At 38.1% G+C, this 144179-nt stretch overlaps 1 protein-coding gene across 4 annotated transcripts; it reads right to left on the bottom strand.

The window, feature by feature from the left end:
- Window positions 1–26494: 26494 nt before the first annotated feature.
- TAB3 (TGF-beta activated kinase 1 (MAP3K7) binding protein 3) lies at window positions 26495–90626 on the bottom strand. Of its 4 annotated transcripts, XM_012448872.2 has the most exons (11): window positions 90492–90626; window positions 72928–73025; window positions 68882–68966; window positions 68522–68625; window positions 58061–58252; window positions 52620–54066; window positions 51306–51466; window positions 45064–45157; window positions 41498–41581; window positions 32780–32881; window positions 26495–30627 (listed from the first exon to the last, which is right to left on the bottom strand). In XM_012448872.2, exons 5-11 carry the CDS (start codon window positions 58160–58162, stop codon window positions 30479–30481), a joined length of 2139 nt encoding a protein of 712 aa, XP_012304295.1. In that variant the 5' UTR covers window positions 58163–58252; window positions 68522–68625; window positions 68882–68966; window positions 72928–73025; window positions 90492–90626; the 3' UTR covers window positions 26495–30478. The 4 variants fall into 4 exon arrangements, with proteins under 4 accessions (XP_012304295.1, XP_064220505.1, XP_012304296.1 ...); XM_064364435.1 differs by lacking the exon at window positions 32780–32881; XM_012448873.3 differs by lacking the exons at window positions 68522–68625; window positions 68882–68966; window positions 72928–73025; window positions 90492–90626 and adding an exon at window positions 65170–67815.
- Window positions 90627–144179: the final 53553 nt, after the last annotated feature.

Genomic DNA, 144179 nt, shown 5'->3' with positions numbered 1-144179 from the left:
CTGTTATGGTATCATATTATTTAGCTTAGCAAATGCAGTTCCTCCCCATTTTTAATAAATAAATATTTATTTATTTATTTATTTATTTATTTATTTATTTATTTTGAGATAGGATCTCAATCTATTGCCCAAGCTAGAGTGCAGTTGAGTGATTATGGCTCACTACAGCCTCGACCTCCTGGGCTCAGGTGATCCGCCCACCTCAGCCTCGCAAGTGGCTGGAACCGCAGGCTAAAATTTTTTTTTCTTTTTTATTTTTGTATCGTACTTTAGGTTCTGGGGTACATGTGCAGATCATGCAGGATTGTTCCATAGGTACACACATGGCAGTGTGGTTTGCTGCCTCTATCCCCCCATCCCCTAAATCTGGCATTTCTCCCCATGTTATCCCTCCCTGACCTCCCCACCCCCCGCTCCTGAAAGAAATGCTAAGCATGGAAAGGAACAAGTGCCAGTCACTGCAAAAGCAAACCAGTTGGCAAAGACCAAAAATGCAATGAAGAAAATGAGTCAACTAATGGGAAAGAAAACCAGCCTGTAACAAAATGGCAGGATCAAATTCACACATAACAATATTAACATTGAATGTAAATGGCCTAAATGCCCCAATCAAAAGACACAGACTGGTAAACTGGATAAAAAGTCAGAACACATCAGTGTGCTATATTAAGGAAACCCATCTCACATACAAAGACACACAGACTCAAAATAAAGGGATGAAAGAAGATTTACCAAGGAAATGGAGAACAAAAAAAAGCAGGGGTTGCAATCCTAGTCTCTGATAAAATGGACTTCAAACCAACGAAGATCAAAAGAGACAAAGAAGGACACTACATAATAGTAAAAGGATCAATCCAACAGGAAGAGCTAACTATCCTAAATATATATATAGATATAATTTCAAACTTCCAAGATCATTTTTGCTTTATTTGTTTCATACATACATACACACACACACACACACACACACACACACACGTATATATACATATGTTTTTCTAAAAATTTGAAAGTTTATTAAAGACATCATATACCTTTACCCTTAAATGCTTAAAGAATATATTTGCTAAGAATCAGACTTTGTGTTATATAAGACAGTACAATTTTCTTTTCTTTTCTTTTTTTGATATGGGGTCTCCCTCTGTCATGGGGCTAGAGTACAGTGGTGTGATCACAGCTCACAGAAGCCTCGACCTCCTGGGCTCAAGTGATTCTCCCACCTCAGTCTCCCAAGTAGCTGGGACTATAGGTGCATGCCACCATGTTTGACTCATTTTTTGCATTTTTTGTAGAGATGGAGTTTTGCCATGTTGTCTGGGCTCAAGCAGTCTGCCTACCTCAGCCTCCCAAAGTGCCGGGACTACAGGTGCAAGCCACCATGCCCAGCCAAGACAGTACAATTTTCAAGATCACGAAAATTATTTGATATACTATTATCTAACTTATGGTCTGTCCATATTCAAATTTTGTTTTCATAATGTTTTTATAGGAACTCTTCCTGGTGTAGGAGCAAATTCAGAATTTCACACATTACGTTTAATTGTCATGTCTCTCTATTATTTCTCTCTATTATAGAAGAGTTTCTTTGTCTTTCATAACACTAACAGTTTTGGCCATTGTTTATGGAAAGTCCATTAATTTTGGGTTTTTCTAATATTATGATTCAATTCTGTTGTACATTTTTGATAGGAATATTGCAAGTGATGATGTTTCTGACTGAAGACATCCTATCAGGAGCCAGAGATGATCATTTGGTCAGATTACTTGTGATGTTAACTTTGATCACTTGTTGAAATTGATGTTTGCTGGGTTTCTCCAATATGAAGCTACTATTTTTCTCCTTTGGAAGAAATAAGCTATTTGTGAAGAGGCTGGGGGATTTAAGGATGGAAAAGCTTTCAGCATACTTGAGGAAAAAGGAGCTGGTGGAGAAATAGTTAGGGAAGATAATGGAAAGCATGAGATCCTGGGAGCGAGAGAGAAGTGGTGCCATTGTAAGAGTGAATCACAATTTATCATATAAAACAGTAGTGATCTCAAGAACAGACATGCATCAGTCTATTCATCAAAGATTGCAGATCTGATTCAGAGATGATTCACATTACTTTATTTCAGTGCCTTTGAAATCTAGTGTTCCTTCTAAAACTGATCATGAGGATTTCAGTGGGGAGACCTAGACAGAGGAAGGGACAGGGAGGTGGGCCAATTTTCCTTCTATGTTTTTATGTAGCATTTGGATGATGAGTCTTTTGGTTCTATGACCTAGTATAAACTACAAAGTGAAAGTCTTCCTGGTTATTCTGAAAAGTACTTGATAATTTCTTCTCTTTACAAGTTCAATTTGGCCAATAAAATCAATATTAATGATTCAGAGATAACAAATCTTATATCTCTTGCATTATCAATATTTCATTTGAGCCCAACAACTATTTTCCGCTTTTTAAATTTCTTATCTTTAAATTTTTTAACTAAATTTTTTGAGACAAATATAGTTCACATGCAGTTGTAAGGAATGATAGGGAGATCCTGTATAGCCTTTACCTTGTTTCGCCCCAGTGAAACTATCTTGCAAAATTACAGTACGATGATGAAACAAGAGAGTTCCCTGATCCCCCTTGCAGGAGAAGCAACAGGGGTGTGGCTCGCCTGTTTGGTAGCTGTCCCTGCTGCTCAAACCCCTTGCAGGAGAGGGGATCATGCAGTTGGGCAGGTGCAGAGGCTGGGGTGAGCGCTTTGGGCTCCAGCCCTACGGTTGTGTCTAGGAGTAGGTGCCTGCAAGCCCAGTGTTACAGTGCTCTCTTAGCCTTGCCATCTGCAGACGGCTTTAAGTGTTAACCAGCTCACTGGACCCTCTGCCATTTCGCAAGGGCAGAGGGCCAGTGTGACAGCTTTCTGTACCCTGAACTCTTGCCCAGCATCCCAAAAGAATTGGGTCACACACAATGAAGGATGAATGTGAGCTTTTATTGAGTGGTAGAGGTGGCTGTCAGTGGAATGGATGGAGAGCTGAAACGGGGATGGAGTGACATGATCTTCCCCTGCAATTGGACCATCCAGTGGCCAAAATCCCCTCTGACCACCCCCAGCCAAACTCCTCACAGTGTTCAAATGTTCCTCCTCTTCCTCATCCTCTGCCATGTCATTCTACCATTCATTTGCTTGTCTCATCTCCTGGTCTGCTTCTGGAGCCCAAGGTTTGGGGTTTGCATGGGCAGAGCATAGAAGGCATGGCAGGCAAAAGGCAAAAAGGCAACATTTTGGGCACAAAAACAGGAATGCCTATTCTCACTTAGGGCCTCGGATATCCAGGCTTTGGGGTGGGACCTTTGCTGGGGAAACACCCTCTTCTATCCAGTGTTTCCCTGTCTCCTGTCCATATCAATATGACAATTGTATCACATTGCTACAGAAAAGATATAGAACATTTCCATTACCTCAAGGATTCTTCATGTTGCTCTTTTATAACCGTGCCAATTTACCTCCCACCCCTACCTTCTCTTAACTCCTGTGAGCACAGTTATTTAAAATATATTAATATAAATGTCATGAAATAATGTTTTCAGATATAAACTAGTAGTGAGTCCAATTCTTCCTAATAAAGTCATGTAAATGGTAAACATCAATGAACTTCTCTAGCAAAGGCTAGTGGGGTTTACTGGGGTGTTTTTTTTTTAACTTTTTATTTTGGAGTAATTAGGATTTACACAAAAGTTATAAAGATAGTACAGAGAGTTCCCGTATTTCTTTCACTCAACTTTAATATTAGCATCTTTATATACAAAGATAATTTTTCAACACTAAGCCATGACTATTGGTATATTTATAAGATTAGAGACTTTATTTGGATTACATCAGTTTTTTCACTAAAGTTCATTTTCTGTTCTAGGATCCAATCCAAGATACCACAGCGTATTTAATTGTGGCATTATTTTAATTAGTCATGTGTTGTATAATGACATTTTTATTACTGATGGAATGCATATGTAATGGTGGTCCCATAAGATTATAGTACCATATTTTTAATGCATCTTGACTAGCCTTGCCTTGTCTTATGTCTTGCTTAGCCTTGCCTTACCTTGTGCCTTGCCTTGTCTTGTGCCTCACATAGCCTTGCCTAGCCTTGCCTAGCCTTGCCTTCTCTTGACTTGCCATGCCTTGCCTTGTGCCTTGCCTTGTATTTCCTTGCCTTGTTCTTTGCATTGCATTGCCTTACCTTGCCGTGTGCCTTGCATTGCCGTGTGCCTTGCATTGCCGTGTGCCTTGCATTGCCTTGTGCCTTGCCTGTGCCTTGCCTTGCTTGTGCCTTGCTTTGCCTTATGCCTTACCTTGACTTTTGCCATGTTGTGCCTTGGTTTGTGCCTTGCCTTGCCTTGTCTTGCTTTGTGTCTTACCTTGCCTTGCGCCTTGCCTTGTCTTGATTTGTGCCTTGCCTAGCCTTCTGCCTTGCCTGGCACCTTGCCTTGCCGTGCCTTGTGCCTTTCCTTGCCTTGCCTTGTGGCTTGCCTTTCCTTGCCTTGCCTTGCTTGGTGCATTGCCTTATACCTTTCCTTGCTTTGCCTTGCCATGCCTTGTACCTTGCCTTCCCTTGCACCTTGCCTTGCCTTGCTTGGTGCATTGCATTATACCTTGCCTTACCTTGCCTTCCCATGCCATCTGCCTTGTCTTGTGCCATGCCTTGCCTTCCCTTGTGCCTTACACTGCCTTGCCTTTTGCCTTGCCTTGTGCCATGCCTTGCCTTGTGGGTTGATGTCTTGGCTTGTGACTTGCCTTGTCTGGCTCATGCCTTGCCTTGCCTTGCCTTTTGTCTTTACTTTCCATGCCTTGCCTTGTGTCTTGCCTTGCCTTGCCTTGTTCTTTGCCTTGCCGTGCCTTGAGCCTTGCCTTGCCTATTGCCTTGCCGTGCCTTGACATTCCTTACCTTGTGCTTTCCTTGCCTTGTGCCTTTCTTTAACTTGCCTTGCCTTCTTTTTTCTTCTGAGACAAGGTCTGGTTCTGTCACCCAGGCTGGAATGCAGTGGCACAATCTTGGTTCACTGCAACCTCTGTCTTCTGGGCTCGAGCCATCCTTTCACCTCAGCCTCCCAAGTAGCTGAGACCACGGGCAAACACCCCCATGCCCAGCTAATTTTTGTAGACAAAGGGTTTCGCTATGTTGCCCAGGCTGGTCTCAAACTTGTGAGCTCAAGTTATCCACCTGCCTCATCCTCCCAAACTGCTGGGATTACAGGTGTGAGCCGCTGCGCCCAGCCTCTATCAAGTTATGAAGCACCCATTATTTCCTAAGCAGCGTGCACACTGTATATGTGTATAGAAAACCTCATTTGCAGACATGAGATAAGGTTTTATTTTGTCTTAAATTGCTCATCAGCAGTGTGTAAAACAAGGGCTAGTATGAGGTACAAAGATGTGGCTTAAATCTACTTACCAGAATATTTGAATCCCAGCCCCACATCAGCAAAAAAACAAACAAACAAACAAAAAAACTCAGCCAGTTAACCAGTTAATTTTTTTTTTTTTTTTGAGATGGGTCTCATGCAGGCTGGAGTGTAATGGTGCGATCTCAGTTCACTGCAACCTCGGCCTCCTGATTTCAAGCTCAGACACTTAATTCTTATGAGAGATAGACCTAGAATGTTCCAAGTGGAAAACCTATTCATTGACCAAAGGTGATGAGTTTATACTACTCCTTTTTTCATAAAAAAGGAGTTATGAAAAAAAGCCAGAGTTAGGAAAAAAGCCAGAGTTCTAAATGAAAAAAGCCAGAGTTCTCAAGTTATGGTTATGAAAAAAGCCAGAGTTCTAAAGTTAAAATGGAAAAGTAAGCCTGTGTATGTGAATTTGTTTTTCATTTGATATTTTTGTGTCAAAAGCACAAACAACACAAAAGCTATCAAAATTAAAGGGTTAATGATGTAAGAGTACTTTAAGCCAAATATATTTTGATGAGCACATGACTCAGCCAAATCTACGACTCCCTTTCAAGGAAGATACACTTCAAATCTCAGAAAAAGCCCCACTTTAGTGAAGTCAAATTTTCATGACAGTTGCTTCACATCCATAGGATCTCAGGTATTTCACCAAAGTTGGTGGTGTATGGCTGGGTATGGTAGCTCACTCCTGTAATCCCAGCACTTTGGGAGGCCAAGGCAGAAGGATTTCTTCAGCCCAGGAGTTCAAGATCAGCCTGGGCAACATGGAGAAACTCTGTCTCTACCGAAACTAAGAAAAATTGGTCAGGTCTGGTGGTGCATGCCTGTGATCCCAGCTTCTCAGGAGGCTGAGATGGGAGGATCCCTTGAACCTGGGAGGTGGAGGTTGCAGTGAGCCGAGATTGCACCACTGCACTCCAGCCTGGGTAACAGAGTGAGACTCTCTATCATAAATAAATAAATAAACAAAATAATAGAGTAGATGGTATTATCAGGAGGTCAAAATCCTAGTGCTCAGACATTTTAAACTAAAAACAAAAAGCTACTCTAGTCCAGTGGTTGTAATCCCTGGCTGGAGATCAGAATTATCTAGGGAGTTTTTAAAACATTAATTCCTGGGTCCCAACAGCTATTAAATTCTGAGTCAAGTGGATTAGGGTAAGGTCTGAACAAGATCTAGTTATGTAAAGTATGACTATACCTTAGATTGAGGAATAAATATCTACAGCTCACATTGGCTTAAAGATAATACAGGACATAAAACAACAATCCACCCATCAACTGAAATTGTATAACTCTAGCAATCTTAGGGGGCCCAATCATCAGGCAAACATCCTTAAAGATCAAACTAAGGACAAAGGTCACCCGCTCAAAACAGGTATAAAAATCTCAAGTTGCTATGGCAGAGATAGGCAAACACCATTCCATTGCTGGAGGTGGTATGTGGGGCTCTGTCACATATCATCATTTCAGAAGTGAAGTCAGTAGGTGCTTTTGTCAAAATATCCATTTGTAAGAGTTGTATAGAGCTCAGGAGCATAAAAAACACTACAGGCTGGGCCCAGTGGCTCACGCCCGTAATCATAGCCCTTTGGGAGGCCAAGGCAGGCAGATGGCTTGAGCCCAGGAGTTCAAAACCAGCCTGGGCAACATAGTGAGACCTTGTCTCTACAAAAAATTAAAAAATTAGCTGGATGTGGTAGCATGCATCTATAGTCCCAACTACTCAGGAGGCCCAAGTGCCTGACTTCATAGAGTTGTGAAACTCATCTGCTGCCAAATCTGCCTGATCCTCCTTTTGTAAACGATCATAATCATTTTAGTGTGGTTTTAAAACCATGGACTTCTCCTGTAGTTTAAAATTCTAAACCTGTTTTTGATAAAATAACTCAGATCCTAAAAATCTGACACGTTTTAATTAATATTTTACTACTCCGTTCTGAATCATAGGAGTTTTTCAAAACTATGGCATTAAAACTGGGGTGCGGTGGCTTCTGCCTATAATCTCAGCTACTCAGGAGGCTGAGATGGGAGGATCAATTGAGCCCAGGAAGTTGAAGCTACATTGAGCTGTGATTGCCCAACTGCACTTCAGCCTGAACAACAGAGTGACATCCTATCTCTTATAAAAGAAAACTAAAAACAGAATGATGAGTTCAAGTTTATGGTTAAACTTGTTTATGGCTAAAGGGTACAAAGTTCAACTGAAAATTTGTACACTTTAACCATCACTTCCCCATTTACTTGTTCCCCTATCCCCTGGCAACTACTATTCTACTCTATGTTTCTATGAGCTTGACTCTTAGATTCTGCATATACATGAAATCATATAGCATTTGTCTTTCTGTGTCTGGCTTATTTCTCTTAGCCTAATACCCTCCAGGTTCATCTATATTGTTGCAAAGGGTGGGATTAAAGTCGAATAACATTCTGTTGCGTATACATGCTGTAATTGCTTTGTAACATTAGAAAGCTTTATTTTTTAATAGCATTTGCTATATGTATGTCTATACACAGAGTTTTACATCTACAGTATACATTGTTTCATTCATTTGAGCTCCCTGGGAGAGGATATGTGGAAGAATTAATTTCCAATTGGGGAAGTGAGGCATTGTCTATAAGAATTTTTATCAGGGCACTCGTAATTCTGGGAAAAGTGGAAATCTTAGCAGACAGCGTCAATGTCTCTTGTGCTCTATGTTTCTCTATGAATGGGCAAAGATTCATATTCCTAACAGCACAAATACATGCAAACTTGAACTCTATCGTTTTAGTTTTTTTGTTTTTTAAGATATGGGGTCTCACGCTGTCGCTCAGGCTGGAGTGAAGTGGTGCAATCTCAGCTCACTGCAGCTTCAACCTCCTGGGCTCAAGCAACCACCTCAGTGTTCCGCATAGCTGGGATTCTAGGCAGAAGCCACCACACCCAGGTTTCAATGCCATCGTTTTTAAAAACTTCTATGATTCAGAAGGGAGTAACAAAAGAGTTACTTTTGGTATGATGTTAAGGAAATTTCTATAATTGGGTTTAGAAATCAAAGTGGAAATTAGATTATGATTCCATTGTATTAACACAAGTTTCACTTAGGTCTAATTTAGATTGTTGAGAGTCAGCATTACAGAGCAGTTTTTAAAAATATATATGTAAATGAAGGTTTGTAGCAGCAGGATTGTGAAAACTAGAAGGCCTAGTCTCGATGCTTTTGAGAACAGGGTTAATGATTTGGGTTGCCTAAGATAACTCGATGTCCTTACAAATGTTCGATATTTAAAAACAGTTTCTTCTTTTAAAATAATTATAGATTTATGGAATGTAGCAAACATAGTACATAGTGTCCCATGAACCCTTCACCCAGCTTCTCCCAATGGTAGCATCTTTTATGACTTTAGCATAACACCATGATACTTGATATTAAAAATGGTTAAAGTTCATTCAAGGTTTGTAGCAAAGAAAACAAACTGGCCAAATAATTTTGTCTCAGATGTAATTTCGTCTAACCTCCATTGTGGAAGATTGCATAGAAGAAGAATAGTGGTATGCTCTTTTAAGATAAATAACCCTTAGTCATGTGAAATGTGGTAATTAGTATATGCAAGAGAACTATTCTTTAGTTAGAAAATGCTTTAAGGTTCATCTGCCTTACATTTAACATAGTATGTAATGGTTAGCTGATCAACCTGGATCCCCCACAACTTCATATATCCTCAGAATTTTAGTATGTTCATTGCGGCACTGTTTACAATAGCAAAGACCTGGAACCAACCCAAATGCCCATTGATGATAGACTGGACAGGGAAAATGTGGCACATATACACCATGGAATACTATGCAGCCATAAAAAACGATGAGTTCGTGTCCTTTGTAGGGACATGGATGAATCTGGAAACCATCATTCTCAGCAAACTGACACAAGAACAGAAAATCAAACACCATATGTTCTCACTTGTAGGGGGGTGTTGAACAATGAGAACATGTGGACACAGGGAGGGGAGCATCACACACTGGGGTCTGTAGGGGGGTAGGGGAGGGACAGTGGCAGGGGAAGGGGGAGGGATAATGTGGGGAGAAATGCCAGGTGTAGGTGACGGGGGGATGGAGGCAGGAAACCACCTTGTCATGTATGTACCTATGCAACAATCCTGCATGATCTGCACATGTACCCCAGAACTTAAAGTACAATAAAAAAATGTATATGCTTCTTGTCACAAAAAAAAAGAAAGTCTTCTATATTCGGTTGCCTATAATTACTGTGACAATCCTTAAGTCACATAATATATTCAATTCTGTAGAATAAATTGCACTAGTCTAAGAGATTATGTGGCAGTTTAAAATCTAATGAGACTCCCACGCATTAATATTTTTATATAAATAATGATTAGATTCACTATTTGATGTCTGCTTAATTGAAATATATATAAATATTTTGACAAAGCAGCTTATCCATGTGGATGGATTTAAAAGAGCTAAGATTTCCAGTATCTTTATTTTTTTAACCGCTTTATTAAGGTATGATTTACATCTAGAAAGCTCTACATATTTAATCTTGATGAGTTTGAGGATAAATATACACCTGTAAAAGCATCACCATCAGGGTCATCAGTATATCTAAAAGTTTCTTCATGTGTGTGCGTGTGTGTGTGTGTGTGTGTGTATGTATGTATGTTTTATGAGACAGGGTCTCTCTCTGCTGCCTAGGCTGGAGTGCAGTAGTGCAAACCATAGTTCTCTGCAACCTGGAACTCCCTGGGCTCAAGCAATTCTCCTGCCTCTCCCTTCCCTGTCCCTGGGACTACAGGCACACACCACCACACCTAGATAATTTAAAATATTTTTGTAGAGACAGGGTCTCATTATGTTGCCCAGGCTGGTCTTGAATTGAATTCCTGGCCTCAAGCTATTCTCCTGCCTCACCCTCCCAAAGTGCTAGGATTACAGGTGTGAGCCACCATTTCTGGCTGTTTGTTTTGTGGTAAGAACACAACGTAAGATCTTCCCTATGGCTCACTTGAAGTCAGATGTTCCGACTAGCCTGGCCAACATGGTGAAACCCCACCTCTACTAAAAATACAAAAATTAGCTGGGCATGGTGGTGGGCACCTGTAATCCCAGCTACCTGGGAGGCTGAATTACAAGAATCTCTTGAACCTGGGAGGCAGAGGTTGTAATGAGCTGAGACTGTACCACTGTGCTCTAGCCTGTGTGACGGAGTGAGACTCCATCTCAAAAAAAAAAAAAAGTCTGCCCTGTTAACAAACGTTAAGTATACAATCCAGTATTGTTGGCACTATGTTCTATAGATGTGCAAAACTTAGTTTGCATAACTGAAACTTTGTACCCTTTAACCATCACATCCCCATTTCCTTGTTCCCCTAGCTCCTGGCAACTTCTATTCTACTCTCTGCTTCTATGAGCTTGACTCTTTCAGATTCCACATATAAATGAAATCATATAATATTTGTCTTTCTGTGTCTGGCTTATTTCTCTTAACGTAATACCCTCCAGGTCCATCTATATCGTTGCAAAGGGTAGGATTTGTTTTTTTTTTTTTTTTTTGAGATGGTGTTTCACTCTTGTCACCCAAGCTAGAGTGCAATGGCGTGATCTTGGCTCACTGCAACCTCTGCCTCCCAGGTTCAAGCGATTCTCCTGACTCCGCCTCCTGAGTAGCTGGAATTACTGGCGCCCACCACCATGCCTTACTAATTTTTGTATTTTTAGTAGAGATAGTGTTTCACCATGTTGGCCAGGCTGGTCTCAAACTCCTGACCTCAAGTGATCCTCCCACCTCAGCCTCCAGAGTGTGGGATTACAGGCATGAGCCACTGTGCCTGGCCTTCCTTTGTTTTTAAAGTGGAATAATATTCTTTTGCATGTACATGCTGTAATTTGTTTATCCATTCTTCCATTGATGGGCATGTGGGTTGTTCCCATATCTTAAATATTGGGAATAATGCTATAATGCACATGGAAATATATATATCTCTTTGAGATTATGATTTCAGTTCATTTGGATACATACCCAGAACTGGGATTGCTAGATTATATGGTAGTTTTATTTTTTGAGGAAGCTCCATATTGTTTTCCATGATGGCTGTACCAATTCCCAACAATAGTGTACAAGAGTTCCCTTTTTCCCTCACCAACACTCGTTATCTTTTGTTAATTATAACCATCAGAAGAGGTGTGATGTGATATTTGGTTTTGATCTGCATTTCCCTGCTCATTAGTGAGGTTGAACATTTTTTTCATATACCTGTCGGCCATTTGTATGTTATCTTTGGTGAAATATCCTTACAGGTTGTTTGCTCATTTTTTAATCAGGTTATTTTTTATGTTGTCAAGTTGTTTGTGTTCCTTATATATTTTGGGTATTAACTCCTTATCAGATGTATGGTTGAAATGCAACTTATTTTTGTATGTTGATTTTGTATCCTTTTAAGTTTACCAAATTCATTTATTAGTTTGACCAGATTTTTGGTGGGGTCTTTAGGTTTTCTATACATAAGATTATGACGTCCATGGACAGAGACAATTTTACTTCCTTTTTGAGTTTGGGTGACTATTACTTCTTATGCCCAGTTGCTCTGAGTAGGACTTCCAGTACTATGTTGAATAGAAGTGGAGAGATCCTTGTCTTGTTCCTGATGTTAGTGGGAAAGGGTTTAGCTTATCACCATCAAGTATGATGTTATCTGTGGGCTTGTCATACTTGGCCTTTATTGTATTAAGGTATGTTCTCCTATATATAATTTGTTGAGTTTTTATTATGAAAGGATATTGAATTTTGTCAAATATTTTTCTGCATCTATTGACATAATATGATTTTTGTTCTTTGTTCTGTTAATGTGGGTATCACATTTTTAGATTTGCATATGTTGAACCATCCTTCCATCTCAGAGATACATCGCACTTGATCACGGTGAATGATCATTTTAATGTGCTGTTGAATTAGGCTTACTAGTGTTTGTTAAATATTTTTATGCCTATTTTTATCAGGGATATTGGCCTATAATTTTCTTTTCTTAAAGTGTCCTTGTCTGGCTTTGGTTATCAGGGTAATACTGGTCTTGTAAAATGAGTTTGAAAGTGTTACCACATGTTTAATTTTTTGAAAGAGCTTGAGAAGAACTGATGTTTATCGTTCATATGTTTGGTAGAATATAGTAGTGAAGTCATGAAGTCCAGGCCTTTTTTGGTGGGACTTTTTATTACTGATTCAGTCTCCCTATTCTTTATTGGTTTGTTCAGATTTTTTTATTTCTTCATGATTCAGTCTTGGTAAGTTGTGTGTGTCTAGGAATCGATTTCTTCTAGGTTATCTAATTCATTGGTGTGTAATTGTTCATAGTAGGTTTTAATGATTCTTTGCTTTTTGTGATATTAGTTGTAATGTCTCCACTTTCTTTTATAATTTTATCATTTTTTTCTTAGTCTAGCTAAAGATTTGTCAATTTTATCTTTCAAAAACTGTTTCATTTATCTTTTTTATTGTTTTCCCAGTTTCTGTTTTATTTATTTCTGTCCTGATCTTTATTATTTCCTTTGTTCTACTAACTTTGGGCTTAGTTTGTTCTTTTTCTAGTTCCTTCAGGTGTAATGTTAGGTTCTTTATTTGAGATCTTTTTGAATGTAGTTTTTTTTTTTCTATAAATTTCCCACTTAACTGCTTTTACTGCATCCCATTAGTTTTGGTATATTGGATTTCCATTTTCATTTGTCTCAAGACATTTTTAAATTTTCCTTTCAATTTATTTGACCCATTGATTATTTAGGACCATGTTGTCTAATTTCCATGTATTTGTGAATTTTCAAAATTATCCCTGTTGTTGATTTCTATTTTATAGCATTGCAGTTGGAAAATAAGCTTAACAAAATTTCAGTCTTATTGGTTAAGACTTGTTTTGTAGCCTATCACTAGTTGAAATAATATCCAATGGATGGGATTATTGATAATCTTTACTTTGTATTTCTTACTTGACTAAAATTTTTGAGCTGAATTTATTATTTACATCAGTCATATTTAATAATCAGAAGTATCATGAATGAAGAGGTGATTCTGCACAGAAACACCTTGAATTACAAACCTATAAGAAATGACTGTAAGACCTACACATATGATCAAGAAAATTGTACCTTCCCTAACTCACCAAGTTTTGCCAATTGTATCCATACTTTTTCTTCTCTAGTCATTTAAAAAAAATTACACAAAAAGGTTTTTTGATCTAGACATAGAATTAGGATTTCTGCTGTTATATTGCAAAGTATTTCCATTTGAAAAAAATTTGTACTAAAGAGAAACAATTTAATAAATAAAAGGACAGATGTGTATTTTTTTGTCATTGTTTTTTTAGTTTAGTTTTGTCTTTTGAGACAGAGTCACACTCTATTGTCCAGGCTGAGGTACAGTGGTGCGATCTTAGCACACTGCAACCTCCACCTCCCAGGTTCAAGCAATTCTCCAGCCTCAGCCTCCTGAGTAGCTGGGATTACAGACGTGTGCTATCATGCCCAGCTAATTTTTGTATCTTTAGTAGAGACAGAGTTTCACCATTTTGGCCAGGCTGGTCTCGAACTCCTGACTTCAAGTGATCTGCTCACTTCGGCCTCCAAAAGTTCTCAGTCTCCAAAACAGGCATGAGCCACCACACCTGGCCCCAGATGTGTCTTTTTACACCACAGATATGCTAGTTTCCAATAGTAAATGTGAATTGCTTTTAGGATTAGCATTTAGGTACAAAAATATAATGTTTACCTTCTGAATAGGCACAATGCACGAAACACTGTATTAACTCCTCCATTTGTGTTAAGCTCATTTTTTTAAATAATCATATATCTGCAAGGATAATTACATACATATACTACATCTTTTTATGCCATATGAATTCTTATGATGGTGTTTTATTTTTGCTTTAGGAAATAGCCTGGACTATTAATGCTTAAGGATTCTATCTATGAAATCCTTGTTCTACCTACCACCTACTTGCTTTCTCATCTTCTACAAATTGCTTTATTTCTCTCAAATTCAGGCACGTGATTTTTAAAATGTAGAAGATAACAGTGCTCTGCCTCATTGAGTTGTTGTGAAAATTACATGAGTCATTATAGTCAAGGCACAAAGAATAGTGCTTAGCATATTCTAACTGCTCAAAAGCTGTTAGCTATTATTATCATTATGCTATAATCACAATTTAAAAACTGTCATTATTACAAAACATCCAAACTGACAGACTTGATGGGAGAAATAGAGAATTATGCAATAATAGTTGGAAGCTTCAATACAGCACTTTAAATCTTGGTTGAAACACCTAGACAAAAGACCAATAAAGAAATAGAGGCCTGAAACACGAAACCATCTAAGCCTAACAGACATATATAGAATACTCCATTCAACAACAGCAGAATGCACATTCTTCTCCAATGCACATGGAACATTCTTCAGGATAGACCATATATTAGGCTATACAAGTCTCAATAAATTTTAGAAGAGTTAAATCATACAAAATATCTTTTCTGACTTTGATAGAATAAAATTAGAAATCAATAAAAGAAGGAAAACTGGTAAATTCACAAATATATGGAAATTAAACAACAGACTCAAACAACCAATGGATCAAAAAAGAAATCAAAAGAAAATTTGAAAATACTTAGAGATGAATGAAAAGTAAATCACAACATATCAAAACTTATGGGATGCAGTGAAGGCACACTCAGAGGGAAATGTATAGCTGTAAATGCCAATACTTGGCCTGGTGTGGTGGCTTATGCCTGAAATTCCAGCACTTTGGGAGGACAAGGTGGGCAGATCACCTGAGGCCATGAGTTCAAGACCAGCCTGGCCAACATGATGAAACGCTATCTCTACTAAAAATACAAGAATTAGCCAGATGTGGTGGTGTGTGCCTGTAATTTCAGCTGTTCAAGAGGTGGAGGCATGAGAATCACCTGAACCCAGGAAGTGGAAGTTGCAGTGAGAGCCAAGATGGCGCCACTGCACTACAGTGAGCCCCGGAGACAGAGTAAGATTCTGTCTCAAGAAACAGTAACAGAAAAAAACCACACACAATGAAAACCTTAATAGCCTAATTTTACACCTTGAGAAACTAGAAAAAATAGTGAATTAAACTAAAAACTGGCAAAAGGAAGGAAATAATAATGGTTAGAGCAGAGATAACTAAAATAGAGTATGAGAAAACAAGAGAGAGACAATAAAACTGAAGGTTGGTTATTTGAAAAAGAAAAGAAAATGGACAAGTCTTAAGCTAGACTGACAAAGATAAGAGATATAAATATCTAAAATCAGAAATGAAATTGGAGACATTATTACTAATAGTACAGAAATAAAATGAATTAGGAGAGAATACTATGGACAATTGCACACCACTAAATTAGATAACCTACATGAAATGGACACATTCCTAGAAACACACAGGTTATCTAAGTGACTCAAGAAGAAATGTAATTTCTTAGACCTATAATAAACAGATTGAATCAGTAATTAAAAAATCTTCCAAAAAGGAAACATCCAGGACTACATAGCTTTAGTGGTCACTTCTATCAAACATTTAAAGAAAAATTAACTACAATTCTTCTCAAAATCTTCCAAAAAATAGAAGTGAAGGGAACACTTTCTGTTTTATTCTATGAGGCTAACATTACCTTGATACCAAGCCAGAAAAAGACATCGCAAAGAAACCACAGACCAGTATCCTTACAAACATAGATGCAAAAATTGAGTCCAACAGTATATTTAAAGAATTGTACACCATGACCAAGTGGGATTTATCCCAGAATGTAAGGGGTGGTCCAACATCAGAAAAATCAGCAATGAACTCAGGGGAAAGGCTGTGAGGCATGTAAGGGATAAAAGACCACACATTGGGTACAGTGTCATGATGGGTACACATTAACAGAACAAAAGGAAAAAATCATCTCAATTGATGCAGAAATGACATTTGAGAAAATCTAATACTCTTGTGATTAAAACAAAAAACACTTATGCATAGAAGGGAACTTCTTCAACGTGGTAAAGGGCATTTATAAAAATTTCACAGCTAACATCACACCCAAATCTCATGCTCAATTGTAATCCCCAGTGTTGTGGGTTGGGGGTGGTGGTGGGAGATAATTTGCTCATAGGGCAGATTTCCCCCTTGGTACTGTTGTTATAGTGAGTGAGTGAGTTACCACCAGTTATCTCTCTAACTCCTGTTGGAGCCATGTGAAGTGCTGGCTTCCCCTCTGCCTTCCACCATGAGTAAAAGCTCCCAGAGGCCTCCCCAGAAACATGCTGCCAAGCCTGTACAGCCTGCTGAACCGTGAGCCAATTAAACCTCTTTTCTTTATAAATTACCCAGTCTCAGGTATTTCTCTTTTTTTCAATATCTCTCTCTCTCTCTCTCCTTCTCCCTCTCTCCTCTCTCTCTCCCCATCTTCTCCCTCTCTCTGTCTGTCTCTCGCTCACTCGCTCACTCTCTCTCTGTGTGTGTTAAATTTTTATTTCAATACCTTTTTGGGGAACAGGTAGTATTTGGTTACATAGACAAGTTCTTTAGTGTTGATTTCTGAGATTTTGGTGCACCCATCATGACACTGTACCCAATGTGTGGTCTTTTATCCCTTACACGCCTCACAGCCTTTCCCCTGAGTTCATTGTTTCATTCTTAAGCCTTTGCATCCTCATAGCTTAGCTCCTGCTTATGAGTTAGAATATACAGTGTTTGGTTTTCCATTCCTGAGTTACTTTATTTAGAATGATGGTCTCCAATTCCATCCAAGTTGCTGTGAATACCATTATTTCGTTCCTTTTCTTTTTTTGGCTGAGTAGTATTTCATTGATTAATGGGCATTTGGGCTGGTTCCATATTTTTGCAATCACAAATTGTGCTCTTATAAACGTGTATGCAAGTGTCTTTTTCACATAATGACTTCTTTTCCTCTGGGTAGATACCTACTAGTGGGATTGCTGAGTCAAATGCAACATCTACTTTTAGTTCTTTAAGGAATTTACATACTGTTGTCCATCATTGTTATACTAGTTTCTACTCCCACCAGCAGGGTAACAATGCTCCGTTTTCACTACATCCACACCTACATCTGTTATTCTTTGATTTTTAAAACTATGGCCATTCTTGCAGAAGTAGTGGTATTGCATTGTAGTTTTGATTTGCATTTCCCTGATAGTTAGTGATATTGAGTTTTTTTCAGATGTTTGTTGGCCATTTGTGTACCTTCCTTTGAGAATTGTCTATTCATGCCCCTATTCCACTTTTTGAGGGGATTTTTTTTTTCTTGCTGGTTTGTTTCAGTTCCTTGTAGGTTCTGGATATTAGTCCTTTGTTGGATGCAGAGTTTGCAAAGATTTTCTCCCACTATGTGGGTTGTCTGTTTACTCTGCTGATTATTTCTTTTGCTGTGCAGAAGCATTTAGCTTAATTAAGTCTCATCGATTTATCTTTATTGTGTTGCATTTGCTTTTGGGTTCTTGGTCATGAAATCTTTGCGTAGGCCAATGTCTCGAAGGGTTTTTCCAGTGTTATCTTGTAGAATTTTTATAGTTTCAGGTCTTACATTTAAGTATTTGATCCATCTTGAGTTGATTTTTTTTAGAAGGTGAGAGAGGATGATCCAGTTTCATTCTTCTATATGTGACTTGCCAATTATCCCAGCAGCATTTGTTGAATAGGATGTCCTCTCTCAGGTATTTCTTTATAGCAATGTGAGAACGGGCTAATACATAGACCAATTGAACAGAGAACCCAGACATAAATCCTCATATTTATAGTCAATTGCTTTTTGACAAAGGTGCCAAGGACATATAATGTGGAAAGGGCAGTTTCTTCAATAAACGGTGGTGGGAAAATTGAATATCCACATGCAGAAGAATGACATTAGACCATTATCTCACTCTATATAAAAATCAACTCGATGATTAAATATTTAAACATAAAATCTGAAAATGTAAAACTACCAGAAGAAAATACAGGGAAAAAACTCTATGACATTGTTTTGGGCAATGAATTTTTAAATATCTTCCCCCAAACACAGGCAACAAAAGTAAAATACACCAAAGGGATTATATCAGTTAAAAACCTTCTGCATAGCCCAGGAGACAATCAGAATGAAGAGACAACCTATGGAATGGGAGAAAATATTTTCAAACCATACATCTGATCACAAAATATACAAGGAATTCAAGCAACTCACTAGCAGGAAAACAACCCAATTAAAAATGGTCAAAGGACTTGAATAGACCTTTCTTTTTCTTTTTTTGACAGAGTCTCACTCTGTTGCCCAGGCTGGAGTGCAGTAGCGCGATCTCAGCTCACTGTAACCACTGCTTTCTGGGTTCAAGCAATTCTCCTGCCTCAGCCTTCTGAGTAGCTGGGATTACAGGCTCGCGCCACCACACCCAGCTGATTTTTGTAGCTTTTAGTAGAGACAGGGGTTTTGCCATGTTGCCAGGCTGGTCTTGAGCTCCTGGGCTCAAGTGATCCACTCACCTTGTTCTTTCCGAGTGCTGGGATTACAGGTGTGAGCTACTGCAAATTAAAACCACAAGAGATATCACTTCACCTGTTAGAATGGATATTATCAAAAAGGTGAAAGATAAATGTTGGCAAAGATGTAGAGAAAAGGGAACCCCTGTATACCATTTCTGGAAGTGTAAATTGGTACAGCAATTATAGAAAACAGCATGAAGATTCCTTAAAGAATCAAATACAATACTACCTTGTGATCCAGCGGTACTACTATTGGTTATATCTGAAAATGTGAAATCAGTATGTCAGAGAGATATCTGCACTCCCATGTTAATTGCAGCACTAGTCACACTAGCCAAGATATGGAATCAACCTAAGTCTCTATCAACAGATACGTCAGTAAAGAAAATGTGGTGTATATACCACATTTGGAATGTGACATGGATGAAACTGGAGGACATTATGTTAGGTGAAATAAGCCAGGCACAGAAAGACAAATACCGCATAATCTCCGTTATATGTAGAACCTAAAAAGGCAAATTCATAGAAGCAAAGAGAAGAATGTTGGTTACCAGAGGCTGGGTAGTGGGAAGATTGGGGAGATGTTGGTCAAAGGATGCAAAATTTCAGTTAGGAGAAATAAGTTCAAGAGATGTATTGCACAACCTGGTGACCGTAGTTAACATTATATTATATTCTTGGCCAAGTGCAGTGGCTCATGGCTGTAATCCCAGCACTTTGGGAGGCAGAGATGGGAGGATCGCTTGAGGCCAGGAGTTTGAGACCAGCCTGGTCAGCACAGTGAGACCCCCATCTGAAAGCAAAACAAAGCAATATATTGTATTCTTGAAAAATGCTGGGAGAGTGGATGTAAAGTGTTCTCACCGTAAAAATGATAACTGTGTGAGGTAATGCTTATGTTAATTAGCTCAATTTAGCCATTCCATGATGTATGCATATTTCCAAGCATCATGTACATAAGATGATTTTTGTTAATTTAATAATAAATTGGAGGAAATAGGATGTGGTATGAGGTGCTTTTACTTCAGTGAATGAAATTTTTACAAGATATATTTATGTCTCTACTAACAGATATTTTAGTCATTTCATACTCCTCACAAAATCAGTATACGTTGTTGCAAAAAAAAAAAAATCATCTCTAGTTCCCAACTAGCTACAAGAAGGATCTGTTGTAAAAGCCTGATTATTGATAACAGATCCTTAGTCCCAAGGGGAAGAATCCGTGTTAAAGCCATTTCAGAAACTTTCAAAACCATAGTGTCTGATTCAGGACTTTTCTGTATGGAATTTTATTCATTCCAAGCATGATATGATCCTCTATGCTGAAATCTAGTTTTGTCTGTTCCATAATGAACTTCTGTTTTGTGCTTTACATTTTTTAATGTCTTTGTAAGAATTTTTGCATCATAAATGGTCTGTATTGTTGACGGGATTCAAAGTGTTTGACTTCTCCTGAAGAAATACAAGTTTTCCCACAAATGCTTTATATAGTTTTTCACCTGTGTATTTCAAGTATGTGTGATAAGAGAATTCGAGGCAGTAAATACCATCTTCTGGGTATGATACACATAAGGCTTCCTTCAATATGCATGCAAATCTGACGTGTCAATGTGCTGCTGGGTTAGGCAAATCTCTGTCCACTCCTCTTTCTTAGATATATGGCTTCTCTCCAGTAGGTGTCTGTATTAGTCTGTTTTCACACTGCTATACATGAGACTGGGTAATTTATGAAGAAAAGGGATTTAATTGACTCACAGTTCCACAGGCTTAATAGGAGGCATGACTGGGAGGCCTCGGGAAACTTAAAATCATGGTGGAAGGCAAAGGGAAAGCAAGCACCTTCTTTACTTGGCGGCAGGAGAGAGAGAGCGCGCAAATGGGGTAGTGCTACACACTTTTAAAACTCACATCAGGCATTTCTCCCCATGTTATCCCTCCCCAACTCCCCACCCCCCGCTGTCCCTCCACAGCCATGTATGTACCTATGCAACAATCTTGCATTTTCTTCACATGTACCCCCAAACCTAAAATACAATAAAATATGTATATATTAAAAAAAAAAACCTCACATCAGGTCTCGTAAGAACTCAGTATTATGAGAACAGCAAGGGGGATGTCTGCCCCAGTGATCCAATCGCCTCCCACCAATCCCCTCCTTCAACACACGGGGATTACAATTTGACGTGAGATTTGGGTGGGGATACAGAGCACATCAGTGTGCTCGTGTGAGTATTGAGATTGCTCACATGAGTATTGAGATTGCTAGAAGTTGCAAATCGTAAATCCCATACATCACGTTTACAGGTTTTTTTCCTTACCGTGATACATGTGACTATGGGTGATTACCTGGCATGTTTGAGCTAAGCCTCTATCACATAATTCACATTTGTAAGCCTCCTCACCCATATGAGTTCTTACATAAGTTTTCAGCTGGTTACAATGGGTACCTACCTTTCTTTCCACAAATGTGGCAGATATAGAGTTTGACTCCTTTATGTATATTTACCTGCATTCTCAAGCTGCTGGCTTCTAAAAGCGCTTTCTCACACATGTTACACATCAGCTTGGCCTTGGAATACTTCCGATCCACCTCTTCCCCCAGGGCTTTCCAGCTCATAAGGATTCTTGACACTGGCCATATTAGACAGAGTGTTCTCTCAGACTATAGTTGGGCTATACATTTTCACATTTCCATTTCATTGTTGGAGTTTGCATAGAGACATCTTGTGTTGGAAACGTATTTCCCACAGGTGACATCGACTAGAGTTCGGAATTATTTCTTTGTGCAACAACTTCTATTATGAGTGTGGACAATTTATTTACATCTAGAAATAATTCAGCGTTTGCACAGTGTAACATACCACTGGGATATGGCACTCTTGTATTCTCTCCTATTCTCTGGGAGCTGAAAATCTTTTTAGTTTGAGATGTCTTTGCTACAGGCTTTTGTTGAGGAGTCACCTGAACTAAATCTGACATTAATTATTTTTGTTCCATTCTTGAATTATTTAGAAGAGTTTTTTCTTTTAATTTTCACATGGCTTGATTTTAGTTATTTTTAGATTTGACACCTTACAATCAGAAAAATGTGGCCTGTGTAATTCTGTTTTAGAAATTGAGGTTTTTGCAAATTTTTTTTTTTTTTGGTAAATGTTTGGACGTTTGAAAGAACAGTTGGTTCTTGGGAGGTATGAAGTTTTATTATATGTAGATTTTACCAAACTGATCATAATATTCACTTTGTCTATTTTGCATATGAAAATCAGACAGTTGTGTTCCTTTATTTGACCTTCATAGGTAACATTGTTTTCAATTCTCCTGCCCCATGTTTCTTCTATCTTTGTTGCTTCTCTCCTATCTGCTGTGTTTGTTTTTTCTGGTATTCTTGATTGCATCTCCTGAGTCTAGATTCACTTTATTTCTTCTATATGCCAGCTCTTCATCTCAGTATCCCTTTCCTCTGAATTCTAGAATCGCTGTTGACTCAGTTTTCTGAAGTCCACTACCTGTATTTGTATTTTAGAGTTTTAGTAAACATTAGTTTTCCTTTGAAAGAAACCTTGTTTGATCTGTTTTTCCTTTTTGAGAGATACAACATCGTTGTAAATTTTGTTTGGAATTCAATTTAGAAATTAAGGTTTTCTCTTTTTCTTCTGTAGAATGAGATTCTTTTTTCAGAATGCTACATCTTCATGTACATTTGAGTTTTAAAGAATTTTTAAAAATACCATGTGGGTCACATTGTTCATATCTTTTAATATTTTATAAAAAGTAAAGCCAGAATTTTTCTACTTTTCTACCATAGTCTTATTTTTCTTGGTTGGAAATTACTAAAAGTATTAGAAAGATTGGAAAGTTCAATACTTTGCTAAGCATTTCAGCCACTCAGTAACAGGCATCAGTGGTTGCTGTTTTAAGTATTTATCGTGGGGTTGAAAACTGCTTCCTTGAATCCTTAGCGGGGCCAAGCAAGCTTTTCCTCTATGTTCATTGTGGCAGCTTGAAGTTACTTGGTGCCTTATGCCCCTTAACTAGGTGGCCAAACCACTCCCATTAAATGCCTTCTGTAGTGAACTGTGGTGCCCAAGTGAGCCAGAAAGCAAATGCTGCAATCTACATGCTTCCTGTCCAGCACACAGATCCCTCCTCATTTGCCTGCTGCTCAGAGTTTGAGGGTCTTCACGGGCTTTTTTGAGGAGTCCCATAGACTAGCTTTGCAGGTTGGCTTTCACTGACTGCTGGAATCGTGGGCTGGCTGACACTGGTTGCTACCGCCCTCCATACATCCCCATCTGCTTCCTGTAATTTCTGATCCCGAGAGCCTATTCTCCAGTCCTTAAAAATGCTTTTGTTAGTTACACCAGTGGAATTTGGGAAAAGAATCTCAAATCGTAATCTTAAAATCAGAGTCTTCCTTGCCACATGTGACCATTTGCTTCACTGTCAAAGTGTATAGAAAATACAAGCTATTTCAATATGCTCACCCAATTTTCTCCTCCCCCAACTCCAAATACCTTCCAAATAAAGATCTTTTTTAATCTTGCACACCCAAATCAGACTAAATGATTTAAAAGGAAACAGAATTGGGGGATAGGATTTAGAAATCGCTGTAAATGTTAGCAGTTCTTGATCAAGGGAATGGAATTGCCTGAAAACTGCCTCAGTCCCCAAGAATAAATAAATGCAAAAATAAGTCAAAAGAAAACAAAGTAATATAGAATGTAGTAACAAAATTGCATTTTGTTCCCATCACAATGCAAAACTCCAGACAGCTAGGTGGCACCACTTTTCTTGCACATTATCACTGTCATGTCGCACAAGGGTGGTCAAAAGCACACCCATCAACATTCAAGAGGCAGGACAAGTGAGACGGTCTGACTGCTCTGAGAATCAGGAACTTGCAAAACAAAATCTTACTTATTTGTGGGGGTTCACTCAGGGTGGTGGCAAAAAGGAAAAACATTAGAGATAGCTTTAGGGAATAGCCACAAACCTTTTTGGAAGGCCAAAGGTTTACGTAACTTGTAATGATCGAATGGGTCGAAGGCAACCAGCTCTTACCCTAGGGCATTAGGACAGTAGTAGAAATTGTAAAAGAAGGTTTTCAGATACGTTTGTTTACCCCCACCTCCATTAGCAAAACCTTTGATCATCCCAGTGTACTTAACTGCCTTCTACTCATGGGTTCTGCAGAAGTTAATTATCCTCTAATGCTGTTTATCTAAAGACCCTTGTCCTTTGATATGCTAAATAAAACCCTGGAGTAGAGGCTGGCTGCCATTAACTCCTTCGAGTGACTGGCCTGGACACCCCAGCCCGTTCATTCACTGTATTCCGTGTGTGAGTGTACGTTATTCATCCATCCCTGAGTCAGGGTCTGCAGGACAGATGCCCGCAGGTGGTGACCCCAACATTTATTTTCTTAATATGTTTGTTTGAAATCTCCATCATAAAACATTACCTGGTCAACGTTCTAGAAAAAAGGCTAAGAGGACAAAGTCAAGTCAGGAAGTCTTTGGAGGAATGCAGGTGGGAGACACACTGTACATCTCCTATACAACAGTACTCCAGTCTTCTGTGTGGAAAACTGAGCTGGCAATACCTGAAATCATTATACTGATTGATAGTGGGATTAAAGACTAATTACGGGCCAGGTACAGTGGCTCACACCTACAATTCCAGCACTTTGGGAGGCTGAGGCGAGCAGATGGCTTGAGCTCATGAGTTTGACACTAGCCTGGGCAATATGACAAAACCTCATCTCTACTAAAAATACAAAAGTTAGCCAGGTATGGTGACACAAGTCTGTAATCCCAGCTACTTGGGAGTCTGAGGTGGGAGGATTATTTGAGCTTCGGAGTTTGAGGCTGCAGTGAGCCAAATCATGCCACTGCACTCCAGCCTAGGTAACAGAGTAAAACCCTGTCTCAAAAACAAACAAACAAACAAACAAAAAAAATCAGGTATGTCTCTGAAAATGAGCACCACAGTGAACCATTGTTGTGGAAACCAAACAGATTTGAAGTAATTTTCTATTATTTCAAAATCAGTCATTTAAAAGGGACAACCCAGGATGTGGGAAACAAGAGGAAGGGAATAAAACGCTGCACATACTATTTAAAAAGTTATCTTAAAAATTGACATTCTGTGATAGGAGGATAATTCAATAGTAAATGAGGGGAGTCCCTTATAAAAATGTTCTAAGACTGGGCAACATAGCAAGGCCCCATCTCTACAAAAAATAAATTAGCTGGACATGGTGGTGTGTGCCTGTGGTCCCAGCTACTCAGGAGGCTGAGGCAGGAGGATCACTTGAGCCCAGGAGTTTGAGGCTGCAGTGAGCCATGATCATGCCACTACACTCCAGCCTGGGTGACAGAGATCTTGTCTCGAAAAAAAAAAAATCCAGTTAACACATGACTGGGTTTCTGACAGAGACTGTGAGAATGCATATAAGACTTCAGAGACATAATCAACTTCATGTACTCTATTTAGACCCTAATTTGGATAAGCTTGTTAAAAAAAATCCATGAAACTATTAGAGAAAATTACCACTGGATATTCAATGTTTATTAATTTTATAAGTTGTAACGAGTGTACTTTGCTTATATTGAAAGTTTATTTACCAATGAATTGATATGTCTAGGATTTGTTTCAAAATAATCTAGGGGGAGGTGGGATGAGACTATAGATGAAAGAAGAATGTTTACCCATAGATAATTTTGGGAGCTGGGTAATAAATGAGGGATCATTATATCTCTACTTGCATATATTTGCAATTTTTCATGTATTAAAAAAATGTAGTGGAAACGACTTTTTTTTTCCAAGATAGTTTCGCTCTGTTGCCCAGGCTGAAGTGCAGTGGCATAACCATGGCTCACTGCAGCCTTGACCTCTAGGCTCAAGTGATCCTCTCACCTTAGCCTCATGAGTAGCTGGGACTACAGGCCTATGCCACCATGACCAGCTAATTTGTGTATTTTTTGAACAGACAAGAGTTTCACTGTGTTGCTCAGACTGGTCTTGAACTCCAGGCCCAAGCCTTCCTTTGACCTCAACCTCTGAAAGTGTTGGGATTACAAGCATCAGCCACCATGCCCAGCCTGGAAATGATTTTGAATTTAAATGTGCTTAATCACTGAAAACGTCACCTACTATAATTCATTCATGGTAATTTCTGTGTAAAAGTTGTAAAGGTTTACTACAGACCCTAGCAAAATGAGCATCAGAGCATTATTTGCCTTTGAAATATGACAAAGACTTTTTTTAAAAAAAGAAAACTACTTATTCTTTTGTAAATAACATTTTAAAGTGGAACGAAAAGAAGTTCTTAACATATTCCAACTTTTATATAAAACCTGCTTATGTATAATTAATTTACCAAATGTTCCAATTGGAGTAATGTCCACTTAATACCCCAAATCTAACATTACTTGTTCTAATAAAGGAAGACAAATGTGATGATGATGTTTGTGAGACAGCATATTTCAGTCCAGAAATGAGTGCTGACACTAAAACTAATTTGATACTGTAAATTTCTAACTACACAGAAAAGATGCAGAATGTAGTGCTTGCTTTTAGTTTATTAATTTATTTTGCAGGAATCTTTGACTTTGCGAATATGTACTGTTTGGAGGTACGATGCATGCAGAGCCTTTTAAAATGCCTTTGTACAATTTCATCTCAAAATGATTTCATTCACAGCATACACAGAAATCTAAAAGAGACATGGTATTTACAAGATTTAATAACTTTTTGCTGCTTTAATGAAGAAACTGATCAATTCTTTTACAGTAGGGAAAGAAACATGGACATTGGGTATCATAAATAATTCAGAATTGTTCAGTCTCAAGGTAATTTTTCATGGCTTTAGAATTAAAATTGAGTCATCATTCTATTAATCTCTGAATGCCCAAGCCATGCAAAATCTACTTCTATTAAATATTTGGGTATGCAAATAATACAGGAAAAAAAAGTCTGGTGAATGTGAAAACGTCATCAGAATTAACTTTTACAATAGGCAAATACTGTTAATTCTTTCAAAAAGATACAGTAGTGGTGCAACACAGACAGTGCCCAATTTATTCTCATTTTTAAAAGTAACATCTCAGTTGTCATTTTTCTTTCTCTACAGATAGATATACAGACACATACGGTAACATGGACTCATTCAAAGTCTAACAATGGTACAATATTAAAATAATTCAATTTTTAACTATAAAGGGACATCTTCACATTCCAGGATACATCATTGATATTTTTAAAGGACAATTCTTCTATGCCTTATATTCTTTTTGCTTATACTGTCAGAAATACATTACAATTACCTCTTAAAAGACTATATAAAATTGAATTGCCACAGAAGGTTGGATATGAACCCTAGATAACTGTGACAAAGCAATGACAAAATTTAAGGAAACATTGATTTATCTGCATAATTAAAAAGTACTAAAATTGAGACCAGCTCCTTAAAAATTAAACTGCTTATCACACTTCCCATTTCTTCCAGGGAAATAAACAAATTAGCAACACTTTCCCCACCATCATTATTAATCTGCTCTAAAACTACATTTTTACAATGCATTTCTTCGTTTCTTTAAAACTCCCTGCCTCTACTCTCTTCCAAACAAAGTATCAATTCAAAACATTTTACAATGCTTAGAAAGTTTCTGGCTCCCCTATTACCATTTTAAACTTTTAAAAACGACTCCAAAATTTAAGGGGCAATGTACTTTAACAAAATGGCAAACGTGCTTTCTAAAATCCCAGTTTACAAAATAGCAAAATAATGTAAAGTGTATAGTCAGGTCTGTATGTTACCAGATACATCAAACTAGTCATTTTAAAGAAGAAAACCTCTTACAAGAAACAAGAAGTGCACCAGCTGATCCAAAGAGCACAAGCACCTCAGCAGCCAGTCATCATCCAATTTATACCCTACTACTTACATGCCAATGGTCTGTACATACCAACTGACTACAAGATCCTTTTGAAAAGGCACCTTGAAAGTTGGGTGAATTCTTGTTCAAACTGGTCATAGGCAAAAAGCAGTCTACATACGGGAGACACAGTTAAATATATCAAATTTATCAGTGTCAAGTCATTTTGCCTATGTTGGCATATGAAAGTTGTGCACAATTAAAAACATGTATAAAACTTCCTTAAAATCGATCTGATACCGCATACCCCACCCTTTACACCTATCAAATAGACTGTCTGCTCTCTTTTCCTGGCAGGTGAAAACAATGATTGACTAGATATATCACCAAAGGATTGAAACCATGCATCTACTGTATAACAGCTTATTAACCTTGATGTATTTTCATGCAATAGTTTTAAAGTCATCTACATGGTTTTATAAAGCATCAGACTGTTTTCAGACATGCTACTTTCATTCTGAACTGACAACTGCCAAGTTAATTGCTTCCACTTCAGCATATCACTATGAATACTGGTAAACCTTTTAGCTAGGACACCAAGCAGTATATATATATATTTTTCCCCTAAATTGTAACTTAAAACCAAGTGGGGTCGACCATCACTAAAGAGATATAAACCATACAAAGGCAAAGGCATATTACAGAACAGTAGGACGGCTAGACTGTTATTGAGACAGAGACCAGTGTTACAAAAACCTTTAAAGAACGTTGTTTTGGGGACCATGCTTTTAAGCCCATCTGCTTTCTCACCGTTATTTTCACAGTTTTGCCACAGTTGTTTTATGAGAGATGTTTTATCAGTGTAATTACCACGCTTCCTTTGGGAGACAAGTGGATATATTCTGGGGAACTTTTCACATATGAAAAAATGTTTTCAAAGCAGTAGGCAGTGTGTGAAATTATGATTCTGATGGAAAACTATGATGAATTATTATGCCTTTGGTTTCATTATGCTATTAAGAGCAGCTTGTTTTTCCAGGTCTGCCAGAGATTACTGCTAAGTTAGAAGGGTGTGTGTGTGTATGGGGGTTGGGGTAGGAACCTGATGGGAGAGTGGATGGATATTCCTAAGATGATATCCTCAGGTAAAATCCTTTAGGATGGGAGAACCCACTAACTTTATTGCTGTTTATACTCACCAAAATGAGGGGAGATTCCAAAACTCCAATTCTGAGCTAAGGAACTCCAACAATGGCAGAGACCTCAACTAAATGTGCTATTATTAAGTTTCCAGTGATGCACCCTGGTGAGTCACATGATTTTATATCTCTTCACTTATCCATACCCTGAAGTTCTGTTTCACAAATAAGGAGTGCTTTAAAATTACCTGAACTGCCTGTACAAACTCAACTGACCTCTAGATACAGTTATGTTAAAGTTTAAAAGTTCTTTGTTTCAAAGTCCTCTATATTCACCTTTCTCTGAATAATTTTTGACCATCTTTCTCTTGCTTCACAAATAATGCAGTGTGCAACTTTGTTATTGGCCAATTGTAATTCCCCTCACATTGGTTTATTAACATAAGTGCAAGTAAGTCTTTATTCAACAGTTAATGTTGATTTCTTCTCAGCTAAATTAGGATTATGGCACAAAGTTTTATCTGTGCTGTAAACATCATGAATTTATCACCAAATTGGAAGGGGGGGGGGAAACAAAAGTCCCTATGGAACTGCAAAAGTTTAAGAACCACAGCTGAGCTCAAGATTTCCAAATGGATTTTGGAATGGACTTGCGTTTGGCATACATTCACTGTGCTACTGGCAAAGCGCAGTTTTACGAGAATATCATTTATAAAATCATACTTTGCAAGGACTTGTTTGTTATTTTGAAAACCAATGGCCTTAATAAAAGCATGCAGTAACTTAAAAAAATGCTTCTCTTATGTGGCATAAGTAGGTCTTAGTTACCAGTGTTGATAGAGCTTGATGAATCACTGTACAAGCCAAAGGGATCTTACCACCTCTGATTGTACTTTTCAACAAAAGGCATGATATGCCTAGTTCCTGACTGCTACAAATCACATTTTAAAACATTTTGTTTGTGTGCATGTATGTGTGTTGGAAATTACCCCTGAAAAAAGCAGCAATTACAAATACCCTTATTAATTTGCCCAAAAAAAATATTCTAGGTGCTTTTTCCCATTGTCCTCTTTAGCAGGAAGCAATGGGAAGAAGCACGGGGAGCCTTGGTTTTCCAGAGAGCGGTGACCAGGTAAGTCTGCTCTGGGAATTCACAGTTTGCATAAACTGTAATATTTCATACCATGATTCAAAGTTCTAGTTTAAAAAATAATAAGGGCCACTCAGCAGTAACTTTAACAATTGGGATTCCACAGAAGACCTCTTGACTTCTGTGTGTACATTCTTTCAGCAGTGAATCCATTCCCAGTTTCAAGTATCCCTTTCTATCTCTCACTCTGTAGTGAGTTAAGAAAGGAGAAAAAAAACCTCCCTATTTTTCCTTTCACGAGCACAATGACCACAGTGCCATTCCTCCTCCCCGCTGTGCAACTGAAAATGAAAGGCTGGGTGGATGAATAGAGTCCCGAGGTTTCCTTTTCTTCTGGTGGTGCTCAGTTTCACTTTCAACCTGGTGCAGACTTTTCTGAATTCAGGTGTACCGTGGCATCTCACACTGCTCACAGCGATTTAGTGCTGGGTGGTTAAGAAAGGTGCAGCTATCACAATTCCATGGAGCCCCTTCATAGTCTTCATCTCGAGGTTGTGTCCGAGGACTTTGTATGGAGCCAGTTAGATGCTCTGAGGGAGGTTAGGATTAAGGAGGAGAGGGAGGGGGAAAGTAAATAGATTAACCTTTTTCCAAGTATAATCCCAACTAAAAAGAAAAATACCACAAAAAGCAAGGGAGGTGATTGCATACTTTAATATGTAAACCAATTAGTAAACATATCTACTAGAAATGCATAGTTGAACAGAAAGTTTATTTTTTACTTTGTTCTAATTACCTTTTTTTTGGCTATAAGAAGATACATATATGTCCAGAATAGACTGCCTTCCTAGTTCATTACCCATAAATAGTAGATAGTTATGCTTTATTCCAGCCAAATGAAAAAAAAAGAGAAATGTTCTATAGCATGTTAAATTCTGTCACCTCTGTAAGTTCTCCCTGACTTCAGCCCACCTTGACTTTTCCTTACTATCCACACTATATTAAACATCTGACTAAATGTGTGCCTTCTTCCATGACAACTTAAGCTCTACAATATACATGTATTTTATATTATTGGTTCATAAACAGCAGTGGCAGTTCATAACAAAGTTTTCCCCAAAACAGTGAAAAGAGATTCTACAGTTCGTTTTTCATACAGCTAAATTCATTCAATATGAGAGACTTTTATTCTCATATTCTATCCTACATTTTTGGCATTAAAAATCCTTCATATATCAGGTTTTTGAAATGCCCATACCTGGCAACCTTATGTTGGTCCCCAGGATTTTATAAAGAAAGCCAAACTTATATTTCTCTTAGGTCCTCATTCCCTCTGGCTTTGTGCTCAAAAAAGCTCTCTGCATCTAGAGTTAACCTGTAAATTCTGCCTTTTAGGAAACAGTCCCTATTGAGACTGAGGTCAATGAATAGGAGACTAAAGATCTCCAGATGGAATTCACCCTGGCATCTGGGATAACTGGAAATGGTCACTATGAACTGGAAACGAGGTAAGCAATACCTTTTTAAATAGGTAACAAAAGAAACAGATCTAGAGAAGCTTTGTCAGTTCCTATTTTGGACTAGGCATATCTTCCACTGGAAATTAACAAGCTGACTTCTAGTTTATCAATTTGCCTTATATGACAAATGGCATAATATCCCCCAAGAGGTAAAGAGAACTGAATTTTAGACCCTGAACCTTACTCCAAGCTATGATAATGCTCAGCCTCAATCAGGAAGTTGATCTTAGCCTTATAATATAACAGCCGCTTCCTATGATATAAATAGGAGATGGGCTTGTTTCTCTTGCTTCAACTCTTGCTTTTTAACTGCCATTATCAGCCACCTGTGTCTTCTGGCTCATGACTCCAAAACATGTAGATTTAATACAGTTTTCTTTTTTGTCTCATATGGAGGAATAAAAAGCATGCTGTTAAAGCCTTCTGTTAGAGGAAAAATGTTTACTATGCCATTTTCAGAAAAGGACCTCTTTTGTCTTTCCCTTTTAAAAAAACAATGTGCCCAAAAACCTAACACTTAAAAAAAATCATATCTTACTGCTGTTGGTTTTTAATAGACATGCTCTAAAACTCAATGTTGCTATAAGTGTAAAATATACACCAGATTCCAAAGACTTAGTATAATAATAAAATGATGTAAAACATCTCACTGAAAGTTTTATATTGATTTCATTGAAATATTTTGTATATACTGTATTATATAAAATATATTAAAATTAATTTCATCTTTGCTACTAGAAAATTTTAAATTATATATGTGGCTTGCATTGTATTTCTATTGCATGGCACAGCCTTAGAAACTCAGTATAGGTAAATTTTTTTTGTTTTTGAGACTGAGTCTCACTCTTGTTGCCCAGGCTGGAGTGCAGTGGTACGATCTCGGCTCACTGCAACCTCCGCCTCTCAGGTTCATGTGATTATCCTGCCTCAGCCTCCCGAGTAGCTGGGACTACAGGCGCTTGCCACCACACATGGCTAATTTTTTGTATTTTTAGTAGTGATGGGGTTTCACCATGTTAGCCAGGATGGTCTCGATCTCCTGACCTCATGATCCATCCACCTTGGCCTCTCAAAGTGCTGGGATTACAGGCATGAGCCACCACGCCCAACCCAGTATAGGTAATTTTCTAAAGCAAAAAATAAAGGTATGGTTTTATTATAATTCTACATGGATTAACATGTGTCTTTGGTCTGCACAAATTCTGGACACACAAGTACAAACCATCTGCAGCTGCTGCCTGGGTGTCATGGATGTCTGCCTGTACTTTGGAGGTCACGCTAATTCTTCGGGCTTTTCTCTCAATTGTGCAGGGGTCTGAGGAGTCTGTGTAAGAAGAAGCAAAGCCAGAAAGAAGTGATCCAGTCTTTCAACTGCAAGAGTGAACAGGCTCACAAGATCTTTCATGCAACCACACAGCTGAGTGCATTTACCCTTCCTATTACTGCATGTTACCTTTAGCAAGGGCAGGTGCTATATTTAATACTGCTTTTACAACCTATACAGAGCAATGGTTCTTACAACTTTTTCCATCTTCTCAAATTACACCTTCTCCCATTACTTAGAACAAATGCCCCATTTCACTGTTTTCTACTTTTTAGTAGATTAGGGGTACAGCTCAGTGATAGCAAATAAATGTCAATGTGAAAGCAAAGTTTGGGAAATTATACTTTAGCAATTATCTGATTAGGCATTAATTTAAACATTATGGGCACTATCCATATAGTGAGGTTATTATAATGATGAAATGTGATGAAAATGACAGGTTTTTTTTTTTTTTTTGAGATAGTGTCTTGCTCTGCTGTCTAGACTGGAGTACTGTGGCACAATCATGGCTCACTGCAGCCTTGATCTCCTGGACTCAAGTGATCCCTCCTGCCTCAGCCTCCCAAGCAGCCAAGACTACAGGTGCATGCCAACACCATGCCCAGCTATTTTTTGTAGAGATAGGGTCTCACTATGTTGCCCAGACTGGTCTCAAACTCCTGGCCTCAAGTGATCCTCCCACCTCAGCCTCCCAAAGTGTTGGTATTATAGGCAGGAGCCACCATGTCTGGTGGATATTTAAAAAAAATAGCAGTACTTGAAAAATCAGAACTCGATATAATATTATGTACTGACAACCATGTGCTCCCAAATCATTTCATGAATTTCAATTACCTATGTGTGCAGAAGCCCAGTAGACACTTTGAAACACAGACAAGAACTATAGGCATCCTAGTATCTTGCTAGAAGATTGTTTCTATAAATGTATAGGTTGTCAGTAAGCAACCCTTTGTGTTAAAAATGAAAAATGGCAGCATTTACATTATTTGCCCTTAGGAACCAAAGGAAGATCTTGCGTTTTCTCATCAATTCTGAGCCCACAGTACAACTCGTCTTTGGAAACCACTGCTCCAGAATTCAAAGCAGGGTGCTCAGGTACTTAAACACTCCACCATCAGAGTAAACAAAAGCAGAGTGAATGCCTTCTTAGGCTCCAAAGAATAAGGTAAAGTTCTGTTTTTCAGATTTGCAAAGTACTTCTATAGAGTCACATACCTTATCTCACTAACTCTTACAGCTTTTGGAGTATTTGGCTGGATTTTCCCTCTGTGGTGCTCAGCTTGAGTTTGAACAAGGTCAGGAGGCCAAGATGATCGGGACCAGTGCTCAGATCGTGGGACATCAAGGTCAGTGTGCTTGCCACTGTACAAGTTACTGTGATGAGGGTTGGCGAGACTTTCTAAGCCCACTGAAGAGCACACATACACATTGTATTGTTTAACTACAAAGTCCAATCTGCCACTGTTTGAGTTACTAGGAAGGGTTGGGAGACTCTCTAAGCCCACTGAAGAGTGCACGTACACACTGTATTGCTTAACTACAAAGTCCATTCCAAAAAGGCTTGTTCCTCTGTCTCTTTCTTTCTATCTCCTTCACATTCTTTCTCTATAATTATCACACTTGCTATTCAGATAAACTATATTCCACATATAGTATTTCTGGTATATATCTGTAATAACTCCAAGGCATTTTATTCAAACCAGTAAACCTATTCTACCAGTAACTTGTGTCTTACTGGTGAATTTTTTTATTTGAGTGGTACTGCAAACCAATCTGTGCTAAATTATATGTACTTTTAGAAAGGGCTGATTTTGTTTCAAATACAAAATGAGAATCTGCAAGTGCTTAATGGAAAACAAATTTGATTTTATGGAGACAACTGAATAGCTTCTATAAATCTGTGATGAAAAGGCTTACCAAAAAATTATAGAATTTAATCAAGTTCTACTGTTTCTAAGTTTTAACAGAAAAAGATAAAAAACAAGTTAAAGACGATTTGGCATATAACAGAACCATTTATACTTTCACCAACAATATATATTATTATAGAATTACAACTACTAAATTTCTAAAATAGAAATTCATTTATAGTGAAGATTACTGTTTTAGATGGCTTCCTAGTCTACTTGTTATTAAAAGTGTACAGATGTAGAGTATAAACTGCTTGGGGTAGGAGTCGTGTTTTCCCTTTGTAACATCCAAGCATCTATCTAAATCATCAAGCTACGCATTGAGCATTCGATACCTATTTAAGAAATTGTAACCAAAATCCCATTACAACTAACTCTAAGGGACTATCAGTTTTAGCAAACTGTATTTGAGTTAAATGAGCCATAGAAAAGAGTCTTGTAGGCCAGGAACCATGGCTTATGCCTGTAATCGCAGCACTCTGGGAGGCTGAGGCAGCAAAATCGCTTCAGCCCAGGAGTTCAAGACCAGCCTGGGTAACATGGCAAAACCCTGTCTGCACAAAAAATACAAAAATTAGCCAGGTGTGGTAGTGTGCATCTGTAGTGCCAGCTACTCAGGTGGCTGAGGCAGGAGGATGGCTTGAGCCTGGGGGGTCGAGGCTGCAATGAGCTATGATCAGGCCACTGCACTCCAGCCTGGGCAACAGAGCGAGACCCTGTCTCAAAACAAAAACAAACAAAGTCTTTTTAGTGTAAAGGCACTTGTAGAGAGCTAGTGAAGCTTGATATTAATGAAACCACGTCATGGAATATTAATGCAAGCCTTGCTCAATTCCCAGCCGAGGAGGATACCAAATAGGAACCTCCCACCTCAAATACATGGTGTTGGTCCCAAAGACAGAAGGCAAAAAGACTTTTTTTTTTTTTTTTTGAAACAGCATCTCGCTTTGTCACCCAGGTTGGAGTGCAGTGGTGTGATTTCGACTCACTGCAACCTCTGCCTCCCAGGTTCAAGTGACTCTTGTGCCACAGCCTCCCAAGTAACTGGGATTACAGGTACACACCACTAGGCCCAGCTAATTTTTGTATCTTTAGTAGACATGGGGTTTCACCATGTTGGCCAAGCTGGTCTTGAACTCCTGATCTCAAGTGATCCTCTCACATGGGCCTCACAAAGGGCTGAGATTACAGGCATGAGCCATCACGCCAGCCTCAGAATGACATATTAACACTAATAACACCATTGCTAGAAAACCACAATCTGACTATATAGGATCCTGGCAGCAGATCCATCTCATTACCCCAGGAAAATTTCTTTTTTCATGGTCTTATATATATTCCTTTGTCAAGCGTCTGTTCAAGTGTTTTACCCTTTTTTATTGAGTTCTTTGTATTTTTATTATTGTGTTGTAGAAATTCTTTATATATTCTGGATACCATCCTTTATCAGATACATATTTTACAAATATTTTCTCCCAGTCTGTGGTTTGCCTTTTCATTTTCTTAATAGTGTCACTTGATGAGCAGAAGTGCTGCACTTTAGTGAAGACTAATTTATCAATTGTTTTTCTTTTTATTGCTTCCTGTGATCTGTCTAAAAACCTTTATACCTAAGTTGCAAAGATACTGTTTTGTTTGGAAGCTTTATAGTTTAACTTTTATACTTAGGTATATGACCTATCTCAAATATTTTTGTATGAGGTGAGGTATAGATCAAACTGTGTGTTTTTTCCACATGGATATCCAGTTCTTCCAGCTTTGCTTGTTGAAAAAACATTCCTTTCTCTATTGACTGCTTTGGTGCTTTTGTCAAATATCAACTGACAGTGTGACTGGGGGGTGTACGTCTGGGCTCTCTATTCTGTTCCAATGATCTATTTCTTTATTCCTATACCAATATCACACTGTGGTCATTGTAGCTTTATACTAAGTCCTGAAGTTGGTTAGTCTAAGACTTCTTTTTTTTTTTTTCTTGAGACAGGGTCTTGCTCTGTCACCCAGGATAGATTATAGTGCTACAATTACGGCTTACTGCAGCCTAAACATCCTGTGCTCAAGCAACACTACTGCCTCAGCCACCAAAATAGCTAGGACTATAGGTGAGCACTACCACGCCTGGCTAATTTTTAAATTTTTTTATAGATGAGGTCTCACTATGTTGCCCAGGCTGTTCTTAAACTCCTGAGCTCAAGTGATCCTCCTGACTTAGTCTCCCAAAATGCTAGATTTACAGGTGTGAGCCATTGCACCAAGCCAGTCTAAGACTTCTGGTTGTTCTTTTTCAAGATAATTTTGGATGTCCTAGGACTTTCTGTATTTCCATATGAATTTGATAATCAGTTTGTTAATTTAAAAAGTACCACCACCTAATGGGGTTATAATCGGTATTATACCGTATCTACATATCAATCTTGTAAGAATAAGTATCTCAAAAATATTGGTTCAGTTATGAACATGGTATATCACTACATTTACTTAGGTCTTCTTAAATATCTTTTGGCAATGCTTCTTAGTTTTCAATGTATACATCTCTGGATAAATTTATTCCTAAGTGTTAAATGGTTTTTGATGGTATTGTAAATGAAATTATCTTTTATATTTTATTTTCTAATTGTTTACTGATATTGTAAAAATATGTTTATATATTGACCTTGTATCCTGAGGCCTTGTTAAATTCGTTAGTTCTAATAGTTTTTCAGTCCCCTTAGGATTTTAAAAATAATTGTCATCTGTAGTATATATAATGTTTTATTTCTTCTTTTCCAATATTTATGTTTTTTTCCCTCTTACTGCATGGGCTAAGAACAATGGTAAGGTACAATGTTGAATAAAAGTGGTGAGAATAGACATCCTTGCTTTGTTCCCAATGTTAGTGCTTTCAGGATTGCATTATTTAAGTAATAATGGTAGCTAAAGGTTTTTGAAAGATGCCCTTTATGAGACTGAAAGAGTTCCCTTCTATTCTTAATTTGTTAAAAAAGTTTTTGTCTATTAGGAATGGCTGTTGAATTTTGTCAAACGTTTTTCCTGTATCTGGTAAAGCGATCATATGCTTTTTCTCCCTTTTAATATGGTGAATTACACTGGTTGGTTTTTTAATGCTTACATTACTAAGCCAAACTCAACTTGGTCATGATGTATTACCCTCTTTTTAAATATGTTGTGAATATAAGTAAATGAGATAGAAAACAGAATTATGTGTTTTTATGTTCATGAGGGGCGGATACATAACTTTACCAGGTTTTGGAATCAGAGTTCTGCTAGCTCCATAAAAAAAGATGGGGTACAACAACAGTGAACCCTAATGTAAACTATAGACTTTGAGTGATTTTGAGGTCTCAATATAAGTTCATCAATGGTAACAAACGTACCACTCTGGTGTAGGATGCTGATAATGGAGGGGGGCTTTGAATTTGTGGGGGTAGGAGGTATACTGAAAATCTCTACAACTTCCTCTCAGCAACATGAAAAGAAAATGAAAAAACAAAACAGAAATATGGGAAGCATTCCCTCCTGTATTTTCTCAGAGTTTGTGTAAGATTGGTAATATTTTTCTTTCTTTCTTAAATATGTGGTAGAATTTACCCACCAGTGAATCCATCTGGATCTGGAGTTTTCTTTGTGGGGAAAATTTTGATAGTAGATTCAGTTTCCTTTATATGTATATAAATATTTACTTTTTCATGTTGTTTTCAGTTTGGGTAGATTATATTGTTCAGGAAATTTGTCCACTTTATCTAAGGGGGCAAGCTTACTGGCATAAAGATGTCCATCACTTTCCCTTATTATCATTGTAATGGATAACCCATCTTTCATTTTTGATTGTGGTAATTTGTGTTCTCTTTTTTTATAGATCAGTCTATGTTGAAGTTTATTGATTTTACCTTTTCAAAGATCAAACTCTTGCTGTGTTAACTTTTTCTGTTTTCTATCTCACTGACTTATCTTACCTTTCTTCTAATTTGTTTTTACTTTGTTCTTTTCTAGTTTCTTAAGGTAGAATTTTAGATCATTTATTTTAGATATTCCTGTCTTACATGAGCATTTAAAGCTATTAATTTCCTTCTAAGCACTGCTTTAACTATTGCATAGAAAAGAATTTGCCTTGCCCAAAGAGAGGTCTGGCTTTGTCCCTGGATCAAAACCTTGAAATTTCCTGAGTAAATAGCAGTGTCTTTGTTATTTATGGTGGGTCCCTCAGAGCACATGATATAGTTTGGCTGTGTCTCCACCCAAATCTCATCGTGAATTCCCATGTGTGGTGAGAAGTAATTGAATCATGGGGGCAGGTCTTTCCTGTGCTGTTCTTGCAATAGTAAGTAAGTCTCACAAGATCTGATGGTTATTACAAGGGAGAGTTTTCCTGAACAAGCTCTCTTTGCCTGCCACCAATCATGTAAGATGTGACTTGCTCCTCCTTGCCTTCCATGATAATTGTGAGGCCTCCCCAGCCATGAGAACTGTAAGTAAGTCCAATAAACCTCTGCTTTTGTAAATTGCCCAGTCTTGGATATGTCTTTATCAGCAGCATGAAAACAGACTAATACACCATACCGATAGAGAGTTTATGCTGATGGATGGCTCATGGTGGACATGTTTTCCACCATTTCTAATCAAGTTGGTCCTGTTTCCAGGATAAAAACTTGCTAATGCACTCCCTTAGATAGGGCAATTCCTCCAAGACAGCTTCTTGAATCAATTAACTAAAGTTTGTCTGGTGATACTTCTTTCGAAGACATTCAGGCAAAATCAAGTCTAAAGACAAATTTTATGACCCCAGAAGACTAAACTGATCAATGATAAATATACACCTCAGTGACTTTCAATATGAAACTGCACATAATGCTGCCAAAGTACCAAATCTGGCACTTGGCAGTCATCCACTAAGATTCTTCTTTGTACCATTTTTAGAAATCAATAGACTATTTTTTGGCCAGGTGCAGTGGCTCACACCTGCAATCCCAGCACTTTGGGAGGCCAAGTCACTTGAGGTCAAGAGTTCAAGACCAGCCTCACATGGTGAAACCCTGTCTCTACTAAAAACACAAAAATTAGCCGGGCATGGTGGTGGGCGCCTGTAATCCCAGCTACTTGAGAGGGCGAGACAGGAGAAAGGCTTGAACCCGGGAGGTAGAGGTTGCAGTGAGCTGAGATTGTGTCACTGCAATTCCAGCCTGGGCGACATGTTGAGTGAGTCTCCATCTCAAAAAGAAAACAAACAAACAAAAAAAACCCACTCTGTACTGAGCTTAATATATGTAGAAAACGATTCAACCAAAATTTAAGTAATTAGGCCAGGTAGTATTATTTAGATAGAATTTATACTTTCCTTAATTAAAAATAAGTCTGATGAGATGTTAAATTTTATACTCTGGAAATTTTCTTAAAAAATAAGGCATTCTCCACTATTCTATGCATTTTCGTGATCAATCTACCTTGAGTTGCTTAAGGCAAAAATGATTAAAATATTAGGAATGAGGCAGAAAGTTAATCTACATTCAATGACTATTTATGAATTAATGAATAAATGACAGGGTCTCACTCTGTTGCCTAGAGTGGAGTGCAGTGGCGTGATCTTGGCTCACTGCAACCTCCACCTGCTGCGGTTCAAGTGATTCTCGTGCCTCAGTCACCCAAGTAGCTAGGATTACAGGCATGCGCCATCACACCTGGCTAATTTTTGTATTTTTAGTAGAGATGGGGTTTTGCCACGTTGGCCAGGCTAGTCTTGAACTCCTGGCCTCATGTGATCTGCCCATCTCGACTTCCCAAAGTGCTGGGATTACAGGCATGAGCCACCATGTCTGGCCTAAATGACTCAACAAGTAAATTCAATTAAAATTAATGTTTTAAGATAAGGAAATGCCAATTAAACATTTGGTACATAAAAAATAACACATTTGATATCTTTAATATTAAATCATTTCTATGCAACAATCATCCAAAAATGATTCTTTCAAACCTTGGTTATGTAGGATTTATTTTATTCTTGATGGGAAAACTCCTAGTCGCTACTAATTGCTATGTTCCTCTTTTGAGTACCCAAGGATCTTTTGTTGTCTGAAAAATAATCTTAAGTCTACTGCAAATCTAACTTTCAATTCTAACATTTGACCTTTAAAATCCTCATTATTTTATGAGAATTACCTTTTAGGGTTATAGTTTTTACAATGCTAAGTAAATTTATAATGTTAACTATGTAATATAGTGTTTCAACTTCTGTTTGTAAAAATTATATATTCCATTTAATTACCTCTGACAATAACTCTAAGACTTACTAATTTCAGTACTTTTTAAAAATTAAAGTTTGGGGACATTTCATTATTGCCACATTAACATCAATATGGTAAATTTGTCAAGACCAGTGTAAGCAACATGGTGAGATCCCATCTCTACAAAAAATAAAAAAAATTAGCTGGGCATGGTGGTGTGTGCCTATAGTCCCAGCTACTTGGGAGGCTGAGAGGCAGAAGGATCACTTGAGCCCAGAAGGTCAAAGCTGCAATGAGCCATGATCATACCACTGCACTCTAGCTGGGGAAGCAGAATGAGACCCTGTCTCAAAAAAATAAAAATATTAAAATATGGTAACTTTATTCATGCTGCACAAGTTAACCTCTAGTGAAAATTTCTTCAGATATAAATGTGAACTCCCAAATTATTTTGATATTTATTTACATCATATTTGTGACATTTTCATACTCACCTTTTTTAGATGGCTTGGGTGGTACAACTGGGCCAGGTTCTATGTTGTCATAAAAATTATTCATGGCTTTTGGATCAAAGTTTCCTATAAAGAAAGTACATTCATCAGGAATTAAGAACTCTTTTTCCTGTTGCTTGATTTTTTTAAAAAAAGAAAATATGTAAATAAAATACATAAGAAGGGAAAAAATGTTTTCCAGGATTTCAAAACTCATTACATAATCCTATCCTCCCAGTGAAATTGTGTTTTCATTACTATGAGAAAAGGCCCAAGAAAACCACTACACAGATGTATGTCTACAATGTACTACACCTGAAGAAATATTTTTCTAATTGTAAGGCTAGTTTCCTTGGGCAGGATTAAGCATGTGGGGCATTTGGGGAGATAAATGAAGAAGAGAAATGAAAGGATAGTTAAACTGTTTTCTCTTTCTGCTTGTTTTGATTTTTAATGAACAAACCATGAGAAAGAAGACTTAAATAGTGAATGCTTACTTTCATGTTTTTCATAATTTACCTTACAAATTTATCCATTATAAATTGAACAATGGAAGAAGCCAAATATAAACATTTACAAGGATTAATCAAGTTATATTTTGAGACAACTAAGCAACTTCAATAAATGTGAAATAACATCAGCAATTTATGTATTCTCCTTTTCAAGAAAAGGAGAATCTTAAAACAGTACCTGAGAATTTTGTCTTACCACAAAATTTTCACCTGTCTTAAAATGTTCATTCCTTGGTCTAATGTCTGTCTTTCAGCCACATCTCCTGCTGTCACTCCACCAAGGTCGGTTTTGATCTAGTGCCAGTTTTGGGGCCTGCCTTCACTTCTGTCAACCTATCACTATTCTCTGCTTGTTCTAAACAACTACAGTTAACTGTAGCCATACTTATTTATAGAAGATGCTGTATGGTACTGATACTGATAGTTTAAATATATTAAATCTCTTGATTTCCAGATCTACTTTTTTTTCCCAACCAGTTTTCCTTACCAAAAATCACAAAAAAAAGCTGATTTTCATCAAATCATATACTGATTTGCATCTATTCTAAATGCTTATTCCCTTGCCTCCCCCCACCACCACCAAAAAAGGTTTAGATTCCTTCCCTAGATTAAAAGTTTAGATTGGAAACTCAGTATACATTTTCTGGAGTGTGGAAGAGTAGAATTTAGTATAAAATGGATACATTTAGATTCCTTATGAAAAGAGATTTAGAAATGCCTAAGTATCCAAAAGAGTTCATTGTCCAATGCAGACCAAAAAACACAGCTCTTTGCTTATAAAACCTTCAGAGTGGTTTCCCTTGCAGACCCTTTCACAAATGTTTTATCCACTTGAATATGCTGTTTGAAGATAATTTTCCAAAAATAACTGCTGTGATAGCTCATAAAAGCCACTATGCTATTTGATGTATTAATTGGATCTTTTTATGCTTTAAAAAGCTGCATATGTGTTTCTTCAATTACTTGTTACAGCTGATGTTCTGATTTCTAGATCACAAAAGGCTTATATAAGTATCCTAACCAAATGTTCTACTGGTTTTTGTTTTGCTTCAAAGACCACACAAGTAAAAAAATTGATGCAATCTTCTAAAATATAGTAGCAATAGTTTATGTAACCCCTACATTATGCATAGCAATTCTTTGATTGCTTCAAGTAAGTGGGCTATAGGGTGACTAGGCATCTGAAAATAACTTTTAGGATACCTGAGCAGACTGCTTAATTTTCACATTCAAATTTGCTTCTGTATGTTGTTCAGATAATTCCGTGTCTTTGGGATTCACCTGCCTCTAATCTTTAATCTCTCTCTTTTTTGTTTTTTAGACTGAGTCTCTTTCTGGACTTGGCCTAGGCTGGAGTACAGTGGTACGATCAAGGCTCACTGCAGCCTTGACGTTCCAGGCTCAGGTGATCCTCTTACCTCAGCCTCCCAAGTAGCTAGGACCACAGACACACACCACCACACCTGGCTAATTTTTAAAACATTATTTGTAGAGACAGGGTCTCCCTATGTTGCCCAGGCTAGTCTCAAACTATTGGGCTCGACTGATTCTCTTGCCTTGGCCTCCCAAACTGCTGGGATTACAGGCATGAGCCACTGCGCCCACCCTACTGTTTGTTTAATCTTGCCTACAAATGGCAGTGAGATATTTTATTACATACTCTTGAAACACTGTAGAAACTCTCTTAGCTGCCATAATCAAGAAAAGTAAGTGTGGGGATGAGTGGGGGGCAGGGAAGCTGATTAATACACATAATTGTTAAGAAAAATTACACATCAACTTTAATGTAACAGAACACTTGTATATAGCTATATTTTAAAGTTAGACAAAGTCCTAATTTTTATATGTCTGTTGGCTGGAGTTCCATATTGTATTTCTTACATAAACCACACCCATGTGACCTACAGCAGAGGTTGACAAACCTTTTCTGTCAAGGGCCAGATGTATTTTACACTTTGAGGACCTGTGATACGGTCTCTGTTGCAAGCACTCAACTGTGCTGTTGAAGCTCAAAGGCAGCCACAGACAACATGTAAACAAATGGGCATGGCTATCATTCCACTAAAACTTTTATTCACAGAAACAGGCAACAGGCCCTAGTTTGCTGAACCCTCATCTATAATTTTGATTGCTTTAGAATGGAGCAGGAAAGATACTAACAACACTTATAATGCAATTTGAGTATAGAATCCTTTTAGACTTACATGATTTTCACCCTTAACCTTTTTTCAGTTGTTTTCACCCATATCTAATTCACAGTCTCTCTTTTTTGAGTGATTTGGCCTTTGGCTTTCATAGAAAGAGCAGCTTTCTCCTTCATGTCATTTTATGAAACATTAAGTTGCAGAAATACGATAACTGGCATAACAGGTTTGGGGACAGAATGAACTCTTGGTAAGCAGACAATTCAACCGATGGGAGCAATGTTCATGGGCCTACCAGAATGTAGCCTACTAGTCAAAAGTATGCAGCAGCTGTGGACATCAGTCAGTATATTTTCCACAGAAAATGAAGACCATCTCTAATCTGGTGAGTTGGGTAAATGAAAGTCAGTTTAAGAGAGCTTCTGCTGTAGTATACTTCTGTAAAAAAATCCAAAAAACTAAAACTATGATTATAGTTGAATGTTTTCACATAACATAACATGAAAAATAACATACAGACTTTATTTTAAAACCGAGAAATCTGACACTCTGATTTGGAATCCCTATTTTTTACAGATATTTTAGATGTTTATCATATAATATGTACTCTAAGTTTCAGAATTAAAACCCATCAATTTATAAAATATTCACAGTAAATGACAAAAAGAGGATAAATACAAAGTAACAACATAGAACAGTCTAAATAAGAACTTGATGAAATTGCCAAAGTAAAACTATTTTTTCATCCCCAAATCTGATCCATGACCATGGGGCAGGGGGATCTCTTTACCAGGACTGTAATCTTATTAAGGATAAAAACTGTCTCTTAAATCTACAAAACCAGTTATTGCTATTTAAGCAGCTTAAAATACCACACTATTACTTATGGTTTACCAAATAATCAAGTCTATACCTCTAGATTGAAGGAGGTCAACTTCTTTCAGTGTACAGTCAACATTTATCTGGAGTTGTCTGTTCATGCTTCTCAATCTTGTCATTTCCTCAGGCTAGTAAGAAAGGACCCAAAATAGCAATTGTGGGAAAGTCATTATCAAGGCCAACATTTAAGAACTGCGTTTCATGTTAATTGTAATGATTGGGTATTACCAAGAATACGGCCTTAGTCCATAAGAGGGCATGTTTAAGAAGTCCTCTGTGTATGTTTTTAAAGGAATAGTTGCGTAAAATGGGGACATCAAAATGGCCACATATAAACAAAATCTGCATATAAAGTGGCGAGCTGCAATAGTGGACTGTGTTCTACCATACAAGATACTACCATTTTTATTAAATAGAGCATTGAGAATATTTTGTTTCTATGTTTTCATGGGAATGAAAACTGTAAGAATCAACCTTTTAAACGAATAATGTAAATGATATTAGTTTTATCAAGCTTGATAAAAATTACAACAGTATGGTATTTACCAGAAGTCTCTCATTCCTTCTTCTTAACAATCCTTTAAGGTAGGTACTAATATTGTGCCCAATTTATAGATGAGGAAACTGAGGTACAGAGAGGTTATATAATTTTCCCAAAGTTATAAAGCTAATAATAGGTAGAGCAAGGATTTATATGAAAGACTCCTATATAAATTTATATTTTTGTCATCTTTTTTCTAGATTGAAGGAGGCAGTTACTCTAGTGCATGAAAATTTCAGGAACAAATGAATTCCATTTTCCCCCCAACTTTGTTTTCTTCTGCCTCTACCTCTTCAGGCCAGCCCACTGCTTAGGCCTTTCAGGAGCACATATGAGACACTGAAATGTAAAGAAAGTCCTAATCTTCCATTCAATAAAGCTTTTTGGAAGCCTTTACTTTCCATGGTATTCTTAATTTCTTTACTATTTATACATATACATGTACAGTAAAAAAGTCAAAGTTTAGAATCTTAGAGGCTGAAATACTGAATCTTTCAACACAGCAGAGGTATTAATTACTAGGAGGATTTTAACTATAACACATAAAGTAAAAAATTAAATATCTGCTACTGCAGGAAGACAGAACAAAATCCTATTCTGTTAAAAACATGTACTTTGCTAAACGCTAAATATGTTAATATACCAGTGAAGAAAAATGAGCAGCAGAAAGGATATCTTAATTCATAAACATGTAAGATCTTATGATGTTAGGAGGTATTATCAGAATAACTGAGAATGCCCATTAAATAAGCAGGTATCAAAGTTTAAAATAAGTGATAAAAGGTAGAATACAAGAGCTACAATTTCACAGAATGCTAGAGGAACAAAAAAGTCATTCAGAAATATTTATTATGGACTGCCTTTCTTTTCTAATTCCTATGAGCTAAAACTATGTGACATTAATGTGTAAAATGCTTTGTGCTTTGCCTATCAAGCAATATTCAAATACTTTAAAACATATACTTGAACATTTAAATTAAAGATAATACATTTAGTTAAGAGCTCCAAACGTGATGCTGTCTTCCCAGAAACACATGGAAGAACCTATCGGGAAAGCCAAGCACTTGAAAAGGATGACCTTTCCCACAGGTTTTAACGAGTTGGGGGCAAGACAGACGTTTTAGCCACAGTGGTCCTAAACAGTGAAGTGGCTACCACACATTTGCTTATAACAAAAATATACTCTCATCAGGCCGGGCACAGTGGCTCACTTTGGGAGGCTGAGGCAGGTGGATCACATGAGGTCAGGAGTTTGACACCAGCCTGGCCAACATGGCAAAACCCCGTCTCTACCAAAAATACAAAAATTAGCTGGGTGTGGTGGTGCACACCTGTAGTCCCAGCTACTCGGGAGGCTGAGGTGCAAGAATTGCTTGAACCCGGGAAGTGGAGGTTGCAATGAGCCCAGATTGCACCACTGCACTCCACCCTGAGCGGCAGAACAAGACCCTGTTTCAGAAACAAACAACAACAAAAGTACTTTTATCAACAGGCTCATTTCCAAAGATAGTAGAACCATCCAATCTTACTAAGGGTTTATCAATATAATTCCTATGTCCTTTTTCATATAGCTTCTGATTAAACTGAGGGGGGAAAAAAGCTGTTTCTCAGAAATTACTGCCATTTGTCACAAGTAGTTTTCGTGGAGGAGGAATTTCAAAATTGGCTATGTATAATTCAGAATTGTTTGTAAGATAACAGGATGTTTGTAGCTAACATTTCAAAATAATAAATTGTAAGCTTTTTTCCCAAAGCTGAGAGAGACCAACGTCAAAGACCACTGGTGTTCTTTGGTAGCTTGGCCTCAGTTATGCATCTGGGACTCAAAGCTGTGGGGTAGTCCAAAAACCTAATTAGAACAGGAAGAATGGGGGGAAATAACTTGAAGGAGAGGGCAATTGGCAGCTTTCTGAATATTAAAATTGTATCCTTCAAGGTAAAACTTAAATTTCCCCCTCCTCCATGAAACTGTTTCATCTTTAAACTCTATAGGCAAAAAGCTAACATTTTTATCTCAAAACTCTGAAAGTACTTATATTGTTAGCATTTAGCTCGTCAACACATCTGATTTACTGCCTTATATTTTCTCTCATACACAAATACGTATAGACTCACAGATATACCTGTATCTCATTTTACATACAGATCTAAGAGATGAAACCTTTGTCAGCATTTAATACAATGCTTTGCAAATAACAGATTCAGGGAAATGACAACATCATGCATTTTGTATCTTGCACTTCTGCTCTCCTTAGAAAAAGGTTATTTCACTGCTATTCTAAGTTTCTGCAAGCCCCCTCCCCCGCATAGCAGGTCACAAATGTGCACTGCAGTATCATCAGGCAAGCAGCTTTCTAATCAATTTTGTACACACTGCCTGACAAGCATTTTGTTTGAAAACTTGAAGGTAGGAATGTGTGCTTTAGTAGCAAAAACATCAGTTCTCTACTGGGTATTCTTATACACAAGGTCAATGATAAGGCTAGCTATCTACTGATCACCTACTTCACGCCAGGCTTATTACATGCACTGTCTCTTTATCTTGACAACAATTATTATAATATACTTGCTATAATTCTCTTTTATAGATAGGGAAAATCAGACACAGAGAAGTTAGATATAGCCAGGGAGCACTCGAGCAATTCTGACTCCCAAGCCTATGTGGGCTCTCTTTCCATTATGTCATGGTTCTTCAAATGAGCCTTGATGAGCAAAAAGGGAATTCTGACTAAATGATTTATTTGATTAATTTCCTACATAAGTAGAATCTTGTATATTTTCCTCAAGTTCAAAGGAAGTTGAAGTACAAAATGCTTCAGATTTGTGTATTTAAACCCCAAGCAAATTTTTCCAGTATTTTTCAGCCAATACTTATTTTATAAGAACACTTACTATTTGTTGGGCATTGTGTAAACTGCTTCACATATATTACCTCATGTAATCCTAATAAAAATCCCATAAGATGGGTACTATACCACACGTTTGATAGATAAGAAAAAAAGCATAGAGAAAGTTACTGATCCAAGGATACACGAGTGACACAAATAGATGCAAGATTCAAACTGGCACCTGACTTGAAAGCCTACTGTCTCAAGCACCACATACAACTGTCCCTCTGCCATGTACTACTATTGTCTTCCATTTTACTCTAGGCTCGGTAATGGAAACATATAGGAAACACACTTAAATGTCTTATCTCTCAGATGTTAGCACACACATGAACTACCAATTTCTCAATCTGGGGGATGGCTACACATGGGGGTTCATTATACTATTTTATGTATCTTTGAAATTCTCTATAATAAAACTTAAAACGAAATTACAGCCCAAGGCAGCAGTTTCACCAACTTCTCTTTCCTAAGAAGATACATCAGGGGCTGGGCGCGGTGGCCCATGTCTGTAATCCTAGCACTTTGGGAGGCTGAGGTGGGCAGATCATGAGGTCAGGAGTTCGAGACCAGCCTGGCCAACATGGCGAAATCCCATTTCTACGAAAGATACAAAAAATCAGCTGAACATGGTGGTTCATGCCTGTAATCCCAGCTACTTGGGAGGCTGAGACAGTAGAATCACTTGAACCTGGGAGGCAGAGGTTGCAGTGAGCCGAGATTGCGCCATTGCACTCCAGCCTGGGTGAAAGGGTGAGACTGTCTCAAAAAAAAAAAAAGGAAAAAGAAAAAAGATACATCAGTAAGAGCTCTGATATAAACTACGCAGAAGTAATCTTTTTTGAAGTACTAACCTATGCTACATTAGACAGTTCTCTACTTCCAACGAAAAGCAAAAAACCAATATTATTTAGCAGGGATTATCACACAGCAAGTAGTTGCTAAATAAAATGATTATTTTAAAGAAAATTACTATGCTAAGAAAATTTGTTTATGCTCTACGGGTACCTAAAAAATTCCAAAGTACCCAACCACCATAAGTGGATTCCCATATGGGTTATGTCCTTCAATATCTTCCACAATCAGAAGAGTCAATTAAGATTTCAAATGGAGAAAATGAGGCAGAAATTTGATTTATATTAATATCACTTTTCCATTAAGGATAGCTTTGTTATTTTCAAGGGCTTTAGTTAGTTAAAATCTTCTTACTTACTTCTAATATTGACTATACTGAAGATTATAGACAATATTACAAAAAAATCATTAAATTATTGAATATACCTATTTCTCAAGAATCCCTTTCTCAAAAACTCCCACTTGTTCCCTGTTACCAGCAGAAAAAAGTTCAAGCACCTCGACTTAGCATGCAAGATCAAAGCCCCAGTTAACCTCTGTTAACTCATCAGAAAACTCATGCTTATGCCAGGGAATTGTAGTTACTGTCTCTTGAAAGTCACTCTCCATCTCAACTTTCAAGTCTTCATTACCTTATTGTTCTTTTCTCTTCTAAAATGCCTTCCCCTTTTCTCTCTGTCTATTGTTTAGAGCAGTGGTTCCTCACCCTTTTTTTCCTTCAATGTAATAATCTTATGAAAATCAGATGAAAGCTATAGACCCACTTCTCATATTAAACACACTTATGAAACTCTGCATATAATTTCAGAGAATTCACAAATCCCCTTTGAAGCCAAGAACCTCAAGTAGAAACTTCACTATGAGGGAGTGGCTGCACAGATGCTAACTGTAAGAGGTCTGCCATATGCCCACTTCTCTAAACCTGTAAACTCAGAGATTACCCTAAGTTTAGAGAGGGTAGGAAAATGAGGAAAGGCTTCATGGAAAAGTAGAGGTTAAGTTGAGCCTTGAAGAACAGACAAGATTTACACGTGCAGAGCTTTTTAGAAGGGCATTCCAGCAGGAGGATAATGTAAGAGCAGAGAAGTACATTGAATCTGCACAGAAACGAGTTGATGTATGAGTTCTCTCATTACCCGTGAACATATACAGCACTTACCACACTGTATCATAATTATCTGTTGATGTATCTATTTTTCTCACTGGCAGGTATATAGTAAGCATCTAGCGTAGTACCACATTTCGTAAAGTATATGCACAAAAATGCTAAATGTTGAAAGGTGAAATGATAGGTTGGATCATAGCCTGCGAAGTCATAAGATTTTAAACATGTTTCAAAACTTTGAGATGTTTCAAAATTCTCAGAGTTGTTTGGGATTGTTAGAACTCATATACATTAACCAACATGTTAAAAATATCCGAATCTTTTCATTAGAGCAGGTCCCTTTAAGACTGCTATCAATCAATACTGTTAGTTCAGTTTCTATAATTATTTACACTTAATAAAACTGCTCTGCCTTAAAATATTCTACAATCAACACTTCCCCAAAATTCATATTGATCTCATTTTAACTTATTTGAATTACTTACAAAATTAATGTACTTAAGAAAATAATTTTTAATGTTTAAAAAATATATATCATATGCTTAGAAGAATAAATGAATACACAAAGAATAATTCATCACGTTTTTGGTCAGGGTGCACTGTTCATTTCTATTTTGACAGAAAGCAATTTATAAATAAATGATTATAATCAGTGTTTGAAAATAATGACAAGCCTATGGAATTTGCATACATGAATAAATAATCAAATTATTTTGACAAGAACTACTAAAGGCAAAAGTTTTTCATCCATTGTTTTAAAAAAAAAAACAGCAACAACAACAACAACATCCCCAGAACTCTGCCAGGAATAAAACCTAAAGAAAGATAAATGACCTGACAGCCAATATCTTGACCCTCCTATTGACACATCCTAACATATGACTTACCGTAGGGATCGCAGTGGTGCAGCTGACTCTTCTGAGCCGTCTCTGCATCAGGTCATGCTCCATACTGTTAACTTCGGACTTCAATCGCTCTAGCTCCTCTTTCTCAAGTTTCAATTGCTTTGCTAACCTCTCCATCCTTGCTCGTTGATGTAACAGCAAGGCTACAGCATTATAGATAAAGTCATTGCAGAGAACAACATTGAACAAGTGACTGAAAAATTTCGATATGCATTGCTAATGTATAAAAGACTCATTCAACTTGGGAGTTGATATTTACTCTCATGTCTTTCTAATGCTATGCTGCCTCCGTATCTGCTTTAATTTAGCTCTTTGAATGCTACTCAAGTGACATCACCTGAACATCCCTCTTGTTCTACTGTCCTAAGATTCTCTTTATACTTGTGTGTGTTTTGAACAGGCTGACTACCAGGCATTCCTAGTAATTACTTCCCTTCGTATATATTGAAAGAAAACTAAATTCTCAGGTATCTTGAAACAATCTGAATAGACTTTTTAAAAACTATTCTTTACATCTAATTTAGGTCTACTATTAGCTAATCCAATAACATTCTTCATGACTATTTCCACTTCTTATAAATTATTTATATGTAAATATCATTATGCCCTCTGGTCATCCTGTATAGAAAAGATTCAAATTCTTTCATTTGATGAACTTTAGTTCATTTTCCATGAATCTCTTTCCTACTCTGTAGTTTATACTTTTGACAATTTCCATTTCACTTGTATTTTTCACTCTATGAATATTCTTTCTAAAGTAAGCTTTATCTGGGCACTATAAGGCCTTATTATGCCTCCACTTTCATATTTTAAAACAAAGTCTATAGATGACTCTGAAGCACTAACTTTATTTTTATTTATTTATTTTTTTTGAGATAGAGTCTCACTCTGTTGCCCAGGCTGGAGTGCAGTGACGTGATCTTGGCTCACTGCAACCTCTGCCTCCCGGATTCGAGCAATTGTCCTGCCTCAGCCTCCCAGGTAGCTGGTGATTACAGGCACGTGCCACCACACCCAGCTAATTTTTGTATTTTCAGTATAGGTGGAGTTTCTCCATGTTGGCCAGGCTGGTCTCGAACTTCTGACCTCAGGTGATCTGCCCACCTCAGCCTCCCAAAGTGCTGGGATTAGAGGCGTGAGCCACTGTGCCCGGCCACTAATTTTATTCTTAATAGCAATGCTACTTCCCAACATTTAATACTAAATATTTAATTAAAACTAAACAGCTAATATATTTGAATAGGAGACTGCTGCCTCACCCCAGAAATTAAATTTCATAAAAGGGTTAAAATTTACCTTGTGTGTAGGCATAGTCATCTGATCCAGAACTAGAACTCCTCTGATATTTATGGCTTCCCTTTTCTCCCCCAGAGCCTGGTATCACTGAAATGGGCTGAATAGGTTCTGGTGCTGCAGAGCGCTCTTCTTGGTCCACTAAATTTAAAAGATTTTCAGTCGTTGCTCGGCCTACAGTAATTTTAAAAACTGTAGTTGGGTTTGGTATCACTCGAGGAGATGGTGATGGAGTACACGAAGGTCCAGTTGGCTGTGTATATGTAATATACACAGGATTAACATTAAATGGAGGTTTTGGTTGACTAGATATCCCTCTCGAAGGAGAACTTGAAGGTGGTGTGGTGGCTGTGTACAGTGAGTGTTGATTCCGTGGAGATGGTTGATTACTGATGGGTGAAGGACTCCTATTAATTGCTGTCCCAGGTCTCTGAGAAGGTTCAACTGTAATTTCTATCTTCTTCATGGAACCTTTGGGTAAGCTAGATGCTGTGTATGGAAGATAGGCTACTGAATGGCTTCCCTGTTTCTGATAGCTAGGAGGTCCTTGTTGATATGGATGGGGTGGAGTAGTTGAAGGACTAGGTGGCATAAAGATGTGGCCCAACTGGGAAGGTTGCACTTGATGCTGTGGAGAGCTGAAGGGTGAAGGACATTGAGAAGGAGGTGGTGAATGGTAAGCAGACTGAGGGATCTGCTGCTGTTTGGGAGAATACTGAGAAGGTTGATAGTTCTGTTGGTGTGGATAAACAGGTAAAGGACGCTGGCTATAGTGAGGCACTGGGCCCTGTGGTGAGGACTGCCACGGCGTACTCTGAGGAGCTTGTCTTCCTGATGAACTCTGAGATGTCTGTCTAATATAAATAGAACCAGGAGACCCATAGAGATTGCTTGGAATTTGTGGAAGAATTTGTAAAGCTCTTGGTACAGTCTGTCCAGAAGGGAGGTTCTGGGATACTGTAACAGTAATTGGATTTGTACTATACCGAGGTATGTGCATGTATGAAGGAGGTGGCGGTGGTGGTGAAGGCCCTTGCATAGCAGACGGATTCATTCCTGTTTGCATGGAAGATGGCTGTTGAGGTGGCTGTGAAGGAGGAGTAGCTGCACTTCTGTTCTGTTCATTCATAAAAAATGGATTGTAGTTGGGAGTAGCAGCAACAACAGCTGGAGCTGAGTGTGGTTCTTGAACTAGACATATCAGCTGTTTACCTGCTGCATGCTGTGGATCAATATGTCCATCACTTGAGCTGTGTACCAGTGTTCGACCACCATTAAGTTGGGCTCCATCTCCTGGGTGATAGCTACTAGGAGAATGGATACCCAGGTTAATATGTAAAAGGCGATTTCTATTCATTCTATTGTCATCTGGACTATGGTATTCCATATATAAGTATTTGCTACTCTCCTGGGAAAGGGCTCGGCAACAGGCTTCAAGATTGTTGTTATTCTAGGGGAGAAAAATGGTAAAAGTAACATTGGCAACATTAACAAATTCTAATAGTGGAAGTCAGGCTTTGCCAGAGAGTTATGCAACTACTACTGTCACAGAATAAATAGAGAGCAGTATTTTAACCACAAAAAGCTTCATGGTCATCTATCCTGAAAAGGAGATTCCAAACAATTCATATAACTTTACAAACATTTAGCTCACATTACTAGTACTACCACTACTGCTACTGCTACAGAAATGTAAAGTACCTACTAATGAACACTGTGACTCAACCCCAAGTTTTCTGACTCCAAATCCAGGGCTCATTTTATACTTGTTGCATCTCAACAAATTAAAATGTTGGGCTTATCTTGGATTCACCACAAATGCTGCAATATAAGTAATATCCATTATTAATATTTAAATTGATTAAAAAAATAAAAATAACCATGCTTTAGTTTTTAAAAGCACTAAAACCACAAAAAGAGAAAAAGAATTACAATAAAATTCCTGAAGTAACTCTTCAGGAATTACATACAATAAAGAATTACAATGAAATTCCTGAAGTAACAATAAAAATTCTAAAGCAGCCCTCACTTTTTTTTTTTTTTTTACCTAAATTTATCCTTGAATAACTTCAACTGTCTGAACCATTAAGAAAGAGTTAAGCAAAACAAAGAAATCAGTATTTAAAAAGCCCATAATTTGAACTATGGCTCCATGAATTTGCCAGAGTTACGGTACTTAAATTAAAAAATCCTAGTGTCGATGCTTTAATGAAATTCATTCATATTCATAGTCTCGAAAGTTTTTACCCACTGAAAGATGTCTTGGTATACTTTCAAAATCACTGAAAGATTTGAATTTTTTTAGTTATACTCACAAAGAAGGTAATAGTGAACTGACACTTTAGAAGATCAATGGACTGTAATCAGACTAATAAAAGGTTCCCTCTTTTTAAAACTGTAATATATGATAAAGCAGTTTTCTATGGAAATACGGAGTTCCAAACTATTTTACTAGTGTAAAACACATATTATCTACTTTTGAAATAATCCACAAAAAGTTTCTCAATTATTGTGACTTTCTCTGTAGTTCATAAATATACAGACAGATATGCACATGCATATATATTACTATATATTTATTTTAGGAAAAGTACATTTTATATAAAAATGAAAGGAAATAATTTACTTCTGCTAAGGACCAAATGAATTTAAACCTAAAACAGGACCCATAATGTTGTAATTTTAGAGTTGGGAGAACTCCTACATGAGTTCATCTGGTCCAATTCAACTCAGATTTACAGATGAGGAAAGAGATGTCGGGAAAGTTACATGGCTTGACAACAGGCACTTAACTAGTTAACTGGAAAGCCAATTCCACATTCTTAATTCTCCTGAGTCCCAGTGCTCTTTCCACACGGTAATTTCAAGGGAAAGGATGTTGGCCAAAAGGACATTATTAAACTGGAGCTTTAGGAAGTTTAAACACAAAAAACGTCAAGCAAATCTTTGTAAAATAAATTCTTAGAAATGTAATGAATTGGCTTTATTAAAACACTATAGATCTTTTTTAACCTTTTCTTTATATAAAACTTTTGACACTAAAATTCAAATACTTTAAAAACAAAGATCATACATGTAAAACATTAACATTCTACCCAGATGATAGTAACAAATAGTAATTATTATCAATATAGAAAATTTAAAATTCAAACACTTTAAAAAATACTTTGAGTCACAGAAAGATGTATTAATTGAAGAAGAAAATCATTACAACTCAAAGATTTGAATTATTTTTACCTTGTTTGAAAATCGTTTTGACCAAGGAAGAGATGATATTAAAAGCAAATTTTGAGCCAAAGGATTCAAACTGATTGCAAACTAGAATGTGTCATTGACAGATAGCTGAAGGAAAAATATGGAAGGGGAAATAAAGTATTCTTTAATTTTCTTTTTAGACCTATGGATTAGGGTAAAACAAACTAGAGAGTTCTGTTTGAAATCCAAGGTAGTCATGGACACTTTACCATTTGACATTTTTATTAATAACCCTGAAATTTAATGTTCTCCACACTGAGTTAGATGGCCTACTTAGTATTGTCACAAAAAAAATCCAAATTCAAAATGATATAAAGTTGGATCTGTCAGCACATCTCTAGTGACAAGTTGACTAAATTTTCCTATGAAGAAAAATTAAAAACCACAAGAACAAGATATTAAAGTATTATTTTTACAGTATTGTAAAAAGAAAACTACTAGAATAGATTCTAATGTCACATCTGAACTGTTAAATGTCTTAAAAGAAAAATAAGGATTAAAAAAGGTATCAAACAGTAAGAATAAAGAAATCAAAATTGTTTAGTTGGATACAGAGGTAAGAATTTTTAAGACATATAATGAACACTTTTGAAAGGAATGAGGCAAAAAGCATCATATTCCCCATCCTAAATTGAGGATGATACCCCAGAGAGGCTCTAAGGTTTGTGCATTAAATACAGACTACAGAGCCCGTACATTTTAATGTGAATAAAGCAGCTTTCCAGAGCCAGTAGGTGGTAAGTCTCCATACCAATATATTAATCCCAAAGGAAGAAAAAAGTGAAAGATTTAGGACAGTGTAATTATCAACAAATGTTCACTGAGCTGAATTTAAAGTTCTATTCCTTCAGTTTAGTTAAATGGTCATGAAAAAGGCAGGCAATAAAGGGCTAAATAAAATAAAGCAAGGTTAGGGCTAGGTGAGGCCCTAGGATAGGTAAGGAAGGTGATTATCAGGAAGTGATTTAAACTAAAAGCCTCACCCTTACTTGATTTCACTTCTGTAGGAAGTATCTTTCTCTACCAGAAACCAAAATGGGACTAAAGTAAAGAGCTGAGATTCAGGCTGGGAATGTGTGTTAGAAAAAGCAAAGGCAAGCTGTAACACAAAAATTATTAAGCCCGAAGATCTAGACTGGTAAAGGGCTTGCAAACAAAGGAAGCACCTCTGTTACCATCATTGTTCTATGACTCTCTAGTTGTAATTAACCTCACCTGTATATAGTTTTAGGTTATATCCTGAGCTGCTCACACTGCCATAAGGTAGAGTTTGAACATGAATATTGACTGTGTGTGTGAGGAAGACCAGTGGGCACAGTAGAAGTACTGCTGCCCAAACTTAAGCAAATAGTTAAGTGCCATAACCCAAAACACAGTACGATCCTGTGAAGGATGACATAAGACACAACAAGGGGACAGTGAGACAGGGAGATGGGGGTAGTGGTGGAACACAGGGACGGGACGACATGGGGAGTGGTAGGCCTGCTTCTCTGTTGTCCCCTGAGTAGGAAAGACTCATTCTATCTTAGAGATGAGATTTAATTCAATGTAAGACACACAAGAAGACAAAGGGAATGTGACTGAACTAAAGAAAGTGGGCTTACATTTAAAAGTAGGTATCAGAAAGGATTTAGCATTAGAAAAACAGAAACGGAGTGGATTATCTACACTTAAAAATAGGCTCAAAAGTGTATAGTCTAAGAAGTTAAAGTGGTAAAATCTGAGATTCAAAATTCAACTCTAAGGACTTAGGGACTGATGGTACAACCCCAAAAGTTCAAAAAGTGAAACATAAAGAGAATCTGTTTTTCTTTTTGCTACATGCCTTTACTCTCTTCTCCAATCTGTGGTTCTCAATGGTGGGAGATTTTGCCTTCCGTGAGACATTTGGCAATGTCTAAAGAAATTATCAGTTGTCACAACTGCAGGGATGCTATTGGTATTTACCGGGAAAAGGCCACGGATGCTATTAAACATTCTACAGTGCACAAGGCAGACTCCCACAACAGAGAATTATCCAGGCTAGACTGTGAACAGTGCCAAGGTTGAGGGGAAATCCTGCTCTAAATGTTCCCCCTGGCCACACATACACATGAGAAAACATAACTGAGTTCTAATTACATCACACATCACCAGCTCTAATAGGAAAAACTAGAATTTAATATCACAATCACTGGTAGGTAACTTACCTGTAACATGCACTGAGACACCACGCCCTCTGGAATTTCAGGGAAACGTTGTCGAAGATCATGGAGAACCTGAATATCAAGCTGTGGGCTGCTTTGCGCCATGCCAGAGCTAATGGTGGCCAAGTTTCTCTCAGGAAATGGATATTAACCAGCCTTCCAAAAGTAATGATCTTCTAGCACCACAGTCATTTTCTATTAAAAAAAAAAATTAAAGTATGGTTAAGTCTAGTTACATATTTTACTTTATTCCTACGTCAGTATTGGTGGCATCTCCTCTAAGGAGGCTTCCACTGACACTCCTGATCTTAGTCCTGCTGCCTTGCCTCTCCCCTCTACATATGCTGGCTAGAGGACCCTCCACTATGCTGCCAAAGCAGGCTGTGCTTACCTTCACAGGAACACTAAACACACTATACTGAAACCATCTATGCACCTAAAGGTCTCGCCTATTAACAAAAAAACAAAAAACCTGGAATAGTTCATTATTACAGACAGGAAGTACTCAAGAAGTGATGGGAACATATCATAAGGACACAGAAGTTAACTTGAAGAGGTGCACTCACTGGCCACATTTGCAACATTTGAACACCAAAATAATAAGACAGTAATGAGTTATAAACCTGCAGAAATGAGGGAGCTGTGTGTCCGTATCAATGAAAGCTAAATACATACATACAAAAAGAGGGGAGAAGGGAAATCCTTGCTTACAGTAAAATCCATTTGGTAAACATGCAGGAGTGCTAGAGCTGGAAAAATCATTTTGCAGTCATCATAGTATAGACTGCTTCAAGCAAATATCACCAATGGGTGCTAAATCTAGGGGAATATATGGATGAAGAGTAGGAAATATACAGTTTTATAAGTGTGTACCCAAAGCTTATTCCAAAGAGGAAAAATTTAACTATGTAGTGGACAAACTCAACATCTTGACTGGCTGATCAAAATGAACATCACCAATGAGGGCCAGATGGACTGCATAGGCCTCCAGATGTGACAACCTGAGAACATATCATTTTATAGTATTACAGTCAGGAATGCATAACCTGGAACTAATCATGAGGAAATAGAACATTTTTCATTTTGGGTTTTTCTATTTAAAAAGAGGGGAAAAGGAAATGTCATCTTTAAAAATGTCAATGTCACTTTAAGACAAAGGTTTGAAAAATGTCCCAGGTTAAAAGAGATAGAGCCATGACAACTAAATCTTGTACCTAATCCTAGAGTGGATCCTATACTGAAAGGGAAAACTTATAAAATAAATCAGTGGATCCATTGACCAAAGTGAAACATTCGTGGTAGATTAGAAGTATTCTATCAATGTTTAATGTATTGAATTTCCTGTTTTCTGAATTAATAACTGTGCTGTGGTTACATACAAGAATATTCCTATTTTTAGGTATTAGACAATGAAGCATTCAGTGGTAAAGGGCATGCAACCTACTCTCAAATAGTTCAGAAAAAAATATATGTACATGTGTGTACGTAAAAATGTGTGTACATGCACACATACATGTGTGCAGAGAGAGAACTATAAAGCAAACAGGAAAATGTTAATAATAGGTGAATTTGGGTAAAGGGTATACAGTATTCTTTATCCTATTTTTAGTCTCATAATTCCTGTCAGTTTAAAATTATTTCCAAATAAAAAGTGAAAATAAAATGAAAAAAAGAAACCAGCTAACCAGACAAAAGCCTGTGGCTCTATTCAAGGTCTGTGCCTTAATTCACCACTGCATTTCCAGAGCCCAATCCCATGTCTACTCAAGTATCTGTTAAATGCTGAATCAATTTCACTATACTAAACCAATCTACCTAATAAGATAGATTTGGGTAAAACACTATTCATATTCAAAGAAAAATATACAGACAAACCTTTTACATGAATCTTGTCCTCCATCTCTTGCCATCCTCTACCCAGCAATTATCAGGGGAGTGGAATCATCTATATAGGGCAATTTGTGAATGCTTAGGGAAAAAAACTGGTTTAGGCTACTAAATCAATGGGTACATTTTTCCAGTTTGTCCCTTTTGAAAATCCCAAATCTGAAATACTAAGAGATTTTACTAGATTAACAATCTAGGATTTAATTTAAAATGTAAATTATTTCAAAGTCTTTAGTGTTAATTTATTTTCTGAAGTGGGGTTTGAATTATCTCTCTTTTTGATCAAAATGAACATTATCTTCCATTTTCACGGTAAAGCAATTTATAATTTGCACTGGCCAAAGGAACCCTAGCTAGATGTATAATCTTACCAAGTCACTGAAGTTCTAAGGCAGCACTGTCCAGTAAAAATATAATGTGAGTCATATGTATAATTTAAAATGTTCTAGTGGCCAAATTAAAAAGAAACAGGTGGAATTAATTGTAACATTTATCTCATGTCAAAAATACTATCTTAAATGTAATCTACATAAAATCGTTGTTATTTTATACATTTTTTTTCAAATGATTATTTGAAATCCAGTGTATATTTTATACTTACAGCACATCTTAATTCACACTGGTCCCATTTCCAGTGCTCAGTAGCCACCTGTCGTTTGTGGCTACTTTACTGGACAGTACAGCTCTAAGGCTTTAGGATCTTCATTTAAATAATAGGCAAAAACCTACAACTCTTAAATTCCGTAATTCAGCATCTCTTTTGAGGGTATACAATCAAGTAGGCACAGGGCCTAGCACAGGCTAGGTGTTCAATAAATATTTATTAGGAGAAATGGCAGAAAAAAGGAATTCATTGAATTTAATGGTAGGGATGACCTTAACTAAGCAAATCTGCTTATATTTACAGAAATAACAGTTTTCCTAAAAGGAAGTGATCCCAATATTTGAGGTGCTAAACCACATTCAGAACACTTCATGGCTAATCAAATCTTCAAAAAAGAGCTTCTGAAGCACCCAAAGGCTTAACTCCAGCTTTCCCAGGGGCTCCCAAAAATGGTTTTATTCACTTCCCAACCTTAATTACAAGCCTTTAAAATACAAGGACAATACCACTGTCTTTTTTATGAGATAGAAGAAAAGGCAAGAAGGATCAAAACAAGGACAGACAGGTTTCAGGTGTCAAAAACATAGGCTCCATATACTTCAGAGATCTTGAAAGTGGCCAGCTCTCAGCTAGCTTTGTTAGAACCTTCGGAAACCTCAGATGCTACTGAATCCAAGGTTACCATTAAGTTTATCATTATTATTAGCTACCATTCATTAAGGGCTAATAATATCCCCTCAAAGGTAGTTATGATTATCTCCATTTGACAAATAAGAAAATGAACTCAAAGAATGAACATATGGCAGAATCATCACTCAAATCCACACCTGCCTTCTCCAAAGTCCGTGTTCTTTCCACTAACGTCACTAGTAGATATCAGAGACATTCCTAATGATGAACACCTTTCTTTGACTGGGTAAGGAGCAAACCCTCAGTAAGTTTATCATTCAAATAGGGAGATAAACGTGTGTGGTGAGGTGGAGTACTGAGAGGGAAGGAAAAAGAATTCTTGTACAAATAAGTTAGCTGTTTAAACACACAAGAAGAAAATGACTTTTTAAAAAATGGCTATACATACTTGCCTTTGAAGAAACATGTTAAAGCATCTTTCAAATGGAAGTCAACAGCTTACAAAAATGGCTACCATCTGAAAAGATGATTAATAGTAGACTGACTTTTCACAACAAATAGGAATCTAAACTGGTAAAAACATATCCTCCTTAAGAGATTATGTATGTAATCTTAATACTAGTTAGCACTCTGCCCTGGACAAACATTCACTCACATAAGAACTAACTGACATGGATAATCATTTAGTATTTCACAGTAATATACTCTCAAACTTAATTTTTTGATAAGTATATCAGGTTAAAAAAAACTTATCTTAAAAAAGCAATTTCCATTTTGCTCACTGGGAGGCTTTCTTTTTACAAACAGAAAATATTCCACCCAATAAATTAAGTCACTGATCCAGTTTGGATGTTTGTCCCCTCCAAATCTCATGTTGAAATGTGATTCCCAGAGAGAGATCCAAGATGGCCAATTACTAGCAGCTCAGGATTGTAGCTCCCAGTGAAAGCACAGAGAATGAGAGGATGCCACACTTTCAGATGAATTTTTATTGCTCACGGACCAGGAGATTCGCAGCAGAGGAGCCCCACAGGTTGCCAGCGCGACTCTTGTGGCTGGTGCGGCGGTTCTTGGTGCAGAGTAAACGGGATTGGGTCCCCTTTTGGTCGACGTTTGGAGCTCCAGGAAGGCAGAATAGCCTATTCAGCTGATTGAAAAAGGGACTCAAGAAGGAAGCCAGACCGGAGATTCTCTGACAGAAAAGCACCATCAATCTTAACGCTGCTGTTTTAGCCAGCACAGTGAGTTGCTCAGATTCTGGCACTGGGAATCAACAAGTTGGACGTCCACTGGGAGACCTAATTTGAAAGTTGGTAATTACAAAGATGACAGGTGGATAAATTCACAATGATGGGAAGAAACCCGCGTAAAAAGACTGAGAATACCCAAAATCAGAATGCCTCTCCCTCTACAGGGGATCACAGTTCCTCATCAACAAGGGATCAAGGCCTGATGGAGAACCAGTGCATTCCAGTAACAGAATTAAGCTTCAGAAAGTGAATAATAAGAAACTTCTGTGAGTTAAAAGAACATGTCCTAGCCCAACGTAAAGAAACTAAGAACCTTGAAAAAAGCTTTGACAAAATCCCAACAAGAATAGACAATTTAGAGAGGAATATAAGTGAATTAATGGAATTGAAGAATACAATATGAGAACTCCGCAAAGTATGCACAGGTTTTAACAGTCGAATTGATCAAGCAGAAGAAAGGATATCAGAGGTCGAAGACCAACTTAATGAAATGAAACGAGAAGACAAGATTAGAGAAGAAAGAGTAAAAAGGAATGAGCAAAGTCTCCAAGAAATATGGGACTATGTGAAAAGACCTAATTTACATTTGATAGGTGTACCTGAATGTCATGAAGAGAATGAATCCAAGCTGGAAAATATTCTTCAGGATATTATTCAGGAAAACTTTCCTAACCTAGTAAGGCAGGACAATACTCAACTCCAGGTAATACAGAGAACACCACAAAGATATTCCTCAAGTAGAGCAACCCCAAGACACATAATCATTAGATTCACCAGGGTTGAAACAAAGGAGAAAATTCTAAGGGCAGCTAGAGAGAAAGGTCAGGTTACCCATAAAGAGAAGCCTATCAGACTCACAACAGATCTCTCAGCAGAAACCCTACAAACTAGAAGAGAGTGGGGGCCAATATTCAATATCCTCAAAGAAAAGAATTTTCAACCCAGAATCTCGTATCCAGCCAAACTAAGCTTCATAAATGAAGGAAAAATAAAATTTTTTGTGAACAAGCAAGCACTCAGAGATTTCATCACCACCAGGCCTGCTTTACAAGAGCTTCTGAAAGAAGCACTATACACAGAAAGGAACAACCAGTATCAGTCATCCCAAAAACTTATCAAAAGGTAAAGATTATCTCCATAATGAAGAATCTACAACAACTAATGGGCAAAATAGCCAGCTAGCATTAAACGACAATATTAAACTCACAAATATCAAGATTAATCCTAAATTTAAATGGATTAAATGCCCCAATCAAAGACACAGACAGGCAAAATGAATAAAAAGTCAAAACCCATCGGTACGCTGTATCCAGATCCATCTCATAAGCAAGGACACACAAAGACTCAAAACAAAGGGTTGGTGGAAGACTTACCAATCAAATGGAGAGCAAAAAAACAAACAAACAAAAAAAAAAAACAGGAGTTGTAACTTTTGTCTCTGACAAAATAGACTTTAACAATAATAAAGACTAAAAGAAACAAAGAAGGACATTACATAATGGTAAAAGGATCAATGCAACAACAGGAGTCAATGATCATAAATATATATGCACCCGATATAGGAACACCCAGATACATAAGACAAGTTTTTAATGACTTATAAAGAGACTTGGACTCCCACACAATAATAGCGGGAGACTTTGACACCATATTGTTAATATTCGATGGATTAACGAGATAGAAAATTAACAGGGACATCTATGATTTGAACTCAGACCTGGAACAAGTAAATTCAGTGAACATTTATAGAATTCTTCACCCCAGGTCCACAGAACATACATTTTTCTCAGTATCACATTACACTTATTTGGAAAGTGACCACATAATTGGAAGTAAATCACCCTTCAGCATTTGCATAGCATTTCACAGACTTAAATGAAATATTGGTTAGCTGTTTATTTGTTATTTTCTTCTCTTATTCCTTCCTGTCTCCGCTGTTAAGCACAATTATCGGCAAAAAAGAGGTTTTTAACACCTATTTTTAGATTGCATTCCAGCCTGAGCAATAGAGCAAGACTCCTGTTCTCTCTCCCTCTTTCTCTTTCTCTTAAAAAAAAAAAGAAAAAGAAATGTGATTCCCAGTGTTGGAGGTAGGGCCTGATGGGAGGTGACTGGATGATAGAGGCAGATCCCTTGTGAATGATTTAGTACCATCCCCTTGATGACAGGTGAGTCCTTGTTCTGTTCAGTCAAGACCTGATTGTTTAAAAATCTAGGACCTCTCCCCCACCCGCCTTGCTCCCATTCTCACCATGTTACATGCCTGCTCCTGCTTTACCATCTGCCATGACTGTAAGATTCCTGAGGCTCTCACCAGAAGCTGAGCAGATACTGGTGCCATGCTTACACACCCTGTAGAATCCTGAGCCAATTAAACCTCTTTTCTTTATAAATTATACTGTCTCGGGTATTTCTTTACAGTGACACAAGAATGGCCTAATATAGTCAGTTTCCTTTAAAAATACTTAAAGTTTTACAGTATTGTACTGTACTTTTGTATTTAATCCCATAAAAAACAAATAAAATGAAAACACTGTCATATAGTGTCATATTATAGATATGGCTACCATGCAGATCAAAGCATATATTCCTGTCCATAGATATCAATGTAGGCAACAACTACTAAGCAAAATACACACTGACTTTGTTTCTTAACATTATAATGGGCTGCCAGTTTTTATACAGTAAGTGCTGAATGCTGATTTTTCACTTTAAAACCAGACAGAGGACTCAAACAGTACCTAAGCTGTACAGGCTAGGCTCAGGCATGACCAAACTCCTGGGACACCCTTGAAACACCCCCACTAAAGTCGAGATGGTCACAGCTGTAGATTGTGGAGCTGTGTAGGCGGTAACCCTAGATGAAGAAAGAAGAAATAATAAAGGCATAAACCCTATGATCATCACACAGTTCAGGGGCCACATGAACCAAGAGATTCTGCAGAGTTTTATGCCTTTATTGCATGTCAGCTTTGTGAAGATTACTTTCTTAAAGGCAAGACAGACTACGGGGCCTGGATGCTATGCTTAGCAGTGGAATCAGAGGCTTCCGTCAGTGGTGCAGCTACCTTCCTAATTCAAGACTGCTGCTAACACAAAGCACAGTGGTTTCTGTTCCTGAAAAAGCAGTTGCTAGGATTTCTCCCAACAGAATTGCTCCTCCCAATCAGAGAGGAAGCTCCCCCAGAGCTCTGCTCTAATGCCACAATTCCCCACACTCTAGAAAATGATGTCGACATCTAGTGCTTTGTTTCCACAGTTTTTTTCTGAGCTCAGCAAATAAACAGACAGGGTGGTGCCATTATGGCCCAGAGTGTTTTACCTCTGTCGGAATTTTAGGTCACTTCCTAAAACAATTGTATCAGAGGTTGCAAACCAATGGTCTGTGGGATGAATTCAGCCCACAGATCTGCCTGGTTTGGACACAGTGTTTTTTTTTTTTTTTTTTTTTTTTTTTTTTTTAAGTTAAGCTACATTTAAAACTGGGAGACTTCACATAAAAATTTACATATCTAGCTTTTCTCTGAAAAATCACATGATCTAGCAACTGCAGGCAACAACTGGCTGAAGCTAAAGTACCACTCCCCTTTTAGAAAGGACAGTTTGCCTAGTTCCTATACTCCCTAGCTGGTTCCAAACACTGCAGCCTGGCCTTGCTTCACTCATCTAGATACCTGCTGGGTTTGTCACACCTGAAATGTGTTCTGCAGAGAGGTTTAAAGATACAATGGTAAGTATCATCAGTCTACTCTAGTGCGTCTCAATGGCATACTATTGATGCAGTAATTTGGGGCACAACAATTCCTTGTCATACAAGACTATCCCAGGCAATGAAAAACTCAGAAGATGATAAAACTAAAAATCCTCCTCCAAATCCATAACCCCACTCTACCCTTGAGAAAACTATCTGACACATCCCAATTGAGTGACAGCATCCTGGCCCCTCCCATAAAATCTCAGTAGCACTCCCAAGTGTCCTGTAGAGAGCCAATACTTTCTTGGGGTGACAGCCACTGCTAGCATATTAAGGTAGTGAGGTGAGTGAGCATTTCCCAGGTTTGAAGAAAAGTTAGCCTTGTCTTGAGAGGACTTTTTAGGATTACAAAATAAAAGAATTAATTTTTTCGGTTGGTCTGACCCAGTAATAATTGTTGAGCAAAACCAAGTATGTATACTAGTATAAAGCTTTCAAACTTTCATCCATTTTTTTGCTGCTTTTGAGGTTTTCACTTTAGATTATATTTATTGAGCTATATCTGTGCACCAAGTACTGTGCTAAGTGCTTTACCTCATTTAATCCCCAAAATACTCCCATGAGAGAGGTAATATTATCATCCACATTTTACAAATTAGGAAACTTGAAGTTCAAAGAGTGCAAATAATTTGCCTGTGGTTACACAGTCAACCAGCAGCAAAGCTAGGATACAGATTTAAGGCTATGCTCTTAACCATTATTCTTCTGTACGACTGGCTACCTGGTAAGACTCTGATGATTTCATAACTCTTAACAACAGTTTAAAGCAAATCTTGCTTTTAAAACAGAAGAGTTTCGGTACTAGAGTGTGAATTCTTCAAGTTAAACAGTAACAAAAAGTGGCCGATATTGAGGCATAACAAATGATCTTTTACTGGCAGAGATAAGAGTTCCATTTTCAGGACTTTTCACGCATATATGTAAAGGTGGTCGAGATAACAAGGTTGAGAGAGGAATACGATAGTTATTATTTCCCCTAAATAAGCCTTCTAAATAACTTATGAAACAGTCATCCTATAGGATTTTTATTACAATAGAAGCCATTTTGAAATAGTCACATATTCATTGCATCTATCTCATATTCTGTTATATTCTCAAGAGATATATTATGGAATCGAAATAATATTTCTATTAAAATACTCCTCAAAAACATTTTCAATTTAAATATGGCCTCCACCAACAGTATATTCATATTTAATTTAAACTTGGCACCCCTCAAGAATATGCTTGTTAGCTGCCACATAAAACCTGTACATAAAAATATTTATACATAAAAATATTTATAAATATTTATAAATATACAGAGACTATATACACAGAAATTTCAGCTGAGAGGACATAGAGGCTACAATATCCCAGTAACAATGAGCATACCCAGCACCAAGATCTTGATTTCTAATTGTATTCTCTGTTTAATAAAGGGAACCAAGGCCCTGTGGAGAAATGGATGATTCTAGAACTGGGGCAGGGAATATATAGGATGAGCCTGGAGCATCTTTTTTTTTTTTTTTTTTTTTTTTTTTATTGCATTTTAGGTTTTGGGGTACATGTGAAAAACATGCAAGGTTGTTGCATAGGTACATATGTGGCAGTGTGATTTGCTGCCTTCCTCCCCTTCACCTATATCTGGCATTTCTCCCCATGCTATCCCTCCCCAACTCCCCACCCCCCTCTATCCCCCCTTCTCCCCCCCAACAGACCCCAGTGTATCTTGTAGTACCAGAAAGTAAGGAAGTACTAAAAAAACAAAATCTCAAGATGATGAGGGCATGTCGAAATGACACAGGAGCCAACCAAAGGAGTTCCCAACAGTCAAAGCTGGAAAAAATTTGAACACCAAAATAAATAAAGCAGTATTGTATTATGACCCAAAGTATAAAATAAATGTCCACGAACCCATATTGATATTTAAAAAGACTGAATAAATGAATGAATGATAAATAAATGAGGGGTCGGGGGAGCCTCTCATGCAGAAAAATCCCAAACAATTTACATAGATAATTCACCTCAAGGAGGTAGAGCATAACCTTCCACCTCTTAAGTGTGGACTGCACACTGTGACTTCTCTCCAGAGAGCACAATACAGGAAAGGGGTGTTAAAAAAAAAAAAAAAGAAAGATTACAGTGAAGAAACCTGACAAACACCTCTCAGCCAGGTGATCAAGGTAAACATCAACAGTGACAAGTCATGTTGATAGTATGGAGTGTTGATATGATGTGATGAGAATGTGAGAATGGCACTTTATCTTTGTGGTCTTCCTCCTCAAAATCCATAACCCCATTCTACCCATGAGAAAAGTATCTGACAGATCCCAATTGAGTGACTGTCTACAAAATACCTGATCAGTACTCCTCAAAAACAAAAGTCTGAGAAATTGTCACAGCCAAGAGAAGCCTAAGGAGACATAACAACCAACTGTGATAGGGTTGCCTGGATGGAATCCTGAAAGAGAAAAAAACATGTTCAGTAAAAGTTAAGAAAATCTGAATAAAGTATGGACTTCAGATAATAATAATGTTTCAATATTGGTTCACTAACTGTAACAAATGTACTGTGCTAATGTAAGCTGTTACTAACAGGGGAAACTGAGTGCAGGGTATATGGGGACTCCCTGTACCATCTTCTCAATTTTTCTGTAAAACTAAAACTGTTCTAAAAAATAGAGTTACTTAAAATTAGAAAAAAAATATATATATACCTCAAGATGGTTTATCAACCCTGGCACAGAAATTGTATTCACATCTCCAGCTCTGAAAGCAACTTCTTTTCAGTAGTCTAGAAATCTGAGAAAATGAAAAGATGGTTATCCTTTTGCTAACTTCTCAACTCAATATGGAAAATAACAAAAACTAGTAGACTTCTGGTGCCTCAAAGTAACAGAAGACAGGATGCTAGACCACACTTTCAGGGTAGGTTGGCTCTTTCCCAAGTATCCTTAAAAGCTGAATCTTCTTTTCTTTTAGGTCAAAAATATCTTCTACAGTAACTAAATTCTACATTATCCCACAGAAGAGAGCAGAAGTTCACAAAGAAAAACAAGTCCACTGCTTATTTTCTTAAGTCAGCACCTCATTCTGACTTAGCATCCTGAGCCTCCATTCCATTTAAAAAAGAGAGGATTAAACCCAGGCCTATGAAGCATGAATATAATTTTTTTTCTTGAGACAGGCTACAGTACAGTGGCAGACTCACAGCTCACTGCAGCCTTGACCCCCACCAGGTCAAGTGATCCTCCCATCTCAGCCTCCCAAGTAGCTGGGACTACAGGCGTGCACTACCACACCTGGCTAATTTTTGTATCTTTCATAGAGACAGGGTTTTGCCATACTGCCCAAGCTGGTCTCAAATTCCTGGGCTCAAGCAATCTGCTCACCTGGGCCTCCCAAAGTGTTGGGATTACATGTGTGAGCCACCATGCCTAGACTGTATGATTTTTAATTACATAGCATAAAGTGTATATAACTTTTTGAAAAATGCTGCCTATTATAAACCCTGTGTCTGTTCTGCGTCTCTGCCTATTATAAACCCCATCTCTCTCTCTCTATATATATATATTTATATACCTAGCAATATATATAAACAGATTGTTGTGTATATATATTGCTATATATATAAATATATATATATAGAGAGAGAGAATAGTAACCTTATTCACTTATTTTAACAGATGAGCAGTCTCTCACCCCATCATTTAGAAATTATCTGCATTCTCAGTAAATCTAGTAATTCAATGTTAACATTAGCATTTTATAGCATATATTGGCTTTTATCAGAGCTATCATACACACAAGTTTCTAATTGATCTCCTGAGTAAAATTCATTTTACAACTACAGTAGAACTAAAATAACATACCCTGTTTATATCATATATACTTACCAGTTTCCCAAACTTCTTATTTTTTAATTTCTCAGTTACTTTGATTATCAAAACAAATGAACTTCTAGTATGAGCAGCATGAATGTTGTTTCTACCATGTGTAATATTTTTATCTATTTTCTGATACACAATGTAAAATCCACCCCACTTTTTTTTTTTTTTGAAATGGAGTCTCACTTGTCACTCAGGCTGGAGTGCAATGGCGCGATCTCAGCTCACTGCAACCTCTGCCTCCCGGGTTCAAGCGATTCTCCTGCCTCAGCCTCCTGAGTAGCTGGGATTACAGGCACCCTCCATCATGCCCGGCTAATTTTTGTAGAGACAGGGTTTCACCACGTTGGCCAGGCTTAAACTCTTGACCTCAGGTGATCCGCCCGCCTTGACCTCCCAAAGTACTGGAATTACAGGCATGAGCCACTGTACCCGGACTTCTTGTTTGTTTGTTTTTTGCCATCCCACATTTATGTAACCCCTTCCTAAGTGCCTATAAAATTTTCTTCCTTTCGTAAATGCCTATAAAAGTCACTGTGTGTTGATTATCATTTTTAACACTTAATATACTGATTAACTGTTTATGCTCCTCTAGGATTTTTCACTGTAAATCTTGAGAACAAGAACCAAACATGCTCTTTTGGCTACAGTGCCTTGTACACACTAAATATTCAATATAAACAACAAAATATAGGCCTTTAAAATAACTAGAAATCTAATTTGCTCTGGTTAAGGTGTTTTAAGGTCTTGGTTGTGTCAATTCCTAAATGATGTTATTTTAAAAGAAAGACAGAACAACCTGTTGGTGACATATGCCAGAGGCAGATCATTTTATTACTTAAGGAGATTACCTAGAACAGTGTTTTTTAAACAGTGGGTTGTGACCTATTAATGAATTGTATAACAAATGTACTAGGTGAAGACTATAATTTAAGGGGAAAAGAAAAAGAAATAACAGAAAATATCAAAGTGTTTCACACACGGTAATGGCAAATACTAATTTAAAAACTTGTTTCAGGTATGTGTATATGTAATTGATCCCGATTAAAATTTATTTCTTACTGTGAGAAATACTGACTTCAAATATGGTGATATATTTTATGTTATACAATGAAAAATAGTACTACTTTCCTTGTTACCTTTTTCTGAATAGATGGAAGCTTTCTGATTAAGAAGCAAAGTGGAGGTACAGGAGAAACCTCTGGATATGAAAGTTGAAATGGCTTAACTCTTCACATTATGAAATTCTGTGTGACTTTCTCTCAAGTGCAGCCTAGATGTGTTCATGTAGCATCCTCACATACATAAAGGAGGCTCCTGCCTTCTAATATATTTAAGAGATTCTTTAAAAAATGAATAGTCTCATTAACCCTGAAATCCAAGATCACAACTGTGGGAATTTCCTAGTGGAAGAGTTTAAAAGATTAACAGAAATGCCATTTTAATCATTTACTAAACAATTTCTAATCCACTGCCCATTCATTTAATAAAATCTAAGCTTGGTGATATAGAGGACCCATGTCCTTGTAGTGAGAGAAATACACTGGCAGTTATAATAGAGTGGGGTTGAGTTCTATAATAGCCAGAAAAAAAGAAACAATGAAGGTAGAACAAAGAGAAGGAGAGCTGAGGAAAGCTTCTGGGAAAAGGTAACATTTAAGCTGGATTACAAAAAAAGAGTAGGTTTTTTGTTTAAAATAAAAACAACAGAATTATAAAGCTGGAAGAAACTCCACATCATCTAACCCAGTAGTTCCCAACTGGGGATGATTTTGCCCTGCAAGGGACATTTGGCAACATCTGAAGATATTTTTGGATGTCATACTGAGGAGACGTGCTATTGATATCTGACAGACAAGAGTCCAGAGATGCTGCTAAACACCCTACAGTGCACAGGACAGCCCCAACAACGGAAAACCGTCCAGGCCAAGATGCCAATAGTCCCAAATCTGAAAAACCCTGTCCACCCAAATACAAACACTTCACACAAGAAGGTAACTAAAGGCTGGAGGGAGTTTAAAACTTGTTAAAAGCTAAGATTATTAAACAGGTGTCAAAACATCTTGCCTAAGTATTTAATTCACAGCACATACTCATGTATGTTATTATACTAGGAAACGGATGTTACAAAAAGTGGGAACATTTTTATAACGTGGAAAGATAAACTATCTAGAAATCACGGCTGAAACTATTATGTAGTCTTTCCTGATAGAGATCTACCAATGGCTCAAAGCAAGAATTATGGTTACAAGACCACTAAAAAAATTATACCCTTTTTTGTTCATAATACTGTATTTACCATCTGCTCAATTCAATTATGCAACATGGATTTAAGAATAAGAAAAATTACAAAAACTAGGAAGTTGGGAAGATTTGTACGTCCCACATATCTAGTTATTCGTTAGGGTAGATCTTTCAATCTCCACCAGCTCCAATGCTGGGGATCTGGCACCTGAGTGGGATTAGCCTTTATTCAAAATAAACTGCTAAATTACCCTTCTATTTTCAGGTGAGGTTTCTAATAGCAAATGAATTGTCCAAAGAACTTGGACAATTGTTAACTCCCACTAGTAGCAGTAGCAGTAGTAGTAGTAGTAGGAGTAGGAGCAGGAGCAGGAGCAGGAGCAGGAGCAGGAGCAGTAGTAGTAGTAGTAGTAGTACTAATAGTACTAGTAGCAGCAATAGCAGTAGCAGCTGCTGCTCCTTAGGGTCCTGATTTAGGGCCTAAAGCCAAACGCATGAAATCACCTGGACATCTTTTATTTCGTCATCCTTGTTCTTAAATGCACAAAGGACAGAGAATATAAATGGAGAGAGGGTGTAAACATGTTAACAGTAATATATATTCATTTTCAAAAAAGGAATATACTCCTTACCTCCAATTTTTCAATTGGTGAAAATTCAACTAAGATAACTCGTCCAGTTTGACACACTACAATTCACGGTCAAAAACTTGAAGCCTGAAGACAGTGTCCTAAAAAATAAAAGGTTAATGAGGTAAGATTCAAACTGTGAAAGGTTTAAATACGACAGTGTGAGCAAGTGATATAGTACATGAATAAAAGGTCATGAAAAAGCAGGAAGCCATTTTACTACATGAAATTTCAGTGAATGAAATTTATGTTTAATTGATATACAAGAGAAAGTTTTCCTGACTGCCTGAGCCACCCTGCTCCTCACTCATCACCTCTAGTGCCTAAGGCAGAGCTTTATAACAGCAGAGACGAACAAAGCTTTCCTGAGATTTCAGCTTCAAAGAAAGCTAGCAAGAGGAGCTTTAGCTGCATCCCTGGAAAACCATCAGGAGTCCCTGCAGCTTCCCAAGATGTACTAGTCATTAAAATTTAATGAATTTGATTGCAAAACTGTGCTGAGGCCCTTTTAGGGCCATAGGTCTTTAAAATTTAAAGGACTCCATGGTGAGTCTGATTTAGTCTCTGGTAGAGGAATTTTTAAAATTCCCCCACCCCAAGCAAGCACCACACCAGCACTGCTAGTCCACAACAATGAAGAGAGTATACAATCTTTTCTTCTGTTGTTTTTTTTTCCCCCTGCTACCCTACCTTTTCCTCAATAGGATTAGAACTGCTCACTCAGGATTGGAAGATCTTCCCCATGACCCAACCCACAAAAATCACTAATCTAACATTCAGGAATAGCTTTAACTTCTTGAAGAAGGAAGAAAATCACTTTATCATAAGCCTTAGTAAAATAATAGAGTTTTAGTTAAAGAAGAAACCAGTCTTTGGTTACCCAATTGGGGATTTTAACAACTCAATAAATGACTACATATTTTAGGTTAACCAAATAGCTCTTGTGAATGAGAAAACAGTTCGTTCATATAGAAATATTTCAGCTAATAATAGCAGAAGTGACCAAATTAGAACAATCACAATTTTGCAACCTTTAATTACATAACTAGTTCATGCATTGGTAATCAATGGATGGTAAAAGCATTAGGTGAAAGGTTGGGCTTCACAAAGGGATCAAGCTGTCACCACTTGAACCCTCTGATGAATCTTCACAACACTTAAGGTGAAATGACCAGACAATATGTGCCTCCAGATGTGGTGTAGTATGAAGTGACCACAAGCACTCTTACCCACCCCTCCAAAAAAATATGTTTTGAACCTAATTAAGCATATAGATCTAATTTCCAGTCCATATAAAATACAGAGGATAAATAAACAAGTTAAACAATACCTCACCAGAATGGGCTATTCTGAGCATGAAAAAAAAGCAGACAGGACTGTTATAAATTATAAGAGAATTAAGAGATTTAAGGGGATAAACAAATACAATGAGCAGATCCTGCTGCAAACAAAACAATTATCAAAAAAAAAAGAATTTTTTTTAGACAATTAGGGAAACCTGAGGATGGACTAAGTACAAGTGACCCTTCAACAGCACAGGTTTGAATTATGTTGGGTCTACTAATATGCGGATTTTTTTCAATTAAAAAAAAAGTTATATCAAGTGTGCCCGCCTCTCCTTACACCTCTTCCCCTTTTTCTGCCTCTGCCACGCCTGAGACAGCAAGACCAATCCCTCCTCTTCCTCCTCCTCCTCCTCAGCTTCCTCAATGTGAAGATGACAACGATGAAGACCTTTATGATGATCCACTTTCACTTAATGAGTAGTAAATACATTTTTCTTTGATTTTAACATTTTCTTTTTTCTAGCTTACTTTATTATAAGAATACAGTATTTAATAAATGTAACATACAAAATATGTGTTAATTGTTTATGTTACTGATAAGGCTTCTGGTCAGCAGTAGGCTATTAGTAGTTAAGTTTTCAGGGAGTCAAAAGTTGCACATGGGCTGGGCACAGTAGCTCCCACCTGTAATCCCAGCACTCTGGGAGGGCAAGGCAGGAGGATCCCTTGATCCTAGGAGTTCAAAACTAGCCTGGGCAACATGGGGAGACCCTATCTCCACAAAACAATATAAAAATGTAGTCAGGTGTGGTAGTGCATGCTCATGGTCCCAGCTACTCAGGAGGCTGAGGTGGAAGGATCACTTGAGCCCAGGGGATTGAGGCTGCAGTAAGCCATGATCATGGCACTGCACTCCAGCCTGGGGGAAGAGTGAAACCCTGTCTCCAAAAAAAAAAAAAAAAAAAGAGTCACATGGATTTTTGACTCTGTAGGCAGTCAGCACTCTTTGGTTTTGTTCATGGGTCAACTGTACTGTATATGCTATTAAAAATTCTTTTTTGTTGTTGTTGAGACGGAGTCTCGCTCTATTGCCAAGCTGGATTGTAGTGGCATGATCTTGGCTCACTGCAACCTCTGCCTCCCAGGTTCAAGCAATTATTCTGCTTCAGCCTCCAGAGTAGCTGGGACTACAGGCAGGCACCATCACTCCCAGCTAATTTTTTTTTTTTTTTTTTGTATTTTTAGTAGAGACGGAGTTTCACCGTATTGGCTAGGCTAGTCTTGAACTCCTGATCTTGTGATCTGCCTGCCTCAGCCTCCCAAAGTGCTGGGATTACAGACATGAGCCACCATGCCCAGTCAAGAATTCTTATTAGGAGTGCTGTATAAGATAATAACATTGTAGCTATGTAAGAAAATGTGTTGTTTTAGAGATGTTAAATTATTGAGGAGTGAAATTATGTCTTGGCTATGCTTTAAATTCTTGGAAAAAAGAGGGGTAAGGAGATGAAATTAGTATGGCAAAACATACACAACTGTAGCATCAGAGGTTCATTGAACTTTTCATTTGTGTACATTTAGAAATGTTCATATAAAATGTTCAAATGTCAAGTACCTATAAATAAACAAGGGCATTTGACATTCACAGGCCTAATGTAAGATAATTGTTCAAGGCTATCATTACAAGTGAGTAGCAAGGATGTTGCTGGATGCTGAAAACAATGATTTGAAAATGAGATATGAGGGGCATTCAGAAGCAGAATCACTACTAGAAGTATAGGAACATTGACTCTGTTGCTAGGAAAGAAGTACAAGGCAGATAAGCTTTCTGTCCTTCTTAAGATTCAGAAGGATAAGGTAAACAGGTAAGCAAGACTGGCTAAGATTTCATCAAGAGTGACCGGAGAAGCAACAAAAGAAGCCCTGAGTGCCCAGAAAGATGGCAAATGAACTGGAAAGCAAAGACACATTTCTTTTAGAACTGAAAAAATTGAGGCATGTCAGAGGGAAAGGGACAGTACGTGAAGGGATGAAAAAAGACTAGTGCATAGCAAGCTTTCTAACAGGGCAGAGAGGTTAGCAAATTCCAGAGTTGGTGGTACCATGTTCTAGAAATGGGGTGGAAGGTGGTAAGGATGGGATATGGAGTAATCTCCCAATTATCTCAATCTTCAGGATATGAGTCATGGGGTCAGGATATTATATGACTTACAGAAAGAAGAAAGCATAACATGATAAAACTGTGAAGTCAGTGAGCATCTGTAAGCAAGAGTTACCTGGCCATTATAGCTGAAACACAATGTTGTAATAGTAATAGACAAAGAACATATGCCATTCACCAGGTGTGGGACTACAGCCAAGTTACTTAACCTCTTAGGCCCTGTTTCCTAATCCTTAATATCACACCTAACTATCACATACTCACACCTTGCAAGGCTGCTGTGGGTTATTAATTTACATAGAAGGAAAAAGTTTGTAAAAGCACAATGTTCATTTATTAGGTTGTTTGAGGGTTCTCATTTGGCAGAAGTCTAGGAATCTCAGAAGTGCCTTTTTTTTCTATTTCACAAGGGCAGCTATATATTATACCTACATATAGATATACTAAGAAGTTGTGATTGCAAAAGTGTAACTAGGAAAGTATTCTTTTCCATGAGAGGAAAAAACTTTAGTTGATATTATGCATCCTAATTTCAATAGCAATTAAGAGGGATTTCATATTTCGAGTCGCTCCAGATGTAGCTGAAATTTAAATACAATAAACCTGCCCATTGTCAAGGTCTAGCAATGGCCCAAGGTTGAAGAGCCTTAAAATATTGCTGAGTATTTAGGAAACAATTTACTTATATTTACATGCATACAATGTAACCTTTCAATTAAACATGTATGTAATTATACATGTGAGTACGGCTATATAAAACAAAGCTTAAACAGAACTAGAGCCGAGTCTGAAGTCTTAGAGAAAATGACAGTCTTTGCTATTTCTAAGTAAATCCTGCCCATAAAGAGCCAACAAAACACCTCCCTATCTGAAGACAAGTAATAGGGTTGGTCAAAATATTAGAAATGGCTTTCTCAAAAGTGTCAAAGAGCTAAAACAGAATAACCAAAGGGAAAATCCTCTTCGCCCACTTTTGGGTTGGGACCCTGAAAGGCTGCACCTTAGAAATAAGGCTGAACCACAATGAATCAGTTCATACAATGAAGGCTACGTGGCCTTGAGTCATCTGGTTGGCCCAGGAAGGTCTCCAAAGCTGAAATTTGATTAAGCAACTCTGGATTTTCTGGATTCCCTCAAGCAGATGTATACACACACACACACACACACACACACACACACACACACTCACACTCACTCTCACTCTCATTCACTCTCTCTCTCTCTTCCCCCTCCCCTTTCTGAAAAACTATCATCCTTGGTCTCAAATGATTTTTTAAATACAATGCCGAGCATGCAATTAAAGACAATCAGGCACAGGAGAAGACAAGATAAGTTGACTAGAATACACTCAGAAGGACTCGAAGTATTGGAATTATCAGACGTGGATTTCAAATTATGTTCAAGGTTTGCTATGTTCAAGGAGATGAAAGCCAAACTTAAAAATCTCAGCAATGACCTAGAAATCATAAAAAGTGACACAGCAGAATTTTGGTGTTTTTGAGACCGGGTCTTGCTCTGTCACCCAGGCTGGAGTGCAGTGGCGTGTTCAAGGCTCACTACACCCTTGACCTCTGGGGCTCAGGTTATCTTCCCACCTCAGCCTCCTGGGTAACTAAGACTACGGGGTATTTTTTGTAGAGATGGGGTTTAGCCATGTTGCCCGAGCTACACGGCAGATTTTTAAAAGCAGCAAAGAATACTGAGAAATGCAAAAATTGAAATTAAGAATTCAGTAAACAGGTCTAACAGCCAATAGACACAGTTGAGAGAGTAAACCAAAGATAGGTTGGGGGGGGAATTAAAAGCTCAGATTGAAGAGAGGGTAAGAAACATGGAAGATACAGTGAGAAGGTCTGATATCCAAGAGTTAATCAGAATCCTGGAAGGAAAAGAGAGAGAATGGGGCAGAGGCAGTATTTGAATAAATGTTCCAAAAATGATGAAACATGTCAAACCACATGTGTAACAATCTCAATGAATTCCTAGCAGACAAAGGAAAATTTTAAAGCATTCTGATGGTGGGGCGGGGGCAGGGGTGGGGAGATTACTTTCAAAGAAGCAACAGTTAGATTGATAGCTTAATTTTCAACAACAAAAATGGAAGCTAAAAGACTGTGTGACTCCAAGGAGCAAGAAGAAAACAACTGCCAACCTAGTATTCCACTGAGGAGAAAATATCCTTCAAGAAAAAAATTAAGATACAGGTTCAGACAAATAAAAACAGAGTTCATCTCCAGCAAACCCTAAGAATAAAGCAAAAGAAAACTAGGAGGTCATAGATAGAGAAAGGAATGAAGAACCATGAAGTTCAAATAAGCATGTGAAATCTAAAGGAATACTGACTGTATAAAATAATAATATCTTGTAAGGTTTAAAATATATACGGAAAATTAAATTATAGGACAACAATATGCATGGCACAAGGTAGGTAAATGGAACTAAGGTGCTTTAATATTCTTGCTTCAACTAGGAGGAAGGTAGAAGTATCAATTAACACTAGACTTTGATAAGTGAAGAATACATGCTATAAATGCTAGGGTAATCACAAAAAGAATAAAAATGAATAAGTGATAGCTAAAGTAATAAAGGAAAAACTGGACATAAAAATAATCGGTCAAGTAAAAGAAAAGGACAAGGGGAAAAAGAAATACAGAGCTAGTAAAATAAAAATGTGATGCTGTATTTAATCCCAAAATACCAATTATATTAAGTTTAAATGAATCAAATGTTCCAAAAAAGAACGATTATCAGATTGGATTAACAAAAAAAATCTACAAATATATGTTGCTTTCAAGAGACCCACCTAAAATATAAGAATATAGAAAGGTTAAAAGTAAAAGAATAAACAAATATATATCATGCAAACATTAACTAAAACAAAGATGGTATTGCTATATTAAAGATGTTATTGCTGTATTAGTTTCAGACAAAACAGAATCAAAGAAAAAGGATCACTAGAGTTAAAGAGTCCCTTCATAGTGATAAAATGCTTAATTCACCAGAGCGATATAACAAACAAAATTTGTATGCACTTGATAACATGGACTCAAATTATATACAAAGTTGACAATACTTCTCGAATAATTAGACATGTATTAGTATCTCAGTGGCAAATTTTAATATATCATTTGGCTGGGTGTGGTGGCTCACACCTGTAATCCAAGCACTTTGGGAGGCCAAGGCAGGTGGATCATTTGAGGTCAGGAGTTCAAGACCAGTCTGGCCAACATGGTGAAACGCTGTCTCTACTAAAAATACAAAAATTACAAAAATAAGCCAGGTGTGGTAGCACGTGCCTGTAGTCCCAGCTACTCAGGAGGCTGAGACAGGAGAATTGTGTGAATCCGGGAGGCAGAGGTTGCAGTGAGCTGAGACTGCGCCACTGTACACTCCAGCCTGGGTGACAGGGCGAGATTCCATCTCAAAAAAAAAAAAAAAAGATATTTCTCTCAGTAGTTAAAAGAATAAGCAGACCAAAAAAGTTAGCAGGGACAGAGATACAACATGATTAGCAAACTTAATCAATGGGCATATGTTGAATGATATATCCAGTAACTACAGAATACATGCTTTTTGAGTGCTTACGTATTTGCAAAAACTGACCACATGTTGAGCCATAAATTAAGTCTCAGGGCATTTTAAAAGACTGAGAGCGCTCAAAAAAAGTTCTCTAAGGAAAATGTATTAAAGCCAGAAACAAAATACAAAAAACACAGTTAGAAAATTCTCATATGACTACAAATTATGAAATATACTATTTAAAAACCCATGGATCAAAAAAGAAATTACAGTGGGAATTTTAAAATATTGAGAAATAATGAGAATGTTACATCTCAAAAATGATGAGATGAAGGTAAAGCAATACTTAAAAATGAAATGTATAGTTTTAAATGTGTATGTCAGGATGGAAACAAGGGTATAATCACCTACCTACCCATCTTAAGAAGTTAGAAAAAGAAGAGCAAAATAATTCCTAAAAGAAGTATAAAAATATAATGAATATAAAAGCAGATATCACAAAATAGAAACACTTGAAGAATACTTTTAGTATTTTTAAAACTGCATCTGTAATTAAGAGCTTTCCTACAAAGAAAACTCTAGGCCTAAATGGCTTCACTGCTAAATTCTATCATTCATTTAAAAAATAAAACCAAACTTAACCTAAACCCTTCCAGAGAATCAAAAAACAGGTATCTTCCTTAACTCATTTTACGAGGCTACTAAAACCTGACAAGGACAGTACAAGAAAAACAAAATTTCAGGCCAATCCCACTCACGAACAAATATCCAAAATTCCAAAGGAAAATTAGAGGAAAATGTGATATTGATCAGGCTGGGTTTATATCTGGAATGCAGTTTACTTAGCATTAGGAAATCAATCAATATAATTTGATTTGAGGAATATCCTATGGTTAACAGTAGGAAAAGCATTTGATAAATTTCATTATCTATTCATGATGTAAGCTCCTAACAAACAGAATAAAACTTCCTTTTTTTATCTGATGATATCTAGAAAAAAATTAAAGTAAACATCGTATTTAGTGGAGAAATGTTCAAAGTTTTCCTTTCAAGAAAGGAAACAAGTCAATAGTGCCATTATTACTATTTCTATTCAACATTATAATCGAAATACTAGCCAGTACAGTAAGATAAGAAACAAAAGTATAACATTTTGAAAAAAAGAAACAAGACTTTATTTGCAGATAAGAAGATTGAATACATAGTAAAAGATTAAATACATACTCTAAAGATATATGACTAAAAGTAGCAAAATTGTTAGATACGAAGTCAATATAAAGATATAAACAAACAAAATAATGGCTATAAACACTTATAATATCAAAAAATATAAAATATCTACAAATAAAACTCTCAAAAGCTGTGAACAATCTGCTGGAGAAAATCACAACCATTACTGAAAGAAATTAAAGACCTAAATAAATGGAGTAGTGTATCATGTTCATGAATTACAAAACAATAAATATGTCAATTCTTCCCAAATTGCTCTCTAGATTCCATGTGATTCCAATCAGAATAGCAACAGGTTTTGTGCGTGTGTGTGGAAAATGACAAGGTGATATTAAAATCAAAGAAATGTGCAAAGGGCCAAGAGTAGTGAAGATGCTTTCGAAGGACAATGTGGAAGAACTTGTTCTACTAGACATAAAGTTTTATGATAAAACTATAATAAACAAGACAATGTGGTCTCAGTACAAGTAGAGACAAACAGACCAAACGAACAGAACAGAGAGCACAGAAAGAGAACCACAGATGTATGGAAATTTGATTCCTGACAATAGCGGGGAAATGGTGTGCTGGGACAATTAGCTACCATATAGGAAAAAATAGTATTATCCCCTATCTCACACGATACACAAAAATCAATTTCAGGTATATGCTAGATCTATATATTAAAGACAAACCGATAAATCTTCTAGAAGCTTTACTTGAAGGTATTCTCTCAGGAGAATACCATGAAATAGGAAAAGCATGCCACACAATGGGAGAAGATATTTACAACTAGCAAGGGCTCATTTTCAGCATATAGTAAAAAAAAAACTCCTACAAATAAGCAAGTCAAAAAGACAACAAAGTACATGACACATTTTTGAAGGAATTCTTCCCAAAATAGTTATGAAAGTACAAACCTGTTACCTGGAACATTTAGTTAAAAATACTGACATTCTCCCTGAGATTTAGAGGATATGAAAAGTTTTAACTATATATTAACATTTAAAACATTTTAACTGCTCATATTTCAGTAAACCAGTTCTCCTATTCCTTATCTAATCTAAACTGTTTAAGAAGTAATCATTCTTGAAAAGTCCTGTTGAAGAAATCTTTGCCTACTCCAAGGTCACAAAGACATTCTTCACAAACTGAGATCCACCTACATATCCATCAACAATATACTGATATATAATGATATATTTATACAGTGGAATAATATACAGTATGAGAATGAACAGTCTACAACTACATACAATATAAATACATCTCAAATTTACGTTGCATAAAAGAAGTCAGAGACAATAGAGTCCATTTAGATAAAGTACAAAAGTAGGCAAAATTAATTTGTGGTGTTAAAAATTAGGAAAATGTTCGGGGGTCAGGGGGAGGGAGGTAAGGTGGTAAGCGATCAGAAGGGAGCACAAAGGGGGACTTCTAAGTTGCTGGTGATGTTCAATTTTTTGATCTGGGTGCTAGCACACAAGCGCACTCAGTTGGTAAAAATTCACTGAGTTGTTCACTACTGATAATGTGTACTTTCTGCATATTAAACTTCAGTAAAAGTTTTTGATTTTTTTTAAGCGTGAAGGATTAAATTTTTCCAAATTGTTTAGGGAATATGAGAACAAGAAAGTTTCAAATTCACTGCTTCAGGATAAAGCACAACAATCAAATAACGGAATTTTAAAAAGCAATATACTAATTACCAAAAATATACAAGAAATGTCAAACCAACTAGTGACTCTCTGACTTACAGTAATATTGGTTTGAAAGTATTTGAATGAACCCAACTGATAAACTGACTTATTTCTAGATTTAGTGACGAGTGTTGATTCATAAAGATTTCAGATAAGCAACTCGATCTTGTAGGTTTTTGTTCAACAAGAGGGCTTTTAAATCTTAGAAATTAACTAACAACTAGATTTACACATCTAGTCAAACTCCCTAATTTTACAAATTAAGAAACCAAGGTCCTTTGAAGTTGGGTGATTTGTTCAAGGTCATAAGAAGCTCTGAATACATCTAAACAATTGAAGTTATTTAATTAAGTTCACCTCCTCCCAATTTTCTGTAACTTCTAGGGGATTTCCACCTACCAAGTAAATTTGTTTACTGGCAGTGTCCCTCAATACACACTATAGTCAACTGAAACATTTGTATCCAAACATCTTGAAATTAATTTCTTTGCTATCCATGACTAATAGCCAAATGCTATTTCTGTGGCATAAAAGATAAGACTTTCTAAAAGTAAAGTTCATGATGTGCAGCCTAACAGATAAGTTGCTGTTTACACTAAATGAAGACTTTGACATCAAACTGAAGGCATATGTGAAAAGTTAGAATAACAATGGCACCTATTACATATGGTATCCCTGAAAAAAACACACAACAAAACCAAAAACTCTACTGCTAACACAAATCGAAACCAAGGATTTTCTAAACCTGCATATAAACAAATGTTCTAAATTACTGAAATTATACTAAATATTAATTTTTTAAATCAATCACAACTATGATGAGTACTAAAAAATTAAATTCTCCAATTCATTTCAATTAGCTTCTATATCCAAGAATAAGAAGCATGCTTAACACTTTTAATAGGAAGAATGACTTGTCATTTTGAAATTAAATCCATCAAAAATAAATAGTGCATAAAATAACCCATTTAGTCCCATGTAAATAAGTTTTAAATTATAAAAATGCTTTAGCCTATACTCTGTCACCACAGTGTTCTTTCCACTATAATAGGACTCTCTCCTTTTATTTCAACCTATAAAGTTCAGGGCCAAGATAAATCCCTGGACTTGTCATCCCTAGAGGAAACACCCAGCCTTTGAGTATGTACAGAAAACTTAAAACAGAAAATGGTTTTATAGCCACAGACATGTATTCACTAAAGAACTGGAGGTCTCCATGATATAAATACAAATAATTAAAAATGACTTAACAACTAAGTGCAAGATGGAATCCTGGAACAGAAAAAGGACATTAGTGAGATTCTGGTAAAATCGAGTAAAATCTACAGTTTAGCTAACAATAATGTACCAATGTTAATGTCTTAGTTCAGACAAATGTACCAGGGTTATAGATACTTGGGTGAAGAGTATGTGAGAATTCTGTACAATCTTTGCAAATTCATTGTAAGTTTAAAATTATTCCAAAATAAAAAGCTTATTTAAAAAGAAATGACTTAGCAAAAACTACCAAAAATTGAGAAATTTGTGACTCAATTAAATGCCCACGGTCAATATCTATCTTCAAATGATCATCTCCATCAAAACAAGGCCTAAATGGGGAAATAGGGTGGGTTCACAGAAGGGACTCTTTAAATGCAATTTCTCCAATATTAAAAAACAAAATAAACTCCCCCAAAACCCCTTTAAAAATACTTCAGGCAGGAATGAAAAGTCTGAAACCATTCCTCAACGGAAAGGGAAGAGAAGAATCCTATTTAGTGCAAAAGATGTGGGCAGTGGACAGCAAAGCAGAAAAAGGTATTCTAGAGATCCTAGACCAGTAAAGCTTAATAATAAAAAATACATAACATTTCTTATGCACTCACTTATGGGCCAGGTGCTATTTTAAGTGCCACACACGTATTAACACATTTGATCCTCTCAAGAACCCCATAAGGAAGACACTACTTTTATCTGCATTTTACAGATGGGAAGTTCTGTAAGTAATGGAACAGAGATTTGAAGGTAAGCACTCTGAGTGGACAGTCCATGCCCTTAACCACTATACTATACAGCCTTTTGAGGACCCAAGCCAGAAAAAAGCTCCTGCCTTCTGGAGACCAATCCCCACCACTTACCCTCGGCCTCTACCAGAGAAGACAGTTTTCTTCCTAAGGCTTGACAGTCCTTGCTAGGACTGCAAAGAAAGATAACCCTACTGCCTTATCTGCAAGATTGTGTTCATAATCTTTCAGTACTTGATGCACTCAATGCATGTTCCTGCTGAGACACTGTTAGACATAAAAGTTAGTTTTCATAATACTATTAGTATTCAAATTCAGATATATTGGGCTGGCTTGGGAATCTGAACACTATTATGTGACATTTTTTTCTGTGGGAAAATGGTGCTGCTTAAAAAAAGTCTTACCAATGGATCATTTAGAAATTGAGGCTTCCCCTGTACAGACTCTAGCCTGTAGATAACAAGATAACTGAATTTTAATAAAGACATTGCAGTTACTCAAATAATCCAGTTTTGCTCAAACATCAAAAAGGCATAGTTCTTTATACCTAACAAAAGGAATTGTGTTACTGAACAAAAAAATAAGCTTAATATTCTATGGATTTCCTGCACTATGGCCAATTGTGGATGTATCCAGCAGTTAATATACTGCTCTCTCCCTGGCCCTCTCAAATAAACTCTACATTAAAAAATTACTACCAAGTAAACAAATATCTTTCATGCCCACACCCCAGAATAGAAGGCATATCATCTCAGAAGGTAGCTGAAGTAATAACAGTAATAGTAGTAATGATGATAATAACGTAATAATACAAACTAACTCTTTCTGAGCATTCTCCATTGCTAGGCATGTTTTAAATATGATACATCCTGTGGCTCATTTAATCCTTACATGAGGTAGATACCACAATATCCCCACTTCAGAAATGAGGGAACAGGTCAGAGATTAAGTAATTTGCCCAAGAACACAGAGCTAGTTAGTGTCAGATCTGAACATCTGAGCATTTTACCCCAGAGATATTTTTAACCTCTGCACTCTGTGTGTAATTAAATAACTTGGTAAACTCTTAAAATGAACAGAGCGTGCTTACTGAAATTCATTTTTCAAATGAAAGAGTGGTCTGAAAACCAAAAAAAAAAAAAAAAAAAGGACCCATCTTGCCTTTTATTAGGAGTATTTCGTTTAACCAAGATAAGACTGGACACATTTATGGAAAACAAATTTAACATGTACTTAGCTTTGTTTTTATCACTTTGAAATCCCTCACTTAATTGTCTGAATATCACGAACGGTGGTAACAGTACGTAACCTCAATACACTAACCCTTTATTTTAAAATCTTGCGGTAAAACAAACACGCTGTCCATGTTTACACTAAATAAACGAGGGTAAAATAACTGCGAGAGGTCCAATACCTTTGAAAAGTTTCAAATCAGCAATAATTTGTGGTGGGAACAAGATATTCCTTTTATGAAAAACCAAAACTATGCTCTTTCAACAAAACTGCAAGATCTGCCTGCTTTAATGATAATGTTAAGCTGAGATGGACTAACTTAAATTTTATTTCAAAACATGTGCCTAAATTTAGAAATTCTTCATTGACAATCTAAAAAGCCTATCAGTTTATCTCCCAGAAGAGCCATCTGATCCACATAAATCTAATTCCAGACAGCTAAAGGTGTACTATTAATACCTACCATTTCAGTGAATAGTTAACAAAAAGCAGGAAACCCTCAACAATTTCTGGAGTACAAGCTGATTTTTAAAATCATCTCTTTAAAACTCGGAACTTGACTTTCCATGTGACAATGATCAATATGCTAGGTTTCCAAGCCGGTTCACAAAAGCCTAAATGTCCAAAAGGTTACAGAAGTATAACGAAACACAGAACCTGTGTGGGCAATGTTTCTACAGGAAAATCAATTTAGCATTCCAACTTAGGATAACAGCAACTACTCCTGACCCATTTAGCCCTGGAGATAGAAAAAAGAGATCTTCCCTCCCATAACTGGAAGTCTGAGCTTCCCTAGGACCACAGACCTCTTCCACTATGAAGGCACAGCAGGAGGAATAGCATGAAGGAGGGCAAAAAGGCAGAGCTGGGGTGGGAGGAGATCCAGGGACGAGGAAGGCAAGACCAACTGGGAAAGAAGAATGGAGGAGGGGATGGCAGCTGAAAGGAGTGAGGAAACAGTGTGAAGGTCAGGGGCTGCTGAAGAGGATGAATGTACAGTGCCTGTTCCTGCAGCATGTGGCCTTTTACCAACTTTCCTCCTTGGTGCTTAAGGAGAGAGAAGAAGAGGAGAAACCATTGGAGGGTCTTGACAGTGCCTCTCTCACTCTGGCTATTCTCATTGTCCTTTTCAAGAAAGAATAGGGTGGGTTAAGAGGTCTTATCCACATCCCTCTGGACCTCCTACAGCACGGGAATGTGGAGAAGGGACTTGGAGGAGTTTTGATGCCTTCCTTGTTAGCATCCACTCTATCAAAGACTTCAGGTCAACAGAAAACTAAGGGTACCATGTAAATGGCAGGAACAGCATCAGAAAGAGAGAATGGGAAATAGAGAAATTTGAAGCAGCGAGGCAAGCAGGATGTTAGAGTTGGACAAACAGAATTGTCCATGAATTAATGTTCTTATTTAGGATTACTTCAGTTTGATAGTTCCAAATATTTCATCAGGTCCATTTCACTTTTAGAGAAATAAATATTTGTGGCCATGGTAATAATTTGAGGTTTATTATACAGAAGGTATGAAAATAAACTTCTAAGTACATATGAGGCAATGTTCTGGTGTTTATACGGTGGCAATATAAATCATTTCAAAAAGGCTTTATTTATTTGGTAAGCATTTAGCTACATTATCATTTGTTGATTTTTTCACCCTAATAAATAGCCCAAATACCATGAGTAATTACTTTCACAAGTAAGGAAGTATGCTTAACTCTTTCTTGGGAGTATAACTATATTAAAAAACTTATTCAGACAAAAGATTGCCTGTCAAGATGCCAAGCAATTATTTAAAACAGTCTCTAAATCCACATAATACACACACATGCTGATGTGCACTGAGCAACGCAAGACTTCTTTTCTATTTCCATGAAGATAGGACTACGTAACTGAAGGCCCCCAAACAATGTACTTCTTTTTTTTAACAACATACTTTTTAAAAGATGAAGCAGCAAATCCCAAATTTTATAACTTTTCTAGAACTTTCAGCCAGAGATAATTAACTAGACAGCTAAACCTGACCAAATGCTTGGTGGAGACTGAGTACCAGACATTTAGTATCTTTTTCTCTTTTTTTCTGATTTCTGTGGCTGTTCTTTTATGGAGCCCTTCTCTTGAGCAGAGGTAAGGGCCAGGGTGGCAGGCTATGCAGCACATTAAGAAACGCAACCGCAGAGACCAATGGGACATAAAAGTGACCACTGGCAAGATGTTCCTGCTGTTTCACCAACACCTCAGACACTGCCTGGGAACCTTTTAAGGTCTTTCATTCCTTGCCCCATAGGAGATTATGCTGGATCCCAGAAGAGCTGCTGTCTTTTCTGCAAATCATGAACAGGGTCCAAAACCTTTGTATCAAATGAGTAAGAAGAAAAACAGGGTCAGCTGTCAAGTACTCCACTTGCTGGAGAAGGCAGGAGTGTGTATGTGTACCTCCAAACTCTGATAAAGCAAATCCAAACCCCTATAGATAGTTGCCATCTTAACAATGTAATTTGAAATACTACTCAGGACCAGGATAAACAAAATATTTGTTCTCTGAAGTATCTTCGGCATAATGAAACAGGAGGCAAAATTACTGAAAATACCTGAGTTTCAGAGAGGTCACTACCAGCTATTAGGAATCTTTATAGATCAGCAGACTTCTAGCTCAAATGTTACCTCTGGCTAGAAAATGGACACATCCGAAAAGGAAAAAAAAAAAAAAAAAACTTGCGATTTATCTGGAGCCAAGGGCTCTGAAAGCTTTCAAGATTACCAACAGAACTGAAAAGTTTCTTTGTAACACAAATTTCCATTTTCATAAAATTTTTATCAGTCAGCACAAAATCTTATGCAGAGTATGGTGAAAGAACACACGCTCTATAATCAGACCTATGAGTTCCAGCTCTGCAATTTACCAGCTATATAATCTCCTCAGGGAAGTCACCAAAGAATATTGGAGGTTAGTGTTGTTATCTGTGCAATAGGGATATTAGCACAGGTAGCTATGAGGATCTCCAGTGCCTGAATATAATCGATGTTAGCTCTGTTTGCTCCAACAAACTGTACACAATGTGGTATCTGTAATTGAGGAGAAGGCTCCATCAAATAAACATATGGAAGAAAATTCAGGTGATTGAATGTAGATTGTTCTTTCAGATGTGAAGATGAAAATCACATACTTAATATTTGCCTTCACTGAAGTCTAACTTTCCCTTGATTAAGCCAGTTGTAAGCAAATGGGGGCGGGGGCTGTCCCTAAAGTTGCAAAGATTCATATCATACACACTGACTAAGAAGCATGTATACGTATGTGCCTACATTCTTCCGGTGTTCATAAAAAGACACCATCACAAAACTTACCATGGGTGATGAGGCCCTTTATAATTTAGCATTGTGCAAAATTAAACTCTCATCTCAAAAAACCCTTTCTTTCTTCTTAAACGTGTTCTTGTATACTATTGTAAATCTTGTATACTATTGTATACTATTGCTAAAGCAAAGAAAAAAGTGAATTCTCTGATCCTTCCAAAATGAAAAAGTGTGCAAAGGAAGCTCAGTTTGTCAAACTGTTCCCTTTCCTCATTCATTCTTGTTCTTTTAGAAACCAGAAGTAAATATACCGTATGCCAAAATTACTGCCTGATTGACAAACGTCACTGAAGAACACATCAAACTGACAAGCCCGGTCTGGACCAAAGGTGGCAAGTTTTCTTAAAGAATTTAAATTTTTCATTTCAGTAGAAGCAGAATGCTTTACATTTTAACACATTAACAGAACAATCTCTGGATTTTTTATGCAGCTTACTTTACGCCTCACCTTGTCCCTCACCCTTCAAATCCTGCTTTTACGCACTTTATGAGCTGGCACACGGTAGTAAGCTACAGAACTCCAACTGGGAGTAACTCTAGTCTGTTGTTGGACCTCAGAGGACTGCTTGTATGATCTTTAAAGGAAAGTAGACAACGTTTTCTCCTTACTCAACACCTACCAACAGTCATCTGTAAACCTTTTCAACAATTATTACTATACTGCTACTAACGTTCACATCTCTCAACACCCTCAACGGCCCCCACGCTGGTGCTGCTAGTCCTCATCCTCAAACACCTTCCTGGGGCTTAAAGTCGGTCCACTGAGGCTCACTCTCCGCAATGCCTGGGGTCCAGCGAGGAAGGGCATCGTCCCCTCCGTTTGGGGGACCAAGGCCATCAAGTCGCCAGCCCATCCCAGCCACTCCCTCTCCCCTCGGCCTCCCGGGGCGTCTGGGGCGGGCGCGGACTCGCCAGGCCCTGCGCAAACCTCCGGCAGCCCCGCAGTTCCTGGTGTCAGCCGCAGTCCCGGGCCCTAGCTGAGTCCCTGGGACACCCGCAGTTGCTCACACGCCCACCGTCTCAGGCACAGGGTCACTGGGACGATCCCGGGGGCGCCACCGACGTCCCAGCTCGGGCAGGTGCCGGGCCTCCCCGTGGACACTCACCAGACGGCCGCCGTTCTCTGGCCGTCGCCGCCTCGCCCTCACGCCAGTCGCCTGCTCCCGCGGGGGGTCTGGGCTGGCGCCGCTTCCCCGCCCGACCCCCCTGGGTGAGCGCCGCTCGGGGCCGGGATCCGGTGTGAGCCGCAGCCGCCGGCCCCCTCTTTCCTCCCTCCTCCCTCAGTGCGTCCCTCCCACCGAGGCCCGCCTCGTATTTCCTGGATCCGGTCTGAGATAGAGCTTGGCAATCAAGCTCTAGCTTCAGGGCTTCCGTCGGGCGCCGTCGCTCGCCAGGCACAAAGATGGCGCCGCCGGGGACCGCCAAGGGCGATCTCGCGAGGCTTCCCCCACAGGAACAAGAGGGTGGGGGCCCAAAGGAAAGGTGATAAATTAGGGAAGCCTGAGAAACCGCTCCCCATATCTAAAATGGGCAGTACCGGTTACCGGGGAAGTTACTGCGCCTGTGCGCGCGGGCAATCACGCATGCCCGGAACGGCTCCCAAAGTAGAACCTAGTTCTCCAGGTTTTACCTGTTTCCACTACTGGCGCGGGTTGGGGTAACCGGGAATGAAACCCGGTAAAGGGCTTGGCGGGACCAGGCGCCAAGTGAGAGGCGTCCCTTAAGGCTTGGTCATCCCTCAGGAGCCCTAATGGCCAACACACTTTTGCGTCCCGGGAGTTTTCCAGTCCTTTGCTTGTTCGTATGGGTCCTGTCACCGAGTAGTCTTTGCAGAGCCTCAGCTGCACCTTATTCATCCTGCTGTGGGTTCACGTTATTGATCAAGAGCGTCTTGCTGTGTGCTTGCAGATGGGCTCACAGCTGGCAGCCACAGTCCTCCTGTTTCCCATATCACCATCTAACTTTCTCTTTCATTTTTGGTGCTACATGGGCCATCTGATACTAATAATTCTTTTTCCTATTTTATTTTTTCTTGCTCATTCATTCAAACGTGTGCTGTTCAGTTTCCTCTGTGCCAGCTACTGAGGAAACAGGTATGCTGTGACCTCAGGGAGCTACTGGCCTGGGATGGAAATGGATGAGAAAAAACAATGATGACACCTTACAACAGTAAGTTCTATAATAGAAATGAGTACAGAGAGGAGTGACAGATATGGGGGGAGGATATCATAAAATACATCAAAGAGGAAATTTCTTTTTTCTTTTTTTTGGAGACCGAGTCTCACTCTGTTGCCTAGGCTGGAATGCAGTGGCGTGATCTCGGCTCACCGCAACCTCTGCCTCTCGGGTTCAAGCAATTCTCCTGCCTCAACCTCCCGAGTAGGTGAGACTACAGGTGTACGCTACCACGCCCAGCTAATTTTTGTAGTTTTGGCAGAGACAGAGCTTCATCATGTTGGACAGGCTGGTCTCGAACTCCCGACCTCAGGTGATCTGCCTGCCTTGGCCTCCCAAAGTGCTGAGATTACAGGTGGTGAGCCACCGCGCCCAGCCAAAAAGGAAATTCTTGAGAGACGTCTGGTAGGCATAAGATTTAGTCCAGTGAATCACTCACTGCATATCAGGAAACCAGCCACCGCGATTATTTCAACCAAGAGAATTTAATATCAAGAATTGATTATTAGGCAACTGATAAGGTCAGAGAGAACTCTTAATGTATCACGGAGGTAGCAACTGCAGGAAGCAGCTACTATGCCTAGGGCTAGAAGGAGGAAGGGAAGAGGTTGGCATTATTACAATTTGGATGTTTAGAGGAGTTGCCTTGTGGAGGTAAAACTCAGACCTCTGGGAAAGGAGCAGCATTCACTGGTGCTCGTGTCTCTGAGTGGGGCTCAAGACGTTGCCTCTGCAAGTGTAGGGAAACTGCAAATGATCCAACTGCTGCTATGGGAAGGAAGTTCCCCTGTCCCTCTGGGAGCTTCCAATCTCCCTCCAGCCTGGGGATAAGAATGTGACACCTGGACTAGAGCTGAACTTGACCCACATCCTGAAGCAGAGCAGCTCCAGTGTCAAGAGCCACTCATTTTGGAAGCTGGATGTGGTCAGAAAGGGGGTCATTCACTCCGATCACACACCCCACATAGTGGGGCCCATCATGCTGAAACATTTGTAGAAAACCTGCTTCAAGTTCAGGGTTTCAGACCAAGCAGAGCAGTCCCTGCCAACTCACAAACCCATGAGTGAGAAATAAATGCTTAATGTAATATGGCACTGAGATTTTTGCTTATTACATGGCAAAAGTGGACTAATATGGAAGCTCTATTCCACAGAGTGAGCCACGGTTTAGTCTCCCTATGTCTTCTTGCTCCACCATTCCTAGACCATTGTCCTAGTCTACATGGTCCAGAATGACAGCACCACATCACATTTCCGTCATCAAGGGGGCGAAAGCCTTTAAGGGCATGACCCAGAAGTTGTTACCATCACCTATGTTCACAACCCATTGGACAGAACTTAATCACATTGCTGCATCTACCTGAAAGGGAGACTGCAAACTGTGCTCTAAGCAGTCCTGTATCTAGCTAAACATTCTATGACTTTGAAAAAGATGTTGAGGGAACAACCAGAAGCCCCATAAAATAATCAAAACTCAGACCTTATTTGAAGTTATATCTCGCCCTCTCTCCCAGTTGGATCCTGCCACCAATGAGGAGCTTGGAGTCAAGGAAGCAGGTGTAACTGTTCCCTTTCTGCCCCCTAGGCGTCTACTTCTTCTACCCCATCTTGCTAACCGTAGCTATATCACCTCCAGGGGTGAAGAGGATAGAAATAGAGGTGGCAAGGCGTTGCTTTACTGATTCTTTCATAAGATAGCTTTGTCCTCTCTGGACATGGCAATGCTGAAAATTGGCTCTTCATTGATTTCTTTTTTGAGTTCTTAGGCTCCCACAGGGAAGATACAGGAGTACCTCTCAGGACACAAACGAAGCTGTTTCCTCCATTTAGTCTCTCTCTCCTCAGCCCTTCGTCTCTCTTACTTTTCAATAAGTAAGTCCTCTCTTGGTTGTAAATGCTGTAAGTCCTCTCCTGGTTGTTAATGCCTTCCATGTGACTAGCATCCAAATGCTGGCTCTCATAGGGTGAGCGTGATTGTTCAGGACCCTCTTCACTGCACATTTCTTAAATATGGACTCAATCCTTTTAAACTTCTCCTCAGCCCCTGTCTCTTGTGGAATACCCATAGTTTCTTACTGCCAGTATCGCTTCACCAACTGGCAAGCTCTTTGGCAGGCACAAGCAAATGGATCAAGCTATTTTGCCTTCTCAGACACTCACCTGATCCATGAGAAGTTCACATGTCTTTGCCATGCTGAACAACAGACATGCTGCCTTGTCATTGCTGCTCCAGTAAGTTTCCTGCCTTCAGAATTCTGACAGGAGGCAGTGTCAGTGTCTATACTGACACAGGCCTCCGAACTCCAGGGATACATAGCAGGCTCTCCCTAAAACTTTTTCTCCAGGTTGGACCTACAAATAGCTTCAGTTCAGTAACCAAGAATCTGGAGGGTGATATGTCTTGAAGATATCCTTTATCAGCTCTCAGAGGCCACCTCACTCTCACTTTTCTCTTTGGCCTCCCCTTTTTCAATGGGAGAGAAAATCTACAACACCCCCTCAAAGGTGATAACTAGTAAACCTCTCCCTTGCAATTTTCTCTTACTTAGGCTGGAGGAAGTGTTTGAGTGATGGTCATAGAACTCATTTTGCCACCTCTTGGTAAGTCCTGTAGAGAAGTGCCTAGGAACTCTCTTTGGAATGTGATAGTACTTAGTATGCATTCTTTTCACCTGTATCAGACACATCTTATATACCATTTCAGATATTTTTGGCCTCACCTGTTGTATCAATAATCCATTGTTCTATAACAAACCACTTCAAAACATAAATAGTTTAAAATAATAATCATGTTATTTACTCATTATTCTGTGGGTCAGCAAATTGGGGTGGGCTCAGCCAGGCAGTTTTTCTTCTGGTCTCACATGGGGTCACTCAAGGTAAAAAGAATAGAGGCTATTCATGGGACCAGTGACATTCAGTGTCATCCCAACTCGACAAGGTTGGGGTGAAAGCTAAAAAGTTAGCTGGGCCTTTAATGGACCATTTCACGAGGCTGTCTGCTTCTGTGTGATGGGGTATATGATACCAGCAGTTCTCGCTGTCATGCACAACTCCTTTGCAGTAAAATGGGTCCATTGGTTTAAGGCAATACTTTGTGGGATACCATGTTACTAGATGACTATTTGTAAACTCCTGAATGGTGGTGCTTGTGGGGAAGCTGTGGATAAGTAAGGCAAACTCATATTTGCAGTATGAATCAGTTCTGGCAAGAATGAACTGCATGCCCCACACCCCATGTAGAAGGGATCCAAAGTAATCAATCTGCCAAAGTGGCTGGTCTCCTTGAGAAATGGTGCCCTACTGTGGGCTCAGTGTTGATCTCTGCTGCTGGTAGGTTGGGCCGGTAGTAGCTAACTGAACCTCGGTAAGAGGGAGCCCTTGCTGGCCTGAAGGGTAACACTAGGTTCTGTTGAGAGGATCCCTTGCCCCTTTGCTTTCCCTTCTTATAGTGCAAGTGTAAGAGGAGCCTTGTCAGTGATGGACTACTCAGGCTACTTGATGCCAGGCAATCTGAAGTTGGGGTGCCAACTGTTCATGGGAATTTTCTGGGACATTGGGGTTAATTAGATATTATAATTCTTCTATGGGGGAAGAAGTCCTATGGGAAGTTGAAATTGGGTACAGCTCTTCTCTCTGGTAAAATGGCAGATCCCTGGTTCCAGTTAGCTTTTTGCCTATAACCCAACATGAGTTCTCAGGATCACATTCAGACAAATCTGCTCTTTACTAAAATACCCTATTTAAACTATGTTAATGTTCTGCGTAGACCCCTTGATTGATTTTTACTTTGTGATTTAGTGATTCTCAATGGAAAAGGGGTTTCTCATAATCTAATATTTTCTGTATATTCTACTCCCTACTCTGCTTCCCATCTAACCTTCACTTAGTATTTGTGCCTGTACTGGCCAGTACCTTAAATAACAAGTGTCAGAATGCCTTCTGAGTTTACTAGAAGATATAAAGGAACCTACTTTAATTTTCCCTATTATAAGCACAAGGAACAACTGAATTGAGCCCTCTTATACCAAGACACTGAAAAAGGGAATATAAAATTATTAATTAGTTCTATATCATGACTGTAGTGGAGACTCTGTCTAAAGAACAGCACCAACCCAAAGGTAGTGAACTGAGAGATAAAGAGAGAGAGAAGAACTAGGTTTGAGGGATATCATTTGTACTCCTGCATGATGCAGTACTTAAAACCAGCCCTATCTTCCATACTCTTTAGTTATGTGATCTCTTTTCCATTTGGATAAGCCCATTTGGGATAAGTTTTATGTCACTTGCGAAGAAAAGATTCTAAATGAATATATCATGAATGAATGAGTCTAAAAAATGAATGGTTTGAATACTTAAGATCATGACTTAGTATAGCGAAGGTGATATGGTTTGGCTCTGTCCCCACCCAAATCTCATCTTGAATTGTACTCCCATAATTCCTGTGTGTTGTGGGAGGGACCCAGTGAGAGATAAGTGAATCATGGGGGCAGTTTCTCCCATGCTGTCCTGGTAGTGAATAAGTCTCACAAGAGCTGATGGTTTGATAAGGGGAAACCATTTCGCTTGGTTCTCATTCTCTCTCTTGCTGCCACCATGTGAGACGTGCCTTTCACCTTCCACCATGATTGTGAGGCCTCTCCAGCCATGTGGAACTGTAAGTCCGATAAACCTCTTTCTTTTGTAAGTTTCCCAGTCTTGGGCACCTCTTTATCAGCAGCGTGAAAATGGACTAATACAGAAGGCAAAGTGACCAAAAATATTTATATTCTGTTTTAATAAAATGAATTCAATTTTTGCCTAGTGCTTACGGCTCAACATGTAATAAGTACTCAAGACATAAATGCTCAATAAGCATGTGTTAAATTAATTGTAATTCTACAAAAGGAAACACACCAGGAGAACCTAAGGTGACACAGTGAGTGGACAGGGGCAGGATTTAAACCCCTTACCACCAAAAGTAAGTGATTTATGAATCAATACTGCTTACAAAATATCGTAGCTGAGAGTGTTCTTTGCTTTTGGGAAGACTATAGACTACCCCTCAAAACACATAAAAAATGGCTTGTTTTAGCAGCTTTTTTTCCAGATGGTCCTGAGGTTTTTCTGAACCACAGAGTTTCCTTTTCATAGTAAACATGTAATAGTACAAAGAGACATGTGACAGATGAAAATTGAGGTTAAGAGAATTGCCCAAGGTAATAGGTAACTGGTCCAGCCAAGGTGGGAATTCAGCCCTTCCCTTCCCAAATGCAATGAGCTCTCTGCCAGAAACACCAGAAACAGTAAGTGTCATTTATTCATAGCCTTAGGGATTCATTCACGGTTCAACATACATTTATTGCGCCACATTCTGAGGATACCGAGATGAATAAGACAAAGTCCATGGCTTGAAGGTATTTGCAGCCTATTAGAAAGAATGTCACATAAACAAATAAGCATAATGGACTATAGCGAATGAAGCTATAGCTCATGCCTTTGGTGTTCTAGAAGCTATGGGTCTGGAGGAAATGTTTGGGAGAGTGGGGTTTGGAAAAAGTTATGGGTGAGAGAGAGTTAGTTGTCTGCAGTCATCCTGAAGGAGATCATGTATAAATTCATAATAAAACTGAGTAAATATATGTTCAGTTCTTATAAATAATAAAGATTCAAAATTATGGTTTATTATTATTTCCATTTTGCCAAGGAGAAATTATGTAAAGAATTTTTTAATGTCTCCTTTTGCTACTTACCTGATCACTTGGGCCCAGGAGTTCAAGACCAGCCTGGGCAACACAGCAAGACCTTGTCTCTACAAAAAATTTAAAAAATTAGCCAGGCATGGTGGCACTTACCTGTGGTCCCAGCTATTTGGGTGGCTGAGATGGAAGGATTGCTTGAGTTTGGGAGGTTGAGGCCGCAGTGAGCCATGGTCATGCCACTGCACTCTAGCCTGGGTGACAGAGTAAGAACCTGTCTCAAAATGAAATCCCCCACCAAAAAAACCCACTAGTTTCAAACCCATATTATGGTTCATATGTGTAATGTCCAAAAGACGGGCTGAGGAATAATAGTTGACGATACTTAATTTGGCATATTTGGTTAGAAAATTATAAATAACTCATATTAATTTATAGTCAAAAGTCAATGGATAATTATTTAAAATATTACATTACATTGCCTATAATTCTATTATTATAAAACAATTATTTTCCTTTTTACTCATTCATTTATTCAACAAATAAATGAGGCTCTATGATGCTACATCTTATGCTAGAAACTGGGGTCATAGCCGTGGACAAAGATCTGTGATTATAGCTTTCCATTTAAAGGGATGGATACACAAACAATTACAATAAAGTGTAATAAGGGGAGGTATGAGAAGCATCTAGTAGAGATACCTAATTTGGACTGAGAGACTCTTGAAAGGCTTCATAGAGAAAATGACACCTAAATTGAAGAAAGTGGCAGGACCACTTACTTTTACAAATGCAATAATACTTGTATCAGTTAGAGTAGGCTAATAGAACCTCAAAGAAATCCTCAAAATTTAGTGACTTAAAGAACACAATTATTTCTTCCTAACGTAACAGTCTAGGTCAGGTATTGTAGATTGACAGGTGTTTTCCTCCACATGGTTATCTAGAGACCCAGAGTCCTCCTGCTTTGTGCCTCTGTAACTTCTATAGCCTCGTCACCTATGAGATTGAGGTTGGATTGCCACAAACAGAGATCAGCTAGTAGATGACAAAAAATGTATAAAGGAGGCACCTGGCTAGGGAGTATCACACTCATATCACTTCTACTCATATCACACTTCTACTCATATCTCACTTCTACTTCATATCACACGTCTACTCATATCTCATTGACTAGAACTTAATCATATGACCACATCTAACTTCACATGCCTAGGAAGCAGGTTAGAATGGATTTTGGTAAGCAGTTACCAGAATTCACCATGATGGTATATGTAAAATCTTTTTATAGATTCTTACTTTAATTTTCCTTATATCAAACATTTTCCATGTTTCTTCAGAGTCTTCATTAATGTGGTAGGTTTTATTATTCTTCAACAAATTTGCTTCTCTTCTCCTCTGGGTCCATCTCTATAGAACCTCTTCGGGGGAGGGGCCTCCCTGAAGGAGTCGTATCTGTCCTATTGATAGCAGGCTTGGTCATGTGACTTTCTTTGGCCAGTGTGATTTGTCCAGAAATTAAATATTCTACATCTGAACATAAGCTTTAAAAGCTGTTATTCTGTCCTTACTTTTTGTCGTCTGCCAGAGACTAACATGGGGACTGGTCCTTCCAACTGGGCCCTAGGATGAAGCAGAGCTATAGCTAACCTGCAAAGGGTAGGTAATGTGAGTGAGAAATCTGTGATAAATCACTGAGATTTGGGAATCATCTGTTACTGCAGCATAATCTAGCAAAAGCTTACTGAATTAATAATTAGAATATCTACATTGTTCCATTGTGGTATGCCTACCAATTTTTTAAGCCATTTGAAAAATATTGAACATTTAGATGATTTCCAATTTTCTGCTGTTATATGTCTTGCTAAAATGGACATCTTTATGCAAATATTTTGTTTCTTTTATTTTCCAAAGACGCATTTTCAGATAAAAAAGTCAACATTAATGATTATCATTATTTCTCTTGTTTCTAAGAGGGTTATATTGTCTGTATACTAAAACAGGGTACAGCAATAAACACAGAAACCACTCTAATACTTTCAAAAAAGGAAAAATTAAACAGGAAATTGATTCCACAAATAATGGAGAAGCTGAGAAGTCAGTGATGAAACTACCCTGAGATTGGCAAAAGCAGAAACATGCTGCCATCCCTAGGGATGGGAAACATTTATTTGGAGGAGGTGGTTTTACCAGATCCCAGAATCCAGGGCAATTTAAAGGGAACCTGAAGGACGGCTAGTTCTGCCTGGTCAGAATTGACCAGTAGTAGCTGGGACCATCAGGGGAGGTTTGGTTTGGCAAAAGCTAAATCCATGGAAGAGATGCTGCAAGAATCAGAAAAAGAGGGAGAAAAATACTGCAAACTCTTCCCTCTTGATCTCCATTCTCTCCAATCTTCTGCCTGTGCCATTGCTATAGTTTGAATATTTGTGTCCCCTTCAAAATTCATGTTGGGACTTAAACCCCGATTGACAGTATTAAGAAGTGGAGTTTTTAGGAGGTGATTACATCATTAAGACAGAGCCCTCATGAATGGGATTATCAACTTTATGAAAGGGCTGTAGTGAACTAGCTAACTTTTGCTTTTCTATCTCTTCTTGCCATGTGAGTGGGGAACATTTGTTCTTTTTGCCCTTCCACTCTTCTGCCATGTGAGGACGTAGCAAAAAGGCCCTCACCAGGCACCAAATGCCAGCTCTTTGATCTTGGACTTTCCAGCCACACACAGAACAAACTCAGCAATGAAGAAAACTCCAAAATACAAACCTGGACATCTCAAAGTCCAGGATCTCTGAATTGTGATGTGTCATCCTCTGTATCAGGCTCAGATGTGTCTCCTTGTGATCCTGTAATTTATGAAAAGTAAGACAAGTTATGTGCCCCATCCACAACATAATAGTGGACTAGGAACAAGGTAACGAACAGAAACACTGATGTTGGAAATGGAAAAGTCGAACCACTCAGCAGTCATTACGTCAAGGTAATTATTAAGTCCTACTGGCTTGGAAATGCAAAAGCTCCTTGTCCTAACATTGAATTGAATTTCTTAGTTAGCTCATCTGACAGCCCTTAGCTCTGCTCTCTTAAGAGAACTCCTTGTCCATTGTCCTTTATGGACCTTGTCTCTGCTCTCTGGAAGGTTCATTTCCATTGATTACTATGGCCACATTTGCAGTGGGTGGTTCTTGGGGATTGCTCAGCTTTCACAGCCTGTTTCCTACTGAGCAGTTAGGGGGGTTCTACCACTATATGAGGGCTCTAATCGTGATAGGCATTTGCAAACCAGGCTTTTGGTTTCTTTGGCTTTTGGATTCCCACTACTACTTAATAGGATTCTGGTCTATTTGCTGCTTGCCAATTGCATATAGAAGTAACCATAGTCTAAGATCTCTTCCAGGTAAATTATTTTGCTGTCACCGTTCTCTGTGCTGATTCATCTTCCTCTCATTGAACTTAATAGCTGTTTCCTTAGGTTCTTCTTAATAAGTTTGTATGAGAAGTTGACATACTTAACATGATCTCTACCTCTGCTCTGTTTCTTACTTATTGGTTAAGAGGAAGATGAGTGAGGAGCCACAATATTATTTCCTGCCAAGTCTTCCTTTTCTGCAGCCTCTTTAATTTGCTTTACTGTGAAGTTGCAGAAAGCAGATGGCTTTTTCAATTGCATGGGACTCTCAGATTGCAGGCCACAGGCAAAGAACGTACTCTTAACAGAGCTATGTTCCTTTCCATTTTTCGTTGCTGTCTAACTCTCATCAGGGTCCATCCCTCTATAGGATGTTGTTAAGTATTAAGATGCAGCATACACTCCCCCAACATTTGGAACCTTTCTTATCATTTATCTCAATGCCATTACTTGCTATGCTCATGAGTTATCTTCCACGATCTTGCTGACCTTTGTTAATGCTCTGCCTAGCCAAAATTTCTATTTCCATGGAAGAAAGAGAAAGTGAATATTGGGGAAGAACTAGCATACTCACACAAATGCCTATTGATTTGGACAGGTTCTTAATTCCATTCCATAAAGTGAGTCAGCAACTTGCAGAAGGCATGGGGCCAGTGAAATGGAAAACTGGCACCCTCAGATTGCCATACAGTACAGTATGAAAGGACTCACTGTAAAAAGGAAACCCAGACAGCCTCCTCCTCACCAAAACAAAAAAAATTGTGGTGAAACTTTTGCTAGTTTTAATGTGACTGGTATAGATGCCTAAAGATTATCTTACAACTAGAAAAAAACTGACTTTCTGGGTTATGTCAAAAACTAAATAAAGAAGAACTTAATTTTCAAAGTCTAACAAAACAGCTACCTGCTGATTTTAAAAGCTATAAAGGTAAGAAAACCCATGCACTATTATAATTTTTCAATATGGTTGTTGGATTGCTGAAGTTACTTCTGAAATTCTTTTATTTTCTTTTAGAAATATTTAATGTAGATTTGGAGCTTGTAACATATTCTAAATACCTCATGATGTTTCCTTCCTTGTTACGTTATAAAATAAACCTTTAAAGAGAATAAAAAATTAATGATTGTCACAGAGAGATTTTTCTTTCTCTTCTCAGCATGTTCATATTATTTATTATATCATTTTCTTGATGTTCATTCCATCTGATAAATGCACTCCAGATTCCTTCATTTCTAGCAGTAAAGATACCTTCATTAGTTTGCACTGTCAAAATACAAATTAAATATCAATTTTATTTAAGAATGGGAATAATGGCTATTCTAAGAAGTTCTGGGACAAAGCCAATAGACTTTGAGAAATGCATATTGCTATAGTTATCTACATCAGTAGAAATATAAGAAATTTTGCCTATTTTGTTCACTGCTACATACCTGGTGCCCATAATAGTACTTGGTTCACACTCAATAAATATTTATTGAATTAATAAATTGAAATTAATGAATTTCCTTTTAATAATTCTAAAATACACTGGAAATATTTAACTAAAGTAGTCAAAAGAGAATTAGGTCTTTTCAAGTCTAAGGAGGAGATAGCGTGATGTGATTATATAGTGATGCCCTCCAAAACTCCAAGTGGACATCCCAGCCCAGGTAACATAGACTGAATCGCTAATGGCATTGAGCACTGTTTTTGCCAAGACTGGAAATTGGCCTAAGTGGCCTTTCCCATGTGTCCTTTCTCCTGAGCCCAAACTTAATTTCTGCTCAAGTGTCTAAGGCGTGCAAGTAGGAGTAGAGGTCTTTTTCTTAACTGAATGAGGAGTGAGGAAAAGAAAGAATATGGCCCATTTGTCATCACCAGTCACAGAAAGAGGTAATGAGTAAGATTCTGAGCAGGCCAGGCATGGTGGCTCACACCTGTAATCCCAACACTTTGGGAGGCCAAGGCAGGTGGATCACTTGAGGTCAGGAGTTCGAGACCAGCCTGACCAACATGGTAAAACCCTGTCTCTACTAAAAACACAAAAATTAGCCTGGCGAGGCTGAGGCATGAGAATCATTCGAACCTGGGAGGCAGAGGTTGCAGTGAGCCGAGGTCATGCCACTGCACTCTAGCCTGGGTGACAGAGTGAGACTCTGTCTCAAAATAAATAAACAAATAAAACATGAGAGTCATTCAAACCTGGGTGGTAGAGGTTGCAGTGAGCCGAGATCATGCCACTGCACTCTAGCCTGGGCAACAGAGTGAGACTCCATCTCAAAATAAACAAATAAATAAAAATAAAAAAATAAAAGATTCTGAGCAAAATGTCTCCAAAAAGGAAATTCAGAGGAAGAGGAAACCCAATGGCTTATACACAGAACCATTTAACTTCCTAGATTATCATCCAAGCTGAGATAATTGATTTGAGATCTTTGTTTTTTTTTTTCTCAAATAGGTGTTCAGTGCTGTAACTTTTCTTCTAGGCACTGCTTTAGGTACAGCCCACAAATTTTAATTTGTCATATTTTCATTTTTATATAATTAAAACCTTTTTCTAATTTCTCCTTTGGTTTCTTCTTTGATCCATAAGTTATTTAGAGTTGTGTTACTTGAGGATTTTCCAGAGATCTTTCTGTTATTGTTTTCTAATTTAATTTTATTGTGGTTATAGAACACATTGCAAAATTTGGATCCTTTTAAATTCATTGGGACTTGCTTTGCAGCCCAGAATATGATCTACCTTGCTAAATATTTCATGTGTATTTGAAAAGAATGTGTATTCTGCTCTTGGTATATAGAATGTTTGATAAATGTTAATTAGGTCACTTTAGTTCACAGTATTATTCAAGTTTCCTACATACTTTCTGATTTTCTGTTTACTTGTTTTTTCTGTTTACTCTCAATTGATTATTGAGAGGGGTGTTTCAATCTCCAATTGCAAATGTGGAATTATCTATTCCACCTTTCAATTCTATCAGTTTTTGTTTCATTTATTTTGAAGCTCTGTTATGAAGTTTATAAATACTTAGTATTATTATATACTCCTCATGAATTGACCCCTTTATCATTATGGAATGAGCATCTTTATCCCTTATATTCTTTGCTCTGGAACCTACTTTCATGTTAATATAGCCACTCCAGCTTTATTTTGACTAGTGTTAGTGTGATATATATTTTCTCATGCTTTTATTTTTAACCTATTTACACCTTTAAATTCAAAGTGGATTTCTTGTAAGCGACATATTTGGGTCTTGCCTTTTCATCCAATCTGATGTTGTGAAAAATTATGAGAAGTTGTTTTCATATTTAGTTTGTATTTCAAACTTTTAAAAGTTTTTTAATGTGTGTATGTATATATCTGTGTATGTATATGCAGATGTATACATTTTATAAATAAAGGTATACATATATGTTGGAAAGTGTGATCAAAAATCTTTTTATTCACAGGGTAATCGGTAAACAAAGTATGGAGACCACAGCTTTAGGGGGAATGTGAACAAGTGACCAGTACTTATTTCAAGTAAAGAGAAATAAGGACTGAAGGGTGAGACAGTCTGTACATCACACAACTCTAATTGAGTGGCATCCCTCTATCACATATGTGAATGATGTTCACTGGAATTGTGTTAAGCTATGGCTTTTGCTAGAAGATCCATTTGGAGGAAAGAATAACAGAGCCATATATGAAAGAGGCTTTGAAGGGTCTGTTCCCAGAGGACCCAAGGCCAAGCAAGCTGTCTCAACATACATCATTGGTCATGAGTCCAGAAGGATTGTCCAGTGGAGGGGATATGTATATCGGGGAGAGGACTGGAGGGAAGAGGGCAAGACAGTAAAGATCCAGAAAGTTGCATAGGAGGCCCTTCTAGTCTGTGGCTATATCTAAGTTATCTATATTCATTGTTTACAGAGTGTGTCCAAAAGTTGGAAAAGCAAGAGGTTAAAGTACCATCTCTGAAGAGGGGATATTTTATAAAAGCTAATGCTTACAAAACATGCTATTAAAATTGTTTGCTTGGATAGCAAATACATTCTGCTGAAGATTATTGGCAATAATAGTTCTAAGAACTAAATGCGTATGTGAACTGTTTAAAGATTACCTCACTCAACATCAAATTTCTTGAATTTATTTTTGAACTTCTAGAAGCAATCTAAAGCCTGCTATTTTCCAAGTTGTGGACTGAAGGTGTGAATTTCTCTCAGCCCCTGTAGGGAAGCACTTTAGAATTCATTTCCCTGACATGTGATTGCTTTCCCCAAGGCAATTTTGGAGGGAACATTAAGCACTATGGAACTAGAATTGGAGAAATGGGCCACACAAAATGTTTTTAATCAGAGTAGGAGTACATTTAATCACTGTGTAATAGAAGACTTTAAAGCAACAACACTTTGTTTAAGAGACTTATTGACTGGGAAGTTAATTTAAACTGGTCATCTTCTTCTCCTCTCTGGCTTTCCATTTTGGAAATGTTTGGCCAAGGTTGAGCTCAATATTTTATTTGTATTTGGTAGTTATTCTAGAGCCCACCATTGCCACTCCCATTAGCATCTTCATCCTTTGAACTATAAATGGAAATTCTCATGTTTTGGTTTTTGTCTTTGCAAGTTATACTTGTCTCTGACAATTCCCTTTTCATCTGAGAAAAGCCAGAGTGGCGCTTTGTATTTTCAGTCATATTCCCTCTAGTATCAAATGTCACAGCTGGGTTGCAAAAAGGTTTATTTGTATTATAATAGCATTTCCTTTAGATCTCAAGGGGCCTCTATGTCTAAAATCACTTGTCTACAGGAACTTTAGGGAGAATAATTTGACCTTTTAGAAAGTAAACTTTCCAACTGAGTATCTCCCTCTGGATCTAGGTTCAGATGATTGTGTGTGCGCGTGTGTGTGTGTGCCTGTGTGCCTTGAGCTTTTAGGTTAATGTAGATTCTGACTTTTCAAAGTGATATAGTGTGTCTTTGATTTCCCAAACAGAAAGAGCTTTTGCTGATTGTGATAATGAGTAAACTATAAATATTGTGGCAGGATAATGTATTGAGATCATAATGTATGTTCTTTCTTTTTGTTTTTCCTCCTTCATTCCAGAAAATTAGTAGTTCTTTTTGTGCGCCTTCCCAGAGGAGGGTTTGTATTTTATTTGTAGGCAGAAACAGGGTAACTAACTATCCTAGTTTACTCAGGACTTGCAGGGGGGTTTGAGGGGGGAACAGTTCCTAGCACATGAGACTTTCAGTACTGAAACCAGGAAAGTCCCAGGCAAGCCAGGACAAGTTGGTCGCCCTAAGCAGAAGTCATGTACGAGATCCTTCCCATCTGGATTTTTTTCTACACCCTGAGCTCATTGAAGAGAGGTGCCCTTAAAGGTAAATGGGCAGAGGTATACCATGTATATGTAAATTTCTTATTTAAATATAACATACATATTAAAAATGCACAAATCATAAGCATGCTATTCTACAAATTTTCACCAAGTAAACACACATGTAAGTAATATCTAGACCAAGAAAGAGAATATTTTCAGGATCGCTGAAGTCCCCTTGTGTATTCTTTCAGTCACCACCCCCTTGAATAACCACTGTCCTTACTTAAAACATTTTAGATTAGTTTTGCCTGCTTTTATTTCAATGGAAACATACAGTTTATAATCTCATTTCCAGTTTCTTTCATTCTATATTATGTTTGTGAGATTCACCCATGCTGTTGTATGTCATTTAGTTTGATCAATCCTTATTGTTATATATATCCCATTATATGACCATATCACTCTCTTAATCCTTTTCTACTACTATAACAGAATACCACAGACTGGATAATTTATAAAGAAAAGAAGTGTATTTGACTCACAGTTCTGGAGGCTGGAAGTCCAAGATCGAGGGGCTGCTTCTGGTAAGGGCCTTCTTGTTGTGTCATATCATGGCAGAAGGGCAAATGAGCATGTGAGACAGAGAAAGGAAATCAGGCCAAACTTACTTTTTTTACTTTGAGACAGAGTCTCGCTCTGTAGCGCAGGCTGGAATGCAATGGCATGATCTGGTCTCACTGCAACCTCTGCCTCCTGGGTTCAAGCAATTCTCCTGCCTCAGCCTCTTGAGTAGTTGGGATTACAGGCACATGCCACCACGCCCAGCTAATTTTGTTTTTTTTTTTTTTGTATTTTTAGTAGAGATGGGGTTTCACTATGTTGATCAGGCTGGTCTCGAACTCCTGACGTAGTGATCCACCCACCTCAGCCTCCCAAAGTGCTGAGATTACAGGCGTGAGCCACCGTACCTGGCCCAAACTTACTTTTGTAACAAATTCAGTCTCATGATAACTAACCCACTCCATGATAACAGCATTAATCCATTCATAAAAGTATAAACCCAAAATAAAATTTTAAGCTCTACAGTTGACCACCCCCCACCCCTTTGGCCAAGAGCGTTCCCAAGTAAACCTGAAAATCTAATTCAGGCCATGATGGGAAGTGAGGGTCAGGCATGCCTCATTGTACCCTCTTCCCTTTGGAATTCAGGCACAAACAACCAGCACCAACATTAAAACAGAGATCGTAAGACTGACTAAACAGACTGTAGCAATAAGATACATCACATGACAGATAGCAGGATCTGAAAGAAATCAAAGCATTTTACCCTGAAATATATTTCTTTGACATATTTGAAAATGGTTCTGCAAAGCTGTCTGTTGTGGGGGAAATCTACATTCTGTAGAGTCCCTTTCCCTTTCCAAGTTTTTTCCTGACCTAGGAGAGATTAAATAAGAGTCTGGCACCTCTTTAAGTCTAATAGGAAACATTTACCATCTATTCTCTCTGAAGCCTGCCACCTGGAGGCTTCATCTACATAATAAGAACCTCGGTCTTCACAACCCCTTACCATAACCCAGACATTGCTTTTTATTGATACCAGGCCTTTAGGTGAACTCAAGCAATTACCATTCAGAAAGTTTTGGAATCTACTTACGACCTGGAACTCTCCTCACCCTCACCCACCCCACCTCCCCTTCAAGTTATCTCACCTTTCCAGACCAAACCAATGTACACCATACATGCATTGATTGATGTCTGCCTGTAACTCCTATCCCCCTAAAACGTATAATATCAAGCTGTAACCCCACCACCTTGGGCACATGTTCTCAGGACGTCCTGAAGCTGTATCATGGACATGCCCTGTACCTTGGCAAAATAAACTTCTCCATCGATACTTGTCTCAGATAGTTTTTGGTTTACAAAGGCAGAACCCTCATGGCTAAATCACCTCTTAAAAGTCCCACCTGTGATATAATAGCAATTAAATTTCAATATTGTTTTGGAGGGGCCATTCAAACCATAGCAACCACAATTTACTTATCTATTCTGTTTTTGATGAACATTGTTTCCACTTTGGGACTGTTATAAATAGTGCTACTATGGATACATTAAAATCAGAAAAAGATGCATAGGGCAGAGTGTGGAAGGATTCTCAAGGATTCCAAACATGAAGCTCCCATTGTTCTCAGGATGCATTACTCTCATGAGATCAATGTATAACAATATCCACAGAGGATTGCCAATAATATTCTGTGCAAACTGTCAACCCAGGAAGCTCACTCCAGCTTTTGTATCCAGAGTTTTTATTGGAGCTTCATTTTGTAGGTTTGATTTAACTGTGGTTGAATTCGATCTCCAGCTCTCACCTCTATCATATAATTCACCTTTCTGGTATGTCCAGCCTCCACCAAAAGACTATCTAGTGTGGCTTGCCCCACCCTAAGACATCTCCTTAGCAGGAACTATTGGGTGTGATCCAAGTGGCTGACCATGGATGACAAAGACAGTCACATTACTCTAGAAATTCCAAGGCTTTAGAGGTTACCTTCAAGAGCCAGGACAAAGGCCAGACCACTCTTTGAGCAAGGCCAAATTCCTTACTACAGAGGGCCCTTTCCCCTTTTTCTATAAGACACTTGGATTCTGATACTACAATGAGAGAGGAGCTAGTGTAATAATGATTGGGATCATCTGCCCAGTAGGAATGGAGACTCAAAACAGAATTTAAGATAATTTACAGAAAACAAAGCAATACCATATTTCCTATATATGTGATATAGCAGAATAGTATTTTGCAATATAAGCCAATGGGTTTTTCATTATTGGTAATTACTTTTTACCCCCACATCCCTCCCTTATTAAAATAAACAGAAAGATAAAAGAATCATTTACTTTTGTGCTACAAAGTAGGCTTTTGAAGCTCTTTGCGGAGATTATATTTATGAAAGTAAAGGTTATGGGGCTGCAAGAGCCTGAGTAGTTTGAGTATCAGAACCCATGGTCCTGAAGGCTCCAAGGTAGACACAGAAAGATCTGGAAAAAAACAGATCAATCACAGCTGCCTAAAGCTATATAAAGTTTTCCCAGGACTAGCAGAGAGGAGACTCAGAGGGGAAAAAGGACCCTATAAATATGTTCCTAAGAAGGGGCTCGAGTCTCTGCATGCACTCTCTCTACCCCAACCTAGGTTCTCTAAATAAAGGTAGGCACTAGGAAGAGGTTTCCCTGTCCTTTGTCAAACAGTAGAAGTAGAATGCACACAAGTAGTGTACCCACCCTGGGCCATTGGCAAAAATAGAGCTACGTGCAAGTAATTGGAACCCTGAGTATGATGTCTGTCTGGGAGTGGGTACAAGTTTGTAATACCTTGGACTGTGAGTAAACTTTGCTGAGAAACTTACTTAAAAGTAATCTTGAAACTATGAAATTTGCAAGGCCAGAGCAAAGGCAAATGTTAAGCCATCCAATTGTAACACCTCTTCAACCCAGGACACACAGAGAGTCTCATGGAAGTTGATTTCCACTGAAGATGAGTTAACAGCAAAAAAATCACAAAGTACATGAGGAGATTTTCTTCCCTGAGTATTAGCAGACACTGTTAATAAAGAATCTATTGCAGGGAACCACAAAGAAATCTAATAGGTGTAGGAGGAGCCATCCTCTCCCTTTTCCCTTATTCTTCTTTAGCCAAGCAAAAACAAAAACAAAAAAAAACAAAAAACAAACAAACAAACAAACAAACAAACAAAAATAACAAGGACAAAAACCAAAAAAACCTTTGCATCTTTACAAACATTAGGAAGAATTGTGCCTTAATTTGATCAGCTCCAGGAGTGGATTCTAAGATAAGAATTCAAGTACAAATAGTTCTTTGTGAGGTAAAGAAATCACCTGTGTGTGGGAGTAGAGGTAGGGGGAGTTATTCAGAGAAGGCAAGGCAGATAAGATATATTATTAAGCCAACTATCATGGTGGGCACCTGGAGCTTGACCCCTTGGGAAAACGCCATGGAGGAAAAGTATAAAATATACACACATCAGAATTATACTACTACCCAAGGGGTGAGGGATCTGGGGTATTAATAATGAGATATAATTTATAATGGGTAAAAATAATTATAGTAAGAGTTTTTGGCTGAGGACTGCCCTCAGAGAGTTGATTCTCTGGCACTCCTAATCTGCTGCACCAAGTAGAGTAGTCCTGCTGGAGGGAGAAGGGCATTTAGATGCAGAGATGCAGGTACTGGCCAGCAGAAGTTAAAGGGAACATGTTGAAATGATAAAGGTCAAAGGGCCATGGATGGAGCACTGAGAGTGTCTGCTACAAGCAACTTTTGACTGTGTCTCTCCCCATTCACTCTCTTTGCCATACTCACAGTCCAAGGTATTACACATTTGTACTCACCCCCAGGCAGAGATCATACTCAGGGCTCCAATTTCTTGCAGGTAGCTCTATTTTTGCCAGTGGCCCAGGGTGGGTACACTACTTGTGTGCATTCTACTTCTGCTGTTTGACAAAGGACAGGGAAACCCCCTCCTAGTGCCACCTTTAGTTAGAGAACCTAGGTCTGGTTTTCTGGTTTGACTTGTTCCCTTAGCCTGGATTCCAGTGCTATTCTTATGTTAGAAACCTATTCACCCTGAGGTGCATGTCCAGGTCCAATACTCCAAAAGCTGTCTGACCTCAATTCTTTCTCACTGTTTTGACCCCTGGAGATTTGCTTTTGAGCTCAACTATGTTTTAGAGTATTTTTTTATATCACTTACCTAGCATATCTTTCTTTCTTTTTTCTTTTCTTTTTTTCTTTGGGATATAGTCTCATTCTGTTGCCCAGGCTGGAGTGTCATAGTGCAATCACAGTTCATTGCAACCTTGACCTCCCAGGCTCAAATGATTCTCCCATGTCAGCCTCCTGAGTAGCTGGGACCATAGGCATGTACCACCATGCCTATATGTGTATACCCAAAGAACTATATATATAATGTAGAACGACATGTTTATGTGTGTGTGGTTTTTTTTTCTTAGAGATGGGGTTTTGCCATGTTGCTCAGGCTGTTCTCAAATTCCTAAGCTCAAACAATCCTCCCACCTCAGCCTTATCTAGCCATTCAATGAGGTAGGAGTAAAAGGGACTTTAGCATCTTGCCAGGCAACAATAATTACCATGAGTTAAAGCACCATAAACTCTCAGCATGTCACCCTGCCTACAATGAAAACAATTTTTCACATTATGTAGAGTACATTCAGGCCTCCAAAGAATTTTAGCCTCTGTTTCAAGCACTTAGGCTTTGTTTCAATATTTCAAAAACCTCTGGAATAATTTTTTTTAGGCAGATTTCATGGTCATTCTACTTGAGCTGTTTCTTTCACCAGAAGTCTCTACAGGAGAGAAACTCTTCCCCAAAACATGGTCCAAGACGGAGGCATAGCCTTAACATAAGGAGAGATACAGCATAAGATTTCTCTACCAATTCTAGAGAAAATTAATCTCAGGGAGCACGGCTTTTTTCCTATTCCCATATATATTGACATGCCCATCTTGAATTGTAATCTAGTATAGGAAAAGACCAAGGACTTTGAAGTCAAACATTACAATGCCAAAGAGTGATTTTCAAAAGTTAAAATCATGACTCTCATACAAACGTAAAATGGAAACATGTCAGAGATTTTATTTAATTCATGAATGAGGGAATCAATAAGATGGTAAGTTAACCAAAATACTCTTTGGTTCAAAGAGCGTTTTGACTACTGGCATATTTATAATGATGGGGAAAGCCACTTTGAAATAAATTTACTAAGTGAGAGACAAAACTTGTTAATATCCAAACAGCAATGAAACTGTACCTTTGGGGTTATATTTTCTACTGGACATAAAAATTAACATATAACTGCAGAGTCTGAACCCTTAATTAATAGTAAATGGCAAAGTTGCCCCAGGTATATCTCCCTCGATAATTAAATAATGCTTGGGTAATCCTGTCAATACCCCAGGGTGACATTGAAATGACATATAATGCAATTTCCCCCCTTATTTCACAAGTTTTAAATAATGTATCTTAACAATAGCTAGGATATCTAACTATGCGATATACTAGCTTTTGAACAATTCCCTAATTTCCCTGGTACTCAGTTTCTTCATCTGCAAAATTAAGATAATAATATCTGCCTTGCGTGATTTTTTTTTTCTTACTCTCCAACTAATGGGAGACTAAGTAGAGATAACCCCTGAGTAGACATAAGATGGACTTGGGTAACTTTTACACTCATGACTAGGAGTAGAAACCTGTGGGTCCTAGGGTGTGGGTCAGGCACCAAAGCCTAGGTCACCATAGCTGGGGATGGTGAACCTAGAAAGAAAACCAAGTGAAAAGGAGCAGCAAATCTAAAAAGGAGTCAAAAGGAGAAAACACCCAGAGACACAGCCAAGAACATGTGTCAGCCAAAGTCACACACAAGTTTGAAGTTCAAAAAACAAAGTGGTAAGAGAAAGGAGACAAAAATGAAATCTGAACCTGAGTCATAGACAGTGGCAGCTTTTGTACTACTCAATGTTGCCAGTGGTGTGGGATGGCCTATCCTTGAAGATTAAGGTTATCCTTGGACAATGAATAGTGTAAAAGTTAAAGATGATTTATGCCACCCTCCTTGTTTAGTCTCTAAAAATAGCAAGTGCTTAATAAATTGTAGTGATTATGCTTATTATCTGCTTTTCTCTCAGTGGAGGTTGTAGGTGAAGCAGTTTTCTTTAAAAAGAAACTATGAGAATAAAAGTCTCTGTGACTTGTTTAGTGTGGCAGGGATTCATGTTACTGATGAAAATCAGGTGGACAGCTGTTGTTTATGCCTGTTGTGGCAAACAAGGTGTGCCATTTGCATCTTCTTTAAAGAAAAAAACTTGTTCATCAGCTGCAGAGTGCAGTTAGCTGACAGCCCCCAACTGCAGGGTCTTCAGGATCTGCCTCAGTACGTAATTGTGAGGCCCTGCTCTTTCCAGGCAAGCATAATGTGGCCACAATGACGTGGCCATTTCTGCTGCACATAGGTCTTCATTAACAGGCAATCTTTGTTCAGAGTTCCCCACTGGGTCGGCTGAGTCTTCGTCAAATCGGCATTGCAGTCTGAGGCTTTCTCTGCCTATTTCGATTTCCTCTCTCGTTTTTTTTTTCATAGATGTCAGATTTGCATCACCATCTCAAGGCTTTCTATGTTTATCCTGCTTTCTACTTGTTAATTTTTTCAGTGTTAAACCCCTCAATAAACTTTTTGTACTCCTCATTCTATCTTACTGTTTACTTCCCAGAGGACCTGAACTGATGTAGTTGGTAATGGAAGTTGTCTGACAAATCAGGAGAAAAGATGGGGAATGGTGACTGAATCACTCACCACCTGATCGGCAATGAGGAACCCATGCTGGGTAGTATGATGGTCTCTGGCCTAATCTTGCAGTCTAATTGCGAAAACTTCCACTGATAGTGATTTGAGAAAAAAATTCTGATGGGGGGGAATGCTCTGGCTGATGCAAGGATTTGAAAATTCCATGGTGGAGGGAGGTAGGGGTGGAGATGTGTTGTTGTAATACATATAAGAATAATGGAATTGCCTGGTTGCTATTAAGATTCAAAAACACCCTATAGAGAGAAATGAAATACTGAGAGAAGTTAATAAACAATTGAGAAACAGGTCTGAAGGCCAGAAGTCTTCTTTGGTAGTTTGCAAAAAGGCCCTTATCTCCAGCACTGGGATAGCAGAAAAAGCTGAGGACAAAACTCAGTAATTAATAGTTATATTCATTGACCTTCAAAAATGATTGAGGGTTCAGCTGAGGGAGTTTATTATACAAAATTTGGAGCACTGTTTGGGGCAAACTTGGACTCTTGTACATGGGATGGGGACATGTGGAAGGATGCTCTTGATGATTTTGGCTCCCCAGTCTCTTTAAAGCCTGAGAACTTTCACAGGGGCCCACCTTTCCCTATTACAAGCTAGCATGCTCCCTCTTACCCTACAGCGTAGAAAGATACACTGGCACTGTCTTCTTTCCCATAAGGCTGTAGAGGCTGCTCTCAAGATCTGTCTCCACTGTATCTCCTGGTTGCCATGCCAATAACTAGGATTATGTTATGTCTCTACTGGGAAAGTGCTGGGTCTGATAAGGGAGGAAAGGGAATTTACCCCAAAGGAGCAGCAAGACCTATCAAGCACGCACTGACAAGAGCTGGGGAAGTACCAACCAATCGGCTAGATTTTGAGGGTAACTGATCAATGGGGCTGAAAACTATGACTGGATAAGGGAGGATTTATTGACTTGATGGTACTTTCTTGGGACATGCTGGCAAGGACTACGGGTGTGGGGTAAAGTCACTGCTGGGTGGCTCCAGAGAAAGTGGCAGCCTAAAAAGAGCAAAATTGAAGTGTCTAAATTGCTATAACAAACATAGAGCAAGGAATGAGGAGTCTGACATAAGTGGGCAGACAGGAATGCACCTATTATGCAAGGCCAAAAGGTCCGCCAGTGGATTATGCCCATGGAAAAGCCCAGAGGACACACCAAGGCCCTCAGAAATGTGCTGGTGAGATGGTCATCATTAAGACATTTAGTGGTGGCTTTCTCTGCATGCCATCCTGGGTTAAAACAGGGAGTCTGTCACAAAACTTGGTTTGTTGATAGTAATAGGGATGATGGGATGCAAAAGCAATAGAGACCAGGTGGCAGTGACTTTGATCACCAGAAGCCATGGGGGTGCAATTATCATTATGACCAGAGAGACTGAACTGACTACTGAAGGGCCTTAACTAGCAGAGAATTGTGAAGAGGGTTAAAAACAACGGCTCCCTAAGGGCAAAACCAATGGGCATACAACCAGGATGCTGCTTAATCAAAAGGATGCAAAAATGTATGCATAGAAGGCTTACAGTGTCGATTAAATAGAAAGTCCTGACCCATTGCCCATTTCCTGGGTCTGAGCCAGATTTTAGGACCAAAACACATTGACTAAAGAGATAATCAGGGAACCAAGTCTCCAGGTCCCCAGGAGGAAGGACACTGAAACACTATGACAAGTGTGGAGTATGACAATTCCCCCAATCCTTTCCCAAAGGGACAGACTGTTATTAACTTAGATGACTGTTAAATTGGGTAAATGGAAATGTACAGACAATTTGAGAACTATTGGACAGAGGATCTTCGTTGACATTGAGGTCTAGACACACAAAGCATCATCATGGCCCCCTGTTAGAGGGGCGGCATATGGGGGCCAACGTCTATCTTACTGATTTTGTGGACTCACCTGGTGGTTATTTTCCTAGTCTTTGTATAATTGGGATGGATATGCTTGGCAAGTAATTTAACCCCCGCATTGGGTACTTGACCTATGTAGGACCAACAACTATCATAGTAGGGAAGGCCAAGTGGATGAAACATACCTCTCTCTCTCTATCACTTACCCCAACCCCCAAGCAGCCAAGGTAGTAACTCAAAAACAATATCGCATCCCAGGGGTTGCAAGAATTAGTGCTGCCCTTAAGAATCTAAAAATATCTCATGAATTATTTTATTTGCTAGTCTGGCCTTTGCAGAAACTGATTGGATCCTCGGCATGATCATGGATTATTCCAAGCGATAAGCCCATCAACAGCTGCCAGACTGAAGATGGTATCCATGTTAGAACAGATTAACGTAGCTTCAGGTAAATGATATTCAATCATTGATTTGGCACATGGATTATTTTCTATCACATCCAAGAAAAAGGATCAGAAACAGTTCTCATTTATCTGGAATGGACAAACTATTTTGCCACAATATTTTCTTAACTTGCCTGTCCTCTCTCATAACATAGACCAAAGAGATCTGGGCAGTCCCATAGAATATTACATTGATCCATTATATTGATGACATTATGTTGATTGAGAAAAGTGAGGAAGAGATGGCTAGCTAAAATCTTATACTTTAGAAACAAGTTTAATGGTCCAGCGCTTGGGCACACTGGGACATCCTCTGTAAAGTAAACTAATTGTTGCATCTTATATTCCTCCCACAAAGAAGGAATCATAACATCTGATGATCTCTTTGGGTTCTGGAGACAATACCTTTCACCCCTAGGAATAGCATTTTAGGCACGTACCGGGTGACACAACTTTAAGTGAATCTAGAGCCTGAAAGGGCTATGTAGCACATCCAGGCTATAGTGCAATCAGCTCTACTGATCCAGTAGACATTGTGGCATTGGAGGTGTTGGTGGTGGAAAAAGATATAGTATGGAATTTATGCCACATCCCAGTAGGAAAATTGCAGTAGGCCTCTGTCCTTTTGGAGTAGGCTACTAGGCATTGGTAGAGATAGAATGGTTGACCATGGGACATCAAGTAACCATGTGTCAAGAACTGACTCTCATGAGCTGTGTTCTGTCAGATCCACAAAGTCATAGTGTTGGGTGGGCCCAGCAGCAATCCACCATAAGATGGAAATGGTACATCCAGAATCAAGCATAACCAGTATCAAAGGTCATGAGTAAGCTGCATGAGCAGGTAACTCAGACCCAATATCAGCCATCAAGGTTGTACTAGCACCTCTTCCTCAGTTCATGCCTATGGCCATATGTGAGCCCTTGTATTAGTCTGTTCTCACATTGCTATAAAGAACTACCTGAGACTGGGTAATTTATAAAAACAAGAGGTTTAATTGGCTCATGGCTCTATAGGTTGTAAAGGAAACATGGCCTGAGAGGCCCTGGGAAACTTGTAATCATGGTGGAAGGGGAAGGAGAAGCAAGAACCTTCTTCACATGGCCAGCAGGAGAGTACACCTGTCCTGCTCTTTATGTAGGGGAAAAGAGGCATAATATGAGAGTATATATGGAGTCATGGGCAGTGGAGAATGGCCTAGCCAGCTGACCAGGAATGTAAAAAGGAAAAAATTCAAATATTTTAAAATATTTTGAGGCAATGAAATTTGGAGTACAAATGTGGATAGACCTATTGCGATAGGTACAGAGATTGAAGATATTTGTATTAGAGTTTGAGGTCCATTGCAGAATATATACCATGGAAAGAGGCACTAAACAACCAAGTAGATAAAATGGTTAAGCACAGGTGGGGATCCAAGATGGCTGAATAGGAACAGCTCCAGAGTGCAGTTCCCAGCTAGAACAATGGAGAGGCTGCCACAGGTAATCCCTCGGCAAGCAGGGTCTGGAGTGGACCTCCAGCAGTCCTACAGCAGAGAGCCTGACTGTTAGAAGGAAAACTAAAAAAAAAAAAAAACAGAAAGAAATACCTTCAACATCAACAAAAGGACATTCATTCAGAGACCCCATCCGAAAGTCACCAACTACAAAGACCACAGGTAGATAAATCCACAAAGGTGTGAAGAAACAAGTGCAAAAAGAATGAAATCACCAAAAACTGGATCACCTCTCTTCCTCCAAGGGATTACAACTCCTCTCTAGCAAGGGAACAAAGCTGGATGGAGAATGAGTCTGATGAATTGACATAAACAAGTTTCAGAAGGTGGGTAATAACAAACTTCTCAGCTAAAGGAACATGTTCTAACCCAATGCAAAGAAACTAAGAACCTTGAAAAAAAGGTTGATGAAATGCTAACAAGAATAAACAGCTTAGAGAAGAATATAAATGACTTGATGGAGCTGAAAAGCACAACACAAGGACTTTGCGAAACATACACAAGTTTCAGTAGCCTAATCAAACAAGCAGAAGAAAGGATATCAGAGATTGAAGATCAACTCAATGAAATAAAACAAGAAGGCAAGATTAGAGGAAAAAGAGTAAAAAGAAATGAACAAAGCCTCCAAGAAATATGGGATTATGTGAAAAGACCTAGTCTACATTTGATAGGTGTACCTGAATGTGACGGAGAGAATGAATCGAAGCTGGAAAACACTTGTCAGGATATTATCCAGGAGAACTTCCCCAACCTAGCAAGGCAGGCCAACATTCAAGTGCAGAAAATTCAGAGAATGTCACAAAGATAGTCCTCAAGAAGAACAACCCCAAGGCACATAATCATCAGATTCACCAGGGTTGAAATGAAGGAAAAAAATGTTAAGGGCAGCCAGAGAGAGAGGTGGGGTTACCCACAAAGGGAAACCCATTAGACTCACAACAGATCTCTCACAAGAAACCCTAAAAGCCAAAAGAGAGTGGGGGCCAATATTTAACATCCTTAAAGAAAAGAGCTTTCAACCTAGAATTTCATATCCAGCCAAACTAAGCTTCATAAGCGAAGGAGAAATAAAATCCTTTACAAAAAAGCAATTGCTGAGAGATTTCATCACCACCAGGCCTGCCTCACAAGAGCTCCTGAAAGAAGCACTAAATATAGAAAGGAACAACCAGTACCAGCCACTCCAAAAACGTACCAAATGGTAAAGAGCATCGACACAATGAAGAAACTGCGTCAACTAACAGGCAAAACAACTTCACACATAACAATATTAACCTTAAATGTAAATGGGCTAAATGCCCCAATCAAAAGACACAGAGTGGCGAATTGAATAAAAAGTCATCAGTGTACTGTATCCAGGTCACCCATCTCACATGCAAGGACACACATAGGCTAAAAATAAAGGGATGGAGGAAGATTTTCAAAGCAAATGGAGAGAAAAAAAAAAAAAAAGCAGGAGTCACAATCCTAGTCTCTGATAAAACACACTTTAAACCAACAAAGATCAAAAGAGACAAAGAAGGGCATTACATAATGGTAAAAGGATCAATGCAACAAGAAGAGCTAACCATCCTAAATATATACACACCCAATACAGGAGCACCCAGATACATAAAGCAAGTTCTTAACGACCTGCAAAGAGACTTAGACTCCCACACAATAATGGTGGGAGACTTTAACACTCCACTATTAGAGAGATCAACAAGACAGAGAGTTAACAAGGATATCCAGCACTTGAACTCAGATCTGGACCAAGCGGACCTAATAGACATCTACAGAACTTTCCACCCCAAATCCACAGAATATACATTCTTCTCAGCACCGCATGGCACCTACTCTAAAATTGACCACATAATTGGAAGTAAATCACTCCTCAGCAAATGCAAAAGAACAGAAATCGTAACAAATAGTCTCTCGGACCACAGGGCAATCAAATTAGAACTCAGGATTAAGAAACTCACTCAGAACCGCACAACTTCATGGAAACTGAACAACTGACTTTTGAATGTTGACTGGATAACAATGAAATGAAGGCAGAAATAAAGATGTTCTTCCAAACCAACTAGAATGAAGACACAAGTTACCAGAATCTCTGGGACACATTTAAAGCAGTGTCTAGAGGGAAATTTATAGCAATAAATGCACACATGAGAAGCAAGGAAAGATCTAAAATCAACACCCTATCATCAAAATTGAAAGACATAGAGGAGCAAGATCAAAAAAACTCAAAAGCTAGCAGAAGACAAGAAATAACTATGATCAGAGCAGAAATTAAGGAGATAGAGATGCAAAAAAACCCTTCAAAAAATCAATAAATCCAGGAGAAGCTTTTTGGAAAAGATCAACAAAATAGACCACTAGTCAGATTAATAAAAAAGAAAAGGGAGAAGAATCAAATAGATGCAATAAAAAATGTTAAAGGGGATATCACCACTGATTCCACAGAAATACAAACTACCATCAGAGATTACTACAAACAACTCTATGCACATAAACTAGCAAACCTGGCAGAAATGGATAAATTCCTGTAAATTTGCACCCTCCCAATCCTAAACCAGGAAGAATTTGAAACCCTGAATAGACCAATAACAAGGGCTGAACTTGAGGCAGCAATTAATAGCCTACCAACCAAAAAAAGCCCAGGTCCAGATGGGTTCACAGCCCAATTCTACCAGACATACAAAGAGGAGCTGGTACCACTTCTTCTGAAACTATTCCAAACAATCCAAAAAGAGGGAATCCCTCCCAAATCATTTTATGAGACTAACATCATCCTGATACCAACCAGGCAGAGACTCAACAAGAAAAGAAAACTTCAGGCCAATATCCATGATGAACATACATGTAAAAATCTTCAATAAAATACTAGCAAACTGATTGCAACAGCACATCAAAATGCTGTCCATCACGATCAAGTAGGCTTCATCTCGGGGATGCAAGGCTGGTTCAACATATGTAAGTATATAAACAAAATCCATCACATAAACAGAAGCAAAGACAGAAACCACATGATTATCTCAATAAATGCAGAGAAGGCCTTCGACAAAATTCAACAGCACTTTATGCTAAAAACTCTTAATAAACTAGGTATTTACAGAACGTATCTCAAAATAACAAAAACTATTTACAACAAACCCACAGCCAATATCATACTAAATGGGCAAAGACTGGAAGCATTCCCTTTGAAATCTGGCACTAGACAAGGATGCTCTCTCTCACCACTCCTATTCAGTGTAATTTTGGAAGTTCTAGCCAGAGCAATCAGGCAAGAAAAAGAAATAAAGGGTATTCAAATAGGAAAGGAGGAAGTCAAATTGTCTCTATTTGCAGGCGACATGATTGTATATTAGAAGACCCCATTGTCTCAGCCCCAAATCTCCAGAAACTGATAAGCAACTTCAGCAAAGTCTCAGGATTCAAATACAATGTGCAAAAATCACAAGCATTCCTATACACCAATAACAGACTTAAAGAGAGACAAATCAAGAATGAACTATCATTCACAATTACTACAAAGAGAATAAAATACCTAGGAATACAACTAACAAAGGATGCCAAGGACCTCTTCAAGGAGAACTACAAACCACTTCTCAATGAAATAACAGAGGACATAAACAGATGGAGAAACATTCCATGCTCATGGTTAGGAAGAATCAATATCGTGAAAATGGTTATACTGCCCAAAGTAATTTATAGATTCAATGCTATCCCCATCAAGCTACCAATGACCTTCTTCAAAGAACTGGAACAAACCACCTTAAACTTCATATGGAACCAAAAGAGAGCCCACATAGCCAAGTCAATCTAAGCAAAAAGAACAAAGCGGGAGGCATCACGCTACCTGACTTCAAACTATACTACAAGACTACAGTAATCAAAACAGCATGGTACTGGTACCAAAACAGAGATATAGACCAATGGAACAGAACAGAGGCCTCGGAGGCAACACCACACATCTACAACCATCTGATCTTTGACAAACCTCACAAAAACAAGCAATGGGGAAAGGATTCCCTGTTTAATAAATGGTGTTGGGAAAACTGGCTAGCCATGTGCAGAAAGCAGAAACTGGACCTCTTCCTGATACCTTACACTAAAATTAACTCCAGATGGATTAAAGACTTAAACATAAGACCTAACACCATAAAAACCCTAGAAGCAAACCTAGGCAAAACCATCCAGGACATAGGCATAGGCAAGGACTTCATGACTAAAATACCAAAAGCACTGCCAACAAAAGCCAAAATAGACAAATGGGACCTAATTCAACTCCAGAGCTTCTGTACAGCAAAAGAAACAAACATTAGAGTGAGCTGTGAGCCAACAGAATGGGAGAAAATTTTCGCAATCTACCTATCTAACAAAGGGCTAATATCCAGAATCTACAAAGAACTAAAACAGATTTATGAGAAAAAAACAAACCAACCCATTCAAAACTGGATGAAGGATATGAACAGACACTTTACAAAAGAAGACATATGTGAGGCCAACAAACATATGAAAAAATGCTCATCATCACTGGTCATTAGAGAAATGCACATCAAAACTACATTGAGATACCATCTCACGCCAGTTAGAATGGCGATCATTAAAAAATCTGGAGACAACAGATGCTGGAGAGGATGTGGAGAAATAGGAACACTTTTACACTGTTGGTGGGAGTGTAAATTAGTTCAACCATTATGGAAGACAGTGTGGTGACTCCTCAGGGACCTAGAAATAGAAATTCCATTTGACCCAGCAATCCTATTACTGGCTATATATCCAAAGGATTATAAATTATTCTATTTTAAGGACACATGCACACATGTTCATTGCAGCACTGTTTACAATAGCAAAGACTTGGAACCAACCCAAATATCCATCAATGATAGACTGGACAAGGAAAATGTGGCACATATACACCATGGAATATTATGCAGCCATAAAAAACAATGAGTTCGTGTCCTTTGTAGGGACATGGATGAACCTGGAAACCATCATTCTCAGCAAACTGACACAAGAACAGAAAATCAAACACCACATGTTTTCACTCATAGGTGGGTGTTGAACAATGAGAATATGTGGACTCAGGGAGGGGAGCATCACACACTGGGGTCTGTTGAGGGGGACTAGGGGAGGGACAGTGGAGGGTAGGGAGTTGGGGAGGGATAACATGGGGAGAAATGCCCGATATAGGTGATGGGGATGGAGGCAGCAAGCCACACTGCCATGTATGTACCTATGCAACAATCCTGCATGTTCTTCACAGGTACCTGAGAACCTAAAATGCAATAATATATATATATATTTTAAAAAAGAAGTATTTACTGTATTTCTGATGATAATTAGATAACCGAACTGCCTATTGATATTACTGCCAGTTCGTGTCAGTAAAAAAATCATACTGATCTTTCCATTGTACAATGGAAGTTAAAGTGAGAGGGTATGATTCTGAGTTATCTAAAAGAGCTTTGCAAATAGTCAAGATACAAGGCAAGGGAAAAGAAGTAAAATGCAGTCTTATGTTACATCACTTTAAATCGTTGACTGTTTGACCTTTAAGAGAATACATTTATGCTGTTTTAAGCCAAAAAAACCAATCCCATCATTGATTAGCCAGGGGCAGTGGCTCATGCCTGTAGTCCCACCTAATTTGGAGGCTGAGATGGGAGGAGCCGTTGAACTCAGGAGTTCAAGGCCAGGCTGGAAAAAAAGGAAGGAGCCTGTATGTAAATTTTTTTTTTAATTATTCATTTATCTGTTAGGGGGCCATTAGGACAGACCCCAAGTCTAACAATAGTGCTGAGGCTATGGGTCTGTAAGTATGAACAATTAGTGGTCCATATTGAGATCACAGAATTGTTATTCATATGTCAGTGAAGGGGTAAGGAGCAGGCAATTAAATTAGACCTTCAATTAACTCATGTTTCTTAATAGATTATTGGCAAAAATTATAAATGAGTATATTAGTGGCTGTTCATGCCCATGTAAAATATTTTCTGCATAATCTCACACATACAGTTTTTCAAGTAGGAGCACATACTGAATTTAAATTCAGTGATCAGCAAACCCATAGGTCTGTAGTTTGGGCTGAGTTAGAGAAATGCCCATAAAAATAATGATACTATGTGAAAGCCTGATCAGGAATGCAATTTAAAAGGGACTAATAAAATTATAAGCAGTTGCTTTGGATTATGAAAGATGAGTAAAGGAAACTTTCTGGATGTCAACTGACATCTGAGCACGGTGCTTCAATCTCCTTCAATGGATTCAAAATATGGATTCATAATGTCATCTAAACTATGTTCATTAGCCCTCACAGAGGCTTAACTTAAGTCAATCGTGTAATGTAACAAGGACATGTTTTACATATGCATATTTGTTTTTTTACTTACAGTATTTTAAACCTGTTACTTTAGTTGAGCATTTCTTACACAGTATGTTTGTCATAATGGTTACCTTTAATAATCTCCTCCAAGGTGACCTTTTCTGTGTGTCTTTTCACACGACACCACATTATCCTAGTTAAGGTTCTGTTTTGTTTTGTTGCATCCCAACAGTGCTTGTCAAACCAGAAACTGGAAGGGCAATGCCCACATTTACCAAAACCTGGAACAGGTTTTAATTGCTAATGATCTGTTGTTAGAAATGAAAGGGGAAGCACCTCTCTTCAGGTATTCAGGGCAATTTCAGGAAAGGGTAGGAAATTGCCAATGACATTTAAAAAAGAAAACCCTTACTCTCCATTATTTTTCTCAGCCTCTTAATATCCCCATCCAATTAGGATAATTATGCCTTACAAGTTAAGTCAACAGTTGAAGTGAAGTAAAATTGTACACTTTCTACAGAGTACAAAATACCTATAATATAACATATAGCACTGACCTCAACGACATAGATAGTATTCTCCCAAGATTTGTCACATTCCCTAGCACTCATCAATATGCAAATTATAATTGCATGTTGTTTGTTGAGAAATTTTACATTTTTTTAATAACAGTATTATATTAATGTTAAATATCTTTATTGCATGTTAGTTTTGGGATACATGTTAAGAACATGCAAGATTGTTGCATAGGTACACACATGGCAGTGTGATTTGCTGCCTTCCTCCCTATCACCTATATCTGGCATTTCTTCCCATGCTATCTGTCCCCAACTCCCCACCCCCCACTGTCCCTCCCCTATTTCCCCCCCCGATAGACCCCAGTGTGTGATGCTCCCTTCCCTGTGTCCATGTGTTTTCATTGTTGAACGCCCGCCTATGAGTGAGAACATGCAGTGTTTGATTTTCTGTTCTGGTGTCAGTTTGCTGAGAATGATGGTTTCCAGGTTCATCCATGTCCCTACAAAGGACATGAACTCATAGTTTTTGATGGCTGCATAGTATCCCATGGTGTATATATGCCATGTTTTCCCTGTCCAGTCTATCACTGATGGGCATTTGGGTTGGTTCCAGGTCTTTGCTATTGTAAACTGTGCTGCAATGAACGTTCATGTGCATGTGTCCTTATAGTAGAACGATGTATAATCCATTGGATATATACCCAGTAATGGGATTGCTGGGTCAAATGGAATTTCTATTTCTAGGTCCTTGAGGAAGCGCCACACTGTCTTCCACAATGGTTGAACTAATTTACACTCCCACCAGCAGGGTAAAAGTGTTCCTTTTCTCCACATCCTCTCCAGCATCTGTTGTCTCCAGATTTTTTAATGATCGCCATTCTAACTGGTGTGAGGTGGTATCTCAATGTGGTTTTGATTTGCATTTCTCTAATGACCAGTGATGATGAGCATTTTTTCATATGTTTGTTGGCCTCACATATGTCTTCTTTTGTAAAGTGTCTGTTCATATCCTTCATCCAGTTTTGAATGGGTTGGTTTGTTTTCTTCTCGTAAATCTGTTTTAGTTCTTTGTAGATTCTGGATATTAGCCCTTTGTTAGATAGGTAGATTGTGAAAATTTTCTCCCATTCTGTTGGCTCACAGCTCACTCTAATGACTGTTTCTTTTGCTGTACAGAAGCTATGGAGTTGAATTAGGTCCCATTTGTCTATTTTGGCTTTCATTGGCAGTGCTTTTGGTATTTTAGTCACGAAGTCCTTGCCTATGCCTATGTACTGGATGGTCTTGCCTAGGTTTTCTTCTAGGGTTTTTATGGTGTTAGGTCTTATGTTTAAGTCTTTAATCCATCTGGAGTCAATTTTAGTGTAAGGTGTAAGGAAGGGGTCCAGTTTCTGCTTTCTGCACATGACTAGCCAGTTTTCCCAACACCATTTACTAAACAGGGACTCCTTTCCCCATTGCTTGTTTTTGTGAGGTTTGTCAAAGATCAGATGGTTGTAGATGTGTGGTATTGCCTACGAGGCCTCTGTTCTGTTCCATTGGTCTAGATCTCTGTTTTGGTACCAGTACCATGTTGTTTTGATTACTGTAGTCTTGTAGTATAGTTTGAAGTCAGGTAGCATGATGCCTCCTGCTTTGTTCTTTTTGCTTAGAATTGACTTGGCTATGCAGGCTCTCTTTTGGTTCCATATGAAGTTTAAGGTGGTTTGTTCCAGTTCTTTGAAGAAGGTCATTGGTAGCTTGATGGGGATAGCGTTGAATCTGTAAATTACTTTGGGCAGTGTGGCCATTTTCATGATACTGATTCTTACTAACCATGAGCATAGAATGTTTCTCCGTCTGTTTGTGTCCTCTCTTATTTCATTGAGCAGTGGTTTGTAGTTCTCCTTGAAGAGGTCCTCTATGTTCCTTGTTAGTTGTATTCCTAGGTATTTTATTCTCTTTGTAGCAATTGTGAATGGCAGCTTGTTCTTGATTTGTCTCTCTTTAAGTCTGTTATTGGTGTATAGGAATGCTTGTGATATTTGTACATTGATTTTGTATCCTGAGACTTTGCTGAAGCTGCTTATCAGTTTCAGGAGATCTGGGGCTGAGATGATGGGGTCTTGTAAATATACCGTCATGTCATCTGCAAATAGAGACAATTTGACTTCCTCCTTTCCTATTTGAATACCCTTTATTCCTTTTTCTTGCCTGATTGCTCTGGCTAGAACTTCCAGTACTATATTGAATAGGAGTGGTGAGAGAGGGCATCCTTGTCTAGTGCCAGATTTCAAAGGGAATGCTTCCAGTTTTTGGCCATTCAGTATGATATTGGCTGTTGGTTTGTCGTAAATAGCTTTTATTATTTTGAGGTATATTCCATCAATACCTAGTTTATTGAGGGTTTTTAGCATAAAATGCTGTTGAATTTTGTCAAAGGCCTTCTCTGCATCAATTGAGATAATCATGTCGTTTTTGTCTTTGGTTCTGTTTATGTGGTGAATTATGTTTACAGACTTGTGTATGTTCAACCAGCCTTGCATCCCTGGGATGAAGCCTACTTGATCATTGTGGGTAAGCTTTTTGATGTGCTGTCGCAATCGGTTTGCCAGTATTTTGTTGAAGATTTTTACATCTATGTTCATTATGGATATTGGCCTGAAGTTTTCTTTTCTTGTTGAGTCTCTGCCGGGTTTTGGTATCAGGATGATGTTAGTCTCATAAAATGATTTGGGAAGGATTCCCTCTTTTTGGATTGTTTGCAATAGTTTCAGAAGGAATGGTACCAGCTCCTCTTTGTATGTCTGGTAGAATTCAGCTGTGAACCCATCTGGACCTGGGCTTTTTTTGGGTGGTAGGCTCTTAATTGCTGCCTCAACTTAAATACAGCTCTCTTGGTACAACTGCTTATGGAGAAGCAGCCCTGGCTGCCCTCTGTCAATTGCAATGTTTAAAGTTTTCAAAGATCCACAAATAAAAATGATTAAAACTGGTAAAGACTAAAATAGAAAAAAACCCACAATCTTGGACACACTTGAAACTGTAAAGGGGAATATATTTTTTTGTTTTTCTTTTGTTCGAATACATTTTTTTAAAGGTCAACTTGTTAACATGTATCAAAACTTTAAAAAGCTTATGTCTTTTATCCAAGCATCGTCACTTTAAGGAATTTTTTTAGAGGAATATTATCAAATAATTGAACAAAGACATCTGTAAAATAATATTTATTGTAGTTTTGATTATGACAATATACTACTGAAAGATTGAAATGTATCACAATACACAAGTGATGTACAATAAAATGTCATTAAAATATTTTAAATATATAGTTATTAATAAAGAAGGTATTCATGATACTATTGAGTGAAAATATGTAACAAAGAACTATGAATCCTATGGGCTCAATATTGTTTAAAACATGAACTTTTATTTGCATATATATGCATAGACCATGTCTGGAAATTTATAGTAGGAAATATTAACTGATTGCTTGGAGCTAGAAACATTTTATAAAATATTGCAAACACAGAAAGATATGAAAAATAAAATTAGAAATACTTGTGTACCTAATACTTGTCTTTATGAAATGTTAACATTTTGCAATATTTGCTTCAGTTATGTTTTAAGTAATAAAACATTTCAAAAACAGACAAAGCCCTCTGTATTGGCACCTCTCCAACCTATTACTCTCTTTCCCTCCTAAAGTTACTTTCTTGAACTTGATAAAATGTTAGATTTGCCAAAATAACACATTTAATACATATATAATACCACTCCACACATGTGTGTACATAAATAATAAATGTAATATGCATATTATATGTGTATAATATTTGATCATTTTTGCATTTTAAAAGCTTTATCAAAATATGATTATAAAGCACATGTCCTGAAACTTCCTTTTTTCTATTAATAGTGTGTTTTTAAGACATATATGTATACATATATATGTATAGCTTTGGATCATTTAAACATTTAAATCATCTTCTACTTTTTTTGATGTACCCTAAATCATTTATTTATTCAACTAGGGTTTTTATGGTGTTAGGTCTTATATTTAAGTCTTTAATCTATCTGGAGTTAATTTTAGTGTAAGGTGTCAGGAAGGGGTCCAGTTTCTGCTTTTCACACATGGCTATCCAGTTTTCCCAACGCCATTTATTAAACAGGGAATCCTTTCCCATTGCTTGTTTTTATGAGGCTTGTCAAAGATCAGATGGTTTTAGATGTGTGGTGTTGCCTCTGAGGCCTCTGTTCTGTTCCATTGGTCTTTATCTTTGTTTTAGTACTAGTACCATGCTGTTTTGATTACTGTAGTCTTGTAGTATAGTTTGAAGTCAGGTAGCGTGATGCCTCCCGCTTTGTTCTTTTTGCTTAGAATTGACTTGGCTATGCAGGCTTTCTTTTGGTTCTCTCCTAGCTTTTTAAGGATGTGTTTAGATTAGCCTTTACTCTAGGGCTAGTTTAGCTTCTCTTGTAAAGAATGGTACTCTGAGCTCTTCACTAAAGACCTGGATGTTCAGCATGAAATTTCTTCTCTGATCAGTCAGAACTCAACCAATGCACAGTCATGTGTGGTCTCTGGGAATTGTTCAGATTACAGCTTCAATTTATCTTTTGCCCAACATCAAACATGTTCACTCTATGCATGTGTAGCTTAGTATTCAGCAACAGACTCAAGGGAATCTCTACATTTATTTTTGGATCTATTTCTCTGCACATCTCCCTCCTCCCTGGTACTTTATCCTCTAAATTCCAGCCATCTAAGTCTTCTTGAACACTCATATCCCTCTCTTCAATTCATCAACACTTCCTTGCTCTGCTTGGAATTCAAGGTTTGGAAATTGCCTCTAAGCAGAAAACTGGAGTGATTGTATAACTCCTCTCATTTGTTTGTTTTTCTTATGTCCTTATGGTCCTGTACTGCCTGTTGTCCAACATCCAAAAATTGTCTCATATACTTTGAGCAGTTTTGTAGTTATTTATGGTGGGAGAATATGTTAAGCCCCAGTTACTCCACCATGGCTGGAAATAGAAATCTAAGTTTTCAAGCCATAAACTCAAATTTCCTCCAGAAGACCTATAAATGTAAAGAAAAACTCTTTTCTACTAATTCAGGTGTGATGTCTACCTGGAGAAAATCATGGGGGTGAGGGTTAACTATGGCCTTCCTGAGTTATTGAGAAGGACAAGTGAATGTGGGGAAATTAAATTTGGAAGTGATGAAAGAGCCTTCCTTGGAGACACTGAAACAGTTCCAAGAGCCATTAGGGAAGAGAGGGTATCTAAAATCATAGATGCCATTCATATTCTGTTCCACATTGTCTTGCCTTGCCTGGGTCACTTGAAGCTATGGACACTCCCAGCAAGCTAGCAACTTCCCACTGCAAAGTATCTGGGTATCTCTACTCTTGTGCCAAGGGCTTTCTCTGGTACTGCAAAAGCTTGCTCAGCTTCACATAGGCACAACTTCTGCAGAGTAGTTTATGGCCCTGGAGATAACTCTCAAGCAAGGGAAGAGAGGAGTTGCTGGATAAATTCCTCAGCTTCATCAACCTCCACTGGGGCAACATTGAGGGGCATTCCATACATATCTCAGATAATTTTCAGCAGGACTGAGCCCTATTTGCCTACAATGACAACCTTATTATGAACACATATTTTGTAGATTTTTTTCTCTTTCTTTTCTTACTTTTCCCAATTCCTCACATGTGCTTCCTGGGACCACCTTCCATATAAATGACTTATATCAAAATCCTTGTCATAGGGTCTGCTTTTAGGAAAACCCAAGCTCAGACAACTGTTTTGCCCAGTTTTGGCTTATGCAAATAGCTTCTTACAGTGATGGATTCTCTACAAAGACTATGTTTCTTGCCTATAATTACCAAGTTAATACCAAAAATAAACTTAGGGGTTTAAAGACATATTTGTTTCTTACCCATTTAATGAGATTCTTTTATTTGAATCCTAAATGAATGACCCATTTCTTTTTTTTTTCTTTGTCTTTTTGATATGGTGTCTCACTCTGTTGCCCAGGCTGGAGTGTAGTGGCATAATCTCAGCTCACTGCAACCTCCGCCTTCCAGGTCCAGACGATTCCCCTCCCTCAGCCTCCCCAGTAGGTGGGATTACAGGCGCACGTCACCATGCCTGGCTAGTTTTTGTATTTTTAGTAGAGATGAGGTTTCATCGTGTTGGCCAGGCTGGTCTCTATCTCCTGACCTTAAGTGATCTGCCCGCCTCGGCCTCCCAAAGTGCTGGGATTACAGATGTGAGCCATGACGCCCAGCCTGAGTGAGCTATTTCTATGGTAGATGGAATTGAGCCTACACTCAGGTAGGAAAGCAGGAAAGGGAAGACAGGGTTTGGATTTGGTTGCAAACTTCAGAAACCTGCTCAAAGAATAGCTTAATCAGAAAGGAGCATTTATTGGCTCACATAGTTCCAGGATGTAATTGAGTCTCAGGAATATTTAGAACCAGAGCTGTGATGGCCAGTATTTCTTTTTCTCTCCTTGAATTTTATCTTCCCTTTTCTCTGTGCATTGACTGGACTTTCTCTCATTGCAGATCAGCTCTCTTCTTTTTCTTTTTCATCCTGATAGCTAATATTTATTTAGCTTCTATAATATTCTAATATTTTATTTCATGGTCCACCAACCTTATGAGTTATGTGCTTTCATTATCCCAGTTTTCCATCTGTGTGATAATCATGAGCAAGTCACTTAAATCCTCTGGGCTTTAGTTTTCTCATTTATAAAATGGAGCTAATGAGACTGTCTACCTATGGAGTTGTTGTGATGATTAAATCAGATAGTGTTTAAGTACAAGATCTAGCACAGTGCCTTGCCTACAATAAGTGATCAATGATATTACTATTTTTATTATTACAGGATGTCATCATCAAAGTGAAATGGGTAGATGCAACAAGCCCTTTTTCCTTACATATACTCTCTTCCTGGTAACATTTTTTTTTATCCTTTTAAGGCTGCATCTAATTTTAAAAAATCAGATTATATCAGGCTAAAATTATTTAAAGTAGAAGAAGAATGCACAAGATATAAAGCACTGTGGTTCAACGGCCGTAAGAATGGCCTGATGCATGATCAAGAATGAGAAAAGATTATGAAAATGTCCTTTGATTTGTAGAATTCTCTGATACTTCTTGGGCACCTTATTTCTGATTTCAAGTTAAATGTCACACATTTTCTTTGTCATTTTAATTCTATATCGTTGACTGGGCTAACCTGAATATGTTAATAGCATGGTCAACGTGTTTTGAGGTAGTCGTCTTAAAATTAATTGCATATGACACAATGAATAAGAAAAATAAAGCCAAAAACTAGTTTTGATGCCTAGAGGAAAAAATTGCTATTATAACTAATACAAATTTCTGCAAAAGGGAATCATGCCCTAGAGAGATAAGGTATTTTGTTAAAGAACACCATGTCCAAACAACTTTGTAAATTCAAATTTTAGGATCATTAGTTGTGGACTGCCTATTTTTCCTCCTCCCACACACTCCGCCAAGTTTAAAGAAATATTAAGTTTGAACTAAGCAGGCATTATCCATTATGAGGACATTAGTTAGTAGACTGGACAAGGAAAATGTGGCACATATACACCATGGAATACTATGCAGCCACAAAAAATGATGAGTTCGAGTCCTTTGTAGGGACATGGATGAATCTGGAAACCATCATTCTCAGCACACTGACACAAGAACAGAAAATCAAACACCACATGTTCTCACTCATAGGTGGGTGATGAACAATGAGAACACATGGACCAGGGAGGGGAGCATCACACACTGTGGTCAGTAGTTGGGGACTAGGGGAGGAACAGCAGTGGGTGGGGAGGTTGGGAAGGGATAACATGGGGAGAAATACCAGATATAGGTGACGGGGGGATGGAGGCAGAAAACACCTTGCCATATATATACCTATGCAAAAATCCTGCCTGATCTGCACATGTACCCCAGAACCTAAAGTACAATAAAAAAAAATCAGTTCTGTAAATTAAGCAATTTCTTTAAAAGAGAATGATATTTGAAAATAAAATAAAATAAAATGCCACCTTATATTTTTAAAGAAGTTGAGAATTTTCAAAGAGCATTTATTACAGTTCACACCCTTTACAAATTCTTAAGTGATAGAACATAGAGTTTAGCCATAAACAACGAAGTGAGTAAGAATGCACAGTGATGTAAAATAATTCCTGCTCCATACCGGGTGATGACTCCATTACGGAAAGGAAAAGTTCAGATTTGGAGAGGAAAATGAGAACGTTTGAGATCAGTGTGTGTCCCTCAGAGTATGGGGACTCAGCCCCCATTCTCTGGAATGGGTCTGGAGTGAGAAGGGGTGATGCAAGCCTCAGATATGTTCTGGGGATCTGAAGTGGAAGGAATTGCACCACACATTTCAACTGTAGCCAGGAGACTGAAAGGCTCTAAGAGAAACCTCTCATTTAGCAAGGCACCAGAACAGAGGACACTGAGACCAAGAGAGGTCCCCAAGCAGATCTACCTGATATCAGCCTCACAGGGCCTCATGTGCATTAGCCTGGTGTGGGGAAAGTAGCCGACTGTTCCTAAACCTCTTAGAGTCTAAGATAGCACCAGTGGACCAAAGGGTGCCTGGGGTCAGGATGGAGAAGAATAAGAATTGTGTCCTGGTGGCCACAGGCCATGATGGGATTAAGAACTTCAGAAACAAAGTAGACTTTGTTTCTATCAAAACATCACACTATACCCCATGAAAATCTACAATTAGTATTAAAAATAAAGTAAAACAACAACAAAAGAACTACCACATGATCCTGCAATTCCACTACTGGGTATATCACCAAAGGGAATAAATGCCAGAACTCAATGACAAAGACCAGAGAAGCAAGTTAAATTTCAATAAATTCTGGTAAAAGACAAGGCTTGCATCTAAGCCTTTCCATACTGAAGTCTGATCTGTAGTAATCCACTCAGAAGGAAACTAGTTCATTCCTGGGGAGAAGAAGGGGAGAGGAATATTAAGTTACTCAAAAGAGTTTAAGTTTCAAGCTACAAAAGGCTGAGTTACCTTGAATTAGCAAAATTAAGTTTTATACTGCCGACTACCTTGCGGGCTTAATTAATAGTTAAATTAAGTATAGTTAAAGATAAAGGAAGAAAGTTACGCTTTTTAAGGTTCTTTGAAAATTTAATTATTTTAAGTAACATATATAAAGCACATTATTTTAAAGATTTCTGTGGTGATTAAATGGTAAAAATTGCCTCATGATTAATGTATGAGTTTTCTGATTTCCAATGAAATACTTAAACATCAGATTTGAAAGTTAAATGTTTATGCATTCAGATTTTTGGGTTGTGAATTTAATACACACTATCTTTGTGCAGATAAGTCACACGTTTCCCTATCTTATAAACAAAGGTCTTTTGCTATTGGTGGGATTGCAGGTAAAGGATAAACTATGAGGCTGGGCGCGGTGGCTCACACCTGTAATCTCAGTGCTTTGGGAGACCGAGGTAGGTTTATCACTTTGAGGCCAGGAGTTTGAGAATCAGCCTGCCCAACATGGCAAAAACCTCGTCTGTACTAAAAATATAAAAATTAGCCAGGCGTGGTGGCGTGCGCCTGTAATCGCAGTTACTTGTGTGGCTGAGGCAGGAGAATCGCTTGAACCCAGGAGGCAGAGGTTGCAGTGAGCTGAGATAGTGTCACTGCACTCTAGCCTGGGGGACAGAGTGAGATTCTGTCTCAAAAAGTAAAATAGAAATAAATAAAAATAAACTATGAGATCATAAGAGTGGGGTGGGGAGAAGGGAGAGAGAGAAAGAGAGAGAGAGGAAAGGATTTTTCTGGGGTTTCTAAATTAGCTGCATTTCTAGTATTCTCAATATCTGAGCCAATATTTGTTATGGTTCATGTCACTTGCAATTGAGATTCTTGACTAATAATAAAAATCTAACAGCAACATGCAAGTCTTGTGTGGAAAAAAACCACAACACCTTACATTATGTTCTGGAGGAAGACCTGTATAAATGGGGAGGTATAACAAGTGAATGTCCAAGAAAACATTCTATCTGGGAGGGATCTTTTTTGTGTAACATTGGTGCAACCACTATGAAAAAAGGAGGGTGACTATAGTTAACAATATTATATAGTATATTTCAAAATAGCTAGAAAAGAGGATTTTGAATGTCCTCACCACAGAAAAAGTGGTAAGTGTTTGAGGTGACGGATATGCTAAATACTCTGATCTGATCATTACGCAATATATACATGTATCAAAACATCACGCTATACCCCATGAAAAACTATAATTAGTATTAAAAATAAAAATAAAATAAAACAAACAAACAAAAAAGAACTACCATATGATCCAGCAATCCCACTCCTGGGTGTATCACCAAAGGAAATGAAATCAGTATGTCCAAGAGATGTCTGCACATCCATGTCCATTGCAGCACCAGTCACACTAGCCAAGATATGGAATCAACCTAAGTGTCCATTAACAGATGAATGGATAAAAAAAATGTGGTACATATACACAACTATTTAGTCTTAAAAAGGAATGAAACCCTGTCATTTGTGGCAACACTGATGACCCTGGAGGACATCATGTTAAGTGAAATAAGCCTGGCACAGAAAGACAAATACCACGTGATCTCACTCTTATGTGGATTCCAGAAAGTTGCTCTCATAGAAGTAGAGAGTTGAAAAGTTATTATCAGAGGATGAAGAGTGTAGGGGGAAGAGGAAAATGATGAGAGATTTGTCAGTGGGTACAAAGCTACAGTTCAATAGTTGGAATAAGTTCTGATGGTCTCTTCAATAAGTGCGATGACAAGAGTAAAGAATAATGTATTGTATATGTCAAAAATAGCTAGAAGAGAGGTTTTTGATGTTCTCATCACAAAAATAATAAATATTTAAGGTGATAAATATGCTAATTAACCTGATTTGATCATTACCCAATGCATACATGTATCAAAGCGTCATGTTGTGCTCTATAAATATGTACAACAATTGTATGTCAATCATAAATAAAAAATAAATTTATAAAAAAGAAAATACAGGAGGAAAATTCTCCCCTTTCTTTGCCATCTAGGAAGAGGATGAGTGAGCACATGACAAGAGTTCAGCCAATGAATGCTACACTCCTTGAATATTGAAGGATTGAGGTCAAGATACAGGGAAATTTAGAAATTATTCATACCTATGGCAGTCATAGGAGTCCAGAACCAGTGTTGTGTGGTGCTGATATCAGCATATATATGCTAACTATGGTGAACACACCCTTAAAGAATCCCTTCCTTTTGAGTGTGTGTGGAAGCTGTGACTTGCTCCTAGCCAATAGAATATGGTGAATGTGATGGAATAGTCATTCCCTTGATTATATGACGTTATATAAAACTCTATCTCAGCAGACTGGATAAAGAGATCCTCCTGCTGCCTTGAAGAGTGAGCTGCTATATCTTGAAAGGGCCATATGGTAAGAAACTGTGGGCAACTTCTAGGAGGTGATAATAGCCCCTGACTAACAGTCAGAGGGAAAGTATGGACCTCAATCACAAGGCACTTAATTCTGCCAACAACCATGTGAGTTTGGTCAAGAATCTGGAGACCCAATGAGACAGCAGCCCTGACTGGCATCTTGATCAAGACTTTCAGCAGAAGACCCAGTTGTGTTCTGTCTCTACCCTGAGCAGAGGACCCAGTTATGCCATGCTCAGTCTCTTGAGTCAAGAAAACTATGAGATAATAAATGTAGGTTGCTGTAAGCTGCTACATTTGTGATAATTTCTTATACAGCAGTAGAAAACTAACATGCTAAACATACTCTTTCTGTGCCAAATGATGTCTTGTATCTCTCATCTCTGTATTCAAATCTTGGTCTCAGTTGTGAATTACTGGTGCTAAAACCCTGCAAACTACATCCCCTGAACTCCCAGTAACTGGCTTTCTGCTAGATTCTGCTAATGGAAAGTAATGATGAAAGACTTTAAGGCAAGGGAAAAATCTTTCCCCACACTTTTGGAGGAAGTCTCTGGCAACAGCACCATCAGGTAAATTAATTGAAGGTAACTAGAAAGCTCTGGGCTCTAGCATGATTTGTGAGATATGGGATCCTGGTTTCCTGCTCAGTAGAAATGGTTCAGTTTCAACAGTAGTAGTGGCAATAGCGCTGTCTTCAGAAGCTCAATGGTGAGTGCAGGCTCATGGGCTCCAGCTCAGGAGCAGTAGTATCATACTCACCCCTGAATAACTTCTATCCATAGTTATTTCTTCTGCTCCCTTTTTCTTTGGCCCCACTTTTCATTTTGCTCTTTCAGGACTTCCAACATCTGTTTAATCCATTCCCTATATTAAATTCCCTTTACTTGAATATCTAAAGTGGTTTCTGACTTTTCAATTGAACACTGACTGATGTAAAAACTCTGGTTATGCCTCTTCCTGTCTGGCCTTCCTTGGTTCTTGCTTCACTTCCAGGTTCTAATCTCCAAAGATTTTGTTATTTATACAGTCTCTAATATTATTGGAATAAATTCTTCTTGTATTTAAGCTAGCCATAGTCTATTTCTGCTGCTTGTAACTAAATATTCCAATTGTTACGGAAATTTTGGTATTGTAGAGTGTATTAGTTTTCTATTGCTACTGTAAAAAATTTAAATCAGTTCAACACTGTGGAAGACAGTGTGGGGATTCCTCAAAGACCTAGAACCAGAAATACCATTTGACCCAGCAATCCCATTACTGGGTGTATGCTCAAAGGAATAGAAATCATTCTATTGTAAAGAGACATGCACGTGTATGTTTACTGCAGCACTATTCACAGTAGCAAAGACATGGAATTAACCCAAATGCCCACCAAAGATAGGCTGGATAAAGAAAATGTGGTACATAAAAACCAGGGAATACTATACAGCCATAAAAAGGAATGAGATCATGCCCTTTGCAAGAACATGGATGGAGCTGGAAGCCATTATCTTCAGGAAACTAATGCAGAAACAGAAAAATAAACACCACATGTTCTCACTTAAGAGTGGGAACTGACCATTGAGAACACATGGACACAGGGAGGGGAACAACACAGAGTAGGCCTAGTCAGGATGTTGGGGAGGGAGAGCATCAGGACAAATAGTTGATGCATGCTGGGCTTAATACCTAAGTGATGGGTTGATAGGTGCAGCAAACTGTCATGGCACATGTTTACCTATGTAACAAACCATGTGTGCTGGGGCACATGTACCCTAGCACTTAAATAAAATAAAATGAGAAAAATAAATAAAATAAATTAAAATCACAAATTTATTATCTTACATCTCTGCCAGCTAGAAGTTCACTGGGCTGAAATCAAAGTGTCAGCAGGGCTGCATTCCTTCCTGGAAGCTCTAAGACAGAATTGATTTCTTTGCTTTCTCCAGCTTTTATAAGCCACTGCATTCCGTGGTTTATGGTCTTCTTCCTCCATCTTCAAGGTCAGCAACATTGCATCTCTTGACCCTTTTTCCATAGTCATCATCTCCCTCTGACTCTATTCTTCCACTTCCCACTTGCATTTTTAAGGACCCTTATGATTATGTTGGGCATACCCAGATAATTCAGAATAATCTCTCTATGTTAAAGTCAACTGATTATTTCATAAGCAACTTTAATTCCCCTTTGCCCTGCAACATGAAATATCCACAGGTTTCAGGCATTAGGACACGGATTATTTAGGGAGAGGAACATTAGTCTGCCTGTCACATAAAGCTGTCATTTTCCCCCAGAGTTAATTTATAAATTTAATGCAATGCCAATTAGAATATTGATAAGTTGATTCCAAATTTAATAACGTAAAATTTACATAAAGATAATATACATTTCTCTAATGACCAGTGATGATGAGCATTTTTTCATGTTTGTTAGCCGCATGAATGTCTTCTAATGAAAAGTACCTGTTCATAGCGTTTGCCCACTTTTTGATGGGGTTATTTGTTTTTTTCTTGTACATTTGTTTTAGCTCTTTGTAGATTCTGGATATTATCCCTTTGTCAGATGGGTAGCTTGCAAAAATTTTTTCCCATTCTGTGGGTTGCTGGTTCACACTAATGATTTTTTTTTTTTCTGTGCAGAAGTTCTGGAGTTTAATTAGATCCCATTTGTCTATTTTGGCTTTTGTTGCCATTGCTTTTGGTGTTTTAGTCATTAAGTCCTTGCCTATGCCTTTGTCCTGAATGGTATTGCTTATGTTTTCTTCTAGGGTTTTTACGGTGTTAAGTTTTATGTTTAAATCTGTAATCCATCTGGAGTTAATTTTTGTATAAGGTGTAAGGAATGGGTGCAGTTTCAGCTTTCTGCACATGGTTAGCCAGCTTTCTTTCCAAACACCATTTATTAAACAGGGAATCCTTTCCCCATTGCTTGTTTTTGTCAAGTTTGTCAAAGATCAGATGGTTGTAGGTGTGTGGCATTACCTTCAAGGCCTCTGTTCCATTCCATTGGTCTATATCTCTGTTTTGGTACTGGTACCATGCTGTTTTGATAACTGTAGCCTTATAGTATAGTTTGAAGTCAGGTAGTGTGATGCCTCCAGCTTTGTTCTTTTTGCTTAGGATTGTCTTGGCTATGCAGGCTCTTTTTTGGTTCCATATGAAGTTTAAGGTGGCTTTTTCCAGTTCTGTGAAGGTCAATAGTAGCTTGATGGGAATAGCACTGAATCTATAAATTACTTAGGCAGTATGGCCATTTTCATGATACTGATTCTTCTAACTATGAGTGTGGAATGTTTTTCCTTGTGTTTGTGTCCTCTCTTATTTCCTTGAGCAGTGGTTTGCAGTTCCCCTTAAAGAGGTTCTTCGCATCCTTTGTTAGTTGTATTCCTAGGTATTTTATTCTCTTTGTAGCAATTGTGAATGGAGTTTCAATCATGATTTGGCTCTCTGTCTGTTATTGGTGTATAGGAATGCTTGTGATTTTTGCATATTGATTTTGTATTCTGAGACTTTGCTGAAGTTACTTATTATGTTAAGGAGATTTTGGGCTGAGAGATGGGGTCTTCTAAATACACAATCACATCTTCTCCAAATAGAGACAATTTGACTTCCTCTTTCCCTAATTGAATACCCTTTATTTCTTTTTCTTGCCTGATTGCTCTGGCTAGAATTTCCAATACTATGTTGAATATGAATGGTGAGAGAGGGCACCCTTGTCTACTGCTGGTTTTCAAAGGAGAAATGTAAATCAAAACCACACTGAGATACCATCTCATGCCAGTTAGAATGGCGATCATTAAAAAAAAATCTGGAGACAACAGATGCTGGAGAGGATGTGGAGAAATAGGAACATTTTACACTGTTGGTGGGAGTGTAAATTAGTGCAACCATTGCGGAAGACAGTGTGGCAATTTCTCAAGGATCTAGAAATAGAAATGCAATGTGACCCAGAAATCCCATTACTGGGCATATACCCAAAGGATTATAAATCATTCTATTATAAAGACACATGCACATGTATGTTTATTGCAGCACTGTTCAAAATAGCAAATACTTGGAACCAACCCACATGCCCATCAATGATAGACTGGATAAAGAAAATGTGGCACATATATGCCATGGAATACTATGCAGCCATAAAAAAGGATAAGTTCATGTCCTTTGCAGGGACATGGATGAATCTGGAAACCATCATTCTCAGCAAACTGACACAAGAACCGAAAACAAAACACCACATGTTCTCATTCATCAGTGGGTTTTGAACAATGAGAACGCATGGACACAGGGAGGGAAACATCACACACTGGGGTCTGTTGGGGGGTGGGGGGCTAAGGGAGCAATAACAGGGGGCGAGGAGGTTGGGGAGGGATAACATTAGGAGAAATACCTAATGTAGGTGACAGGGGGATGTAGGCAGCAAATCGCCATGGCATGTGTATACCTATGTAACAATCCTGCAAGATCTGCACATGTACCGAGAACTTAAAGCATATATTAAAAAAGATAACATATAAGAATAACAAATACATTTTTGAAAAATAGAGATAATGATGGAGACTTACTGTACCAGACAACAATCATGGTATAAAGCTGTTACGGTTTGACTGTGTCCCCACCCAAATCTCATCTTGAATTGTAATCCCCATAATCTTCACATATGGTGAGAGGGATCCAGGGGGAGGTAATTGAATCATGGGGGTAGTTTCCACCATGCTGTTCTTGTGATAGTGAATGAGTTCTCATGAGATCTTGTGGTTTTAATAGCATCTGACATTTCCCTTGCTGGCACTCATTCTTTCTTCTGTTGCTCTGTGAACAGCTTTCCACCATGATTGTAAGTTTCCTGAGGCCTCTCCAGCCATGTGGAACTGTGAGTCAAATAAACCTCTTTTCTTTATAAATTACCCAGTCTTGGGTATTTCCATATAGCAATGTGAGAATGGACTAATACAAAAGCTAAAATAATAAAAACACTTTGGCATTCATGGGGAGGATGAAGAGAGGCTGGTCAATAGGTACAAATGTACAGGTAGATAGAAGATAAAAGTTCTAGCTTTCTGTAGTTGAGTAGAGTGCTTATAATTAGCAATGATGTGTTGTATATTTCAAGGTGGCTAGAAAAGAGGACTTGAAATGTTTCCAGCATATAGATATGATAAATACTCAAGGTGATGAATACCTCAGCTATCCTGACTTGGTCATTACACATTCTATGCATGTAACAAGTACTTACATGTACCCTCCCCGACAAGTATGTAAAATATTATGTATCAATTAAAAAAAACACACATTGGCATAGAACATGGTGGGTGATAGAAGATGATGTTGTAAAAACTGGCGATCCATTGGGTTAAAAGTCAGCCCCATTCTGTACATCAAATACAAAAATAAATTCCAGTTGAATTAAATACCTAAATGTTAAAAAAAACCTTAGGAAGTACTAGAAGTACACACATACACACACACACACACACACACTCACACACAATCTCAGAGTGGGGGAAAACATTTTTAAAAGCATGGAAGCCATAAAAAATTGACATCTGAATGCACGCAAATTTAACATTTTTCTACATAGCATAAAGATAAGTGACAAAGTGAGAGAATATTTTATATATATATTAAAGTATCAATATCCATATTATATATATTTATATGTCCATTTTATATATACATAAAATATCTGGTTTCCAAAGCAAAAGAAAAACAATTAAAATTTAACACAGGAACTACATTAAGAATTTATTGAAGAAGCAAATCAAATGTCTGATAAACATACAAACTAATGCAAATCAGGAAAATGTAAATTATGCAATAAAAGTTTATTTTTCTCTAATCAAATTAGGACAAATTTTTAAAATATATAATATCTGATTTTCACTAGTGTGGTGGAAATGGGCATTTATATCCTGTTCCGAATTGCTCTCCTAGACGGTAAATGTGGCAGCCTTTTTGCAAATTAAAACTGCTTTCATCCATAAATAGAAACTGTTTCATGTTTACAATGCTATATTTGCAATTACATTTGTTGCAGGAATGTAAAAGAAAGGATGTTCATAATTATGTTGTTGCAGCAGCATGTCGGAAACTATCTAAATGCACATGGATAAGAGAAGGGTTAAATGTGGTACATGCAACTTTTGCATATTTGAAAAAATGTGGCAGATCTATACGTCCTAATGTAGAAAGATCTCCAAGACATATTGCTAAGTGAAAGAAATTTGCAACAAATATAGCTAGACTTATCCCATTTATGTAAAACAAAAAAGCCTGCATGTAAGTAAGATATAATATATTATAATACAATATGATATTTTTTGTTATATGTTTGGAAGGGTACACACCAAACTGACACTTTTTTTAAAAGTCTTACAAATTTTTTGCTTGCTTAACTATTTTTTTTTTTGTCTGAAATAGGGTCTTGCTCTGTCACCTAGGCTGGAGTGCAGCCGCGAACTCTTTGGCTCAAGCTATCCTCTTGCCTCAGCCTTCCCTGTAGCTGGAACTGCAGGTGCCTGCCACCATACCCTACTAATTTGTTTTTACTTTTTGTAGAGACAAGATCTCTCTATGTTGACTGGGCTGATCTTGAACTAGATTGTTTGACTTTTTATAATAAACACCTGTTCATATATTATGGACATGATTTAAAAAACAATAATTAAAATGTTTTTTCACTTAATTAAGAAAACCCAGTATAGAGAAAGTATATTGGAAAATATGTCCCAATATTTAACAGTAGCAGTTTTGAGACAATAGTATCTTGCATGCATGGATAATACCTTAATGCCCATGTTTCACAGAGGCATATCTTTCTGTCATAAGACAAAAATATGAGAAATAAAAAGTAAAAAAAATGCTTAATGGTAACTAATTTCAGTTTGACTCTGCTGGGTGGCTTGTCAACAACTAAGGTAGTGATAGGAAAGAAACATCTTAGGCTTTAAAGTCCAAAGGCCTGTGTGCATACTCTGGTTATTATATCTCATTTTGTTTGAACTTAGGCAAATTATTTACCATCTCCAAACCTTAGTTGCCTTACCTGTAAGAGGGATTGATAATAACAACTACTTTTCTGGATCATTTTAAAGGTGAAATGAGCTAATGTGTAGTACATAAATAACTTGGAATGTTGCCTGTTCTCAGTAACTATTAATTCTTTCCTCCCCATTTCTCAGCCTGCCTAGGAGATGGAGCACCCCTCCATAGTCTTGCCCTGGTCTTCATTTATTTTCCTTAGACTAACTTTGTACTCCCAATTTCTCTGTAATTACAATTACTGCTTAACTTTGTATAATGCTTTAATGTTTACAAGCATTTTTATATATTACACTATACATCTTGAAACCTTGCAGATAATAATGTGGATTCCATTTTAGCTTTCCGCAACTTGAGTGGTGAGGAGTAAACAAGGTGGTACATTGTATTGGTTCATTTTCACACTGCTATAAAGAACTGCCCTAGTCTGCGTAATTTATAAAAGAGAGAGGTTTAATTGACTCACAGTTTTGCATGGGTGGGGAAGCCTCAGGAAACTTACAAGCAAGGCAAAGGGGAAGCAAGCACCTTCTTCACAAGGTGGCAAGAGAGAGAAGAGCGAAGGAGGAACGTCTGAACACTTGTAAAACCATCAGATCTCGCGAGAGATCATGACAACAGTATCATGACAACAGAATGGGGAAAACTGTCCCCATTATTCAATCACCTCCCTCCCTGGACACGTGGGGATTATAGGCCCCTTCCTCAACATGTAGGGATTACAATTCAAGATGAGATTTGGGTGGAGACACAGAGCCAAACCCTATCATACATATATTATTGAGAATGCTTTTACAATGAGAGAATTATAGTGCTACCTCAATCCCCTCATTCTACAAAGCCCAGAGAACTTAGCTGTTCCACTTAAGTGCTACTATATCAGTTGCCTTTTGCTGTGTAAAAAACACCCCAAAACTTAGTGTCTTAAAATAGCTATTGATTTAGCTAATAATTCTGATGGAAGTCCTTATAGTCTGAACTAGGCTCAGCTGATCCTGACTGGGTTCACTTCTATTTGGGGCCTTGGCTGGGATGGTTGGGATAGCTAAATCATCTTGGCACATGGCTTTATAACCTCCAGCAGGCAAGCCCAGGTCTATTCACATAGTGGTGCTGGGTCCCAAGAGCAATGAGTGTGGAAGCTGCAGGGCCTAGACTTAGAACTTACACAACATCACAGAAGCATTCTAGTGGCCAAAGCAAATCACAAGAATGGCTATTATTCTAAGAGTGGGGAAATAAACTCCATTTTTTGATGAAGGAAGCTATAACAGAGAAAGGTGAAGGACTGGGGACATTTTTTGCAATCTATCACAGAGGTATAGTTAATTAGTGGGTATGCTGTGATTAGAAGTCTGCCTTGGTGACTTATGAGCCCAGGCCAACTGTAACATAGTTTTGTAATAAAACAAAATACACTGAAATCTGAATACATTCTTAATTTTCTCTTGTTCTCTTAATGTCTTTAGAAATATATCATATTTAGTCAAAAGACTAAACTGGAAAATTTTTCATAAGATCTACCCAGCTTGGAGTTAGCTATCTCAGAAAAGTAGAGTGACTTCTTAGTGACATTCTTAAACAGTGACAGTAAAACTGTCTTCTATAGGTTGAATCTAGGACAAAATTGTTGAAAAAGATGAGGAGGTGATGACAATAGACATAAGGACTTTAATGTGCCTGAATCAGTCACGAATGGAAAGTTAGAAAAAAATACCCACAGCACTTTAAAAAGTCTGCCTCA

This window comes from Aotus nancymaae, unplaced genomic scaffold (assembly GCF_030222135.1).
Source record: "Aotus nancymaae isolate 86718 unplaced genomic scaffold, 86718_ANA_hifiasm-v0.15.2.pri h1tg000058l, whole genome shotgun sequence".
Taxonomy (NCBI): Eukaryota; Metazoa; Chordata; class Mammalia; order Primates; family Aotidae; genus Aotus; species Aotus nancymaae.
The sequence above is the reverse complement of the archived record's forward strand: the minus strand, read 5'-3'. Positions and strand labels throughout refer to the sequence as shown.

Coding starts and splice junctions, on each gene's coding strand:
- TAB3 (XM_012448872.2), bottom strand. CDS start 58,162: ATGGCGCAAAGCAGCCCACAGCTTGATATTCAGGTTCTCCATGATCTT. Junction 54,067..58,060: donor TGTCTCAGTGCATGTTACAG/GTAAGTTACCTA, acceptor TTTCTCCCCTAG/AATAACAACAATCTTGAAGC. Junction 32,882..41,497: donor ACCCAAGCCATCTAAAAAAG/GTGAGTATGAAA, acceptor CTTCTTACACAG/ACTCCTCAGACCCCTGCACA.